The 135360-nt window shown below is 39.6% G+C and overlaps 3 protein-coding genes and 1 long non-coding RNA gene across 10 annotated transcripts; 2 read left to right on the top strand and 2 right to left on the bottom strand.

The window, feature by feature from the left end:
• Window positions 1–14267: 14267 nt before the first annotated feature.
• ZFC3H1 (zinc finger C3H1-type containing) lies at window positions 14268–57302 on the bottom strand. Of its 5 annotated transcripts, none has more exons than XM_027793366.2 (35): window positions 56540–57302; window positions 52286–52705; window positions 49289–49353; window positions 48839–49037; window positions 48407–48633; window positions 46711–46834; window positions 44993–45090; window positions 43811–44014; window positions 42971–43135; window positions 39186–39323; window positions 38665–38783; window positions 38181–38327; window positions 37432–37606; window positions 37110–37241; window positions 35862–36410; window positions 35669–35778; window positions 34231–34362; window positions 32990–33111; window positions 32312–32413; window positions 31827–31943; window positions 30752–30935; window positions 28853–29039; window positions 28240–28431; window positions 26018–26255; window positions 24776–24881; window positions 24500–24698; window positions 23932–24026; window positions 22869–22979; window positions 20411–20515; window positions 20146–20311; window positions 19329–19429; window positions 18089–18190; window positions 17460–17499; window positions 15240–15302; window positions 14268–15114 (listed from the first exon to the last, which is right to left on the bottom strand). In XM_027793366.2, the coding sequence occupies exons 1-35, from the start codon at window positions 57285–57287 to the stop codon at window positions 14977–14979; spliced, it is 6120 nt and encodes a 2039-aa protein (XP_027649167.2). In that variant the 5' UTR covers window positions 57288–57302; the 3' UTR covers window positions 14268–14976. The 5 variants fall into 5 exon arrangements, 3 of the variants coding, with proteins under 3 accessions (XP_027649167.2, XP_055663131.1, XP_055663133.1); XM_055807156.1 differs by having other exon boundaries at window positions 49289–49347; XR_008747660.1 differs by lacking the exons at window positions 14268–15114; window positions 15240–15302 and having other exon boundaries at window positions 18089–18821.
• A 24243-nt stretch (window positions 57303–81545) lies between these two features.
• TMEM19 (transmembrane protein 19) lies at window positions 81546–94634 on the top strand. 3 transcript variants are annotated; one of them, XM_055807164.1, is made up of 7 exons: window positions 81546–81686; window positions 82004–82154; window positions 86712–86825; window positions 88401–88538; window positions 88849–89103; window positions 90208–90417; window positions 92841–94634. In XM_055807164.1, the coding sequence occupies exons 1-7, from the start codon at window positions 81630–81632 to the stop codon at window positions 93002–93004; spliced, it is 1089 nt and encodes a 362-aa protein (XP_055663139.1). In that variant the 5' UTR covers window positions 81546–81629; the 3' UTR covers window positions 93005–94634. The 3 variants fall into 3 exon arrangements, with proteins under 3 accessions (XP_055663139.1, XP_005242104.2, XP_055663140.1); XM_055807165.1 differs by lacking the exon at window positions 81546–81686 and adding an exon at window positions 81809–81825; XM_005242047.4 differs by lacking the exon at window positions 81546–81686 and having other exon boundaries at window positions 81700–82154.
• Window positions 94635–101303: 6669 nt separating this feature from the next.
• LOC129784659 (uncharacterized) lies at window positions 101304–116588 on the bottom strand. Its single transcript, XR_008747662.1, has 3 exons — window positions 114498–116588; window positions 105004–105060; window positions 101304–103710 (listed from the first exon to the last, which is right to left on the bottom strand). It is a non-coding gene; the product is annotated as an uncharacterized LOC129784659 (long non-coding RNA).
• A 200-nt stretch (window positions 116589–116788) lies between these two features.
• Window positions 116789–133720, top strand: RAB21 (RAB21, member RAS oncogene family). Its single transcript, XM_055807166.1, has 7 exons — window positions 116789–117203; window positions 127856–127915; window positions 128099–128206; window positions 129738–129801; window positions 130606–130660; window positions 131045–131133; window positions 132035–133720. The coding sequence occupies exons 1-7, from the start codon at window positions 117057–117059 to the stop codon at window positions 132172–132174; spliced, it is 663 nt and encodes a 220-aa protein (XP_055663141.1). The 5' UTR covers window positions 116789–117056; the 3' UTR covers window positions 132175–133720.
• Window positions 133721–135360: the final 1640 nt, after the last annotated feature.

The following is a 135360-nucleotide window of genomic DNA, read 5'->3' as shown; positions in this document are numbered from 1 at the left end:
CCACTGCTCTAAGTGCTGCATAAATACAAAAGGAAAAAGGCTGCTTGAAAGCTCTCAGAGCTAAACTCTGAATGCAAGTAAGCATAAAGAGAAGGGGAAAAATGGGTAAGAAAGCTCACAGGTGTTTCCAGTGTGGAATTCAGAGGCTTTGCAAGGACCTTCTATACTTCAGTGGACTTCAGCAAGCTTTCATTTCCATGCCAAATATTCCTTTTTTGCACAGCTGAACTTCTTACGTGTGTAGGCAGAGAACTACAGCATAGTCCTAAAAACTGTGGCTTCATGGTAGAGTGAAGCATTTCTCACCAGCTCTGAGACCTCATAAATGATATGCTAGGTCTGATTTATTTCTTTTTCAGAAGGTAAATAAATGACAAACAATAGAACCATTGTCCACTAAGTGCCATTCTTACACCAAGAGCCTTTCATAATGACAGCAGCATCATAAAAGTGCTTTGATCTACAAAGGATCAAATGTCTTTGTTTCCTATTAGCATAACTTTCTTTCCCAATGGAGCACAGAGCATTTCTGATAATGGCACTCTATTAGGATAATTAGAAAAAGATTGTTCAGCTCTCTTTCCCCCTTAGAGCTCCCTGGCAAATTTCTCCTTTTGTGTAGTTCAGATTTTCTACCCCAAATGAAATACCTCTGTCATAAGGAAAAAATTTAAAAGTTTCACATTTTATGGCTCAGAAGTTTAGGCTGCCAACGTGATGTTAACCAGCCATTAAAAGATTCTGAAGGACCCAGACTAAAAATTAAGCCATCACCTTTTAAAAAACTAATAATTTTTTTTAATGTGAGCACGATTTTTGATAACTATGTCATAGATCTTTTAATAAGCTAGCAGGAATGTGCCCTGGGTTTGTTTGCAAGGGAAGCAAGAAAAAGCATTACAGGAAAAGCTTGCCCCAAGGGATTTGTGGGTGTAATATGACCAGAAGCAGAATCCATATGACAGATGACAGACGGAGGAAGACACTTGCTAAAAGAGTATTCCCAGACATCCTATTGGAAACCTAGGTTTCTTACTTTGTCTTGCTGTTCATTGCTCAGGCTTTTTGCCTTTTCCATCAGAGATGCGGATCCGAGGGCAGCTAGGGCCAGCTGGGGAAAGTTGGTCCTGTTTCACCAGGCACCTAGTGCCACCATGTGCCCAAATGTGCCTCACTGCCGCTGTAGAACATTTATTTCCCTTTTCAGTTTCTGGTCCAGTAAGTCATCCCTCTTCCGGAAGACTTAGAAGGACAATTTGAGGAAGCTCCCAGTTTTTGGGACCCCTGGTGGGAGGAACGGTCCCAGGCTCTCCAGTGTTGGTGGTGATGGAGATGGGCACAAGGCTGGCAATGGGAGCCCTTAAGGCTTCAGTGGTTTTCCACCTAAAACACAGCATCTTTGATCAGCAGGATAGTTGCCAGTCATAGCAAAACACTTGCAACTGCAGAAAGGAAATAATCAATGAAGAGATCAACTAATAAAACTGATCAAAGGGCCCCAGCATTACAAGAGAAAAGGATCTCATCAGCCATGCTAAGGAAAATCATGGCAGGAAAACCAAAGGCACAGAAAACAGACCCCAGCCAAGCAGATCTGGTGAAAATGGGGCTAGGGAATCCTGTACAGAGGACTCTCATGTCTGTGCGGAAGAATGGTCAGGAAATCAAGGAAATCAAGTGTATTGAGACTTACTTTTTTCATACTTTATTTATGCATTTATTATTCTACCAAAAGCACGTTTCTTTTTGCTTCAGCTATCTAAAAAGGTAAGTTTTAAACCCAGAGTATTCGGAAGGGTAGAGATGGGACAGGGATGTCCTGAACCTGTTGAAGTATTACAGTTCCTGATTCCAGAATCTGAAGGCAGGTGGGGCATTAGAAAGCGTGCTGGAGAAGCTGAGAAAACAGTACAGCAGCCCACCGACAGCCCACGTGCACAACCTAAATACTGCAGCCCAGCAAGCGTGCAAATTACAGCAGAGACATATGACAAGAGACGTACAGTCCTCAAGAGTGAAAAAGTCCTAGCAAATACCACAATCTGCACACATTTGACTGTGTAGTCAAATTGGGATCTTCATTACCATCACTACAACAGTTTCTATAAGCCATATGGAAAAATAATCACTTTATTAGGAAAGCATCCCCTCTTTCACCCTGTGTAACTTTATATAACTTGCCCTTTAATCACGGCAGTCCTGAGGTTGGCATTTCACGCTGGCTCAGAGGACCTGAGGGAAAGGAGGTGTGAGCTGCACTGGAGGGCTGCAGCTGGAAGGGGCTTAGGCAGTGCCAGCGGCCCAGCTGCTGCCTCTTGCTGCCTTCTCCTTGTCCATAAAACGTATTGGGAAGTGTCTGATCTGCCCCGGTTACTGTTTGGTGAACTAATGTAGATGCTGTATGAGCCAGAACCATGCCAGGGAGCCTGCTAACAGCATGACGAACTGTTAGCCTGCACTTGGGTCCCTGTCTTGCCCAATCCCATTAATACAACCAGCGTTTCTGGAGTTTCTGGCACAAATCAGATTGTACAGAGGGATAGGGGCCAGGGTTTAGGATTAGCATTTTATGAGTGTGTCCAGCAGATCTGGAAGAACTATATCGCAGGCAGCTGGGTGAATTTCTGACTTTGCTTAGAGACTCCAGTTGCTCCGTTGTCCAATTGCCTGCAATCTAGCAAACATAAAAAACATTCCTGGATAAGGCCCAGTAGCCCATCAGTGGGTGCTCTGTGGCTGGATTAAGGCTTCTTGACTCCAAGTTTCTATGGACAATTCTCTATGGAGCCATTTGTCCCAGTCATGATTTAAGACTTCCACTACACCAGAAATCAGAGTGTGTACAACACCAGGAGTGAACTTGGGTTCTGGCATTGTACCTCCATGTTCTCCACCCATCCACATGTTGGTGAGAGAAGGTCAGGCTGGAACGCTTCTCACTGCTCCATTTCAAAACACTTTTCGTAACTGAAAGCCTCTGGACTGCTCAGTAGGGTTGGACAGAAAAAAGGCAGAAAGGCACACAAATATAACAATCGAGCCTAACTTTGACTGAGGTCTATCTGCTAAAGCCCTGGCACAGGGCCTTCAAAAATAACTCAACATGGCACTTGGGAAGGATTATGCTGAACAAGTGATAAAAGCACAGGCTTTGTGTTCATTGGCACTTTACAAACACTGGGCCACTCACATGCTCATTTCAGACAAAAACATTGACTTTTTGCCTGCCAGATGAATTCCACTGGTCATTTCCCTATCTCCCATCATGCAATTATAAATCCACTTACATTATTTATGGTGCAATATCTTTCTCTCTCCACACTATTCTCCAGACGATCCGTCAGATTATACTGGGGCTTTACAACCAGAACACATGTGGAAGCTGGACTTCCTATTTACCAAGTCAAAACTCCTCCGTTCAGAGTTGGTGTGTGAATGCCAGATGCCATGCCCCTAGACATTGCTTAGCTGGAGTAAACAGACCCACTACAAAAACAAGGAGCAGAAGTTCTTTGCATTCTAAACAAGATTGTTGCCCATAATCCAGTCTTCAGCTTTATCCAGCTCTCTCACGTTTGGCTTCTGACAATTTAGCAGAAAATATGCCATGGATGGATGGCTGAAAAATGGTTTAAGGGCAAGAGCCCTGCTTGTTTTTTCTGTATCCAGGAAGGAGTGGGGGAAAGAAAAAGAAAAAAAGAGCCTAACCTTTTCTGAGAGAGAATTACTGTCACCAACCCATGCTTGCTTTTATAATGTCCAACTTCTGCTTAAATATGTGTCTGCACAATGCTCTTCCAGTATAGGGCCTTGTATAGCCAACAATGCTTTTATCATATATTTGTGCTGTAGGGAGCACAGTCACACACCACGAAAACCTTTGGTTTCAGACTGACAGGGAATGAATGCACCACAAAGACCAACAAAATCCTCTGGATAAGAAAAAGCACATTATCTTCTGCAAATAGGCTGAGCCCTTGCCAGTGGAGAGGGAAAGCTGAAGGCTGGTGTGAATGACTGTTCCCAGTGTTGCACGTGTATCTGAAAACGCTGGTCTATATATTATGAAGTTTATCATAGGTCTCTGCGTCCATGCCGCATGCTCCTCTCAAAGACGGCACAGAATGTCCTATTGACTGGTGACACCAAAAGCTAGTTTGAGGCACAGATGCTGACCTTTCCAGGCTCATTCTCCAGTAACAGAGACACACAGGCTCCTTTAAGAGAATCATTTCAGTAGGAAGCCCAATTCTTATTCTTTAATAGGTGCCTCAGAGTACCCAGGAACATCGGTCTTCTTGCCCGCTACCTTCTATTGAAGACTTTGGCTTAGGAGGCAGAGGTGTCTGTGCTGTCTGCACAGAACTGGAGCATGCAACTGCCACAGAACCTGGTCTTGCTGTACACCACCTCCTGCATCTCATCACACCTTCGGCATACCCTGCACTGGTGTCTTTAGGCATAGCTTCAGATATCTTAAGGCTTTGGGGCATATAATTTCTTAAACCACTGATTTTGTCCTCCGTGTAGGCAGATTTTTAGCTGATCCTCCCTCAATCGCTTTACAGGAACGATGATTACAGATCATGTCTGTAACCATTTAGAGCCACTGCCCTTCTGAAAGCACGCTCCAGCCTTGTCGGTTTGTCTAGGGCCATGTAAGGAATACACCGGCCACCCTTTCCTGCTGCCTTAGCAGGAGATAGAAGAGAAAGTTTGGCTTTTCTTGACTGTACAGAGACTTGAACAGTGCAGGTCTGGCAGTGACCTTCCTACCAAAATCTGTCCAACCACTCCTGGCAGAAAAAGGTGCCTTAATGTCTCTTCTAGAAGAGACAGGGAGTTCACAGAAGGTTTCAGAGGGAGAAGGAAGCCTCAGGAAGGACAGGTGAAAGCAGGTGGGAAGGGCAGACGTGATTACAGGGGATGGGCTGAAAAATAGGGGCTGTTCCCACATCACATCACCGTAACTGAAACTTCCTCACACAAGCTTGTAGGAGCAGTTCTGCCTTCCTTCTGGTGCTGTATTAACTCTAGTCAACACAAGACAAAACATTGTTGCCCTCAAGACCTGTACTTAGGAGTTCCCCAAGCTCCTTCCATCAGCCACACAGTTTTCTCAAACTGACCGGGAAAGGGACTGACCTAACTATAAGTATCACAAATGGGGGACAGATTCACAGTTGTCACAAAAATAAAGAGCAGATACAGAAATCAATGAGGATTATCATCTCAAAGAGTGAATGTTCCTCACAGATCACCTACTGCAGCATGTGATGGCCGTAGAAGTGAGAAATTAGTTAAAAATCATTCCCTTTTCCAAAGTTGCAGTTTTCCCCAGCTAAGACTCTTTGAAGCAAGTCACTTACACAACAGCATCCCTGTAATTTCTGTGCTGTTTTCTGCTAGACCAGGCCATGCTGCCTGCACTGAAAGGCTTGTCCCATTTACTCTCTGCCAACATTTTACTGAGCCATGACATGGTCACTTCTGCCAGTACCCCAGGTGCAGCACTGCAGACTTTATGGTTGCATTTTATGTTCCCATTAACAGAGAGCAAACAGACACATAGGTAATTCATTGCCAACAATTTTACAAGGTTAAGTTTCAGTTACAAGCCATATTCTGCTTTATTATCTGCTACTCAGGTAGGACAACAAATAATAGTATGCAATAAAAAAGAAAAGTAGCAGTTAACGTCTATATCCTCTTTTAAGGCAAATTTTGATCTTGGATTCCTTGCAAACATTAAGCCACCTTACAGATAAGGATAAGCTAACACCCCTGCACCGTTCTTCAAAGCAACAGATATCCCCTGACATGAAATACTGGCCGATTCTGGAAAACAGACCTTTTCTGCTCTCATCTCATTCCTGACCGCTTCCTGAGACCAATGGTAGGATGATCCCAAGTCTCAGGTGAAACAGCAGGGCATGTAAGGACACCTGCTCGTTTTAGTCTTGATTCCTCAGGAAAGGTACAGATCCATTACTCCTATGCACTGTAACTACCAGAGTAACCTACTTCACATTTCTAAAGGACTTGAAAAATGCTAAAAAATTTTGAAGTCAATGCTGCTGCATCTTTGTTTGTACTTTACCCAGGCTAGTTAGGAGCATCACCACATCTACAATTACACTCCCATTGTGGGATAGATATATAACTAGTATCTCTAATACGTTAGATAAAGGAGGTAGAGATAGTCAGCCAACAGCCTTTTCATTGGATACATAACCCACAGATTTATTATCTTGTAACTAAATACCACAAAGACAGAGATGCTTACATTCAACTTACTTAGAAACTATCTTTGAAATCTTTCAGGTGCAAATATGTGACACGGCATCTAGCAAAATTATTCAGATTGTTTCCTTTTGAGATTCTCAGCACCAATAAAATAAATTACTTCATTAGCCAGGTGCTGAAAAGGAGGTTTTAAGCAACAACTTACAAGGAAGTTCCATAAACATAAATGGGCTTGATTACATGCAGTTTGTTAAAAATATCTGTATTCCCACAAACAATATAAATAGCATGCATTCTTCCTATCCCACCAAAATCTGTGTCAGTAAAACAGCCTGTGCTTTTCTGCAATACACAAATTATGTCCTTCAAACCAAGAGCATGGAGTTTTGTTTGTTCCACAACAGTTCAGGAAGCTGATGGCTGTCAGGGCAAAAAAACCAAGGCAGAACCAAAACACAGAAAGCTACCTAGCAGAGATATGACCAGAGTCAGTCAACATAAAACTGCAAAGGGAAACCGGTTTGCAATTGGTTTACTAGCTGACCATCACTTGGGAACCCTGTCTTTGAAATTCATAGAAATATTACTAGTGGGGAGAAATGTCGTTATTAATCAGCTTGTGTTTCCATATTCATATGGAAGAAGTCTGCTCATAATCCTAAAGAGTCGATCAGATAACCAGTGTACCCCTTCCTTGGCTGAATTGTTCCATGACTTAAACCTGGGTGATCAGACTTATTTATTCACATAAACCAGAAACCTTCTTGCCCTGTAATCCTGAATGACGTTTCATGGGACGTGAACTCAAATTACCTTTGAGGTGGAAGGCGCTCAGTCAGGGTCTGACCAGCTCAAGGAGAGATGCAGGTTGATGAACAAGGACATGAACCATTTCCAAAGCTCTAGAGATGGGCAAGTCAAGAATTAGGGTTTTTTTCTTCTATCAGAAAATTCAATTCAAGGATATCCTATTAAATACTCTACTTGATAAATATAATATTTTGATGATTTTCAAAATCTTGAGGTGGTCTTCTTTATGGACCAAAGGAAAACCAAAACTGGGCAATGTCCAAAATTGCTAGAAAAGAGTAAAAGAACTAACAGAGTGGTTCTGAGGAACAAAGAACCCAGCTTCTGCAAGGAAGAGACTTTTATTTTGTGATAATTTTCTTCCTTCATTGATCTACCTGCTTCCATGGGGCAGCTTTCTGTGACTGCTCCCTGCTGTGCATGTTTCCGATCGTTCCTCCTCACTAGAGGCCAGCCTCTGGCAGTTCTCTCTGGGTGAAGGGCTCCTCCATTTTAATCATTGTGAGAGTATCTCAGAGGGGAAGATTTCTCTAGAGATTTGCAGCTTTCAGATTTTGAAGAGTACCACCATCACAGCAACTGCAGTGGCAATGAAGAGTTTGCCTATCTTGCCCTATCAGGACCATCAATTGCTTCCTCAAACATGTTACAAGTGAATTTTCCTTGATCAAGGACATTTTAAGTCATCCATACATCGCTATCCATACATTGCTAGGAGAAACATGCTCATGATCATTAACTCTACTAGGATAATTTCCCCTCTGTAATAGTTATCACGGTTTGCAATCTTAAAACAGCCAGCTCCAGAGTGCACCAAACCTGATCACTTCTGCTTGTCCCAGGAGATCACTTCTGCTTGTCTCAGGAAGGCTTCCTTTGGCACTGGCTACACACCTAGAGTCTGGGGTGAAGGGGGAACGTTCAATTTGTTACAGTTAGTAAGCAAAATATAAACGAGGCTATACTCTTTTTTAAAAAAATAAAAGGATGCTAGGTAGTTCATCAGTTTTGTCAGATAAATGCAGATTATGCCATCAGCAAGAGGTGGCATGGAAATTCCAGAAGTTTTTGTCTGGCATGGATAGTCTTTCCAGCAGTAAGGGCTGAAGAACAGGCAAAAGTTTCACGCTGTTGTGGCATCTACTTACAGAGACTTGGCCACTATATTTATCAAATGCTAGAGTATTTATCAGCAAATTTATCTAGCAAATGCTAGAGTTATTATCAGCAGATGAACAACAGGCAGAATGAGGAAAAAAGGCATCAAGGAAGACCTCTGCTATTTCTCATTGGATTTGCTTCGCATGTTTCTCACCGTGTAGCTGTTGTTCAGATCTTTAGGACTAGAAAATAAGAATTAATCCTTCAAAGGATTTTAATCCCAGGCCCTCAGGGTGATAATTATGGAGAATCTTCAAGGCTGCATAAGATTTTTCGTGACTTCACAGTCAAAGTCTGGAGGGGAAAAAAAAAAAAAAAAAAAAAAGAGGAAAAAAAAGGAAGATCTTCCCCCAAACCTTCTTCAAGCTAAAGAGTCCCAGCTCTTTCAGCCTTTCCTTATACGTGAGGTGCTCCAGTCCCTTAATTATCTTTGTGGCCAGTTAGTGGGCTCTCTCCAGTAGCTCCATACCTCTCCCGTGCTGGGGAGCAAGACCTGGACACATCACTCTAGGTGTGGCCTCATCAGCGCTGAGAAGGATCACCTCCCTCAGCCTGCTGGCAGTGCTCTTCCTGGTGGGAGTACAGGAGGCTGGTGGCTACACAGGAAGCATCGCTGGCTCATGTTCAACCTGGTCTCCACCAGGAGCCCCATGGCCTTTTCTACAAAGCTGCTTTCCAGTTTATACCGGTGCCTGGGGGTGTTTCTCCCCGGGTGCAGGGTGTTGCACCTCCCTTAGTTGAACTTCATGAGGTTCCTGTTGGCCCATTTCTCCAACTTGTCAAAATCTATCTGGATGGCAGCAGGACCCTCCGGCATATAAGTCACTCCTCACAATTTCGTGTCATCAGTGAACGTGCTGCAGGTACACCCTGCTCCATCATCCAGATCGTTAACAAAGATGTTAAATACCAGTACTGACCCCAGGGCTACGCCACCGGCGGCTGACCAGCTAGACTTTGTACCACTGATCACCACGCTCTGGACCCAGTTTTCAGCCTACCTCACTGTCTGCTCATCCAGTCCATACTTCAACCCCTGCAAGCCTAGCTTCCTTACTGACACCTAACCTGGTACGAGAGGGCAACATCACAGTGGCTGTTAAGTGGGTTGTCAGGTATGACAGAAATTGGTTATGAAATCTTTAATATTGAATACCAGTATTCACTCATGCTTGTAAGTAGAGCTGTATATCAGAACCTGAGCAGTAACACCTCTTGTACTCTCAACATTAATCAGTACTTCAAAAAAAAAAAGGCAGCAGGCTATTAACTGTCAGCACAGACGCACTGTAATTGTTAGCACAGATTAATTGGGTAAAGAGTCCTATTCTTTCTGTGAATACATGTTTAGTATCTTTGCAGTTTTCTATAACCCAACCAAGAAAAGCTGTGAATAAAATAATGACTTAAGCTAAAGCTTTGCTTTCCCTCCCTCCACTCAAGGCTTGTAATCTAGATAGAAAAGATAAAAAAACTTGTCCCTGTCTTCACAGTATGTCCTAGAAGCATGAAAAGGGCAAGATAAAGCAGCTTAAGGATCTACCATCAAAGCACAGAATGCAATTCATGTGGGAACAGCATTAACTCAGGGCTACGAGCAGAAATAAAAACCAGGTAGGTGCAATTATATGACCTATGACCTCAATTCAAAAGCCTGGATGCTGCTGCAAAACAACTTGCTACATGTGGAGGCCAACAGCTGGGAGTCAAAATGTCTCACTGACATCTGATGTGGGCTTAAGAACTTGAGCTTATGAGAGACAGAGACTTTTTACCAAGGCCTGTAGCGACAGGACAAGGGGCAACAGTTCTGACCTACAAGAGGGTAGAGGTTTAGCCTGGACATAAGGAAAAAATGGTTTATGATGAGGGTGGTGAGGCACTGGAACAAGTTGCCCAGAGAAGCTGCGGATGCCCCATTGTTGGAAGCGTTCAAGGTCTGGTTGGATGTGGCTTTGAACAACCTGATCTAGTGAAAGATGTCCCTGCCCACAGGAACATCTGTCCACTCAGCTAACTAGGGATTTGCCTCAGATGGAGCCCATCCCTTTTCTGCACCCCCAGATACCCATGCCAAATGTTCCAGACCCATAAAGCCATGGCAGAGTTATCCAGAACAACTGCATGCAACACCAACAGAGCCATCCACCTCTGGGCCTCCCAGTAGTAGCCCAGTGTTTCAGAACAGCACTAGTTGTACAAATGTGATGAAGATCATGTTTGTTGGTAGGTCTGCTCTCACGGCTGAAGGCTGCTTAGCTTTGAGACACTGATCAGTTGAGACCTTGGAGAAAATTCCTTCTATTCCGAACCCCAGAGAAAAGTAAGGGCTCAGAAGCAGCCTGAAGCTGAGAGCAAAGCCAGTCATTCAGCGGGACCTCGAAAAAAGTGAAACAGAAAAGAGGCGGGGATAACGCACCTGACAATGCTGCACTCCAAGGAAAACAGAAGAGTGGAATTGAAGCTATGAATAACCTTAGAACATGCACTGCTGAAAAAATAAATGCTCCTTATGTTCTTTACAAGGAGGTAACTCACAGTGAGATCTTTCTTCCTGTTTTTTTTCATTTGACTTACTCACTGTTCCTTTTCCTCTTTTCCCCTTACAAAAGTTTAAGAAACTTGCAGATGAACTGAAGACTCACGTAAGTAAAGGGAAAGGGACATCCCAGGGTTCTGCCTCACAAACCCAGCCACTAGGAACAGTTCAAGCCTTTTCTTCTTTTTACACTTTGGATACCAGGAGGCACAAGGACACCCAAGCACAAGCAGCATGACAGAAATGAAATTAACATAAATCAATGAAAACAAGTCATTTCTAGAAGCACACAGAAGAGGTTTGTACATCAGTGTAAAACCTCTTGTTTTGTCTAATTTACAGGTGGGCAAGTAGGCCCCCAGGCAGTGACCTCTGATTGTAAGAGCATCAGCTGCCCATCACCTTTCAGGAGAACACCAAGACTTACCAGAGGCGGCTGGCAACAGCTAGAGCCAGTAGCAAGCTGGCCAGTACGTCAGGTTTCCTAACACGACTACGGTGCTCTTCCGAAAAGCTTTCACAAGCTCAGCAGCAGAACGAGAGGTGCCCAGCTGACACCTATAGCTAGCAAGCCAATTGCGTGCGGTTCAGTTTATACCGCCCTTGTCCAATTGAAGCAGCCTTCTCCATTTCAGTCTTCACGTCCTCACGTTCCTGTATACTTACGCTGCAACTCCATAGTTTGCCAGCCTCTTCTACCTCTCTTAAAGGGTTTACACCTCTGCTACTATTGAGATCAGGTAAACCTGCTCGCTCATTTTAGGTAACATCCCTGTGACACTGAAAATTCTTGCATCTTTTTAATGCTTTACACAGAAACACAAAACACACAAGTTTTCAAATCTTTCACCTGAAACAGGGCCTGTAGAATATGAAAGGGAATCCACATCTGTTTTTATAGAGTTGCTAACTCCCAATAAATATTGCTATATAAAATACAATTAACCAACGGGCCTAGAACAAATAGGCTCATCCTTGAACTCAGCAAAAAGAGGACATCTTGCAGAAAAATACTACTTCTTAACCCAAAACTTAAAAAAAAGTTAGGAAAAGACAAGTCTCAGTAATCTCAGAAAGGTTAAAACTACCTTCTCACCTAAGCAATTCTTTAGAACTTTTCTGCTTACTTCCCTTTATTGCTTCCCTCTGAACTTACTTTCCAACATGCCTTCGCATTGTAGTTGTGGAGAGCAAGTCTATAACAAAACTAGGTTAAAACAGAACTTTTGTGAAAAGTAAACAGCATGCCATCCCATAAATCAATCATTGTCTTGATGAGCACAAAAATTACTAAAACTGATTACCTTCATGTAGATCTTCACTGAATATACTAATCCATACATAATTCCCATGTATTTTTCTTCCTAATAAATGCAGCTCAATCTTTTTGTTCACATTGCTGTGTCTTTGCAATAACCAGGAAGTGAAAATACTGTAGCAATACTAGTTTGGTGCAGTACTATTAAAGACCTAGACTTCTGTTTCCAGAAAGACTTAAAGGCCAAATAATCAGGTCACTATTCATGAAGCAGTCCTTCTGAGCATAGAACAAGTAGCAACATAGTTTGGTATTAAAAATTAACGTGCTTTCCTCCTAAAGTTATTTTTCTCTTAAGCAGCTAGTGTTTTGCTTGATTGGAGCTATCCTTTATTCCCAGTTATTCACTACTATGGCCCATCATCTGAATTTATTTAGCGATCAGGTGAGATTACTAATTTAGAAGACTAATAGCTTGATTTAATACTTTTGGTTAAATTTCATTCCTCCTGGTGATGAATTAATGCAGTTTTGCAAATGACAAAGAAACCCCCTTGTTAGTTTCATAAACAGAATGCTCTCTTTGCAGCTACCAGAATAGCAGAGCACAGAAAGGATTCAATGGTAACTGCAGCCCTGTGGAAGCACTAAATCCTTCCTGGCAGTTCTACATCACGCAGCAGTGTATTTTTTGTTTCTTGCTTTGTGAAAAGTGCTTCTGCTGCTCTGAAGACTATACAGCTTCCTCATACTTCTTCATTCCAGCTCCTGAATGAACAATTCCCGTTACAATTAGCCACTTCAGCATACCATCACACCAAGCAAAATTGGGTGAAAACGCCACATATAAACCAGGAGTATTTTAATTAAAACAATATGGATTAAGGTCAACAGAGGACAGATTATTGTGGGGTTTTGGTTCCCCCTCCCCTTATCTCCCAAGTGTGTAAGAAGTCATTAATGCAGAGTACACACGATTAATCCTTGACAAAAATGTAAAGCTTAAGGTCTCCTTAGAACAAGACACACTGCCTTTTGTTATAAAGTCACTGTACAGCAAGGCAAGAAAGATAGCAAAGGAACAGTCCGAAGTGTAAGACAAGCCTAAGCTAGGGAATGTGTAAGAGCACGGAGTGCTGTAACCCTCGACAGCATTAAGCTTGTCTAATTTTTAACAGTACAATAGGTAAAATGGTACCCCACTAAAACACTGCAGGTGTCCAGGTGTTGCTGCAGAGAAATATCAACTGTTTATCAGGAAAGTTTTAAAGACAAGTTTTGAAAAAATATTTGGGCAAATGTGTAAGCCAGTATTTACCATACTTGAGGTTTTTAATTAAAAAAATTAAATACTGCACTTTTATCACCACCTTTTTCAGTGAGCTGTACCACATAAGAAGTTTGAAGAAATGAGGATACCACTCCATTACAACAAAGAAAAGTCAGCTTTTCTGATACTGGTTTTGTAGCCTGTAGGAAAAGTTGCCCATTTAAGTGGGTATTTGAAGTTTTATATTTAAGCATGAATTATAAAGTAACAGTTGTCTGCTAAAAGGGCTTAATGTGCAGAATCACCTTCCATTCCCCTAGACGAAACCCCGTATTTCCCACTTTCCTTTAACGGCAGTTCTGTCACGTGTAACTTCAGCTAACGTAAGGGTTTTGAAACTTAATTCAAACTGTATGTCACAAGCCACCTTGCCTCATTCTCCAACATAAAGACCACTCCTTCCCTGTCTTTGTAGCATCTTCATAAATCTACACAAAAGGTACTACAACCATCTTTTTATATGATTTCGCACAGGTAGAAAAAGAAGGTGGAAAACCAACCTCATGTGAGCCACCCCATCACTGGTTCAGCAGGCTGGCAGTATCTCTCTGCAATATACACACAGGGACTTTGGGAAGCGGGCCCCATTTCATTAAAGGTGAAAAGGCCAAAATGTAAAATGTCCTATCCATCATGGAAGTGGTATTAATAACAGGAATAGCAGTTACATAACAAACATCGGTGTCCATGATGCAAGGGGAAGAAGAAACCCATTAAGATGCAGTCATTGTTACTCTGCATCCACAACAGGCAGCCCAACCACATTCACCTACCTTTTGGTCAAAATAACAAAACACAACAGATTTTAATTTTATTTTTTTAAAAAATAAAAATAAAACGGTCAGCTTGTATTGAAAATATCTCTGTAAAAAACACCTGTAATACTGTAAGTTAGTACCAATACAAAACAGATCAATCTTAAATTTCTTTAAACTGTTAAACTTTATTATAAATTAAAATTTCTTTACAAAAAATTGCACATAATTGACCACTCTTAGGTTCTGATGCACTGGCATTTGCAATAGTTTCTTTAATCTTCAAGTTTAATAGTCTCTGCCGTGAGTCCAATGCAGAAAAGGGCAGTAAGCAACCCTCTTAGAGCCTTCAAGTGCAAGAAGCATACTTGTGGCCACGGCAGTTACACTTTCCTTAAGAGCGGCTGCTTTTGTTTTAAATCCTGTAATGAAAAAGTCTCAAAAAAGGTTTAAAAAAGGAAAACCCCAAAATGGACTACTTGCTTTTTACTGTAAACACAGCCCAGTAAATTAATCCCAAACACAGATCTCTCAGGCATCAGCGAGAGTGTCAAGTGAATCAGGAACAGCAAAATAAAGAAAACAGAAAATAAAAAGAAAACATAAAAAAATAATGTCTGTCATTTTGATTAACTATACTTACGTAGATGACGTTATGAGAATCTGGCAGGGCCCAGAAGCAAGGCCAGACAGGGAGTTCATTTTTCCAGAGGAGGGTCACGTTAATTGTTTCCAGGTTCAAGGAAAGCAGACTGGAGACTCGATATGCTCAGCAATACTCATCTGCCTTACACAGATCTTAGGCATGGATCAGCCTGAAGAATCATTCAACTGATTTTGGCATTTAATAGGACTTATGGCTGACCGTACCCAGCGTTCAGTGATTCTTGCTTTCTGTTCTGTAAGTGTTTAAATTTAAAAGCTCATCTAGGCTGACTCCAACCTCTTGGCACTTGGAAACTAGTTTTCTCAGGTTATCAGTTTTACCTCCTCCTGATGCTTCAAACAAGAGTTGCTGTAAGAGATGGGGAAGCAGACATAAGATTTAGCCAAAGCTTGGGCATCACCACATCTATGGATATGGGATATGCAGAAAATTTATATGAAACCTCAAACTAAATCATAAGGAGAAAACATTACATCTTTCCACAGTGTTGCACATAGAGGTAACTTCTGAAGGGCTCTCTGATATAAATGATGGACCTGTAAAATAAACACAAGTATTAAAAGTCAGCACAATTTCATGCACTCAAAATGAGTATTTTGAAGCACAGTAATGTCTTGCGATAGTTTTTAAAAATCTTTTTTTAAAAAAAGTTTAAGAGTCAAGCATTAAATCGCTACTAAAAGCAAAGGCAAGTTTATATCTGACCTTAATTCTGACCCTTGCATGCACACGATTAACTACACGAGGACATTCTATTTTTCTTCACAAGATTCTTGCCTCATTCATTGCACAGGATGGAACACACTCAGGGAATGAAGCAGCTTATTGAATATTTTCCTTTCACCACTCATTATGTAGTCTCAAGGTCTTGCTTATTGCTTACCATCCCAACCCTGCAATGAAAGTAACTGTTTCATAGGCTTTTCTCCTTCAGCATCTACCTATCTGTGCTTTAACAATCATTATGAATCTTTGCAACTTCATAAAAAGAAAAAAATTGTTTTACTACTTTATGGTTGGAAACAGGACAAAAATGTTGGATGCAAGACTCTAGTCTCCTTCAACTACTGGTATCTAAAGTACCAACTTTAATCAAAAAGTCATTAGGGGAGCTATTTGTTGGCATTTTAAATACTCATACCCATTTTTACATTATTTTAGCAAACCTTTACATGACCTCTGCAAGGAAAAATGATGGGTTCTCCGGGAACAGGAAATCCAGAATCTGAATCACAAGTAAGTTTTTAAACAATAGCCTATTTGTTTACTAGAAAATCCAGTTATCTGATGCAGTCACTGATTTGTGTAAACAGCTGTAAGTGCTCACTACATCCCAAACTAAATGGCCACAAAAAACCTCAACTGCACTGTGTGTGCCTACTTCAGTGATTTTATTCCACACTGTATAGTTAGTCAAGTGGCTGCAGAAGAAACTCACAAGATTTCTTCTGGGTGTAATCCAGCTACAATGTACTACAAATGCCTTCATTTTAATTGTTCACTTTAAGGACCCTGTTTCTGATTCATTTGAAATATGTTTTCTAACTTTCTAACCAAACAAAGCAGGGATCTTTTTAAGTCATCAGCCTCGCTATAGGCAGCACCTTAAAACGTAGTCCATCTAATACAATGACTGAAGCAGGGATCTGCGACTAATTACAGATTACACCAAACCATCAACACAGAGACAGAATTAAGGTTGAATAGGCAACCATGCCTTTGATATCTCCTGACTTTGAACTATTTGATCTTACAAACCAAATAACTGTCTGCTTAGGGGATGTTCTTTTTAAACATTCTAGGAGACAGTAAAAAAAGGACAGAAAAGATTTCATACGTCAGTCTAACAATAGCCATGCTATTAACTATGGCTCAGTTAAACCTTTAATACTGTTTCAAAAAAAAAAAAAAAAAAGACTACTGACAGAAGAGAAGGATGCTGAGAATCAGCCACTATGGGAATGACACAAAACAAGACACAGCAAAGTAGCAGCTCAGAAACACCACAAGCAGTGGTGAGTCACAAACCCAGGGCCTTGTAAGCCCCCCAATACACCATCTTTCCAAAGGCAGAAGGATATTTTGAAGGTGACAGCAACAATACCAGGAAGATCCATTCTGTTTGAACTGAAAAGTGACTCAGTTGCTGTGCCACAAACCTCTTGTATTTGTATATAGAGCAATAAAAATATTTCACTCCCCAAAGTACCAAGGAACAAGCCTGCTATTTTTGGGGGAGAAAAAGAACTGATGTCTTTGCTGAGGTTAAGAACTACTCAAACTCTCTACATACACTGGCTTGACAGACCCACCCTTCCAACTAGTTGTAAAAACAGTCATTAGCATCTTCCAGCACAACAATGCTTCCTTCACTCTACTGTATTTTGAAGTGCTAGCAATCTCCTCCAGGTAAGAAGAAAAATAAAGCGGAAGAAGAATACAGCCCCCCCCCCAGTAAGGGAAAGATACACACAAACAGTGCACACAGTTACTCGCAATATAATCCATTCTACCTTGATTGTCAAAGACATTTCTTACACTTGAGGCAAACGCTTCAGTGTTTATACATAGAGTATTACAACTGTCTAGAAACGCTGGGTTTAAGAGACAACCACTGCTTCAGATAAAGCCAAGGTATGAAAAGTTCTACAAAATCTTATAATTACTCATTTTAGTAAGCTGTATTGACTTACTTCTCTTTGTCCCATTAGAAAGCATTCGGCAGCAATGGCTCTGAGGAGAAGAAATATATAAAAATATTTATTCTTGAATTATTTTAAATGCCATTACTGGCAGAACACTGACTGTGGAATGGAATTACAAATTCCTTAAGAAACTTGACTAACTTCCAATGATGTTAATCTACAGTGAAAAGATAAAAATAGCCATTTTTTAAAGACAACCTTACATGAGCAAGACATTTCAGTGGTTCCCCATTATGAACAAACACTGAAGAAAAAGATCAGTTCAGCATCACTGGATAATGAAGATTACTGCTATTGTGATATATAAAGGGGGGGGTAGAGAGGGGAGACAGAAGTCAATAGTTGAATTAAAAAGGCAACTTGTAAATACATCATTCATATTTATCTGCATAATATCCATTCACGTAAGTTTCCCCAAGAGGGAATTTAATTTCTCATTTTAAAGAAGTGACAGTCCCTCTGTCTGTTCTAACAGTTACTGTTTAAATAATAAGCTAATGAAAGAGAGACTTCCAGTACAAGCCCAATTGGAAGGACGTTTCAGATTTACCTTTGTGATGTAAACCTTATAAACAAAAGCAATATCTATGAAAACAGATGTATGACTGTTGCATTACATTTTCCAGATGGCCAGGCATGTTGGGATATTATATGTAAACATCTTGGCTTGCAGTTTCAGAATTTGAACATTGCTCTCCTCCCAGTATCGCAGAAGCAGTCTGTAAAAGGCATTCATGAGAAAGGAACACTGCTCTAATCACTGGGAACAGAAAAGCAATCCAAAGATACAAACACATTACGCAAAGTGTATTATACCTAATCTGAGCCAAGAGTTCCAAGTAGGAAAAAAACCAAGCCACCATATACAGTATTAACTGAACACACTCTCAGAACAAAACAAAAAAAGATACTTTCAAAGAATAATGAAGAAGCGTGAAATTAGAGGAAATATCATCTTGACACAAGATCCATTTTCAGCATGCACAAGGTAACTGCATATTTGAAAGGAGGCTAACTAGTTTTATAGGCATGTGGCTAGAAGATACTGTTCAGTCAGTTCTGCTCACCCATTTCATGTAGTATCAACACTGTCTAAGGGAGCTGCAAGTTCCATCTAGACAGAATCGCAACTTGGTTTAAAATGCAGCCATTCAACTTCATGTACCAAAGGCAGGTGTGTCATACTCTCCCCATGCCCCCAACCACACACACTTATTTCAAGTCTTGCTTGGAATTCTTTGGGGTCACTGTTGATGATCAGCAGTAAGTGTTTGGGGACTTTTCAAAAGTATTCAATCAAATGTTCGTGAGTTCACTGCAGCTGAATACGGTAAAACATGGACTCTAATCCTGGAAGAGTACATTTGGACATACCATTCAAGTAAGAATCAATGCGAAGCTTACGTTAACTCTTTGTTTCCTGTACGATTTTTTTCAAAATAAAGAAAGGTTTCTCTCTGCTAAATAAATGTCAAGTTAAGACAAGGTAGCACTGGTGCATCCGTTTTCATTTGTTCTATGCTGGAACTATAGTTTTAATACATCATGGAGTAGCAACAAGATTTTAATATATATATGACATTTCTCTGCACACTTGAAATTCTGACCATCTGTACTCATCATGTAAAATGCTGTTAATTCCTGTGTAACTATAACCTTTCTGTAGATAGAACAGAACCCTGTCAAACAGAAGACAGACTGAGATGGTGTCAGAAGGCACAATGTGCCTCAAGCAACATGCAGCAATAGAGGAAGTTTTACTTTTATAGTAGAAAGCAAAGCATGCATGTCTTGCATAAAAAACCCAGTAGTTATGTTAAACAGCTGTTTGTCTTTATTACAAGTATTTTCACATACCTCAGGGCAAGTCCAGGATTAGCAGGCATGGTAGAACAAAACCGTTCCAAGGTTTTGGAATGTTGAGATTTTGGAATGCAGCTCAAATAGAAGAGAATTACCTGCAGAATTTGAATTACAAACATTAATCTACTTCATCACTGTCTGATTTTGCTAAGAATAATGGAATGACAAACCATAAACATTATGACTAAGTTACTACCTACAAACCTTATCCCTCAAGAGTACAGAAATCACTTTGTGTAATAAAAAGTTAGTGTCAAGTTGCTAACACCACATATTTTAGTCCTTCTAGCCTGCTTTTAGTGAGAGAAATGCACTGGATGTTAGCAAATTGGGACCCAGGATTTCTAAAAATTTTATTCTGTCTGTACAAGTGCTCAACTAGGTTTTACTTCTACTTTATTTCTTCTGTTTCTCAACCACTGTAATCTCTATGATCAAAACTGACAGCTTAAAAACTGTTCTCCATCTGCCAGCGTTATAGCTCTGCAGACCCATCTTGCTCGACCACCTCTTCCCTCCCTTACACATTTTCTCTTTCCATTAACGGCCGTTTCATTAACGGCTGTAGTCACAGTATTAAAATATACCATAATAAAGTTTCTTTGCCTTACACACCCTTTATTCAAAAGGTCACTGCTAGATACTCTTCTGCTCAGAACACCATTTTTCTCATACTTTTTTCTTTTTCTAATAATTCCTGTCTCTCAGTGTTCATATACTACTAGTGCTGTATTTGAACAGGTAAGTTATACGGGTAGCTGCTAAAAGGTCATCAGTCTAATTAAAAACTGTCCACAGACACATTTTTTACCTTATTATGAAACTCGTAATTGGTCCAATAATCAGCAGTACTAAAAGGAATTGGGTATCGTGTGGGGACTGTAACCAGACATCTGTTCACTAGGTCAGTGAAAAGCTTGAATTCTTGAGCTTTGTTGTTGGATCCAACAACTTTGCTATTGATAAAAACAAGGTAACTGGAAGGGAAAAAAAAAAAAAAAAAGAAAAAAGATGGTTCTGGTAGCCTTCACTTAATAGTTTTGAAATTAATTTACCTTCCTCCCTTAAGAACTTACTCCAGCCAGATGTTCTGAACAGTCTCCTGCTGCATTACTGCCCCCAGAGCTGCTTCATAAGCATCCAGTGCTTCACCAACACTTGCGTGAAGAGACTGGCACAAACTGTTAATATTAAAAGTTGAAAATGGTTATGTCAAAAACAACGGATGTTCTTAACATATTAAGAGTAAGAAACAATGAAGAACTTCCCCATTCTGAGATGCAAGAAAAAACAGTGTTTTCAGTTTAGCAGTATTATGGACTGATTTACCCATTTTAAGAAGTTGACTGATAAGTCTCAACTGCAGATAGTAAGGAGTAACACAGAAACCATGTAATTTAAAATGCAGCTCAACTTAAATGGAAATTAAATATTATGAATTGTCCTCTAATCGTGTAGAGTACCCTTTTATTTATTAAGCCTTCTAATAGAGATGGCTCTGACTGCTACAGAACGGAGACAACTCCTGAGTGAGTTTGGAAAGCTCCGGAACAATAAATTTCAAAGCTGGATTAAAACCACTTGAGAAATGGTATCAGAAACTGTTGCAATAAAATAAGTGTTTTGGAACAAATACGACTGGAGATCTGGGGTAGAACTATGCTAATCATGGCAGGGAAAAAGCCCTGACAAGAACAGTTTAAAAAAAACCTACAACCTTAATTTTGTTCCACATTTCCTCAAAGAAACATACAGTTAGACCAACATATAGGACCTCAAAGAGAGAGGCAGACACATTGTTTGACCAAGATTCAGCGAATAATCCCCATTTCAAAATGTAAAGTAACAGTGAAAAAAAAAAAGGTAAGACTTTCAGTAAGTCACAGAGAAAAACACACCTCACGAAGAGGAAGAATACATGAATATAAAATAAGATAGGCCTGATGTAGCTACCTTGCCACAGAACCCTCCATGACTATGGTCACATAATCAGACTGCCTGATTCTACTCCCACCTTGCCCAGGAACACAAGCTGTATCACCCATTTGCTACTCTTTCTAGAACAGTGTGTGCGTATGTGTATGCAAACATATATGAAGAGACATACAGCAATCTTTTCAAGTAAAAAATCACTCCTTGAGCTTTGAGGCTTTGCTGATTTCGTTCTATTTTCACTTGGTAAAACTGAACTTGTCTTTTGCCCTCTGTAGCTGAAAAAATGAAAGACAGATACATAGGCCCAAATACACAGGCACTCATTGTACCAAAACTCAACCACAAAAGACACTCGATTATTAGCTCTGAAAGTAATTTAGGTACTTACTTCAAAAGCACTAATTTTCCTTCGAAGCACATACTAAAATACAAGAGCATCTGAGCGTAGAGTTAAGGTCCCCAAGTGACTGAGCGTAGAGTTAAGGTCCCCAAGTGACTGAGCGTAGAGTTAAGGTCCCCAAGTGACTAAGCTGTGACCTCAAGTGTCTTTCTAACAATGTTTCTACTGTGCAACTACCAAACCTAAAATTGAACTTGTGAAAAAATATTTTCTATTAAAAAAATAATTTAAATTGGTATTAATGGACAATATAAAAAGAATACATTAAGATAGCTTAATCTAAACCTTATATAAGAATTCTTGAAAACCACACATTTTACCTGTTTGTAAGTTGTCCACCAATTAAAAACTATAAGCAACAGTGTTGAAGGAGTTCTGAGGAATCCTCACTCAGTATCTGTAGTATTATCATCTTTGCCCTTTTACTGATCTGAAAAGCCAAATAGCTACTTGTGAAGATGGACAAACCCAGACCTCAGTGTCAAACTTAAGCAGCTTAAGTCAACATCTCAGCAACCACAGTTATACTAGTGGAAGTTACCAATGGCCAATACTTCGGTGCCTGCCAATCCTGGATACTGCTGCTATCAAAAGGAATGGTGGGAGAAACAGGGGGGAAAAAAAACAACAAAAAACCTGCATATAACTGACAAAGATCTGTCACCTTTGCAGTCCCTTGCAAAGGAAAAGGTCACTTTGCTGTATTTGCTACAGTGGCTAGTTCCAACTTTTATAGTCTGTTAATAGTAGCTCCAAAAACAGCTGGAAGAGTAGGTCAGCAAAGGTGGGGAGACAAGGGCTAAACTAAGTTAAACATAGTGGGGGAAACTGTTGTAAAATAAAAGGGGAACAACTGAAAGCTAGGAGAAAAAAAGAACACTACTAGCAGCAGCAACCTAAAACAAAAGTAAAACAACAAAGAAAATTTCATGAGATGAACACACCTATTACTGTTTCCATAGGGCAGAAATTCTGAAAGATTTCTCAAGTGGAAAATTTAAGTTTGTGTGCAATTCACAGTTCCATAAAATTGTCTCTGTCGTGCAGCAGGCAGGTAGGTTCTCTAAGGAATGGCAGATCATTTACTGAGAGAACCCAAAGCGATATACCCTTAAGCAAGTAACAAATGTTCTGCTTTTGAAAATGCAATTTACTGAGACCCAATAGCTGTTTCTCAGAAATACTTCATAAAGTCTCACCAGTAGATCTGCCACAGAAATGGGATTTGCTGGTTTACAACATCATCTGTAAGATGTTCTTTATAGAGAGGTGATGTAAATTCAATTGGCATTGGAAAATTCAAGAGATATCTACAAGAGAAAGAAGTAGTAGTAAACGGGAATATCCCTCTACATGGAAGAGTCCTGTGCAGAAGTAACATTTAGTTCTGAAGTCCAGGTCATGGGACATGAAAAAAACATGCACTTTTCCTAGATTTTCGTTTAACTCCATCCAGATACAATTTATATAAAAAGCATTATACTGAAATATAAAAATAGTTGAATACAGAAAGCATGTAGTTCCTCATTATGTACAAAGTTAAATGTTGCTTTATATCTCAGACTTCCCCAACCCCACATAAAATAAATCAAGTACAATCACCTATATACAATCAGCTAAGCTGCACTCTCAGTACTAAGTTTAACGTAAACGAGTGTTAAGCACAAATAAAATCTAACACCTAACTTGGAAATAAAAACATTTCAAACATCTGCATAAGCTTTATCAAAGTAGGTGTTCCTTTGAAGGCCTTCAGAGGCATCTGTTTTGACTATAGGGAAGCTGCATATTTCAAAACTTCAGTAAGTCTCTCAATTAGGTGCTAAAATTCAAGCAGAAAATCAGCTGGCTAATTACAAACCTGTGCCTTTTCAGCAGTAATAATAATCTGCTGATTAACAGCATGCTCAAACCCTGGATTGAGCTCTTTTTAGGGATGCAATTTTAGGCTCACAGCTTTGGAAGACAAAACAAAACAACACAACACAACTTTGGCACACACAATTGATTTTCATTGCCCAAATCCAGACTTCAAACCTGCTGGCTGTTTCATCTTCAGATCCTTCTGGTTTTACAATTCAGTGTATATACACAAACAACAAGTACAAATATTATGAACCACCAAATCATAATTCACTGAAGTTTTAGAAAAACATGCCAAGCTAAAACCAGATGAGTTTAAAAGTTTTTGACTGTCTTTTTTTCCAAAAAAAAATGCCAGTATTATCAAAATTTAAATAGAAAAAAATATTCTAGGTGTACCTTAAGAGATCCATGGGACCATGCTGTTGGCATGTATTCTCAAAGAAAGCTCCCACAAAATCTTGCAACAGTGGAAGAATACTGCTTGACCTTTCCTGTTTTGGGGTTTTATTTTTTTAAAAATAAAATAAAAATTAAACATTAACCTGAAAACGACAAGAACAATTTAAGCACAATAAGTAACAAGTGGTGCGTCTATCTCTGCAGTGCTCCATTGTCTTCATTCTTGAAAGAATGAAGATTAACTGGGTCAGTCAGCAGGTAGCAGAAAAAAAGCTGTAAACATATTAAGCGTTTACTGTTAAAGTCTATTATTCTTGCTTAAGGATATTAACACTGGATTAAAACAATCTGACCTATATATTTATGATTTTATCTAATTCCAGTTATCTTTAGTCATGTCACTAATCTTGCCAATTGTACTTTTCCCATCTATATAAAGAGTAGTAGATATTACAAAAAATATCAAAAAGATTAATCGATTTGATAAGTGTTTGAAACAACACACAAACTCCAAACTTCATAAAGCCAATAGACCAACAAAGTGAGTTTTGGAGTGGAGTATTACCTGTGAAACAAGGAATTTACAGAACTGATAAAAAATTTCTGCATTCTGAGGATTCTTCTCAAAAGCTCCAATCCACACTTTGTAGGCATTGTCACTCTGCTCCATCTGCAAATACAAGGTGGCCAAACTCTCCAAGAGCTGACAGTTGTTAGGGCAGAGCTCCAATAAAGATCTACAAAGTTCTGTAGCAGACTCCCACCTTAAAGAAAAGTAAAGGTAAGTTTTCAAGACAGCAGAGTTGAGTAGTCAAATTAAAAATGTCTTGAAACAACTTACCTTTCAAGAAGTTTCAGCAAAGCTATCATGTTTCTGTAGAGAGGAAAGCAGATAGCTATTCTTTTGTCAGCCTCAAGGCTTTCATCAGTACATGTTTTGACTGCATCTTTAAAACAAAAGTATAAAATCAATACCTTTATACCTGAAGCAATGTCAAAGTTATTTATAAGACTTAACATAATAAAAAAGTCTCATTTAAAATAATGAAAATACTTAAGTGTGGAAAGGTATTTAAGAGTGCTGCTTTTGCAAATTATTAAAAAAAGGAAGCTGATAATCTTTGGAAAAGCTTTCTTAACACTTATCACTGAAGTGCAAAGACCAAAGTCTTCCACAAGTTTCATCCTTTGTTCATTTAAAAAACAGAAAACATCCTGCCAACAAAATGTTAAAGCCATATTACAAATAGCAGCGTATCACTATATTTAAAACTATATTCCAGGATTTCCAGCATAGCTGCTGAAAGTTATTAAGGCAAAAGCTAGTATAGGATATTGTATTTCTTCTCAGCATAATAAAAAGCTACCCAACAATGAACACCCCATTATCATGGCTAGAGACCTTCACTCCCACAGCTGGGCTACTCAGTCTATCCTTGAGTATTTCCACACTGCATTACCACTTGCAGCATAGATACAGCCTCAGTGGCAATTCAATATTACTGCTGGCTAACACACCAAGTACTGACGTTTATACATTGCTATTATGAAGTCCACCTCTGGCAGCACCACAAGTCAAGAATTCAGTCTCTTCTAGTATCTTCATTTTACATGTTTAAAAAAATTAATCAGTTTACTTAAAACTTTGAATGAATACAAACACATAGATTTTCCTGCCTCTTCTAAGGCAACACTAATCTTCCAGGAAAGAAACTTTCCAGTAGATATACCCCATGGAGGGAGGGAGGATAAGGGAGAGAATGACAACAGAAGCTTGGCTTGCCATAAAGCTAGTTTTCTTGGGTTTATGGAAGCAATGTCGTACTGTCACAAGCCACTGGTCTTTATCTTAATAGAATATCATAGTTCAAAGAAAAGGCTATGGTTTTGAACCATAGACGAAAAACTCAGTGTATGTATTAATTACCCAAGAACACAGACTTTCTGAACTGCTCTGTTGAAATAAACATGAAATATTCACTGGATGAATCCCGATGGCTTAACACAGTCATCGGCAATACTGCGCTGCCTTGAAATTCTAAAAGCAAGTAACATATTAAGTCGTTTACCCCCTTCATCTTACCTTCAAACATAGCTAACAGCGTATCAGGATCGGTCTTCACATCTTGAACTGTCTGCCATGGTATTAAAAACGGCTCTTTGTTCACAATCCTTGAAGGACTGACGTTAGCTGGATCATAGAACTTGACTGGGAGAATGCCGAATTCAGTTAGATGTATGTAAGCCAGCCAAGCCAAGCACCGGTCACTTGCAGTAAGGCGTTCCGATATTATCTTTTCATTTGCTGATTTTAAAGCATTCTGTAAAGATCAAAAAATGTATGTTGTATTTCAACCATAAAATCTTTAAGATCTAGCAATGAAAAAAGGAAACAGGAAAAGTAAGTTTTAATATTCTCAAATCTTTTCCATAGAAGTAACAGGAACTAATTCTTTACATCACTTTTATATCTTCCTTATGTAAATGTGTGACTGTTTTCAAATCATATTTGTAATTTCTAATAAAAGGTTTAGAAAAACTGTATAGAAGATTTTTATTTGGAAAAGTGAACAGAGATAAGACTTTGAAGACATGCATCCCCCAACATGTGCTCCATTTTTCTGCTTAATTCTTGGGCAATTACTTCCAGTTGCACAGAAATAATAAGTTAGCTCTAGCGACAACTCATTAACAAACTGGATTCAACTTGCTATACCCTACTGGGGCTTGTGGGTTTGGGGGTTTTTTTTGTTTGTTTGTTGGGGTTTGGGTTTTTTTATTAAGTTCTAGTTTTACAGCTACTAAGTTAGAGCTATCCAGGTCTACTGAAAGCACCACCATCTGTATACATATTGTTTAAAAAAATGTTGGAATCATTACTGAAAACAAGGATACTGCTTCAAATTTTCCTACCAGTCATATACAAAACTACAATAGCCCAGTAAATTGGCAGATGCCAAATAAAATCATTAGAGCATACAATTAAACAAAGCCTAATTACAACTGCTCCTAAAACAGAACAGAATCTCACAGCCAGTGACGTGCCAACATTTTTCTGGATAAATGCAGTACATTCAAAGAATGTAATTTGCAAGTACTTTCATTCCTTTGAAAGTTAGGCAAAATTCAGCAGGACGCTTGTCCTGTAATGGGCAAAACCTGAATTTTCAAAAATGCCACTTACTCACCCGTCAAAATATTTGCTTCTGAAAACTTGAAAGCAAATCTTCTGAGCGACATGTTGCTACTTACTCTGAATTAGCATTTAGTTAGAAATTAACTTCTCTTAAATATGGTTAAATAATCTCTCCCCAAGACATTCTTTTCAACTATGCATTTCAGAATGTATACAGTAATATGTTTGCTTTTATAATGATGCTTTGGGGAAAGTAAGGGGAAACCAGTGTATGTTATTCTCCCATATACACTGGATTTCCACATCAATTTGACACAATTGTGTTTTTTCTCCCTGTCTTTTTGTTCATTCGGTCAAACATTCAGAGTCACATGTACTGCTGTGTTTAGAATAGATTCTGGAGAAAATCAACACAGCATTACATTTTTCTATTTAAACTGGAGCTAGAAAAAAAGCATTACAGCCTTGAACTACACAACTGAGAAAAGTGTTTTAGGGTGTCGCAAGCAACAGGCGCCACCTGCTGGTAAGAATGAACCAACCTTAATTCAAACCACAGCAGCACTCGGCACTCCATTTCTCTCACCTTCATTCACCATTTCTATCGTTCACAGAACAGTAAGTGTCCTAAATTCTTTCTCCAGTTGTAATAAAAGCCCGAGATAACTCCAAGATTTTGGAGTTCATGGGATCAATACAGTCTGATGGGATAAACAGAGCCTGATTTAACAGTCTTCCAGATTTTGGAGGGCAACACTCCTAGATAAATAACATACTATGTCCTTCCCCAAGAGCTACCGGTTGATAATTTCTGTAGCAATAAACATATGAGTACCAAAGGCAATACATTCCTCACAGGCCCTTCCCTGCAGAAATGCATTACACAGCTTGCCAGAAATAAAGTAGTACAGCAATTCTCTTGGAATTATTTTGACACGTAGTTGGTCTAGGCTATTAGTTACACAAGCAAAGCAAAACAAGGTAACAAGCCCCCCAGAGTATATCCAAATTTTACAATGGCATCGTATTTCAAAACAGAAGGCTCCAGGAGAATTCCTTCAGCAAATAAGGGAAGGAACAGTTATTCTGAAGTTGACACTATCGGAGCAACAGGTATTAGAAAAGTGAAGGTATGAAGAAAATTCCTGGGGTGGTAACCTAGAAGTTACCTGCAGCAGAACAAGAGCATTCTGATGTCTTCCAGTAAACAGGCTTAAGTGAACCCTGTACAGGAGAGTCTCCAGCAGCTGAAAAGACAGGAGATTTGGGTTTTCTTCTCCCTCTGTCACTTTCATTAGGAACTGTAGCATCCTCCCACATATGTAGTCTTTTCCATCAAAGGAATTCTCCAAATTCAAAAACTAGAGAGAAATAATTCATATTAATAATAAGAATACTAGTTATCCAAAGATTGTGATTCTAAGCTTGACATCTTTCACCACTTTAGGAACTGTATTTCCCCCTCTCACACCAATTTTTCAAATTAAACCTCAAAATCCACTGCTTAAATATTAAAGATCAAATAGTTGAAGTTAAATTTTGCAAGTTTAAGTAACAAAAAATAAGAAATGTAGCACCTTGTTTTTCAATAACTTATAATGCCTAAGGAAAAGCAATGGTTTCTACAAATACCCTGCAAACAGAACTTCAAATGGCTTCATCTTCTGATCAACTTAGGATTTTTCAGAAAGCTATAGCGCTTTTAATTTCACGCTTTCCCTATCATATGTACTGGTTTTTCAACAGTAAAAACCACACATTTCACGTGACACTTTAACTTACAGTCCACCAGATTTGGTAAGAGGGAGCATATTCCACTGCTGTTTCACACATTTCCTGTATCTCCTCCTTGGTTCCTCTTTTTGAGAAGAGTCTGAGGTAATGACACCAAATTTCAGGATTTTCTTTGTTGTTCTCAAGGGCTCGAGCCAAAACATTTAAAGTGGAATCTAAACACTCAGACGATGAGCTGTAAAAATTAAAAAAGTAGTCACATCAACTGTGTTAGCATTATCACACAATATCAAATATGAAAATGGATGCTTATAACTAGAATGGAAGTGACATACAGTCAAATCAGGTTTTTTCACATATGCTGACCTTTACTATGAAAGTTTTAAACTTTTAGAAAGTTTTCATCCTTCAAAGGTCATTATTAGGTGCAATCATCACAGTGCATGGAAAAACAAGTTTTCTAGGAAAAGAGTGTCAATTCAAGTAAGATTCCATTTTAATTGAAAAAGGGTAAGATTCATCTGTAAGCAAAAGTCTCAAGCTACCATCATACAAGGCACTTAAATCAGACTAAACAGTTTAAACAGAAATTTCAAAAGCTTAGTAAAGTTAGAATATTTTTGTTATGTATTAGATTTACTTTCTGCAGCCACTACATATAAGCTTTTATTTCAGGATTCTGTGCATGTCATGCATTTTTTATCTGCCTCTAAGCCATTGAAAAAAAGGCTATTTTACTTTTTGAGATAACTATCATAATACCAGCAAAGTAACACAAGATCAGCTGAAATAACCGACTATATTGCAAACCACAGAGCTGAGCTTTAATTCACAAACAAACTTTGATAAAATCATAGAAAGCTTCTGAGGTCATGTTTATTTTGGGAACATCTTTAGAAATTGTGTACATATTTATGAGAGGAAAAAACCCACACATCCCAAAAAACTAACACAGTTAACCATGTAGAAGGCTGATGCCTTCCCAACCCCTTCTATCACTACTGCCACCTACTAAACCACTCAGTTACTTCAGAGTACTGGGGAAGGGGAGGGTAGAGGAGGTGGCTGTTTTAAGATGCATTGCCTTCCATTAGATTTTCCCCCTTCTTCTCTTGGTCTTTTTCTAAGTATGCTTATATTTAGAAAATGTGCTCTTCTCACCCTGCCCCTTGCTAGTAGCATTTTCTTTTGAGTACTGATCTTTCTAGTTCTACACCTTCTAGTGTTCAGGCAGCTACTGACAGAGCTAAATTTATCTTTTGCAATATTTTCCATTATCCACATTTACACAAGGCTTTTAAAAGAAACCTGCTCCTCCCCATTCTCTTTTCTCACTGCTGCAGCTACTTAAGCCAGTACCATCATGGCAGGATTCCTACTGAAATTACCTGACTGCCAATAAAAACATGGTACCCTGCAGAATAATTTAAAGGAACAGAAACTGGAAAACCTGAGAAATCCAAGAGTTAAAAAACTACAAAACAAGAAACAGAGTGCTCAACTAGACCATTTCTACAGAGATAAAACCGCATCACAAAGCCGTTCTTATAAGAAAGCTTTCTGACTAAAGTAATTTCAAACATAATTCTAACCATTCACTCTGTATAGGAGAAACTGATTTAAGTTTATTGGTCCAGTGTATCAATGGAAGTACAACATTCCACTGTAATCTTGGTAATGCATTAAGCCATGCACTTCTCAAACACAGCTTCTCCCACACTACTTTCCTTGAACATTCATTCTGAATCAGAACCTACCTAAAGATAAACTGTCATTGTAATTTATTACTTGCGTACTAGACCGCATACAGTAGGAAGTCTAATCTATTTTTTAACCTGCTTTCAAGTAATAAATTATTTGTGGCATTGTTGAAGAAACAACATCAGAAACTCGATCACAGCAGCACGGGTAAAGCACAAAATCAAATAGAAAACGTAGCAGACTTACCCTTCATTTTGATTCAAGTATTTGTATGCAAGTTTAATCCAAAGTTGGACATCACAGGGGTTTTCTTGGACACTTGCCTCCAAGTTTGAAATGTCATCAGTCTCACTTGTAAAATACCGGATATCATCTGGAGTCACCACGGCATCAAGAGCGGGAGCTCTTTTTTTATGTTCTGTGGGATGAGCTGCAAACAAAAAAAAGAAGAAAGAATTTAAGTGTTTCTGTTCAAAAACGCAAGTGACCTGCAAGATCAGAACTCACAAAAAGGGTGCATTATATATTTCAAGTACAGTCACTGACCAGAGCAAAATACAGTTATTTCAATATCCTCTAAAAGTTAGAGCCATAAAGTCTGTAGAAAACTGGTTACATTTCAAATACAAAGGCAAGAAATAAACAGCAGTAAAAGGCTGCTTTGATCAACAGATACCAATTAAGGCAGTACATTAGGCAGCATTAGGAAACAGACATATCTGACAAAGGAAAATTTATCTCAATTCTGAGTCTCTGAAAGTCCTTTTTACTGGCTTCACCAACATACCCTAAAGCTCCCAGCTGCATGAGTCACAAGTGAAACACTGTCAGGTTACTGATACTCTAGCAAGCTTCCAAGTCTCAAATGCCATTTAAGAGCAGCTTTTTTTAACTCCTGACCTCAACACTAAATACTAACTCTGTACAAATTTGAGATAACCGAACACAAAGCTAGAAGACCTGCAAGGGAAAATTTTTTTAAAAAAAAATCCCAGTGATCTATGGGCAAAGCTTAAACATTCTAGGAAAATAGTTCCTTTTGTTCCTTTCAGAAAGGGGTAAGTAGAAATTTCACCTTAGCTTCCAGTCACACATTATACTAGCACGGGTTTTTATACTAGCACGTTTTTTTTCCACACCCCTTTTAACATAACAACTTCAAATCAAAGTTTATCCAAAATCTTATAAAGTTTTCATGCAGGAAATATGAAGCCAAGAGAGCTATTAAAAGAACTGGTTTTTCTAAGAAAAACTTTAAAAATTAGGTGTTGGAAAGAGGTTGGTAGGTATTTCCCTGCAGTACTTTTTTCATCCAGATTACCATATTTAATAGGTCCAATCAACTGTTCCTCTTCACTGCTGCTACTATCTAACAGAGGTTTTCTCCAGTACTTTGGTCTCCATTTCCTTTTATCTTTCCATGTTGTAAATGGAGGTGCTGTAAACAAAGTAGTAATAACTCTTTTACTTTTCTGTATTCAAGATTAAAACATCTTTGCTAATGAAAGTTTTAGATAAAAACATGCTGTGAATGCAACACAAGTGTATAAGTGTCAATGCTACTTATTTAAAATCTATTGTGCTCAAGCGCATAAGTCACTTTTCCAGACTGGACTCCAAAACTATTACTGCCTTAAAACAAACTCTGCTGCCTTAAGTTTACCATAAGCAGAATTTATAATACTGAGATAAATAAACTAAGCAAAAAAAAAAAAAAAACCACCACACTCTTGGTTTACAAAAATCATCAAGATACTTATATAACTGAAAAAGTTTATATTGTATTTAATCTACCATTTTACTTACTGTGACTTTTACTCTCATTGACATTGCTGGCCAGAAGAACAGCCATCTGATCCACTGACATACGGTCTCTGTTTATACCAAAAAGCTTTTCAACATATTTTTCTGAAACAAGAATATTTATAGCTTAGGTAAACACCTATATGAAAACGGATAGGGAACTTAACACCAATTTAGCACAACCTATGCTGAATTCATGAAACATGACTGCTTCAGGAAGTATGGTAATTTAACATACTAGAACAAAGAAATTAAAAACTAAAAAAAATTATGTTTGGTAACTTGCTTACATGGATAGTGTGTATATATATGTATATGTAACAATAGTGTTGTTATAAAATTCCAGCTCCACTGAAACAGACGAGCCCAGTAGTTATAAAAAGAAATGAGGAAGAGGAGAAGGTAAGATTCAATGCTCATTGCTCCCTAATCCCCTGAATCCAGTAAAAGCTTTGAGTGAAATATTCCATAGGTAAAACATTTTTTTTCCTTTCTGTAGACACCAAGGTAACTACCAACTGCAAAGGACTTAATTGGACAACTGCAGAAACCTATTTTTTCATGTAGCTGTATCTTTTACATTGCTTTACATAAAAGTCCTTGCAACCCAGAGCTTTATTAAAAGCCATTCCCTTCAGAAATTAATCTCTGCATACAAAAGTGAACAGAAGACTCAAAAACCTGTGGCAGTGCCGATTTCCTCATCAGTGCTTTTTTCGGAACAGCCAATCAGTTCTAAATTGTAAGACAGAATATCCTGAAACAGCTGCTTACGGTTAAGAGTGCAATCTTTCATGTGCTGCCTAAAACAAACAAAGAAGCAATTAATGTATTTATCACAGCAACAATTTAATAAGGCTTATAACTAGATTAAAGCTGGTTTCAGTACACACTCGGATGAAGCATGAAGAAAATTAGACCCACAAAAAACACAATAGCCCACTTTGAAATTTCTGCTAAATATGTCTGGGTCTTCTCTAAACTTACGCCTGCATCAGTATCTTAAATCCTAGTCTTCATTACTGCACTATGGCCTTACTCTTTAAAATAAACCTTTACACACTCATTTCACATACAACACAAAAACACAGTATTTGGAACTTTCCAGTTCCAACAAGGTAGTTAAGGTATCACCTTGCATTTAAAAAGATTCAAACTGTGGTTTGATGGTAACAGCTAAAAGCTGATCCAATAAGCTGTCTGCCACCGAAAAAAAGCAAAAAAAAAAAAAAAGCGCGAGCTGAAGTCCACTCCTATTACATTTTTCAGTAGTTAGGTTTCCGAACTGAGTTTATTCCTGACCAATTCCCATGCATTTGCTCTTGTACCAGCTTTTTAAATATACTGTTCAACATAACAAGCTATTTTTAATGTAACTCCACACCAGGTTTCAAAGTAACAACATTTAGCCAGCGAACACTCACGTTCCACTACTACAGTAGTGGAGGGTTGGGTTTTTGGTGGGGAGGATTTGGGTTTTTTTGGTTTTTGTTTTTGTTTTTTTACATAATCACATAGTATTTGGTATACACTTTATCTCAGTTAGCAGTATGATACATCTTCAGTGTGCTTAACAGTATCAATCACTACCTGAGGTATCACGGTCTGAAGTTTCACTGACACTATAAAGCAAGAGGAGTCCCATCTGAATTACAAGGCAACCAAAAGGTGAAATATTCTCTAAGAGTCCAAAGTGCTTTTCTAAACTTACATCTAAAGAGTCTCCTTTCTTCAAGGCTTAAAAGTTTTTCCTGCCAACCAAATATCTGCAATAAGGCATTAAAAATAACTTTTCTAGAATTTGTGCAAAGGATCATAAACTCAGACCTTTTGAAGAAATTAAAAACATGTGTAGTTTCAGCTTTGAATCAGACACCTAGAAGAGATGTTTAGTTCAAGTGAACAAATTTTAAAAAACTCACCACTGACAGTCATCATCATTACATGTGCCTGTTAAATCAAAACGGCAGAAACACTGTTTTGGCTCAATCATATTGCTATACGTTACTGAACTGAGGTACAGTTTTTCCTTGGTTCGAAAATATGGACTAAACCTAAAATGAAACAGTGAATTATTAAGACACAGTGTACATGGTAAGACATCAGTTTTACTAAACAAAACTTCCTATAAATAATTGCTACCTCTATATTAAATCTCATTATTTCCAACACCCCACTACTAACCAAAACCATCACTGATCTGCGAGTTAAGAGGAAGGTGAAAACAGCGAGAGAGGGAGGGAATAAAACAGTAGTCCTCAATCTATACAGATTCTGTTCTAGCGTTCTCTTCTGCCTTAAGTGCAGATCTTCATTCATATAAAAACAGAAAGCATAGTAACAATTCAGTAGGGAAAGCAAACTACTAAAACTGAATTTCAGTTTAGTTCTAGGAAATCTGCACTCATGCCCTAGTCAGCATAGGATTAATATCAAATAAAAGTTATGAAGAGAACCATTAAAGATTAACCTGAAAACAAGAGTGAAAAAATTCACATCACGTTTTAGAACGCATAAACAAAAACCAATCCGAGCAGAGCAGGCTAATGCTTGTTTTAAATCTTTAGCTGAAGTTCGACTATAACAATTTTGGAATGGCTAGCTCCTTAAGGAATAGAAGTCATAACCTACAAGTAGTTAAAATGAATACTCCTGTAAAACTAGCATCCTCAATCTTTTGCTACTTAACAGTATAGAAATAAAAAACTCAAAGCACATGGTCGGATTCAACTGCTCCAGTTTAAATTCCAGACTTCAGTTTTCTAAAATTTAATGGGTAGGAGCAAACATGTGATGGTAACTCTTGAAGCTAAGAGCTAGATGGCTCTCTAGTCAGCAGAGAGATGTGTCAAACTGATTAGACTTGCAGCTGCCTCCTTTAAGATGTGGTTATGCCTCTTTCCACTGAGCAGGAATCCAAAAAAATAGATGACTGGCTCAATCTCAACTCAAGACAATGTAACTCCTACCCAAGTTTAAAGACTGCATAATTAAAATACACTTATTAATTTTTTCCTGGATTTTAGACTGCTTAATACTGGACATAAAAATCCTGTTTTCAAATGCTTAACTATCGTTTTTTAAATTACTATATCGAACAACAATCCAGTTGCAGGGAACAGTCTGCAATACTATGTAAAAGCGGCAAACTGCATAAAAGCAAGGGACTTGTGCATAACAGGAAAAGTAACTACAATTGTCCCATTCCCGACAATAGACAAAACTGTTTCAGGATAATAAAGAATCTCAGAGGAACCTGTCTTTCTGTACACGCCTGGATACCAAAGAAGAGTGGTAAAGAATACCTGAACAAGAACACATATATGCAGAAGTCAAAGAGCTGCTCTACAGTCTTCATACCTGTAAGATTTAAATACTAGAAGAGGACTATGATACGGTCCAAATGGAAATGGTTTCACTTCACTTTGTTTATTTTGAGATGTAACAAAATCCATGTCCACTGAAATTTCCTAGGAAACAGATAAACAGATATACAGTAAGTGCAATACCAGCTAATAAAGACCATCCTCACCTTTAGTTTTAAAACTTTTACCTGACCACACAACAGATCTTCCTTAGGTACAACAAAGGCAGTACTTTTCAGTAGCAGCTCTTTCAAGCTGTCAGCTTTAGCATAAAGTTTTTTCAGTTCATCGATATTCAACCCAAGGAACAGCTCAGGCTCCTCTGATGCCTTTTTAGAAAGTTTGTTTATAGTTTCTTGTTTTGGAGTGTCCATGTGTTTAAGATTTGGTTTAGTGAAAGAATTAGATTCTCTGAAAGATCTCCTTCGTTCTCGGTTTGAATTAGACAGAACTTCATCATCAAAGTAGTTTTCTTCACTGTCCAAAGACAATTTATCCTGTGTAAGATCATGAAGTGATGGCTGAGGTAATGAAAACTCAGATTCCTCTTCTGTGTGAGGTGCAGTATTTGATTGTTCCTTGGTTTGAAGTGCACGGGCCTCTTTCAATTTCTGAATCTTTAGAGCATATTCATACTCTAGTTGCTGTAGTCGTTTTTTCTCTAGTGCAATCAATTCTGCTGAATGCTTTTTTGGACTTGATGCAGGGGAGTTCTCCAATTTCAACATTTTGCTTGGCTGGAAAGAAAAAAATTCCCTTTATTTCATTTTCACATTTACTGATCTATTGACAGGAGGTAAATGAAACGTGGGCAAGATATTTAATTCAGAGTTTATAAAAACAAATTTCAAACTCTTGCCAGAAAATTTCAGCAGACAGCAGGAAACCCACAAGTGTTTGCCACAATGCAAATGGCAGATTTTTTTGATAAAAATTACCCTACACAACGTACAGGGCTTCAACAGAAGTTCTGGATCGTTTTAAAAGGCAAGTTATAGAACAAGTATACACAATAGTGTTGGGAGGCATGGGGTGCAGGAAAGAATAATTTACAAAAATATTTTGGCCTTGTTTTTCTCTATTTTGTTTTTCAAAGCAAGATCAGACTTCCACTTCAACATCTTTGCTAGGTAGTTTTAACCAGATCACCTATGTCTACAGACAGTAAATTATTTCCTACATTCATTCACAGGCATATAGCTCCCTCTCATTATTTATCTATTAATTGCATTCCCCTGGCACAGAATTGAAGACTTTGAAGTTTTCTTTTTTAAATAAATGCTTTTTCTGTTGAATTCTCAAAAATATAGGAAATCAATAGGAAGATTCTTGCAGTGCTTTTCATATTTTCCTGAAATCCCATTTGAACTAAGTTTCCTAACCAAAATTACTAGTACTTTTCAAGTACAGCATGGTTTAAAAGCATGCAGACTTACTACAAGATGATCTTGCTCCAGTTTTCGTTTCCCAATTTCTTTACTTGCTACTGCTTTTGCTCGAGCAAGTTCTTCCCCATATTTTAATGCCAGAGCTTTTTTTACTGTAACTCGTTGCTGAACTTTATGAATCTGAAAAAGAAGAAAATAATACAGTAAGATACAAATTTTCAGATATGGCTACACAGTAAAATATAATCACAAAAGACATGGGAATTAATTAATGATTAACTCAAAGAAAGCCTACAGCCTCCAAAAATCAGGCTTCCCATTTCAAGATCTCCAGCTCCAGGAAACTGAAACATTTCAAAATTAAAATTACTTGTTCCTGAAGCTTCTTGAGAAACATCTTGTTAGCATTCAGTATCTTCTCTGTTGCTTGTAGCTGTTCAACCAGTTTGTTAATTTTATTTTCAGCAATTCGAACATTCTCTCTCTTCTTGGCCTCTTGTTGCAACAAATGTTTCAAGACAGATTCATCCTTCATCAACAGCAGTCTAGAAGCAGAAAAGCCACATAATGAAATCTTTTCCAAAAGGTAAGTTTCTCAGAGCTACTGCTGTTCTTCCGAAACCCTAGTTATTTAAGAACCCAGCTCTTTTTTTACTTATCAATAAACAACATTGTTTCTCCAGACAGTCTTAACGTTCATCAGACTATAAATACAGGAAAAGCTTCAAACAGCATACCTATTCTGCAGAAGCACTCATTCCTTTACATGTATCAGGCATACCCCACTGAAATGTGCTACCCTCAAAGTGTACTGAGTAGTGAAAAGCATACTCGTTTTTTCATACTTCAGAGATGTTAGGTGACAGATGATATTCTAGTCACTGAACATAAACACAGCTGAAAATGGTTAGCATGACAAATACTTAAGTTACTGAACACCACACTGGCACTTACAACACAATTCCTTTTGAACAGCAATAGAATTCAAGACTGAATAGTTCCAGACAACAGAAAACCAATCATTTCCTGAAATTCAAATACTGCATGTTCAACAAGATTATTTCCTATTTTCATCCTACTAAGCAAACAAGGTAAGAATTACAACAGTGAGATGCATACCTGTTTTTCTTAAGCTTTGCTTCTGCTTCTGTGACTTGCTTTGTCACTACTGCTATTCTCCCAATTCCATCAACTTCACCATCAGAATTTGCAGGAGATGAATTGTTCTTCAGTGGATCAGACTTAATTAAGCATTGCTTCTCACGACTAAAACAGACATGTCAAAAGCAAAGACATTCACTAGTTTCAACATTCATTTTGATGTGTACACCCAAGTTTTAAAACCTTCAAAAAATTACAAGGACAACATTTCAAGTTAAAAGAAAAAGAACTTTGCACAACTGCTGTCAACTAGTGTAAGTCAGTTCAAATCCAAAGACTTTCTCTAGACTCCTATGTTGTCTTCCTAAAAACTGAGCAGGGGAAAAACCTGAAAATGATGGCAAGATTTTCAAACTCAGAATTTCCTTCCAGTTACAAACACAGGCTAGTAAAATGTATGTTCTTTATAGTCCTTTACATTAACGATTAAACTCAGTTGTACCTGGCAATCTCTTCTTTTAGGAGTCTGTATTCTATCTTCTTTTCTTCTGGTAGAGCCTCTGGAGTTCTCATTGGATCATTTTCTTTTTCTGATTTCGGAGGGGCTTTGATTTTTGATGCCTGTTACAATGAGGTTGAAGTCAATACTAGTCACACTAGTTTAAAATACTACTAATGACTATTTTTAAGAGCCATTTCAGCACAAACTTAAATCTGTTCAAGCCTAGTAAGATCTTTTACACCAATATTTTTTGGTAGTAATTAAAGATGCATTGAATTTTAACTGAAAAAATTAAACCAAAACATATTACAAATTCTGTCTTCAGGATGCCATCTTAACCAAAAAAACCATCTGAATTAGGTTGTGCAATCCAAATTACAATGTAATGGTCAACACAGGAATAACCTACTCACTCTTGTCCATTTCTGATGCAATCCAGAATTTCTTGACCAAATTCTGAAGTTTAAATTCCATATACAAAGCAAAATCATTATAAACTATTAAATGCTGATAGTGTTTACCTCAACATTTCTCCTTGCTTCTTTTATCATAGATTCCAGTCCTCCAAACACACTGCTAGTTGAATTAGATGGCTCTCCATCAGACTCGCTGTCATCAGAGTCATTTAATGTAACCACAACAGACTTGTGTTTTGGAAGCTGTGGGGAAAATGCAAAACATTTTATAGCAAGAGAAAGTTAAAGACAGATACAACTGAGCACATACTTACTAGAAGAGAAAAAGGAGGCTAACTCCTTTTGTTATCATGACACACCAATTCCACACTGTTAGAAAAAAAAAAAAAAAAAAAACCCACACCTAAGCATTTGTGCACCTCCACTACAAGACAGATACTGTTAACATGAAAGGTACTCCAACATTTTCAACCTATTGCCAAGTATCTGCAGCATATTTACATTTCCACGGCCTTAGCACACAAATCTTAAACCCTTTATTCCTATACTTCATGAATTATTTCAATTGTAATGAAAATTATGTGACATTTGCAAGCATTTTTTTTAAGTAACTGAGGTAACAATCAAGTCTGCATTAGAAATGCTGTGGCAGACAAAGCCACACAATTGCAATGCCTCTTGTCCCACAGTTATACTTAGCTGACCTTATAGTGAGTTGCTCAGGCAGTTAAATTGGCAGAACACCGACAGCACATAAAAAGCAAGTGAAACATTAACCACTTTTTGCCAACATCACTAACTGAAACAGCTCACTGAAGATCAGATGACTGCCAATTCCAGCACAAAGAAAGATGCAGAAACAAGCAGACAGCCGACATCAAGCTCAAATGCTCTGGAGTTAACGGCTCAAGACGAAGCAGCTCAGTTCACATTTCCAGGACTGCTCTTCCCATCTCCCAGTTTAGGTCTGGACAACTACAGTCACACATTTAACTTTTACCTCAGGACAGGACCTCTTCAGTGCTCTAAGTGTCTTTTAGAGCACACACCCTACTAAAATCGCCTACTTTTTAAAGTTAAATACCCAATTTCCATAATAATTTCTTTTTGTTATTCTCTTTCTGTAGACTTCTTAAAATAAGGATTGCATCTACTACTACTGAACATACTACAGATGCATTATTTTTGCACCACCATAGCACAGGCAGATGAAACTCCAGCTTATACAGGTGCAAGAAAACAAAACAAGGCACTGGTCCTTGCCTCACCAATATTCTCCAGCTGTAGCTCCATGGAAACCTAAATTAATCAGGCAAGGCACCCCACCCTTCTCATCTTCAGATACAACCCTCGCCTATCACTGGCTCTTGGTATTAAAAGGCCAAAGCTGCTTTTGGCACAGTTCTGTAGGATAAACAGTCCCTAACTGCCTTCCTTCCCCATTTTTCATCTAGAGGAAAAGCTGATAACAGGAAGGGTCAGTCAGCTTTTCTCCAGGTGTTTTTTCCTAGGGTTTTTTTTTTAATGTGATTCAGCAAAACATTTAACAATCAGTAAAGGAACACCAGACTACCATCACAATGCCTTCAGTAAGATCAGCTGCTACTGCAGGGGAACCATAGCTACAGCTGTAATGAAGGATCTCCCCATAATGTTCCAATTGATTTTCCAGCCGCGGTGAACAGACCCCTGAGTGTCCATGACTACTTTGAAAAAGGGTTACAAGATGTCATTGAAAAAAACAAACCAATATCTGTAGGCTATTTCACTATGCAGAGGTCCTCAACTCCACATAAGAGATCTCAAGGTTTGTAAATTTAAAACCTCTTCTGAAATATAGTACAGCACACAAAACATTCAAAAGCTACCAAGCCCCCAAAACTACTAATTTCAAAAGCCTCCATAATTTGCCTTTATTAGGCATTTGTGATTTTAAGATTTCTGCATATATCCAAAAATACTCACAGAAAAACTATCAGTTCTTAAGTTCAAAACTGAATTCTGAGTTCACTTTAGGCTCTAGTAAGAAAAACCAAATACTACAAAAGTTAAAAGAAAACCTAAGCATTCAATACAAATTGCTTCTAAAAGCTTAAACTAATTTGAGTAATTGGTTTCGTTTTCACATCAAATTGCTTTCAGAGGACAGAAATAGCTTGTGACTAGGCTTCTGTGAACATTATTTGGCCATAAGTTCCTTAAAACACACACTTACTTTATATATAAATATTCTATTTTAAAAAATACAAAACACTTTGTTTCCATAACCATTCTTGTAAAAAGAGACACTAGCCAAGCCAGCCAATTCAAATACAAGGTATTAATCTGTCACCTTTAACTAAGCTAACTATCATTAGCAGCAGGTACTGAATTTCAGTTGTAGGGTTTTTTAACATTTACATAATGCCTTTCAACAGCACAGCTGGTAAGAGATATTTATTATGTTACTAAAAAACAAACCAACAGCTCCCCAGTAACATGTTTTCCCTCATTCATGCAGCAGCAGTTAATGAAGTCTCAGGACAATAGAATATGTGGTAATTTAAGGGTTTTTTTCAGAATATGTTTAGTATTTAAACATAAGAACACTCAAAAAATGTAAGTGAACATAATTATTGTAGAAAGGATATAAGTATATCCAAATTGAACAATAAATTCCAGCTATATCTAGAATTTAAAGTAGATCATGAAGATGAGTATAGCCAAAAAAAGATATGTCCACTTTAGGCTTAAGAGCACAATTCTCCTGCAGAAAGGAAAGCAGGCCTCAGAATGCCCAAAAAAAGAACATTCATGTTTACCATCTCAAGCTTTTTTTCTTTCATTATGGCATCAGGTGACCAAGCAATCATAAGGTCTGTATTTATGAGCAAGAAAACTGCTAGCCAGCTACAATTACACTTGACAGTGCCACAATAGACTCACAGACACTATGTATTCCTCCAAATTTTAGTAAAAAATTATTAGAGATAGCATCCACTGACAGAAAGGCAAAGGTATGGACTCAATCATACTATTCATTAGAGAAACTGCATGGCAAAGAGCTACAACAAGCTAAGCTTTGTAAGATGCATTGTTAATCACAAACTGGCCACCTGTGTATGGTTCACTGCCATAAATTAGGAGGGCTTCCAGTCTGGCATGACACAGGCAAATATGTTTTTAGAACACGTTTCCAACAATCCAAGGAGACTGCAGCTATCACAAATCAAAAGCAAGCTGTGCATACCTCCCATGACCATTCGGTCAAGTTACAGAATATGGCTTGAGCTAATGTAATGAAGTCTGCTGCTGCCTGAAGAGAATACTGTCTTCCACCCTGACCCACAGACACGCCATCTGCCACTACTTTTGTGCTGGCTCCGAATGCTCACAAACTGTTCACTGAAAAAATTCAACTCCCCCTAGAAGGAAAAATACCTCCCGCCTCCCAAAGTTAGTTTTCTAACCAGTTAAGCACGTTAAATAAGTTCAGCAACAGGACTGATGCTCTAGACCCCAGTTTAAAAGAAGGGAGATTTGACCAGAGGGAGAAGAAAGAGCAAGATCACCCCTTTTTTGGCAACAGTGATTAGACTGGCTCAGCTAATATTGGATAGCACCCTTCAGTCTATGCTAATCTGAAAAAGAAATTAGTTGAACTATATGTCTCTTGGTTCAGATTACTGCTGGCCTATGTTGATGCTTTCAAGCTGTAAATTCTTACTTCAGCATCAAATTGTTTCTATAAGAGCGTATGGATTATCAAAGTCACTAATTATTCAAATGTTTAACTGAAGCTCCACCATTCTGTGCTGTATCACTAGAAAATCTTAAATCTGCTGTTCATTTGAACAGAGGACAACTTACACTCAGTGTCTTATTGATAAAAAGCACCAATATTTCCTTACTGTAATCACTGCTCGTGGAGGCCTTGGTACTCTAATGAACTTTGTATTTTGTACTCGTGGCTGAGACACAGTATTAATACTGACAGCAGACAGATTGCTTCTTGGCACAGACTGAAAGTTATCCAGAACAGGAGGGGAAGGTGGACCACTGTTACTTGAAGTTTCCTAACAAAAAACAAAGATACAGTCATAAAAACACACACTATATACTGTTACTTTAAAAGACATAAACATAAATAAGGTTGTTCCATACATGTTTTAGAACTTGGAATTGTGATTTAGGCAGACTATCCAAGCATTAGACAAATCTTGCAATTCTGCAGTAATACCAAAAAAGGCACACAAGAATATGCCAGTCGTTCACAAGTCAACTGCAAAAGTTCTGCAACGTTTTAATGAGGTCAAAAACACCCTGAAATTTCAAAACCACAAACCTTGTTTCTCACTCCAAAAAAAAAAAAAAGAAAACAGTTAACCTCTAACGCCTTTTGCTATAAGGTTGAAACAAAGTTAAGCATCTTGTTTTCTGACAGCTGATAAAACATTTTTCTTCAGAAAATAAAATCCCTATTCCCCTGAACATACTCTATTTTCAGTACCTTGAAGTTTCATAATTCTTTCAGAAATAAGAGACACTGCAAGGTACAACTCAAAGGGTAGCTTTTGTTTCATTTTGGGGGCAAGGGCAAAGGGTAATGAAAAGTTTGAGTTGGTTGTTTTTTTTTTTAAATGATCAGAAGGCAGCATAAAAAAGCCTGTAATCCTCACTTAACAGATCACATTGAAGTTTTGGTCAATATTGCCATCTAGAGGTTTACATTAAAAAAAACAATGCAGTACCTCAGATCTGAAAGCTCGTTTGTTGGCCAGAGACTTGAGTAATTCTTCTCTTAAGAGCATCTCCTCTTCCTCTTCTTCATCGGCAAATGGAGGTTTTGGTGGCTGTTCTGGCTCTTCAGGGGGAAGAGGTGGAAGAGGTGGAGGTGGCTCAAGAGAAACACAAGAAATACCCTCCACATAAAGTTGGCTCAAAGATGGTACAGGCTGAGATTAAAAAAAACAAAACCACAAGAGGCTGAAACCTGACAGTTTATTACTACTTTATGATTATTTAGCAGAGGACAAGACCTAAATTATTTCATGGTTTAAAACTAATTTAAACTGCAGGGGATTTAGATCACTGTCAAAGGCTGCTGCTAAACAATAATTACTCAAAGATGATAATGGAAACAACAAGGTTACATTTGGATACTAAAGTAATCCAAACACACAAACTAAACGTAAATGAGAATTCAGAACCAGAGACAGTCTAGCCACAGAAATATGGCTGGCCAGATAAATTTACAGTGCTTGAAAAAAAACAGTCCTTAAATAGTTTTGTGAATTTGTCGTAGCTAACAAAATTACATTTTCCCTTAGCCAAAAATTCAGAGGATGTCATGGCACAGAGTGGCAACTTTCCACTGCTTTACTAAGAAGGACAACAATCATTCAGTGAAGAAAAGTGGTGGGAAAAAAAATGCTAATTAAATTTCCATGTGGACTCTTAGATGAGAAGACAGCATATAGTCAAAATGCCAAAGTTTGAAAAAAGGACCGTGATGAGCTACTGTTTTGGTTGTTTCCCCACATCCAGGTAACAAGTCAGAGAATAAGCATATCTGCATACATGGCCTAGAGATAAGAGGCAAACTTGCCCTGCACTAACAATGCCAATTCATTATTTTTCTTACGTGCTTCAGTAAGTTTTTGCTTTCCGTTATGAAACGGCATAGCTCTAAATGAAAAGAAAATTTTAGTTCAACAGGGAGAATTTTCAGTAAACAGGAACTGAATCAGCCAAAAAATAGCTGAAAGTTTCTGAAAAGCAACCGCAAGTCTATCAGATAGTTCAAGGGAACCACCAAATAGAGAACTGTATCAAAAACAGAATCTAAATTTAATCCTAACTTTAACATTTTAAATAACATACAAAATTAGAATTATCAACATTTTCAAAAACACCCTTTCAAGGTTACTTACTGGAACTGGAGGTGGCAGTGGCAAGGAAATTGGTGGTACTGAAGGTGGAAAATAGCCTATTGGACACTCAAAGAAAGGAGGCTGCACTGGAGAAGAAGCTGTAATTAAAAAACAATTGACTGTAATTACCTGCCAGATTTCTCACTGAACACCAACTCATGCTTATACTTCAACTGACTTAATGCAGCAGCAGGAGATAAATGTTTTTACTATACACCAATTCAAAAGGTAAATGCATTGTCATGTCTGGTGTTACTTCTTACATATATCTATATAAAAAGAGCAGGTACTTGTCATTTTTCTATTTTACATACAAAATGCTAAGTACAGCCAAACAGTACTACTAAGGTAATGACTCAGCCCTCATTTGGTTTAATTTGCAACAATCTACCACCTTAAACTAGGTATCTGAACACAGAGTCTCCTGATTCCTGGCTACCAAAAATACAATACAGATTAGGAGAGAGGTACACCAAATGCACAGCTGACACTGAATTCTGATACATAAAACCAGAGCTTGAGATGCTGCATCAAGAGAAGATGCATGTAGCTTACATGTCCAAAACAGCAGCTGCAGTATTCTAGCAAATGAGGAAGGCTGACAAGAAAGGAGAAAAAGGAGGGGAAAAAAAAAAAAGAGATGGAGGATAAAAAGCAAGAGAATAGAAATGGCCAATAAAGCAGTATGCTTAATGAAGCTTTCTCAGCATTTCAAATGTTGAGATGGAACAAGGAAACCTGAATACCTTAAAGTCACCTCAAACTCAGGGTCAGTAAATGATTTAGGCTGGAAGACACCTCTGGAAGGCATATGTCCCAGCACAGGTGCTCAAAGAAGGGCTGCCCCTGAAGTCAGGTCGCTAAAGTCCTCGTCCAGTCAAGTTCCAAGTATATTTGAAGATGGAGGTTCCACAATGTTTCTAATTAATCTGTTCTAGTTTTTGACCATACACTGTGAAAGTCTTCCTTTGTATCTAACTAGAATTTATGTGCTACTATTTAAATGTTGTGCCTTGTCCTTCTGTTGCACACACTGCAGTTTGGCTTTGTCTTCTCTGTAACTGGCCACTAGACAGTTGAAGACAGCAGCAAAAGCCCTCCTCAGCCTTCTCAGCACAAACTCAGCTCTCCCAGTATCTTGCAATAAACTAACTGCTCCAGTCACCAATGAACTTTATGAAAAACAGACCTGAACCAGTTTGACTTAAGTCAAGAAGGTCCTTTGCTACATTCGTAGTATGTACTTTCTCCTACCATGAAACCACAAGACTGATGCAGTCTCATCAGTATTTAATAAACCCACCCACCCATTAATATTTACAGTGCTACAACCCAGGATGCAGTTTGCCTTTACCACCCAAAGCCACACTGCTGACTCACTTTTCTCTTCATGTTCATTGGGACTCCCAGGAGCTTTTTTGCAAAGCTTCTGTCTATCCAGTCAACACCCTGGGGCCCTTTCTACACAGCTGCTTGGTAATGTAAAGAATAAAGTCTGTACTCAGAACAGTATAACCTTTAAGACCTTCATAATACAACTCCAGCAAAGATGGGAAAGAGAATCAGCATTAAACCAAGACAAAATAACTCACCTTAAAATGTTAGTTCTGTAACTGCCACATCTCAAAAGGAAGACTTTCCTTCTAAAATGATGACTCATTTCCCACTTTTTAGCTATTTTTACCAACCACCATATAAGAAAACTAAATAAGTCTTACCTGGAGAGTTAGTTTCACTATCTGTATCCATAGCAACTTCATCATAGTTATCATACTGATATATGCCTCCTGCACTATCTGTAGACTGCTTATCCAAAGACCATCTCAAGTCTGTATCTGAAGACTAAACACAAAAAAAAGTGTATTTTATGTAGCAGGTCCTATGTTATTCTTTCAGAACAAGCCAATTAAAAGTGAATTTTAGAAACACACCCTTACAATTTTGTCTTCCAATTGCTTTATAATACAACTTGTACAAAAAGAGCAAAGCGAAGATCACTTTTTAATCAAATCCATTACAGGTAATGACTTGACAAATTAACTACCAGTCTGAAAACTGGATCTCTTTGGGGAGGAGGGGTGGGGGCTGTCATGATACATAGAAACAATTTTTAAACAACTCTTACATCATTATCTACCTGGCAGATTGCCATGGTTATATATTTCTGAAACACTGAAAGAGAATTAAATGATTTATTATTTCTGTTAATCTGTCACAGCAGTTACCAAGACCGAATTGCACAAGGATCACCTTCACTATGACAAAGACTGTGTGTTTACGTGAAACTTGTTCCGATTGTGCCAAGGCTGATGTTTCAGGTGTAAAAGTCACTTACTGTCCCAGAAGGAGCCACATACCAACTGAAACATGCCAGAGACTGTCAACTAATAGATTGTTTAGAGAATGCCTAATGCTATATGGATGCCAATCAATGTTCAGCAAACACTGAAAATATGCACAACAGGTAAGTATGACTTCTTAGACTCCTCAATTTCTATCTTTCAGAGGCATACAGTAGACACTGGTAGCTTTTAGAATTTCTACTTTTTACAGTTAAACACTTTTAGCTCAAATTTTCAACTCATCATTACAAATGGGACATTTCTATAATATGACCTCAAGTAGGGAGTCTCAATTCCCTTCGCTGCAGCTTCGTTTCTCCCTATACCATCAGTAGCTCCAAGCACTTGAAGCACCTAGCTGCAGCAGCTGTACTGCTTCCATGATGAAAGAATTAATGCTGAATTAAGTATTTTTTTCTGTAATATACCAACGTTTTAGAGACAGAACATTAGCAATTCAAGTGCCTTTTGCTAGCTTCAAGATGACAGAGTGAAGACAGCATACAAGTGCAGCATGATGACCACTGCACTAACTCTATTCCTTCATGAATTTGACACAATCCTGTCATCTTGTAATGAGGCTGAAGTAATTGTCTTCCTTTCATGTCTGAACGTATTTTGTACCTTGACAAATTAAAAAACACTACAAAGAAACCAAACCTCAGATGACATTTTGAAAGAAGCAGGCCACTGAAGTTATATAGATACAAAAGGTTTGAAAGTGTGGAGATAAAACTACAGTCTAAAAGAAGAAAGCCAAGAAAGTTTGGTTGATTGGTTTCTGTTAAATTACAGATTGCTCTTTCATCACAATGTTCAAAACACCTTTAGGAAGAAAACGTTTTACCAATGACTTGCAGATGTACAACTCATATAAAACTCATCTTACCAAACACAAAGGGATGCCTGTCAAGCATGGGATTAAAACACTGTCAACACTGAAATACTTTGAGCATTTCTTTTTTGGGGGGACAGGGGGAAGACAACACAATCTAGAACCAGGAGGGGCAAGACAGAAATCACTCATGAATCCCAAATTAACACCTGAACACCACGTAAAAAAAATTGTTACCCTGCTTCTCGATCTCCTCTTTCCTCCAACTAGCTTCATAAACCGATTGTATTGCTCTTCCTGATTTGAGAGGTCCCTAATTTTTCTGATTTCTTCTTCTCTCTTTCTTCTCTCCTCTTCCTCTTCTTGCTTCCTCTGGTCCTCCTCTTTCTGACGCCTATCTTGTTCCTTTTGCTGCTGCATCTTCTTTGATGTCTTCGACTGTTGTTTCCTCAGTCCTTGCTTGGCTTTAAATAAAAAGATTGTGATTAACTTCACCCTACCTTAACTGTTCCCCCTACTCCTAAGATTCTTCAAGAGCCTTAAGTAGATGTACGGGGGTTTAAAAGGATTAAAGGCTCATTGCCCAAGGCTACACATAACATAATATGTTTCTTTTTATTTCAGTAGTCATGCCATTGATAAACATTTCAGTAACATTAAACTTATTACCTGTAGCACTAGGTTTTTTTGTTGAATGTGCTTTTGTACTGGCTTTGACTTTCTGTGTTACACTTTTCGTTTTTGTTAGTTTTTCCTTGCTTTCCTTCATCACCTGTTGTTCTTTTTGCTGCCATTTTTTACTAGCAGACTGAAGTGCAAGAAGCCTAAGTTGCAATTCAGACATCTCCTCCTCATCATCAAGCAGCTTCTACAGAAGAGAAGGATAAGACAAAAAAACCTCAAGAAACATCATTTAACTATTTTTTTTAAAAAGTCTTTTGACATCAGTCCCAAAATTTTCACAAAGAGAAAGCTTAAAAATCCTATTTTACTGGTAAGTGTCATTCCTTAAGAACAGACTGACTCTACTACTGAAACATTTCTGGACTGCAATTTGGAAAAAGCCATCGCAGTATTGTACTGTGATTATGCCTCATCTACAGAGGAATACTTTCTTACCTTTTCAAATGTTACATCTGAACTGCTAAGCTTTCGCCCTGAGGTTTGTTCTTTATCTTCTGTACCTTCCAAAAGAAAAATAACATATTTGAGGGAGCTGTTTCTCATGAGACAGAGCTACATTAAAATTATGTGCAGAATTTAATCCACACAAACATATTTTATCAGTATCATTGGTACCTTGTATAAAACAGAATAGCAGTTTCATCTTTAAGATCACATTTACAAACATTAATAAAAACTTGGCATGTCTGATGAAATCTACATCATCACTATGCCACAATCCTAAGGCACAACCTGTCATTTTTTATTAATTCTCTGCCTTAAGGTTGACAGGTACTTCCCCAAGAAGCAGAGGAAAACAGATTTGGAGACAGGGGGAAAAGATGACTTCTTGCCATCTGTTTTATGCTACCATCTCATATCAGCTGTTGTCCTGAGCATCTCAGATTCCACTGGCAACTATTTTGAGTAACTGGTCAATCTTCTGCAGAATTAAATATAAAGGCCCAAAGCTGCAGCAAGAACACACGTGCTTTATTTGATGTCAAAGGAAAACAGAAAAGAGTTATCCTATGGAAAGGAATAGAAAATAGTAATGCTTTCCCACTAAACATTAAGATGTTGACATATTAATTTTTTAAGACTGCCCAAAAGCCGTATCAACCTGATTATCACATAGCATAAATATATACACATTATTTGTGTATAATATACATAGTAATGTATATTATACGATTAATTATTGATAATAATATAATGTACTGATTCTAGCTAAAAACCATTAATATAGTTGATGGAAAAATTATAACTATATTAATTAAATATAACCATGCATCTATAGTGTTTATCTGTATACAAGGAAGGAAATTTTGTGAGAAGCTTGGACACCTATTCCTATTTTACCTTTTCTTCAAAGATTCCTTCCCACAATTCAAATGGGTCGAAAATAAGTTTGTACTCCATACAGCTCTTCCTAGCATTTCATGAAAAGCCACATTCAGAAAGGCACTGTTTAAAATATACCAAAACCTTATACCTCCACAAAAATGGTATGTAGTAAATACTGAAGATCTTCCTGCTTGCACATGCATGCATTTTTTAACAATACACGTACAAAAGGAAGAAAAATAGTATCTAATACCATATCTGTTCTAAAAGTGTTCTAAAGTCAAATTCAAAAAAGTTCTTACACTAAGCAAAGATCCTAACCATCCAGTCCACAGGATGAAAGTAGGGAGACACGGATGGTACAATCGTTTCTGAGATGCGGACATATGTAGGGACATATTACACAAACCAAAATGCTCTTTCAAACCAGAAGGGGATCGTACAGGCTGAACAGACTAATGGGCAACAAGGTAAGGAAAGCAGGGAATACTGTGAAGCCTCTGTACCACACAGAGTTAGCTCTAGAAAGAGACAAAAACTTCCCCAAGTTTTAAGACAAGTTCTTCAACTTAAATGGGTCTGGAGAAACATCCAGTACACCATTTAAAAATAAATATAATTGGAAAACCAAGTTTTGCTAGTTTATCAATATATGCATAATTAAGCAGTATACATTCATTTGCTACACATGGATCTGCAATAACTCAAATCAGCTGGGTTTTTCTACCTTGGAAGCCTGTCTTACATTATCTTAAACCATCACTCATACGTAACTTCTGCTTCCAGATCATTCCTATGTCATACATTTGAATGGTGTGCAAAAATTAAGATGTTCTTGATGTGCATACTATACCATCTATTTTCAACTTCAGTGCTTCTAAGTTTTAAAGTTGGATTTACTTAGAGATTGTGTTGCTTTTTTAATAGCTCTTTTACTCCTGTCTTGCTGTGTTCTCTTCCTGCAGGCTACTGGTTTTTCTTCTACAGTCAAGATCTGTCAATATTCCTCATATCTCCCATTAAAAACTACATTACCTCTTAAACACCACCAGAACCTATTTTTTTTCTATTAATGGGAAATATACAAGGGGAAAAATACCTAGAATTAAGGTTGTTTGGCTACTAATTATCAGTTTCTTCTTTCAGTTTTACAGACTTTGTCTTCTAAATTCTCATTCTGAAGTCATGTATAAATCATTCTGAGTGAGTGCTCTAGAGCTACCTTTCTTCATATTCCTACTACTTACTCACCTGTATCCTTAATCCATCCATTTACTACTTTGTCACTTCCCACTCAAATTGATAGTTCATACATGTTGACTAATTAGCTAACATAAGATAAGCCGTATCTACAAGCACACCCTTATTAGAACTAGATGAAGGCTCAAGCACAACCAGTTTGAGCTGGTTGCCTTATTTTGATGCAAACTTAAAAGTAAGCTCAAGGGCTATTAACACAGTTCAGCTGGATGCAGTAACTTGTTTCTTGCTAACTGGCTCATGCATCTGAGCAATTATGCTCTTTAGCCTGGACTTCAGAACTAGCTGAAGAAGATACTTATTCTACCGCTACATTTCTTCTACAAATCTTTTCTGTTTCTGGCCCATGATTTCTTCACTATTTGTGAATATCAATAATGACCAAAATAATTCTGGTGAAAATATCTCATGAAGTCTTGCTACACTGAAGGAAACACATAACAATGGCGAAACGCAGAAAAAGATGTCTCTAAATGTTATCCATTCATCTCACAAAATACCCACATTTTGCTTCTGCATAAAACAAGGGAAAAAACTTTCAGTGAAAGCTAATGATTTGTGTTGTGAACCGCAATCAAAACCATCATGTCTTGTTTCTATGCTTTCTGCCAAACTATCAGTTAGCCTAAGAAACCATGTAAGTTAAAAAACAAACAAAAAATATGCTTCCAATCACATGTATGTAATTAAAGGAATTAAGTACATTAAATCTGTAACTTAAAACATTTGACATTTTAACTAAAATTAGTATTTTAAAGTAAAATTTTCCCCAACACCTAATAAATCCGAAAGATAATAGCAAGCAAAAATAACTTCACAAGCTATAACAATTTTACAAGTATTTACCTTGGCCGGATTCTGTGACTTCAGATTTTTGTGATGACTGTTTTGTTCCTTCTTTGCCTTTTTTTAATCTGCTCCTCTCAGCTGGAGTAGGCAGTTTTTGTCTGAGAGGTTTCAGTTCAAATGCCTGAAAGGCTATAACTGGATTTTTCTCCTCAGGAGATACTTCTTTTATAGCATCCGTTGTAATACTGTCGTTTTCTACATTTATTTGGTCCTCAGCATCCACTGTTCTATTATCATCTTGTTGTTCGTTTTCTTCCCTGTTGCTCAGAGCTAGTCTTTCATCTTTATTAATGTATTCAAGCTCTAACTGTATCTGTTTATACTTCAATAGCAGATCTTCAAAACTTTCTTCCACAGAATTTTCATTTTTAGAAGAGTAGTTCTGCTTTCTAGATGGAGACCTTCCAAAAGTTTTGGCTGAATTACTGGTCAAGAAAATTAAGACAAGAACATGTATAACCTTAAAATAGTGGTGATATTACCACTGAAGACTAAATTATGACAAATAGAACTGAAGATCATTCTTACCTATTTTAATTTTACCTTAAGGCTAGCTTGAAAAATATCCCTTATAAATATGAGCAGCATGCAAAAGATTTATCCATTGGTATATACTGACAGCTTGCTTAAACATTTTCTCAAACAAGCAATTTAAAATATGCTACTTATGACAAGAATTTCATGAATTGCTGAGAAGTTTTGTTTCTTGCTCACACCATCCTCCCAGAAACAACAGCTGTAATGCTCAGATGTTTGCTGTCACAGACAGCGAGTCAGGGTTCCACAGTTCATAACTCAAGTACTGACTCCCCATCTGACATTCTGAAAAAAGGGAGGTTAAATTAATTCTCACTCATTTTATCATTTCATAAAATGCCAAGTCTAGCCACAGCACAATTACACACTGGCTAAAAGACTTGTAATCAAAACATTTAAAAAAAAACCACTAAAAGTGGTTTGGGAATTACTAATTATTCAGAAAAGGTTGTCTATGGATGCCCAAGGGATAGATTTTCTTGACAACATGTTGTCCAACACAGGCAATGGAAATATTCTTAAACAACCACAACCAGAATAAAACGTATCACTATTAAAGAGATTCACTTCCTCTTACCTTAACCTGACACTCGAAAAGCTAAACTATCCTGTAAAATAATCATGCTCAAGGGGAAATCTTTTAGGATACCGAGTCAGGTTTGATTCACTTGACCATCAGTATCAACCCCACTGTGGTAACAACTGACTCACACCCAGTTATGCAAAATGCATTTTCATCAACATCACCTCCTAAAACAATAAATGGAGTAAAACTAAAAGCTAAAATAGGTATCCTCTGAATGCAGACATACTGAATCCAGAGGACGTTGACTTTATATTTGAATTCTGCTCACACATGTATCAGTAACTCGGATGTTTAATTTTGCTACATTAACTTCTAATGTAAATATAAAGAATCTTGGTATGTATTCTACAAAAGCAACTTCTGTACTACCAGTTTTGTTATACAATACTTTCTTAGGTATCAGTACAAAAAGCAGAAACTAGTAAAAATAAACTACGTATTTTGCCAGAAGGCAAACAATCTATAAATACATTTAAAATACTAAAAGCTGTGTGCAATATAACACTAAATTATGTAATAAACATATTTGTCAAATTCACTTCCAACACATTTCTGCTTCCAACAAGACAGCTACATTAGTGATTTTGTGAGTCACAGGAAAATCTGAAGCTAATTAAGTGATTTAACAGCATTTATAAAAATAAGTCTAACTATTATTTAGTACTAGAGTCATCTAGAGTTGGGTTACAAGACAAAGCTTTGAGATTTTTTTGCTCAGGATAATACAATTCCTAGAGCTCCCACAACGGTATTAATCAGAAAATTCTGTGCTTCACATATGTAGAAGTTTTTGTTATATGTGGTTCTACACACAGATTGCAAGACTACATGAAGTGCTATGAAAGGCAGACAAGCATATATACATAAAAACAAGTTATTTCTTTGATCAGTTCAAGTGAAAATTCATCCTACAACCAGAAAGACCAACTGAAGAAACTGGGGGGGTTAAAAGTGAAGAAAAACATGTACACTGTGTAGAATTCAGAATTCAATGGAAACAGAAAATCATATTTTGACCCCATATTTCAGACTCAAAATTCCACAATTCCCTACGCAAGAATTTCTGCAGAATGACTATCCAACAGCTTCATGTTAAAGTTGCTAGGAACTAAAAGAGAAAAGCCTATGAAAAGCTAACGCCCAAAGAAAAGTAACAAGAATTCTTTAAGTGTTCCACTGTGTCATTTACTCCATTTATACATACACTTCTACAAAGCACTGTGTGAAGTACTAACTCAAGGATAAATAAAAAAAGCTTAGTAGACACTTAAACATTTCACTCTCCTGGGGGAATACCACTCCAGGCCACAAGCCTCCTTGTCACCAGTTGATGAGAAGGTCCCTTCTGAAGTCACACATCCATGAACTAGACCCCTACTTTATTAATATTACCAACATGGAGGTACCTTAGTATTTAGGAACACTGTAATATAGACTCCTGTAGGTGGCAAGGATATGAAAAATACAGAAAAAAAACCTTACATCGAGAGAAAACCTCGGGCCATCCTTAACTACACAACCCATAAACAACTGAATGCCACTTTAATAAAGAGCAACAGTATTAGAACCTTCTCCACATTTAAGTAGTGCATCTTAAAGTATCAGGGGAAAGAGCTCCTCATTTTCCATTTCTGGTTTGAAAATGGAATCACCAGTTTCTGAATGTTCTTTTAATTAAAAGCACAAAGGAGATTCTTTATCCATACCAACAAGCACTGCAAGTCTGTTTAGGATGACCAATATGTTTGCCCTGGAAATTACTCATTACACAGAAAGTAGCCATTTTCTGGTACTCAGAGCAACACTGCAAATTAAGAGACTTAAAATCTATTTCAGCACTAGAACCATCTTAGTGTGCGACCCTGGGCAAGTCACATCATCACTTACTGCCTCTCAAGAGAAGATCCTTGCATGAAGAGTTCTTACTCCAGTAATGCTTCAACAAATGAGATTATATAAAAGCATCTCTACCACTAGCTTACATATCCCATTCACATTTTTTTTTTAAACTAGTAACGTGGATAAATAATCTTGCATCTAAAATAACCTAAGGATCCAATGAGTAGCTTTCAAAGCCCTAATTGCCAGCACAAGTAGGAAAAATTCCTGTTCCTGGGATCAAACAGCACAGTCAAGCAAACGACACACATTCTTTGACTACCGGTGTGGAAGACAACAAAACACTGCAAGATTCTGGAGAATAGGTTTTATCTACTAGTTCTCCCACTCAGTGCTTTTTCTACTTGCCTACACTTTCAGTTCGGCAACAATGCAGTTGCCTCAAGTTTCAGTACCAGGCTGCTCGTAAGTTACACTTGGAGTCCATTCTTTATGTTTCTCTACAGCAAAGCTGGAAAACGAGAACAGCTTCTTCCATCACTTCCAGAGTTCCTACTCCTACAAGGAGGTAATACTAGAACTCCATTAAAAGTCACCTAAGCAACTGTAAGAGCAATCAGTAGAGAACATCCTGTAAGAAGTGCTGCATATGGCTTTACCGTGAAACAGAGCTTTCCTATGTTACCCAGACTCTCATATAAACCACATTCTGTGCACACACTCCCGGTTCAACTTTGGTTTAGCTTTAAAGCTCGTTTTAGCTACGTGTAACAGCCCCTGAAGAGCTGAAAGGGAAAATGAAAAACCTCTGGATCCTTCATTGCCCAATAAGGGAAATTAACAAGCTTACGGTTTTAGCTTTACAACTGTGACACTAATTACATACACGAAAAACGCCACACCAAAGACTGACCCTGCTTCACAATATTCACACTTCGGGCTAAAAAAGCAGCCACCTGGAATCCAATCGACTAAAGCTCTGTCTCAGGCTACGCTTTTTCTTTCTCCCTACACGGGGCAGATCGGCCAGGTCGCAAGCCAGGTCACGGCAGTAATCCGGCTTCCCAACAGCCTCTCCTTGAGAAGCAGGGCCCGCTGTGCCTGCCAGCGCCCGGGGCCGGGAGGGGAGCCTCCCTCTCCGTTACCCTACGGCAGCCCCAGCGCCGGAGCGGGAGGGAACAGCGTCCCTTCCCAGGGCTTTCGGCCACGTAACGCGGCACTGACACACCCGGGCCCACCCCAGCAGCACGGCCTCCCCGCCTCCGCTCCCTCTCACGTCTCAAGGATACATTTTCGAGGCGAGAGCTCCCTCCAGCCCTGGCTGCTACTGAATCCGCCGCCGCCTCCCCCTCCGGGCGGCCTCCCCGGAGGGTTGCCTCCCCGATCGCCGCCGCCTCGGCTCCCACCCCAGCGCCCTCCGCCCCTGTAAGGCCGGCCTCGAAAGCGGAATCGGTCCAGGGCATTGTGGCTGCGCTCCCAGAAGGAGAGCCGGGGGCCCGTCTCGGAGTGCGAGCCCGACGGCATCCGCGGCGCCGGCATGGGCGGCGGATGGGAGCGGAACGAGTCCTTGGGCCGATACCCGCCGTGGCCGTGCAGGTGCCCCATCTCCGGCGGGGGCTGGTGCCGCGAGCGGGGGAACGGCCGGCCGGAGGAGGAGAGGGAGATGCCCCCGCGGAGGCCGGGAGGCGGCCTGCGCCTCGAGTAGGGCCTGCTGCTGACGAGGCCGCCGCCGGGCGCGGAGCTGCCGCGGCCGCCGCCGCCGCCGCAGGGCCCGAAGCCGTTGTTATCATCGTCGCTGATTTCGCCGTCTTCCAGCTCCCCTTCTTCCTTCGGGGACAGCCCGCTAGGATCCAGCGCCGCCTCCGCGGGCGCGGCCGCCGCCTCCGCGGCCGCCATGGGGCCCAGGCCAACGGGTCTCGGCGAGGCAGAGCGCGGCCCGCCTCGGCCGCTCGGGCGGTTTCGTTTCCTGCGCAGGGCGGCCCCGCGCCTCGCCTCGCCCCCCCACCCCCCACCGCTGCTCGGCTCTGCCCCGGCCATCGCGAGCTCTCGCGAGACCTCGGCCCGTCTCTTCTCTTCTGCCCAGGCAAGGAAACAAGGCGCGTTACGCGGGGGAAAAAAGGGGGGGGGCGGGGGAAAAAGGGGGGCGGGGCAACACCCCCCGCGCGGGGTATCCTGGGTAATGTAGTTTCCAACTCGGGAAGCGGCTGTGTAGGCAGGGGGCGGGGAAAGTCGGCGGCTCAGCCTATCGCGGGGCGGGGGCGGGGGCGAGCGCCAATGGGGGTTCGACCCGCCATGTCGGTAAAGGAGGCGAGTGGGAAGGCCGCCATCTTGTTGAAGGGAAGCGAGCTGGCTGGAGGGGCGGGGCGGTGAAGCGGTGGTGGATGGCTGCATGTCGGCGGGCTACGCTGCTCGCTGGAACACGAGTGGCAATGGCAACTTCCTTTAGCATCGCCCGGCGCAAAGCCAACCACAGCGCTGCTGGGGAGCAGGTGCTCATGTGGGTGCTGGTTTCCCCGAGCCACAGACGCTTTCTCCGTTGGGGGGGGGCGGGGCGTGTCCTGCTGCCCCCCAGTCGGTGCACAGGCTTCTAAAGGAAAGGCACCGGCTGTTCTGGCGGTGCCCAGCACCCTGGTAGGCATCATTAACCCACCAGCTCCCTCCCAGTAGTTAAAACTGCTGTGAAAATTTTAAAGAGGGATGTTTCTGGGAAGTTCTCCTGGCAGGTGATTGCTTTGAAGTTCAGATTGGCCCTAACGGTTTCTGTGACACGAGTGAAAGCATCAGAGGGGATAAAGCAATGACATAAACTGCTTAAATAATTTGTTTTCGTTTCACTCACCTGAGTATTCTGGTGCTACCTTGTCTGTTTCAGGGACTTCACATAATACCAGGGTGTTGTCAGGTGAGCACCAATGGTTTTCTTGGGGAAAAGGAGAAACCTTATTTTAAATAAAGCCTTTCAAAGTCCTGGAAAGCACCTAAAACTTGACTTCTAAAAATAGCACAGCTCCTGGGATTTTCTTTGCAATTATCATGTGTGCTAAATATCAGCAGACTTGCCATGGACGTCCAAATTGGAGATAGACTGTCTTTCTGTGCCATTCTTGAGGGTGAATTATGAAGGGGTTTTTTTCTGTGCCTTTCTTGAGGGTGAATTATGAAGGAGTATTTTTTTCTGTGAATAGTGTGCTACAAAAGCACAAATACCAAAAATAAAATTCAGTATCATACTGCTATTTACTTTTCTTCTTTGCCTTTCTCTCTAGATTTTCTAGATCCAACAAGAACAGGGAAAGTCTATAATGCATATGCTTTGTAAAGTCCAAAATGTGATACTGTAAAGTCAGTCACGAAGAAAAACCCTGTAAGACTTGATTTGAACTTTCTAGAAGGCATCACTTGTGCTAAACAAACCTACTTTTCTTTGCTCAAAACGCTTTGCATCCTCTTGTTTTGACCTAACTGGACAAACAACATGATTTAGAACAGATACTGTTCCAGTGACTTGACTTCATACAAAACTCCGGTTAGAGTACCAGAATTTGTATATCACATCCTAAATTTCTCTAATTTCTTCTGTTTAAAACTGTGTGGATTCTATTAACATTTATGAAGAAGAATGAAGCAAGTTACAAGTTTGCTTTTTTTTCCTTTTTTACAGGTATCCACATACTACAATAGTGTGTTGTATCAATTATTCTATTCAAATAGATGTTATCTCTAGAAATCATGCTTCATTGGTGGCTTACACTATTTTACATATCACACAGTATTAAAAACATCGACAAATATGACACAGAACTGTCATGGTTTAACCTCAGCTGGCAACTAAACACCACACAGCTGCTCACTCACTTCCCATGCTTGCAGCAGCATGGGAAGGAGAATCAGGAAAAAGGTAAAACTCATGGGTTGGGAGAAGAAAAATTTAATAATTACAATAAAATATTACAAGGATAATAACAACAGCTTTAATGAAAAGGAGAGTGAGAGAGAGAGGAATAATATCCAAAAGGAAAACCAACAAGTGATGTATAATACAACTGCTCACCACCCACTGACCAATTGATGCCCAGGCAGTCCCTGAGCAGTGATCGCAGGCCCTGGCCAACTCCCCCCCAGTTCATATACTCGGCATGATGTTCTGTGGTGTGGAATATCCCTTCAGCTAGTTTGGGTCAGCTGTCCTGGCTGTGTCCCTTCCCAATTTCTTGTGCCCCTCCAGCCCTCTCACTGGCAGGGCCTGAGAAACTGAAAAGTCCTTGACTTGGTGTAACAACTTAGCAACAGCTAAAACATCAGTGTGTTACCGACATTATTCTCATATATTCAAAACGCAGCACCGTACCAGATACTAAGAAGAAAATTAACTCTATCCCAGCTGAAACAGGAACATGAACCTACTGAAAACTTTCTGAAGTAGCAACTGGAGGTCAGACAGGTTTCTTAAACAATGCTAGATGTCTCTGTCCGTGTCTGAAATCTGACCTGCTGTAGTTATAAGGAACTTTTAATATCACTACATCTAAGCTGCAGAAATTTCCCTCTCAGTAGACATTTGCCTACTTGGACATCCCAGAGCCTTGTATGTATCTGGTTCCAGTTTCCTTTGTACAGTTACCTTTATTTCTAAGTGTTTTCACACACCAGTAGGAAATAAATATCCGCATCTTTTAGAGTGGGAAGGAATATGTTTATAGAACTGTAAAGCATTTGCAAAAAAGCAGCAGCTCTATGGGAAATTAACCTGCTGTGGGTATTCCCACTCTAGATTGTTACTGTGTGTTTGCCTACAGTTCGTCCAACAAGTGTGCTGAATTTATTCAACAATGCTATATGATCTGTATTACAAATTTCTGGCTGAGATACTTAACCATCTACAAAAGAAGATCCTGAGAACCTTCCAGTGGTTTTGCATATCCTATGGTATCATATGTCCCTTCTTTTATTTCAGTCATCTGATACTGCCTGCTTTTTTTCTCTCGTCTAGGGTTATCAGGGAAGTAATTTGATGTCTACATTTTCAGGAAGAAGTGGAATCATCAACTCTATTCATCACTGTTAATAAACAGGGAAATGAATAGTGTTAAATTCTCTTCTGTAAAGGGAGTAAAATGTCATGTGTAAAAAGTGTGTTCATCTGGTGATTTTGGTGTCTACACATTTGAACAAGAGGACATAAACATTCAAAAACTGTGAGGGAGCTGCCATTCAGGGAGAAAACATTAGGAAATTTCCTTCCTTATGGCATGGGTAATAGACGAAGAGGTTTTTGTGAGGTTTCATTGCAAGGTGTAAATTTAAGACAAAGTAAAAAAAAAAATCTTGGCTGCATTTCACTGTATGCCTTTAAAGGAGATGGTATTGCTGCTGGAGAACAAATTTTTGTGCCAAATACTGAATATGTTTTCAGTCAAGTAGAAATGGAATAATTTAAAATACAGGAAAGCATGTGCTTAATACTGGAGTACAGAATTTGATTTATTCTTTATCATGTTCCCTGCATATTACCTGCACCTCTGGACATGGGCAAAAAGGCACTAGAGAAATAGCATGTCTGTGAAGATGTACTTAAATTACTGATATTTGTGTACGTAAGCAGATAAGACTCTTGGATTTAAAAGGTATCTTCAAGATCTCTTCCTGCAACTCAGGACTCAGCTGGTGCAGTTGGTAACAAGTTCTGTATTTAAAAATAAATACCAAAGGTCACAGGGTGGTCACACAACTTTAATGCAACTAAGACTCATCTGCATATTTTGCAAATGTAAACTACAACATTAGTGCAGCTATCCTAATCCTAGCAGTATTATTTCTGTAAAAGTCTGAGTGTCCCTGACACAAAAAATTACCATATTCTCATTCCCTCATGATGTGTGTCTCTGGCTCTTTATCCAGAGTTGTAAAACAATACTGGAGTTAGTGGTCTCAGTGACATTTTTTCTTTAGGTGGCCTCATTTCTGGTCCATAAAACATTTTAAAAAAATCACATTTTCAAAGTCTGAGTTAGAAAATCAGTAACATGTTTACCACATAAATTAAATGCTTACAAGTGTGCTTGTTTTTCAGCAGCACAATCTGAGCTTTAAGGACTGGGACACATTTCAGAACATAAAAGTCATTCAGCATCTTTTGGTACTGTAATGTTTGGCTGAGGCTAAATATGTGATTATTTTTATTCCGTTCCTGCTTTTTAAGTGTCAATTACAATTATCTGATACCAAGACAAGACAAGCTAGCCAAGTTTAAGCTTAATTCACTTTACATTAAATTGAACTTGTATTGGTGTATTTGGTCTGGCTGCGATGGAGTTTGTTCATCGCAGCCCATATGGTGCTCTGTTTTGGGTCTGTGGCTAAACCAGGGTTACGTTTCTTTTGGCTGTGGCTGAGCCCTGACTGCACAGCCTCAGGGCTCGCTCTGTTTTCGACTCTGCCCATTCCCCCACGAGTGGGCTGGGGGTGGGCAGGAGATGGGGAAGCACAGCTGACCCAAACTGGCCAAAGGGACATTCCAAACCATGTATTCTCAGCACTAAAAATCAGCGGAGGAAGAAGCATGGTAGGGGAGTTGTCTTTAGGCTTACCATTGCTCAGACTGGCTGGGCATCAGTCTGCTTATGGGAGGTGGCAAGTCATTCCTTTTGCGATGCTTTTTTTTTTTTTCCTCTTTGCCTCACCTGTTACCCTGGGTTTTATCTCAATCCATGAGTTTTCTCGCTTTTGTTCCTCCTGTTCACCCCCCATCCTGCTGGTGAGGGGAAGTGAGCAAGTGGCTGTGTGGGTGCTTAGCTGCTGGCAAGGGCCAACCCAGCACAGCTGGATACATAAACTATATGCACCATGTATACCTGTGCTACTAGTTAGTGCTTATTTGTACTCCCTGGTTTTTCCCACCCAAACTTCTGACAGGTTGAACTGTAATAACTTTTTTATGGCACTACAATAAACCTTTCTGGAACTAAGAGACTTCAATACCTTTTTTTGTTGTTTGTCACCTTCTCGGTATTCAAGCAACTATAATTTTAAATACTACGGACTCTAAATAATGAGGAATTTTTTTTTTCTAGTCAAGAAAACATGAAGCAGTTAAAAATTGAATTGGGGGAAATGGTGAGGACAAAGTGTGTGACTGTGAAACGCTTCTTCATAGGTTTTGAGAGCATCAAATTTTATGATGAAGGCATTCTGCCGAAATAGTATAGATTGTATTTGAATTCCTGAGAATTACGTTGTGGGAAAATAATAGAAGATTGGCAAGGAGGATTGTAAACACACTCCATGACTTGCAGCTGGGGTGTCAAAAAATACATAAGGGATTAAATGAAGTAAAATGAAGTAAAAATTAGAGGAGATGGTAAGATTGAGAAAAAGAACAAAGAATCACACAAACAGCAGGCAGAGCTGCACAATGATAGATCAAAATATTTGCCTCATCAGAAGCTTAAAATCAAATAATATTTCACCAAGAGATAGATCTGAGCAAATTATCTTAAATGCTTTAAGGAATCTTCCCTTGAATGAGTTAAAAATACAAGATATAAATATGAGGTATTTATATGAAATAGGAGATTAAAATGAGGTATTTTGCAGAAGACTATAAAAGCTTTTCAAATCAAAAATGTTCTGTAATCTTTATTTTGGTATTTATGGTGAATTAATGATAAAATATGAATTAGTCACATTGATGTGCTCTCAGACATCCACGTCAGCGATGAGAAAAATCTGTTTAATTATTCAGTACCTGTCAGTTAGTAATGAAAAAGTTACTTCTTTTTCTTTTACTAGTAATGAAAAGTAATTTTTTCATTAGTTACTATTAATGAAAAGTTACTTCTTCAAAATCCACAAGGTGTTAAAATGTGATTTTAGGTTTTCATCTCAGGCAGTGATAGTGTCTGATGGAAGAGCTTGGTTCTGTGAGTTCTGTCTTTCCCAAAGTCCACACAAGAAGTGTTTTTCTTTTGGAAGAGGCTTTATTTTTAGGAACACAATCACTGCACATAACTTCATATGGAACACACTTACTCAAGTAGCACTTAACTTCCTCCTGTTATATGTTTGTGGCAGTTTCCTCTAGGGAACCTCAGCACCCTTTATCGCCAGACGCTTACAACTGAGGATCCTGCATTGCTACTTGAGACTCTACACAAGCCTCTCTGTAAGGACTCACAGAAATGAATGGCATGTTGAGGAGAAGTAAGCAAGCAAGGTCAGAAACTGAACCATAGAACTCATGCCCTCTTTAAAGCAAAGACGACTGTTGGCTTTTTCTGTCGAGTTGGTGGTGTAGTTGAAGCTTGTGCTTTTATTGTATTTGTACATCTAGCCAAAAGTTAACCTGTCATGGTTTAACCCCAGCTGGCAACTAAGTACCACGCAGCCGCTCACTCACCCCCCACACCACCCCCCAAATGGGATGGAGAGGAGAACTGGAAAAAGGTAAAACCCATGGGTTGAGATAAGAACAGTTTAATAATGGAAATAAAGTTAATAATAATAATAATAGTAGTAGTAGTAGTAGTAGTAGTGAAAAGGGAGATAACAAAAAAAGAGGAATGAAATCCAAGAGAAACAAGTGATGCACAATACAGTTGCTCATCACCCACTGACTGACGCCCAGCCAGTCCTCAAGCAGCATCTGGCAGCCTCCAGCCAGCTCCCCCCAGTTTATACACTGAGCATGATGTTCTGTGGTGTGGAAAATCCCTCTGGATAGTTCAGGTCAGCTGTCCTGGCTCTGCTCCCTCCCGGCTTCTTGTGCAGCTGCTCCTGGGCAGAGCACGGGAAACCGAAAAGTCCCTGACTTAGGGTAGGCACTACTTAGCAACCACTAAAACATTGGTGTGATAGCAACATTATTTTCATGCTAAATCCCAAACACAGCACTGTATCAGCTACTAGGAAGAAAATTAACTCTATCCGAGCCAAAATCAGAACAACCCCAAAGACTGTGGTATGTAATGCTTTTCTTACCCATTGATGGGATGACTGGTGTTCCTTAATTCTTTAAACTATGTACATGGCTGAACAAAATAAAGAACTAGAAAGATCTTGTAGTGTTTTCCTTTAATTTCCCGTTCTACCATATGCATGTATTTTTGCTGATAAAAATATCTTGGAGTTTAATTAATCTTGATATAAAAGATTAAGACAGTCATTATTTATAGTATGTGGATGCTACAGCCAACTTTGTGTTAGAGATATTTAACAGATCAAATGTCTGTGGTAATGTTTTACACTTTGAAAGATAAGCAGCTATATATATAGATGAGTAAGTGCAACATGTTCCATTATTTTGGTCATTTCATGTTTTTTCTAAATGCTTTTTAAATACTTCAAATATTCCTTAAAACAGAAAATCTGAAACTAAGGGCTCAAATAAGCATGATTTAAAATAATATAAGCCACTGTACCTTTCATATTTGGCAAGTAAATACTGCCATGGGTTGGATTGCAAACAAAATGTTGGAAGGAGAAAGAAGTGGAAAAAATAAACCTCACATTAATTTCATGAGACTTTTTTTTCCCCGATGAGGTGGGTGAAACTGTACTATAGTGTTTTCATCTTCATCAAGGTACAATACCTTTCTTTTTGTTAAAAGCACTTTAGAAACATACAGAAGCAATATCCTATCACGTCCCGCAGTGTTCCTCAGTTCTTAAAACTCCTCAATATAAACATTTTTAAAGTAGTGTTTCCTACAGCATATACTCAGAACAAAATTGGTCTTGGACACCAAGTTACAACTTAGTTGTTGCAACCTTAAAAACAGCATTTATAAAACATCTTTTTGGATGAAGGGTTAAAAGAGGTGCTTGTTTACTTCTACTGTCACAAGTGAAGATTTGAGCTGTTGGAGACACAGGATATAAGAGTAATAACCTCCTTTTTGACCATGACAGAAAGTTTATCTTAATGTGTCCTTCAGAATTGTGAGTACTTCTGGATAAGTGAGACTGCATTTTGTTAGCTAGGAAATAAATTACTTGCCATCTTACTTTAAGTGAATTCCATATATTACTTAAATAGCAATTTCTCAAGTGTAAATACTACAGAATGTATTACCTCACTTCATGGGTATTTTGACAAAAGCTTTTCAAGTAAACCAGTTTCACTGTTGTTGCATTGTATTTGGTTTATGTGGCAAGGTTTTGGCAGCAGGAGGGGGGCTGCAGGGGTGGCTTCTGTGAAAAGATACCAGAAGCCATCCCCATGTTAGACAGAGCCAATTCCAGCTGGCTCCAAGATGGACCTGCCACTGGCCAGAGCTGAGTGGTGTTGGTAGCACCTCTGTGATAACATATTTAAGAAAAGGTTCCAGTTATTGGGTTGTTTTGCTTTGGCTGCCTCTTTTAATGTGTTCACTCAAATCACAGATGGTTTCAGAATTGTCTGGGATAGAGATAAAACGTTATTTTCCAGTTAAGGTGGATGTTTAGGAGTCAGCATAAAGTCAAGTGTTAACCTGTTTTGAAGGGTGACTGTACAATTAGAGGTCATTTCAGTCATTATTTCTAAGAAGAATCTGCAGTGTTACTACCTATTTGCTTCAAATAATAGCTAAAACCCAATTTTTTTAATGGTTCTTGCCACCTCATACATGGGAAGCATAATAGTCCCATATTTTTCAGGGTCTGAGATAGCTTGCCTTTTCTGAGAATATTCACAGGAGAGAGATGACAAATATTGAACAGCTGAGGTTATATACCAAATATAACATGATCCAAACCAGTCCCATGGGAGCCACAGGTATACTAAAGTACCATGAATTAAATAGGCTCCCAAGGAAGAATGCATAGAAGATAATGTCAGCTCACAGTTCTGTAAGTTATCAAATAAATGTCTACTATCATTCTGAAAACTGATAGTGTTGGTTCAATTATTCTGTCCCATGTAGCATGTTGCATTTGCTTTTAAGTAACCACTGTTCCCAGGGGCAACTAATCCCAGGTGGGTAGAAGCTGGAGCTTCATGCACATTTATATTGGATCAACCTGGATCAATTCCCATTTGTTGTCAGTGGGGATGACCTTGGCGTCGTGGTTTAACCCCAGCTGGCAACTAAGTTCCATGCTGCTACTCACTCACTTCCCCCTGTCCCAGAGGGATGGGGAGGAGAACTGGGGAAAAGGTAAAACTCATGGGTTGAGAGAAGAAAAATTTCATAATTGAAACAAAAGAAAATGTATTATTATTATTGTTGTTACTGATAATAATAATAACAACAACAACCACCACCAATTGTAATGAGAAGGACGGAGAGAGGAATAAAATCAAAAGGGAAAAACCCAAGTGATGCACAATTCAGCTGCTCACCACTCGCTGACTGATGCCCAGCCGATCCCTCAGCAGCGATCGCAGGCCCTGGCCAGCTCCCCCCAGTTCATATACTCAGCATGATGTTCTATTGTATGGTTTATCCCTTTGGCCAGTTCAGGTCAGCTGTCCTGACTGTGTCCCCTCCCCATTTTCTGTGCCCCTCCAGCCATCTGGAAAGTGAAAAGTCCTTGACTTAGTATAAACATTACCCAGCAACAACTAAAACATCAATTTGTTACCAACGTCATTCTCATACTAAATCCAAAATGCAGCACTGCACCAGCTACTAAGAAGAAAACTTAACTCTATCCCATCTGGAACCAGGACACTTGGACAAGGAATTTCTGCCCTCTGGAGATTCCATACTGGTCTTTTTACTGACAGATTACATGCTATAGGAAGCATGGTGACACCTTCACTAGAGTGATGAGGGATATGGGAACACACCCAACATTTTGAAACATCTAAGTCTTTAGCATAACGGTAGGCCAACTGAAGAAAGGTATTTTAATATTTTATGTGAGGATGTAAAAACTTCCTGCTCTTGGAGGACAGACTGTCTTTATGGGTTCCATTCTATTAATCTTGAGTCATCTGTGTGTCACCTCAGTGTAGACCCACGTCCACAGGTTCCCAGTAGTGGCGTGTTCACAGGCAGGTTCTAGAAGATTTTTTTTACTTGTGAGTGAATAGTCCTCACACATTTCCTTAGAGTCTCGCAGTAATTCAATGTAACATCATCGGTTATCTATAGCTTGGATTTATGTGGTGGCTTAGGTGGGGCATGCATAACCTTACGAGTTTTGCCATTACAACTTCATATGGAGATAGTGCGTGGGTTTTATTCACAGTGCTCTTGATGTATATAAGGGCCAAAGGTAAAGTATTTGGCCATTTTGTTTCTTCACAAATTTTGGCCAGTATATTTCTTAAACAGAATTCTTCCTTTCATCAGCTCCATGATGTAAATGCTGTTAGATTCCTAGGGCTTTACAGACCCCCTGGACAACTCGTCCTGTAAAATGAATATCTTCATTGCTGTGTAGTACAAAAGGTATCCCAAAATGAGGCATTCTCTCAAAATTTTTTTTCCGTTTCTGCATGGGTAGGCCTCTACCCATCCTGAGGAAATGTTTATGATTACAGGTATGTATTTCTAGTTACAGCATTTGGACAGCTGTATAAAATCCATGTACAAATTTACAAAGGAAGCCCATGGGTTTGGGTGTGCTGCAACCTTGGTTTTGACCTTACAGAGAAATCTGGGGCAAACCAATCTTGTCGTACTGCTGCAGACACCCACCGCTTGCTGGTGTGAGCCACCAGGTGGGTCACACCAGCCAGGTAAGGGAGGAGAACCTGAGCTGCAACAAGGTGGCCATCTGGGGACTGCCACAAGGAATCGAGGTGTAACTGGCACAGCCAAACAGCTTTTTCATCTCCTGGGGCTGGGTCCTGTAAAACAGGCAGTTCTGAAAGAGAAGTAGGCGGTGACTGCTCTGTGGAAAGGCTGATGAGAGTGTGTTGAGGAGCGTGCTGGCCAAAAGGCCCTCTGGCTTTGCTGATTGATCAGTTAAGGCATTTTCTTGTGCAATATCATCATAAGGAAAAACACGAGTTTAGCATTTCACAATTGCTAAAAGAGATAGTAATAGCAATGCTTGCAGAAGAGCGTTGACATCGCAGCCATTTCAAATAGGAGTACTGGGTGATGTTTAGAAGCTGAGCTGTTTCCAGAGCTGCCCACAGTTGTGCACAGCCCTAAAGGCATATCAGGAATCAGCGTAAACACAGATTGCTTCAGGGGAGCTGATTTCTCCTATGCAAGTACAGGTCTGCGAGTCAGGACAGCAGGTCCTACAACTTGTACCGAAGAGATGGTTGGCAATAAATAAGCTTCTAGACCTTTGGTGGCAGTACACAGCACACCCTGAAGCTGGATGCGCTGTGGAGCCACAGGGACAGGACCCATCTACAAAAAAGATTATGTCTGGCTTCTGTAGGGGAAAATCTCTGATGCCATGGAGGGGTGTCAGGGGTTGTTCTGTGACAGAAAGACAGTTGTGGCAGTCTCCATAGGCAGGGGCAGGACATAATGCTGCAGGCTTAAGGACAGAACAGCAAGAGAAATGTTGGCTGCTGACAGGAGTAGGTTTTGTTGGAAAATACATTTGTGTGAGTTGGAAATATGCTGGGTTTTCTCTTTTTAAAGGAGGGCTGCACCAGGGTGGGCAACAACAACAGTTAGGGGATGACCTAAGACCAGAGTAGCTGGGTGGTGGTTTTTTTTCAATCAAAACCAGCAGCAGTGACTTTATGTGATTTCGTTTCTTTGGGTTTTGTTTTTTCCATTGGATGTCTTTTCATGTCAGCTGAAAAAGACATCCCATTGGCCCTGGGCCACCAAGCTGCCCAAGGTATATCATTTATACTATTAGACATATCAACAAGGAAGCCAGACTTTCAAAAATTAATGCCTTATAAAAGTTATATTAAAAAAAGCAGTATGCGTGTTACTTCCGAGTTGGTAGCTTTGAAAAGTGTTGGTATTGCAGTCCTGGAGAATTAAATATGTAAAGAGGTGTGACATGACCCTCAGTGCCAGGACAACTTTTTCAGCTTTTCTGGCAGAACTTTACTGTTACTCTTCAGCTTCATCTGAACCATGAATGCGTAGGAAAATTGAAGAATTTGAAGCATTTTGTCCAGCTCCAAATATCTTTTCTTTATACTATCTTCAGGAAAGCTCAGGAACCATAACTCAACAAGAAAACAAAAGTGGGAGGGAATAATATTCACAAAGGTCCCAATTTAAAGCACATAAGATGAATATTTGACTTTGCCTGTGCTGCTAAATAAGTGGGCTTGGGTCTAGCCTCTGACCTCAAGGCCAGCTGGTGCTCAGGACCAGACCACTCTCTAGGGATCTCCTGGGAACAGCTTATTGGACCAGTGCAAATGCAGCTGGAGAGTAAGTTTACAATTAAGCAGTGTCAATTACTGAGACGTCATTGTCTGAGCTGCACCCAGGTGCTATTTATTTATTTAACAGTACAAATTTATTGTCAAAGTCTTCTCTTAGTTAATGGAGAAAGAAAAACTTAGTTACTGGTTGTTTCAGTTCACTTAATGTCAAGTGACTTCACAGAGGGGATACACTTCAGAAATCTCCTTGTGTTAATTAATGGCAGGACAGTGGCTTCCATAGGCTGAACGTAACTTCTATGTATGCAGCATGAGCGTCATAAGACAATGAAACCTTCAACATCATACCATGAGCCATTTCTGCAGAAGTTTCAGTACTTTACATCAGCCAGAAGCTTCTAGTGGCCTGGTTATTGTATAGAGAACTTTTCATTACTTGTTTTTATATTATATTTTGGATGTGAGCATTTTCTAATGAAACTATAAGATCTGTTTCCAGGTAAAAAAAATAATTTAGAAGCTCGCTGTGTGGCAGTACTGACTCTGGAAGAGTTCTTGAATTCCTTGTTAGCAAGACACAAATCCAAAGCCTTTCACAAAAATTCTTTTGGGTTTGAATCTTTAGGCAAAAAAAGGGGTAGGGTTTTTTTGCATGTACTTTGCTCACAAAGACTGGAACAGCTCCAGTGTGCCTAAGGTTTCAACGAACTCTGACTGGCATAAGAGAAATTAAATATCTAAGATGAATTCCAGATAGCTGAACAGACTTACAGGTGGCAGGCTCAAACAATTAATATAAAAGCAGGCCGGGTGAAGTCTCAAGACAGAAGAATGCAAAGTGTACCAAAAAAAATAACAATCCTTTCTACTAAAATGGTCGTGAATGTTAAAAATATTATTTTTTTATTTATGTCTTCAGATTTATCCTGAGAAGATTTTGTTTGAATCCCAGTCATTCTCTCTTCTGCCTTTGTATTACCTAACATCTACGTCATCAAGAAAAAAATACCAAATGTAGTAAGACTTGGCAGCCATGAGATAACTTCTTGTTGTTATAGTGATGTCCTAGACTTCCCAAAACTGCAGTATCTTGGATTTATGTGGAAAAGCAGAGAAACAAATTTTGTTTATTTTCGTTATGACCATGCTAGGGAATAAATACAGACTCCTTTCACAGATTAAGAATGCATCTTTTGGTTTTTTTCACAGCTAGTCAAAAATACAATCTTTTCTGAGACTAACACAGTGGTACCTCAGAATGTTGTGTACAGTGATAGGGTGCTCTGCAACTTTAATACCAATTTATGACACTGGGTGGATCTCTGAAGTCAGGAGAATAAGAAAACAAATCTTTGACACTTTCTTGGCATGAGAAGAGTGGATTGGGCTCCACCCTGTTTGTTAGCGTCTTGATTTCTCCATTTTTCATCTGCTTTGTGACTGTGATTTGCTGTGGCATCACTTTACTGTTTGTGAAAAAATGGGAATAAAATACCACAGCAAAGCAGCAGAATAGGCATATTTCTCATGAGAAATTTCTGTTGCTGAAAACATTGGGAATCTGCAATTCTTTGTCATTGGACTTAAACTCATCTTGCTTTTGCAATACTTTTTCTACGCCAGTTTAACTAAATCTGGACTGAACAGAGGTCTTGAGAGGTAAGGGATATTTCTGCTTAACTTTTGAGTGCACCTTGTTATAGACACTTCTTTTAGGTAAAACTTTCCTTTCTTACTCTGTAGTTTTAGTTTTCCAGGGTGTCCTCACATTTTGTACTTAATTATACAGTTTCTAAAGTGAAAAAGTCTTAAGCTCTTTAGCAATGTTTAAAGTTAGATTTGCAGGTGTTTGTCCTGAGTGAACCAGGACTAAAATTCTGTATTGCCAAAATCAGAAGTATCGTACTTGCATAAGTAAAGTATTTAATGATACAAAAATCTCATGAAATCCAGTTTGTTGGCCACAGAGAACTTGCTGCTTCCATCTGTCTGCAAAATGTAGCTAAATCTGTAGTGCATTTAACAAGTGTGTTATTCTCTAATATATATATCTCCAAGGAAATAATATCTATCTGATTTAACAGAAACCTGGACATCTGTCCAGGTACTACGCAAGATAATTTTTTTTCAGATATAACCTTACAAGTACCTATGTACAATCTACTGTAAATCTAAGAATAATGGAGTTTAATTTATATTATAAACTTTATCTCTTTATAATAATGCTGCAATGTAGTTAAGAAAAATAGTCCTCCTCAAAAACACACGAGACGTCACTGCTGTTTATAGTAGTTTTTAATAGCCTACTACTAACATGTAGGGTCTTCTGTGTCCTGAAACCAAATCAATACAAAGCTTGTACAATGTATGAAATGTGTGGAAGGTCCCTTTGGGCTGTGGATTTGAATTCATGTATAGCCTTCAGAAGGATAATTCCCTCATAAACTTTAGTTATACAGGTAAGCATTGAAGGGTGATTTTATCATTTATTTTATTACAGGATCCAGAGACTCTGCTTAGGGCTCACAGCATCTTTTACAAATGTTTAATAAAATGTTCAATATAATGTTTTGTTTTGTATGAAAGAACTGGTGGATCATCTGGTTTTATGTTGTTCTTGATTAAGTTTCCCATGTGGTTTGGAACAAGACATTTACCAATATTATTTCCCTTCCTTAAACTTCCCCAAAATGTAATGTCTGTGAAGTTTTTTAACCTCTTACAATTGAACTGCTATAGAAATGCAAAGTATGTGTTACTAATTCAAAGAGACAGAATACCTTCAGTACTTAAGTTGTGTCTTCATAATTGATGCTCCTGCCCCTCAGTTGCATATAACATCCAGCCATACTGTTACACTAATAGTGCCTTCATAATATAATTCATGCAGGTTAAAATTCACATTGATTTGATACTTCATTTTCCACTATCCCATCCTTTTAGTAACGTAAAAAAGTGAAATAAAGTTGCTTAGAGGTTGATTTAAGAGGCATTTTACATGCCTCACTAGATTTTATATAATGGATTATAAATCTAAGCTAAGACTATCTAACTGCAGAAAAGAGTTGTGAAAGCTATTTTTCTATACTTCCCTATTCAGACCCGAGTTTAGTACATACGCAGTAACCTCTATGGTACCTCTAGTTTTAATCAACTGAAGCAAATAGAAATGAAGACTACATTCAGTAATGGATGAAGTGATAACTACTTATTTCTTCTATCAGAACTATCAGTATTCATCATGTGATTCAACCAAAATGAACACACTTATCACTGGAAATATGAATTGTAGCACTTTCATCCATGCATCTAATAACAGTCAAAACTGTAATGGCTTAGGCAACTAAAGCAAAATACACTAGTAGGGACAGTGCCACCGTCATCTGTTCTTCACTGTTGTCTTTATCAGCTCAGCAAAGGCTGGCTTTGTGGCCCATAGCTTTGCTGTCTTCCTAAGCATAATTCTTCTGCTGGTTTAAAGGAGCTCTATCTACAAGATAGATAGGTAAACTAAACCCCAGGCATTTTGTGATTTACCACTCTGAAAACATCTGTCACTAATAGAAAATACCACAAAAAAATATTGACTTCTCATGGACAACTGGGAAGAAAAAAAAAGTCCAATGGAAATTTAATAATGAACAACAACAAAAAAAATATGCATTTAAGTGCTGTTCGAGAACTATTCTCTCCTTTAATAATAAGCAATTCTCACTGTATATCTCCTTTTAAAATAATAGTGAGAAAATACATCCATTTAATAGTGTTAACCTCATCTACTTTGAGTTTTTGGGTCAGATCTGCACATTGTATCACCCCATCTTCACTGACTTGTGTGGCATTGCAGCATTGTACAGCCACAAAGGTTTCATCCCTGATTTATGTGATTTATGTACGTCTGGTTTGTTACAAAAGCATCCTGTCTTCCTTCATATGCGAAGGGAGAGAACTGGAGTCACTGTAGCTTAAAGCAATTGAAAAAATGTTGGAAAGGAAGTAGAAGAAGATACAAAGTCATGCCCTGGCTGGAGACCTGGCAGGTGAAACACTACCACCCACCCATTGATTACACTGACAGAACTACCCCTGCAGACAACCGCTGTGTGGTACGGTGCTGGTTTATTTCAGATGCAGATAGGCATGATGAGCAACTGCTTGCAGAAGTCTTAGTTAAATGCTATTCATATAGACACAGCATTTCGATACTTGAGCCACTGCTAAGGAAAGCATAGTGTACCATCCTATTTAGGAGATTATTTTTGAAATGTGAGTCACATATTTCCCTGTTGCTCTTAATATTCCAATGGCTTATAGAATGCTCTACTTTTTGAACCTCTACAAGGAAACATAAATTCAACAAATAGTTGGACTTGATAGCCTGCTGGTGTGGTTTCTCTATCAGGAAGAGATGTTTAGGAATTTTACCAACTTTTTTATTCCTTTTGAGAAGTGCTGTTCTGCTAAAATCAAAACATACCAGTTTCAACTAATTTTTTTGTTGGGAAGCTCCTAAAGTCAGGAGAAAATGTGGACAAAACTCTTACAATAAGGACATCCCTTGGAAAAAGCCAGTAGTCTGATGGTTGAAGTTGTCAGTTAAAAACAGTAAACCAAATTTAAATCCTTATTCTGCTTAGTTCTGTGAAGACAACTGAAGACCAGTAAACACTGGTCTTCTACATGCCCAGTAATTTCCAAGCCATTTAATCATTTGAAGGTGAATGCACTCAATTTAATTTTTTGGACAAAACTGTCATGTCTGCAGCCAAAAATCTCTTTTCTTTCTGAGCTCAGTTCATTTATCTTACTGACAAGAAAACAGAATAAAGGATTTTCCTCTGTTTGAATTTAAGTCTGAAAATTGGTGTTGAGGTGTGTTGGAGCATCCACTTTGCACGTGTACACCCACTCATTATGTTACCACCTCCACCCTCCTACCTATGTGTTTCTTCTTGCTGGTGTCATTCAGCAAAGCTTTTTCTACCTCTTACTCTGCTTGAGGGTTCTTGCCATGTTCTAGCTTATCTCCACTAGTGTTTCCCAGGCATTCTGTCTGCCCCTCTTTTCTTTGCAATCCTTTTTTTTTTTTTTTTTTTTTTTTTTTTACCTGAAGCCACCAATCTTGTTTTACATGAAACTCAACAATTTCATAGCTCCCATCTGCCCTTCCTCTGGACTGTATTTTCAAGTATTTTCCTTTTAAAGAACTACAGCTTATATCTTCACAGATATTTGGACACCCATTTCCAACTAAAATCAAAAGGAGCTTGGCAAACCTGTAAGAATCCAGGCCTAGTCACTAATAAGCTGCAGGACAATATTTTATATTAAGACTTTATTTCATATCTAGATTTAGCTTTGGTTCATACCCTCCCCCCGCCCACCCCCCCAGTATGCCTATCAAATTATTTTAAACACAGTAAAAAGCTAGTAATCTTAAATCTTTAGCTGTATTTATTAGAATTGTCAAATTCTGATAAATAACCTAAAGGGAAGTTGATGTAGTTCTGTTGCTGAAAATCTTAAAATCTAACTGTGAGCTATGTAGAAAAAATACACATGCGCATAGTTCCACCACTTCTGCTCAGTCTGCCTAAACAGGTCAAATTGCTGGTTTGAATCATTATGTATGACAAGTTATACCCACTTGTGTTGAGGCAGACGCGGAAGGATATGTGTTTTCACAGGCTAAAAATGTATGTAATTTAATAATTTAGATTATGTAACTTAATCTGAATCATTTAGAAGTTACCTAAAGCCAAAAGCCAGCCAATCCTGTTCCCTTGCATATCTATTATTCTGTCAACATAGGCTATGTTTTACTTAGTACAGTGATACAGAACAACGACGCAGCTTTGACGCCAGTCCCACGGTTGTTCTCATCCACCATATGTCAGCATTCATTTCTCAAAGCAGTTTTGGTGTACATGAGCTAGATTCCTCTTGGAGGAGCCTAACCTCCCAGTTTCCCTCCAGATGTGTTCAAAAGCTTGAAGGGGGTCTGACCCCACACGTGAACCATGCCATTGCAAAGTCCTGCAGCATGTACCTAACAAATGCCAATAAGAAGTTCTCAAGCAGGGTGGAGGTCTCTAACACTGTGGATCCATCTGATACTCTAGAGAGCTAAATGCCACAGGAGCATCTGCCTCAGCTGCCAGCTCTCAACTCTTTCTGGACACTCTGCTGATCCTTCCTCAGTCACAGAATTATAGAACCATAGAATGGTTTGGGTTGGAAAGGACCTTAAAGATCATCTATTTCTAACCACCCTGCTACATGCAGGGCCACCTTCCATTAGGCCCCATCCAACCTGGCCTTGAACACTTCCAGGGATGGGGCAGCCACAATTTCTCTGGGCAACCTGTTCCAGAGTCTCACCATCCTCACAGGAAAGAATTTCTTCCTTGATCTAATCTAAATCTACCCTCTTTCAGTTCAAAGCCATTATCACTTGTCCTATCACTACATGCCCTTGTAAAAAGACACCACATCACAAAGTGGTCAGGGTTGGAAGGGACCTCTGGAGAACATCTAGGCCAATCCTCTGCTACAGCAGGTTGCACAGGATCACATCCAGGCGGGCTTGAGTATCTCCAGAGAAGGAGACTCCACAGTCTCTCTGGACAGCCTGTTCCAGTGCTCTGTCACCATCAGTCTCCCTCATATTCAGATGGAACTTCTTGTGTTGCCATTTGTGCCCATTGTCCCTTGTCCTGTCACTAGGTACTACTGAAAAGAGCATGGCCCATCCTCTTGACATTCAGCATTAAGATATTTTTAGACATTGATAAGATCCCCTCTCAGTATTCTCTTCTCCAGGCTACACAGGCCCAGCTCTCTCAGGCTTTCCTCATAAAGGAGATGCTCCAGTCTCCTCATGATCTTCATAGCCTTCTGCTGGACCCTCTCCGGTAGTTCCCTGTCTCTCTTGAACTGGACCCAGCACTCCAGACACGGCCTCACCAGGGCAGAGCAGAGGGGCAGGATCACCTCCCTCCACCTGCCGGCCACGCTCCCCCTAATGCCCCCCAGGATCCCGCTGGCCTTCGTGGCCACACGGGCACACTGCTGGCTCGTGGGCGGCTTGCCGTCCACCAGGGCTCCCAGGGCCTTCTCCGCAGAGCTGCCTCCCAGCAGGTCAGCCCCCAGCCTGTGCTGGTGCCTGGGGCTGTCCCTCCCCAGGTGCAGGACCCTACACTTGCCTTTGTTGAACTTTATCAGGTTCCCCTCCGCCCAGCTCTCCAGCCTGCCCAGGTCTCGCTGAATGGCAGCGCAGCCTTCGGGTGTATCAGCTGCTCCTCCCAGTTCTGTGTCATCAGCAAACTTGCTGGGGGTACACTCCATCCCTTCATCCAGGTCACTGAACAGGACTGGACCCAGTACTGACCCCAGGGGCACACCGCTGGCTACAGGCCCCCAGCTAGACTCTGTGCCGCTGATCCCAACCCCCTGAGCTCTGCCATTCAGCCAGCAGTTCTCCAGCTTTCTTGTAGGCCCCGTTTAGGTACTGGATTATTCCATGGTCACATCAGCATTTCCTATTAATTTAATAGCGCTAAGAAAGAAGAATAGCATAACAAAACTAGGGCTCTCACAAATATGAATAGTGTTTTATGCTGTAGTGGGTTTGCATGGCCAGGTTTTGGTAGTTGGGTGGGCTACAGGGGTGGCTTTGTGAGAAGATGCCAGAAGCTTCCCCCATGTCCAGTGGAGCCAATGCCGACCAGCTCCAAGATGGACAAGGTAGCCAAGGCCAAGACCATCAGTGATGGTGGTAGTGCCTCTGGGATAGTGTATTAAGAAGGAAAAAAACCCAACAATCTGTGTGACTGGGAGAGAAGAGTGAGGCTATGTGAGAGCAACAGCCCTGCAGACACCCAGGTCAGGGCAGGAGGCAGGAGGGGCTCCAGGTGCCGGAGCAGATTCCCCTGCAGCCCACGGTGAAGGCCACGGTGGGGAAGGCTGTGCCCCTCAGCCCATGGAGGACCCCACACTGGAGCAGGCATATGCCCAAAGGAGGGTTTGACCCCACGGGAAGTGCTTGCTGGAGCAGGACCTGCCGCCACATGGAGAGAGGAGCCCAGGCTGGGGCAGGTTAGCTGGCCAGGCTTGTGACCCTGCAGGGGACCCAGGCTGGAGCAGTTCATGAAGAACTGTAGCCTGTGGGAAGGGCTTATGTTGGAGAAGTTCGTGGAGAACTGTCTCTGTGGGAGGGACCCCACACTGGAGCAGGGGAAGAGTGTAAGGAGGAAGGATCAGCAGAGACAAGGTGTGATGAACTGACCACAACCCCCATTTCCTGTGCCCATGCACTGCTGGGGGCAGGGGGGGGTGGGTGGTGTAGGTGGAGAGATCAGAAATTAAGTTAAGCCCAGGAAGAAGGAAGGGGTTGGGGGAAGGTGTTTTTTCTGATTTGCATAGTAATGAAATAAACTAATCTTCCCCTGTTTTGCCTGTGATGGTAATTCCTGAGTGATCTCTCTGTCCTTACCCTGACCCATGAGCCTTTTGTTACTTTTCTCTCCCCTGTCTGGTTGAAGAGGGGAGTGATAGAGCATTTTTGGTGGGCATCTGGTATTCAGCCAGGGTCAAAACACTACATAAGCAGTGAAGAGGAATTAAGAGTACTGTCACAGAGATGCAAAAAAATGAGGCAGAAAAGCAAAACAGAACATAAAGCCTACTTCTAAAATCTTCATAATAATTTGCAAATGTAATGCTATAATTATGGGAAATTACTTCATTCCAATGTATTCCTAGGAAAAGAATGAATGTAAAAGAGTGATTAGTGTGCTATGTACAGTAACATGCTATTATATTCAGTTTGTCATGCTGCCTTTAATCATCTCATATTCCTGTCTCCTATTAAATCATATTTATTTTTACTTCTAGACTCTGTGCTGGTTGTACTTTGCATCCTACAGATCTAGGTAAAAGCTAAGAAGAAACCCTTCTTCTAAATATTGGGCAGCTTATAATTCTAACATTATTTTATTTAAACTTCTCAGATTTTTCTTATTTCAAGTATGTAGCTGTACAGGAAAGTGTGGGGAAAAACTTTCAGGTCTATTTGTCTCAAGCAACTGTTACTTGCCAGTTTTTAATTATCAAGCTTATCAATATTATTAGGTGTGAATGAAGAATGTGGTTTTTTGTAAGTAAAAATTGTTTCTGAAATGTATCTATTGCATGTATAAAATAGGCATGATACTCTTCTTACTAATTCAAGATGGCATTTTAAGTATATGAATTATAAATTCATAATACTGTAAACATCTAGGTGGACATTTAAGTTAAAAAAAATACTTTTGACCTTTAAAAGTGCTATGATTTTTTGTATTACTATTGCAGGACCTAGTAAGAACAAAGGGCAACATCTAGAAAAGAAGATTTTAAACATTGTATTTGGGGCAATGACAGTAACTGCTGTAGACATTACTTCCAAAAATGTGGCTACTTCTTTCCCTTTCTAAATGTAGAAAGAAGTCTGACTTCAGGTTCCTTTCTTTTTAATTTTCTAATCTACACTGAACGTGTACCAAGGAACTGCAGGAAAATTTGTTGGTTTCATACAATCGAAAACACTGGAAGAAGATGCCACATGTTGACAGTAGTACTCTCTCTTACTTTTCTTGTTCACATAAATTCTAGCAGCAGCAGAAGCTGGGGCTTTAAGCGAAGATGCAAGGGTCTGTCGATCAGATAGTTCTATAATCTGGCATGTCTTTCTAAATCAGCACCAAGTCCTACTTAACACAGGTATGGGATCTATGAAGGAAGCTGAAGGGTCAGGCCTTGTAGAGCTCTGCAGACCTGCCCCCTCTTCACACCAGCTAGTGTGTTAATCATGGTCCCACGGTTGTACAGTCCCACAGGTATTAGCCAGGGCTATATGACTCCCACGGGAGTTCCAGTATCAGTCTGTTACAGTTTAGAAAACAAAAAGCAATAAATTAAATAAAGCAATTTATTACAGCTAAGGGTGTATTTGTTTGAATGAATTTATGGGAGTTGGTTACACCTAAACAAGCAGCTACCTGTTAAGCCACCAGTCTGAGCTGAGCTTGTGCTGGTTGAAGAACTGGGTTACTTAGATTTTGGCAGAGCACATAAGCAATGTCGTATCAGTGTAATCCTTCAAAAGGTTTCCTGTTCTTACAAAGCAACCCAACTACAGAGCTCCTGATTTTTAGATTTCAAATCCAGATCTCAGATGGAGGTTTAACACAAATTTGGGAAGTGAGAAGGAAGACCAGATATACAAAAGTCAGTCCTACTACATTAGTGTTAGTGTTTTGGGGATCTCTAGTTCAGAGAAAATTTGGGTCTTCTCAGTTTTTATTATCAATAAATATAGCAGAAAATAAGATAAAGACTGTATATCCTTTTCTAAGGCACCTGGTCCAAATTTTGGCTCTACTTGCCTGGCACTAATACATCGTAAACATCCAGGTGTTAACTTTAACCTCTGGAATAGGCCTGCTGTCTTCAGCTAAAACGAAGTATCTGTAAATCTTTGCAGAATATGGTCCCTAGTTTAGACATTATCTGAAGAAGCAGCTCTGAGTGATAATTGATTATTTCTCAATATTCCCAAAGAAAAATATAGCTAAGTTTCTGTTGCAAAAGAATCTAGAACCTGGACAGTGTTCACATCCTGTTACAAACTTACTCCAGATGCTGAATGAAAAATAATAAAACTTGATTCAAAGATGAACAAGTGCCAATGAGCCAGAATTAGTCTTAAATTCAGTAGGGAAATTACCAACTTTTACACCAAGACTATTCACTTCGATTTTTGAGCTTAACTACTCCTGTTGTATGTAAAAGATCTTTTAATTTAATTTTTTCTATTACTATGCCTCTCACTGAAAAGTTACATAAATATTCTGCTCTGCCGCTGCTTCAAGCCCATGAAAAGAAGCGCCTGAGGTTGTTGATGTTTATGAGGTGACTCATCGGTGTTTGTCAGCTTGAAGGGTTTTGGCCTATGTTCCAATGTCAAATGTCAAACACATAAATGCTACTTTAAAATTATTTCTTTTTTATTTCATAAGCAGCTGCCTTAAAATGAAGGGAGAGCTTTTGAAAAGTTGTGGAGTTTCATGTCATTTTGTGCTTTGTCAGCAAAACCTGGGACAGGTGGAAGCAGCCTGGGGCCCTGATGACCCCTGTCTGCTGCTTTATCCACAGCCCTTGTTTTGCAAGTATTCTGGCATGCGATCAGGCAGGTTGGGCTTGTTTTCATCCCAAGTTAACATTAGGAAACTTTTCGAGTGTCTTTTCTAGTGTTAATGAACTTTGCAGTGTTCCAACCAGTTTCAAACCTCATCCAGATAATTCACTGGTATCACTAATTATCAGCTGGTTTCGTGCTTTTCACAGTGGTGACACTACTGTTGTTATTTCACAAACATTATTTCGCAAGCTGGATTTATATTTAACCAGTGCTGCTGCTTTGCCATGTATGCTGTCACCCGAGCCCACCACTGCAAGGCCCCAAACTCCGCGTGGGGCCTGAGCCACCGGCCCGGGGCAGCTGCCGCAGGGACGGCCGAGCACGCTCACAGCTCGGCGTTTTGCCAAAGGCAGAGCCCGGTCCCGCTGAGGACCGCTACCCGGGAGCCCACCCGCGGCTGGGAAGGCCTCTGGGTGGCGGGGCGCAGACCCAGCCCCGTCCCGCGGCCGGTGGACGGGCCGCAGCCCCGCGCGTCTGCGGGCGGCCAGCCGGGAGACCGGGCTGCCCCGCGGCGCGGCGCGCCCCGGCCCGCCTGCTGGGCTGGGCAGGCCGGCTGGCGCCCTTCAGCTGCAGAAGCCGCCCACGGCAACGAAGCAGCCGCCTGGCTGCGGAGGCGCAGGGGACGGGGCCGCCCGTGCTGTGGCGACGGCCGCTGGCAGTAAGGCGGCAGCGTCGGGCGGAGGGACGCGGCCCCGCCCCCGCCATCAGAGAGGGGAAGTGTCTGCACTGAGGGCAAGCAGCGCGGGCACCTGGCCGCACGGGGCAGGAGCGTCCCTACGGTGGGGTGGGGTGGGCAGGGCAGGGCAGGGCAGGGCAGGACGGAACCGCGCCGGAGCGCAGGGCCCCTCCTCCCTCCCTCCCTCCCCGCCGCCGGAGAGGCGGGTGGCGCATGCGCGGAGCGGCGGCGGGGCGGGATGGTGGCGGCGCGGGCGGGCCGGGGGAGCAGGTCGGTGCGGCGCGAGGGGCGGGAGGCAGGGCGGGGGCCTCCAGCCGCCAAGCACCGGGCAGCCCAGCCCCGAGCGGGCGGGGGGCGGCCGCAGCCGCGCCCCCATGAACGCTTCGGTGTCGCCTAGCAGCGCCCCGAGGTGCCGGGCGCGAGAGGCGGCATCGGGGGCGGTGCGGGCCGGGCCGGGCCGCGGCTTGGGCCGGGCGGGAGGAGGCCGAGGAGGAGGAGGAGGCCGAGGCCAAGGCCGAAGAGGAGGCCGAGGAGGAGGAGGAGGTAGCGGTGTCGCTGATGCGCTGCGCCCTGTGCTTTCCCGCCAGGTGTTCTCCCTCTGGCTTCCTATGTCCTGTGACCAGGAGGATTTCTTCGCAGCGTACCTCAAGATGATGGCAAATATCGTCGTCCTGAACTTGCTCATTTGTATCTCTCTGGTGTTCTGGATCGTGTCCATGACCGCAAGTACGTACTACGGTGAGTCCGCAGGGGCCGGCCTGGCGCGGCCAGGGGCCGGCTGAGCCGCCCGCCCCTCCAGCCCCCGCAGGCTGCGGACAGGGAACTGGGGAGGCGGTTGTGCACAGCCCCTTCCATCCCCGGTAGAGCTGGTAGCCTCAGACCTGACAGTAGCTGATAATGGTTTAGGTGTTAACGGCTGCTGTGCCCTTTGCAGCTCTGCCCAGGGGTCCCGTGAACGTTGGCATCGTTTGGGATTTGTCTCCCTGAAAGAATGCAAATAAGATAAAAATGAAAAAGTGAAAAGTGCGCTGGTAGAGGCCTTTCTGTATTAGGGGAAGTAGTGACAGCAGGGGGAGGAGCACACCAGCCTTCAAGACAGTTTTAGGAACATACATGCAACCTTTGAATAGGGCATGCAAGAAGAATTCTTTGGTCAAGGAACAGAGAAACATGGGAAATGGTGCAAGAAGAGAGGGATGTCTGCACGGAGTCTCTGGAATGGGAGTGTGTGATCAGCTCAGTGTTCTGCTCAGGCAACTCGAGTAAGCCGTGGCTCAGTTGTGTGTATTTGCAGGGGCACTAGTAGTTTCTGGGGTCTATCTTTTTGGTTCTGGGACCATTTTTACAGCAGTGTGCAAAAGCAGCAGTACTCAAGCCTAGAAGAGTTTAACAGCTTTTGCAGGACAGATGAAGACCTGTCTTTAAGACCTTAGCCAATTTCATGCAGAAAGAGCTCTGTTGTCAGTGCAATGTTGCTGCGAGGTCTGAGGATGCAGTATGAACACCCTCAACTGCCTAGTGTCACCCTGGATCCAGAAGAAGTAGAACAAATAGCCCACCAGTATAAGCTGCCTTCTGCAGCAGCAGTTGAATGTCTCCACGTGGTGTTTTTCAGTGCTTCAGGTTTTAGGATGGGATATTAGTCCTGGTACAGCAATAAATCTGTATTACCTGTACACTTCTACTTTGGCTCATAGAGGGGTGTCAGACACATAGCAGGTATGCAGAAGCAGGCTTCACAACCAGGTTTTGTGTCATTTAGAGCTAGCCAAGTTGGATTTAAACACACAAATTTATTTGTGCGTGTCTGCTCTCTATAGGTATAGTTTTGAGGTTTTCTGCTATTTAGGATATTCTAGCCCTTGCTATCTAATGTGATTGAGCATTGACAGTGTGGAGTAGAGAGGCCTTGGTATCAGGTGAATCAGGATAAGAACTGATACAAAGGAGGAGACTGCAGACAAATCCTCCTTTTTGTAGAGAATTATTGTGGAACAAGAAGGACATAAAACTTCTGTTGTCCGTTTGCCTGAGAATGTGGAAAGACCTTGGCTTGAGGTGAATGAAGTGTATAGTAGGATTGAGCTTAATGAAGTGGGAGAGAGAGCTTAAATAAGTTTAGCCCATAAAACGGTCCTTAACAACAATAAATATAAAAATACTACAAGCATAATTTTATTACTTTACAGTGTGTAGTTCATAGTAATTGCTTAAGCATCAAACAGGGACCAAAATGTTGATAAAATGGGAATGTTGAAGAATCCATAATAGATCAATGAATGTGTACTTAGTTTTAACTGTTTACATGTAGTAGTAATTTAGTACCAATACTTTGTGATCCCTCCCCCCCCCCCCCCCCAAAAAAAAAATATGCAGAATTCTGTTTGTTAACTCAACCAAAAAGAACCCTATTGTATTCTGGTACTGCTCACACTCAAGTTAATACCAAAAGCCTTCTTAGTTGGTGATAAGCAATACCAGACTACAGCGCTGGAGTTCTCATATGCAGCCAGTGTACTTGCCTTTTGAATTTTTGAGTCAGCCCTTGACTGCAAGACTCCCTTGCTTGCCTCCCTGTGGCATTGGGGCTTTTCAGTACACAGAAGAGAAGTTTTCGTCTTGGGAATCATTGTACTTGCAATGGCAAGTGTTTTACAGTTCTCTTACACCAGGGAGCCTGCGTATCTGCCAAGTGCTAGGTACTGCTGACACAACACCACAACTTGTTGAAAACCATCATGTTTAGCTTTCCATCAAGAGAAGCTTCTGGGGTTGTGTGAAATCTTTCTTCTATGAGATTGAGACCTACTTTAATGCTAGACTTGTGATGTCTTACATTTGTTTAGTAGATATGATAAATAACTTGTCATGATTTTGTATTTTTTCAGCTTAAAACCTACATTCACTATTAGCTTCACTTTTTAAGTGTGTGGGTATTTTAAACCGAAACTGTTGCTTGAGATCTTGATGAGACAGTTACCACCTTAAAGGATATTTTTGAGAGCCTTACACCAAGTTCAAAAGAACGGAAAGGGCTGATGTTTTAGAAAGCAGTCACACCATTTTCACCTAGTAGACTGGCTTTCCTGTAATTTTTCTGGTAGTGAAATTCTGTCAGAGTAAGTGGTATAGTTCAGGATATAATCAATAGCTATCTTGCCTCTGGATGTCAGACTTTGAAACTGTAGTATTAAGGATTTCTTCTCAGACTTTTAAATTTCAGTATTCTGTAACATACTTTTGGTGTCTTTTGCAATGAAAATTACATCTTCCAATTTAAAGTCAACATGAGGTGTTAGAATATAAAGGTTGTAAGACTCTTACTGCTAAGGCAGTAATTTACTGAGTCAGTGTAATGATTGAAGTAACATCTTTTAACTGGACAATAATAACTTGTTTAACTATTTTAGTGAGTGTTCTGGAATTTTAGAAGGAAACAAATATGTTTAGGGCATCGATGATGAATTGTCTCCTTAGAATATAAGTTGCTATGGTCACTAGTGCTTTATCAAATGGTGTGGAATTATGACAGCTGAGTGGGATATTGTTTTCCTGTTCTGCAAACTTGTTTTAATTCAGATCATAGTAACTTGAATGTATGAGCAAAAGGAACAAACTGGAAATTCAGGAGAAAGTTTTTTTAGAAGGCACTGTAGATATTTTGATGAGAAACTAACTTGATTAATTTTTTTATTTAGTTAGTTTTGTTTGTAAAAGTAAACGGTTTGTAGTTTTGAAAACCAGGATCTTTTTGCTTGGGAGTTCTTCAGCTGTCTCGGTGGTTTAAGTATTCAAATTTAAAAGTTATTAGTGAAGAATATCATTGAAAGCAGTCCTTGTAAAAAGTTTGGGGTTTGACTAATTTCCAGTTAAATACTTCAAAACATTCTAAATTGGCTTTATTTTCTGTATAACAAGGAGAATTAACAGGTGAGCCATTTCTGTGTAGATGTTAGTACTAGACCTGAAATAATTTCTTTCTCTTCAGCTCCCAAAAAGCAGTATACTTTCCAAATACAGGAGCTTTGCTTATGTACAATTCCTTTCATATGAAAACAAGCAACTTCCTTTCTTGAATCAGTGTAAATTATCACTAATGCTGTGATTAAACTGATTTGTTCACAGACAAGCAGAAGGATAGAGTCAGTGCATAAAATAAATAAATAAATATGAACTGCAGGACTTTCTGCTAGTTTTATTAGATGGCATCAAGTATCACTGTAGCTCAACTATGCACTTACATATATTACAGAATATATAAGTTTTCCAAACCAGGATAAAGAGGATATGGTAGTAATATTAAAGCTATAGAAACACAGCTATTACCCAGTTTATATGCATGCTAATGTCTTCTCTCCACATAGAAATGAAACAACTTCTGAAGTCTTCTGTTAGCCAGGTAGCATCAGCCCTTCTATTAACATAGTGTAAAAATTGATGGTGTAGACAACAGTGACAATATTAGGCACATCCTAGGAATAATTTGGAATACATAGATGATGAAAAAGGGGATGAAAAAAGTTGCTTCCTTTTCATAGCCAAGAGCTAGCAATCAAGCTAAAGCTTTTGATGAACAAGAGTTACTTTTCCTAAAAACACAGGCATTTTGAGATGGCTTGAAAAACAAGGTAAAGCTTCCAATATATTGTAGTATTTTTTCTTCTATTACAAAGCTAAAAAACATTAGTGATCATGGACAGTGTTGTTCATTCCCTTTGTTGTTGCCATCTTTTCTGAACTTCATCAAAAAAAGAATCATAATAGTAAAAAATTCAGATTTGTTCCTATACTTACCAGTCGTAACAATCTATAAGGCAAACTCTTGCACGAGTTTATTTACTTAAAGTTGCTTTGCAGTCTCTTTAGATGAGAAGAATGCAAATGTTTTGTTAACTGGAATTTTAGTTTGGTGTTTATTCACATTTGAAGCTGAAATCTGTGTACCTTACTGTGGCTGTATGAGTGGCTTGTTTTTTTCTAAAATTTGAGCTTACCTGCTGTATCCAAATCAAGTTTCAGATGGTCTTAACATTTTGAATGTTAATTTGGGGGTTTTATAAATCCCTTTTAGAATGGAAAATATCACCACTTTTATTTCTTATCACAGATGATTTTTTTTTGTAATTTTATTTCATGAGATGTATTTGCTTTTTTCTGTGAAAGCTGAAAAGAAAAATTGAGTAGGTAACTGCAGATATTTTGGTCTTCTGTTCCTGTGAATGTTTTTCTTCTGAAGGGTAAAAAGTTTTAATCTCTGTTAAGGTCAAATCTTAAATATATTCATGTATTTATCAGGTACTTTACGACCCATTTCTCCGTGGCGCTGGCTTTTTTCATTCTCGGTTCCACTAGTGATTGCTACGCAGGGTTATAAGAAGAAGAGTCTTGATCATAGTGGTGTATTGGGAGGTATGTTTTCTGAGACTACTAAGTTAAAAGTTCAGTAAACTAAATAAAGGTCTTTTTCATTGTATGTAATATTCTTTTAAGACTTTATTACCTAGTTCTAATAAAAGTATAAATGTAAGCATACGTATCTTGAATTCATACTGTTTTTTTCTCATGCCTGTTTAAATAGTCATGTCCAATTTTGCTGCTGTTTGTAATAATTTGATTAATACTATAATTAAGGTTTATATAAAGATTCTTTTTCTATATAAAGATTCTTGTTCTACATAAAGATTATTTTAAACTTCAGTATAGTATGCAGTTAGATTGCATATTTTGATTTAACATATAGATGGATTCACATAGAGGTAAAGAAATGGCAGAGACAGTGGTAAAGAGGTAACATAAAACTGAGCCATGTCAGCAGCCTGCCTGCCTGCCGGGTAACCTGTAAAGATAAACTAGAAACCCGGAAAGATAACATCGTTCTCCTTTCTGTAATATGAGCAGTTCTAGGCATTTTTATGGCTTCCCAAAAATAAAAATAAAATTAAATCTGCACTTCACTTCAAACAAGTAACCATTTCAACAAAGTTTTTCTTGACCATGTGAGAAAAGCCCCAATGTAGTGTACAATATGTTTGTTGAAATCTGATGGAGGATTTCTGGGTGAGGTGATTCACCCTTGTCTTGTGGCCTTGTCTGAGCTGATGGTCAATGGAAAGAAACAGGACCTCAAATCCTTTCCTCCCGTGTCACCTGTTTTGCAAGTCTTGTTCTGTGTGTGAGTTAAGGGGAGCATTTTCTAAATTAAAAAAAAAAATATCTTTTCTCTTCTGCCATGTTTTCACTTCATAATATGCGAGTTCTGCTAGCCAGTTTATATTGGCATTTGCTTTAAGTGCAGCCAATTTTCTTTCAGTTGTGAAGAATTGTAATCTCATGTGGGCAGTGAGAATTAGACCTCTGCTGTGAAGGAGACAAAAAAAAAAGTACATCCAGAAGCTCAAATACTGAAGAAAATTACAGAAAGAAGAAGATGGCATAAAAAAAACAGAAACGGAAAATTAAGAAGGGAGAAGTAGTATCTATTAAGATGTATGGAGTTATCCAGGTTGTCCTAGGGACCTCGTGGGAGGGATTTGATTCCTAAACTGAAGATAAACTTATTGGTAGAGACACAGACACAGCTGTATGTATGCTTCTTAAACAAATAATTATATTCTTCAGGCAGAGTATTTAAATTTCTATTGTATATCCTTTGTTGCGTTTTTTTAAAATAGATCTTTAATTTTGCACAGTATTACTGATTTGTGGCAAGAGAAGGTCTTAAAAATCTCACACTTCAGCAATAGCAGTAAAATCATCAATTTAGCAATAAAATCTAAGAGAAAATGATAAAGATGCCTTTCTTTTTTCAGTCAAAATGTTTGGAATTGTCATACAGGTATTAGGCATTTCAGTATTCTCTTGTTGCATGATTGCCTTAGGTTTATCATGAAGATACTTTTCATATTCAAGAGATTTAAGATACTTAATTGCTGTGCAAAGCAGGCATTATGACATGAAAGAACTTTATATCTTTTTTTTCCATAGGATTGGTGGTTGGATTTATCCTTACAGTTGCAAATTACAGTTTCTTCACTTCTTTGCTTGTATTTTTTGTTACTTCTTCAAAACTTACTAAATGGAAAAAAGATGTGAAGAAGCAAATAGATTCAGAATACAAAGAAGGTAAGCTATAACATTTTCATTCTTTCAGATCCCTTGTGGAAAATAAATACTGCATAGTCCTGTTGCTTTCAAAGGGTCAGACGAGATGTTATGTCAGGAGTAGGGAACACTGTTGTCATGTCTCCCCTTCACCTGCATCCCTATGAACATTAGCAAGTGACTTTGCTTTTGCTTGTGTTCTATTTAATAAGTTGCTATCTAGTTTCTGTTTTGAAAGTGTGTCTTTGTATATGTGTATTTTGCTTTTGTCTCATGCTGTTGCCTGTCTATTTTGCCTAAAAATGCTAAAATTTAGTTTCTGTCACTTTAGGTGGACAGAGGAATTGGGTGCAAGTATTCTGTAACGGTGGTGTTCCTACTGAGCTGGCTGTCTTATATATGATAGAAAATGGACCAGGTGAAATTCCTATTGACTTTTCAAAGCAATACACAGCATCATGGATGTGCTTATCCCTTTTGGGAGCCTTGGCATGCTCTGCTGGTGATACATGGGCTTCAGAGATTGGTTGTGTGTTGAGTAAAAGCAAGCCAAGACTGATAACAACCTGGGAAAAGGTGCCAGTAGGTAAGGTGTTATCTGTTCTGTGTGTTCTTAATATTTTGCTCATCTGTTTTGAATTATGCATCCAACCTGAAAAGTTAAAAGAAAGACCCAGAAAAACAAGTATCAGAAATCTGGGATTAGAAAATGAGAAAAATCTGGGATTAGCAGGAATGCATTCTCTGAAATGGAATATACTCAGCTGTGTTTCTGTTGCATCTTGTTGGTGAGATGCACCATCCAGGGAGCTAAAATCATTCTTAGTAAAGGCGGTCACTTCTCATTTCTGTCACTATTAAAAGTGTTTGTATTTCCAATAATACAAAGAATATAAGTTACCAGCTGAATTTTTCAGACATTAAAATTCTAATCAGTAGAAGAATACATACGTTCAATACAGACACTACAGAAAAGTCACTTCTAAACCGAATTGCTCGTTTCCTTTTATATCTTACCAAGGGTGGGTAAGGTGAACCTTCTGTCTGTCAAACTTTGTCTCCACAGTGGATGACATTGCTACCTTAAAGCAGTGTGTCTTTTTTGAGTCTTGCTGGCATGTTGATGTGAATTTTAGATCTTGTGGGATGGAATGTAAATGCATGGGCATCTTTTTCTTGTGTCTTTATAAGCATTCTTCAGATTTTTATTCAGTGAGCTGTCAAACATCTTCCTGTCTGTGGATATTGTTATTTCTTTTAGAAGTGTTGGTGAAATGTGTCTTGGTATGTACTTCTTCTGAAAGAGGCATTGCTTTAATAACGTGCACATCTCAAGTATTTTTTGGAGCAACTCTCTTTTTCTTATCCTGCCTCCCATACCTTACAGCAGACAAATACCAGGTGATATTGAGAGATGTGCTATCTGGTTTTATTACATTTAATGCTAGTGAATATTTCTAGATAACTGGCCTTAGAGACAGAAAAAGTAGTAGTAATAGGCTGTAACAGTACAGGTTAAGCTTTTCAGCAGCGTAATGGGAATTGTAAATAAAAGCTGTGGTAGCAGAGCCTTGTGGATATAAGGGGGAAAGATCACTATGAACACAGGTTTGATTTCCTATAAACCATTTGAACAAATACAAGTCTTTATGAAAAAGTTTGTCAATCAGCTTGGTTTTGTTTGATTTAGGTACTAACGGAGCAATTACTTTAGTGGGCCTGATCTCAAGTTTGATTGGGGGCATGGCAGTAGGTATAGCCTACTTTATAACACAACTCGTTTTTGTGACTGATCTGGAAATATCTGCTCCGCAATGGCCCATTATTGTGTTTGGTGCAGCAGCTGGCTTACTGGGATCACTTGTTGATTCATATTTGGGAGCTACAATGCAATACAGCGGTAAGATTTTTCTCTTCGCCCCCTTCTCCTAATGTAACCTAAAAATGGACTTGAATTTCAAGAAAGGCTGAGGACATGATTTCTAAATGGAAAAAATACAGAAATAGCAACACAAAGGACAAAGGGAGCCAAAGTGATGGACATGATAATGAAAACAAGAGCAGGGGCAGTTGGTCCTTTTCCATGTTTTGGTTTGTTTATCTTGTGTTACTGTCTAATTGATGACTGAAAGAGACTGGAGATCTTCCAACATGTTACCTTGGAAGACGCAATTGCTGCCCTCTCCTTTTCCATATATCTAATTAAGGTAACATTTTACAAGAGAAAACGTCAGCTTAATTTTATCCATTTACTTAGATTAAATTGATACTGCAGAAGTCCATTTCTGACTCTGAAGATTTAGCAATAGTCTCAGCTTTAAGAATTAAATAAGAAAAGCTCCAGGAAAATGTGTACAGTATTTTGGGTAGGCTTTGTTCTTTTGCTCTGTTCCTTGTGGTTCTAGGAAAAGTCCAAAATATAATGGAGCGTTTAACCGTTTGAGAAATTTTTAGATGTGTCTGTACTAAAGAGGAAACACTTAAGCACTCAGACTATGTTTCGTGCTCCTAATGAGGCAGATGCATTAAGAGAATGTGGTAAAGCTAGCTAATGTGTGCCTGCGTTGATCAGCATCTGTTTCTTCTTTAGTTCAGATATTTTTCCATGCTGAGCAACTTACTTTGCTAGTTGCAGCAGGGACAGTATGCAAGTCCCACAGTTTCTTTTACAAATTCATAAGCACTGCTGTAGTATGTATACTACATACAAATATGGGCTATGGCATATATATGCTGATACAGATGAAATAGTGCTGCTCGTGTGGTGCACCCTGTTAGGTTTTGTGTCCCTCCTTACTTTAGCCCACTTCTCCAATCCCTATTTAAGATGGTCACATAAGAAATACTCCAATCTCTCTACAGTATCTTGAAAAACAATAAATAAACGTGGCAGTAGTAATAAAGAATTGTCTTTTTTTGAAAACTTTATGCTACCACTGCTAATCCCTTCTGTCAGTGTTTTTCCTGTTGGTAGGCTTCCTAGACTTAGTTTACGTAATAGTCTGTGATACCCACTGTTTTTAATAGAACATCTTTCCCTGCCCACACATTTACTATGTAAAACTTTGTCTGAGTAGTTGCACAGAATTAGATTCAAATTTTCCCATGTTATTAGTCTGAAGCTGTACCTATTCCATAAATAACAAAGCTAATGGAAGGACTTACTGTTACCTTTCCTACTTGTTTATGCTTTGAATCTATGATTTATGCGCATTTGAGTATATATTTATAAAAAATTATTCCCAGTTTTTCTTTCAAGAAATCTTAAAACTTCCTAAAACATAGCCAGTGTTAAGAAGTTAAACTGTCAGGCTTTGAAGTTTGATTTTTTTTTTTTTTCCTGTAGTTCTTTTGCATTATCCAGAGCTATGTTTAAATGAATGATTCAAAGGTAACAGTAATACCAGCACTGTACCTGTCAAACAAGTTTGTGGTGTGGGGTTTTTTAAAGTTTTGCCTGAAGTGCTGCAGACTTTCTTATAATAAATCAGCAGGTCAAAAGGAAATTTCCATGTTCTAGGTATTAGCAGATATTCAAATCTACAGAGAAAAATAGCATTAATATAAAATATACTGATTTGTTCTGGAATGTTTCTTCATGTCAACCTTAAATGTGTGCACATATATGTACCCAGTTATACTTTGCTACAGTGTGAGTTGGCATTAAAATCAAATGTGCTAGAATTTTATGCTTTTATCAGCATATAAAATAATGCAGCTGGACAAAACATAGGATAACTGTGTGTGTACAATACCAGCTAATGAAACACAATGCTAGAGTACTGATAAAACAGGTAGAGCAAGAAATGGCTTAAGTACTAGGACAAAAATCCAGCTGCTGGTAGTATAAAACTGCTGTGTGAATAGGTATGATAAATTCAGCCTCTGTAAGGAACTTGTTTTCTGTCAGATCAAGTAAAAATTTTATTTCCATAATTTTCCTTTGAAAACAAATCTTGACAGGAAATATGTGTTGCTAATCAGTTGTTTCGGTTCTGTTCAAAACAGCATTCTTTGCCTTGGAGTGGCTCTTGGAACCACTTTCTCATCTTCTGATTTAGGTTCTTTCATTCCTGCATAAAGAGAGAAGTAGACCTGACAAAAGTGTAACTTTTCAAGAGAAGTAACTTCTAACATAAAATATTCCATTGATAGCGCATTCTTTGAAGCTACCAGGTTAAACTAACTGTAACTTAGTTTAGTCTGTTGGTCTCTCTTCTTACAGAGGTTTCACACCATAATGGTAAACTAAATTTAGGAAGTTGCATGCGCTTGGTTACGGTTTGTTTGGCTTTGTAAAATTAATTTTTTCTCTTTTCCCAGGTTTCGACCAGAATATTGGCATGGTTGTCAACCACCCAACAAAAGACTCTAAACACATATCTGGCAAACCTATATTAGACAACAACGCAGTAAATCTTTTTTCTTCTATAATCATTGCTTTGGTGCTTCCAGGCATGGCATGGTGTTTCTGGCCCAGGGGCTGAAATAGTTTGTTTTCTGCATGTGATTCATTTATGTTCAGTCTTACTCAAAGACAGAAGAGTTCTCTTCGAACTCTTTTGAAGAGAGAGATCTGAAATTTTCAGAAAGTGAAAGAACTTTCTATCTCAACTTACTAAGGCTGTAAGCTTCATGTGGCACTTGGCATGTCTCAGTGCAAGGAAGGCATTTTGTCAATATGCTCTTGCTGCTCTTCAGATGGATGTAGATCATTGCCAAGTGAGGTGAAGCACTTCATTTATCCTCATGGAGCTGAAGCACTGGCATCTATGTTCTCTCCAGTCCCCTGCAGCTGGAAGGGCAAGAACCCGGAAATAGAAGTCTGATCTACATCAGTCGGTGTGATGGAGCAGTGTGGCTATTATCCAGGCTAGACACAAAGTACACTGCAACTTTGTGTAGGCAATGGTAGCACTGGTGAAATGGGTGAATTCTGGTTATTTCCCATAATCTACAGTACGTAAGGGTTTATGGGATTTTTTTTGTTTGGTTGGTTGGGTTTTTTTGTGAGGGGGGGCAAACAGAGAAGTAAGCCTTATTGCCTATTCTGTATCCTGATACTATCTCCACTTCCTTGAGAACAGGGTTCGTAAAAGTGGTGCCACTGCATAATGTTTGAAGCAAAAGATTAAAACTCGCTACTTCTTCCAGTAAGAATAATAAATTTCTCTGTGCTTTCTTAACATCTTTATTTCAATACTAATGATACTTACGAAGATTGTCAGTACTGTGGTACTCATTAAATTATCTAAAGTTAAAGTTTACAGTTATGAATTCACATTCATCTCTTTAGAAATAGAACATTTTTTCCATAAGCACACAATTGTTCCGTAACGCTTAGCGTTCTGACCAAACTGTAGTCTTTGGTTCCTTCTCAGCAGTGGAAGTGTTTCCCATTTTGTTTGGGGTTGCTATTCACAGATGATGGCCTCAGCCAAACAAGCTACAGAGGTTATCCTCACAGTGAATGGGGAAAGTCTTACTTATTCCCATTTTGAAGTGGTTTATTTAATTTTTGGTGCTCAGGCTCCTACGTTAGGTGATTCCATCTTCCATTATTAATTTATGAAAGAGGTGTAAGTAATATAGCCAGCACAGATTGTACTTAAACTTTAGAGGTACCTTCACAGTAACCTGTCACTGTCGACATTCAGAAGCTAGAGCCCATACTGTTAACTTTTAACAAGCTTTTCATCTTTAAAGATAGGTGAGTATTTTATATTAAACATCTGATTTTTTTTTACGAATGTCTGGTGTATGTGGCTGTCTTAATTCACTTGAATTGTGTGTTTTGTCACCTTTTATGGCAATGGTCAAAAATTTTAACACCTTCTGTGTTGAGTTTACTCTTGAAATGTAGCCTATATAATCTGGAATTTATCACTGGCAACAGTTCAGTGTATTATCCAATTATAAAGATGAGATTTCAAACTAGTAAAAGCTTTCTGAAAAGAACTGTTTGTGTGTAGCAGCTGTATGTCTGTTCCTGTGGAAAGGCACAAGATATTACGAAAGGAATATATGTACTTGAACTGTAACAATAAACACGTGAGATTTATACGCATTGTTTGGATTTATGCTGCTTCTAAATAAACCCTGTATTAGTTGTCTTTACATATTTTATTAATACTGTTGTGATTTCTACAATTAAGAAAGACACAGTTTTTGTAAAATAGTTTAAACGCCTTATTTTTGTATTATATTGTTTTCTGAAACAAAGTATACCTTAAACACTGAAGTGGACAGGGTCAGCTTTTTCCTGTTGAATATGGGTCTCATTTGAAAGAACAGCTTGCCATAGTGAGAGGACATCTACCATTTTAAACTCATAGCAGCATGAAATGCTTTGATCTGCTATCATATGAATGAATGTGATCTGAATGAGCTCTTGCAGGTAGGACCTTCAGAGGCAATTATTCAGAACTTCTTATTTGTCATGTCTTAGTGATGACACTGAGTTGGTTTTGAAATTCCCGCTCACAAATCTCCAGTATTTAGAAAGGTCTGAGCACTCTTGAACTCTTAAAAAAGGACAGTGTTAAGTCTGGGTGTATTATATTGAGCGAAGTATAGCTCAACAATATTAACAACAAATATTGTTACATTTAACTAGTAGCTGTACAACTGGTAGCTGGGGCGGGGCAGGGGAAGCAGAGGATAACAGGGAAGAAGTTACAGAATGTAACAAACTGCCTGTAAGTGGTGTGTGTCACTAAGCAGTTCCTCCTCAGGAAGGAGCAGACAGCAATCCTACCCGTCTGCTTGGACCGGCACTACTTGGAGAGACAGAAAATGCAGGAAGTAAAAAGGAAAGATAAAAAAAGTCGAGGAGGTAAGAGAAAACGAAGGAAATCTGATAGATGTGAAGGTGCAAATTAAGTCACTGCAGTAAGCAAGTTTACTTCCATTCTTTAAACACTCGAATATTTATTTTGCTTCAGAGCCACCGGTACCCTTATTATATAACTCAGCGATTTTTCTTTCATATTGAAGCGGCAGCAGTATTCCCACAGCACCAAGAGGATACACTCAGTATTTTTCATAATTGAAGAGGTTACAATTGTGAAGCATTGGTCCTCATTCTTGGTCTGATTTCTAGGTGCATTAGAAGTTCAAGTAAGAGTATGATGATGACGTCATTGCATATGGGAAGTCTTTAGAAAGGTTTCACTTAGGCTTGGTGTCTTGATCCTGAGTGGTGAAGTACACGGGTATCAGTGTCTCCAATATTCAGCTATTTTTTATATTTCTGTTCTGTTGTTAGAGCTATAGGTTGTCTTGGGTCTGTGCACGCTGCTGCTGAGGGGTCTATCATGGGAGATGTAAACCACAGTTCCCTGGGACAACAGAATAAAGTAGGTGATATATCCCCTTTGGTTTTTTATGCTCTCTTGGGTATTAAGGACTACCTGACATTCAGAAGATTACTTCTTCCTGATAATAAAGGGCTGAAAAATCTTGAAATACCGTTGGAATTTTACAGAACCTGATTTGGGCACTGGATAAATGTGGCAATAGATTGGTACATTAAAATCAGTTTCAGACATCTCAGATGTGTAAGTAGGATTTATTTCCCCTGTGTTTCTCCCAACAGTGCTCTAGTCCCCACTCAGCATTTTTTAACATTTCATTATCCAGCATTTTAAATTGCAGTAAGTCCCTCTTCTCTGAGCAGGAGTTAACCTGTTTTACAGAAAGTTTATTCACTTAAAGCTTTGTAGGTACAATCTCTGCTCCTGGCTATTGCCATAACTGGATAATAACTTTCAATTTAAATACTGCTGCTGTCAGGGGGTGGGGTACAGCTCTCACAATTATGGGCTGCTTGTAATGCGTCAATCGGAGCAGGTATGTGAATTCACTCTGACTATACAGATCCCTGCAGTTCTCCCAAGCCTGCAGCAACCTTCAGTAAATATTAATACAAGTCCCAAATGTGAAATACGGGAACATGGAAATAAACCCGCCGGGCAAATGGCAGCTTGTACTTGGATACTCCTGAGTCTGTAAAACTTGAGTCCAAGTAAAGAAATTCCACCAGGAAAGCATTTATTCAGTAGCTTTTCCACAACTGTAATCCTCTGGGAGAAAATGGATCAATTTTAGTATCTTGCCATTGCAACCACTAACTAAATCATAGAACAGCCCAGGTTGGAAACGACCCTGACATATCATCAGGTCCAAACCTTTGTGAGAAAGGAGCCTAGAGAAGATTATCTAGCACCTGTCCAGTTGCATCCTGGAAACCTCTCGTGATGTAGACTCTTATCACATCCCTAAATGTCAGTTTTGCTTGAAACACATTAAAGTGGATGCACAGGAAAGCAGAAGACCACCATTATGTGAGTTCAGACCAGGAAGCCTTGCACCTGACTGACTGGTAATATAATGTAATAAAGCAGCAGCAAGTGCTGGTTCCTAACCCAGGTGGTTGACTGACGAAAAGAAGACTAGGTTTAGCTGAAATGTAGAAGAACCAGTCTGTTGAGGGAAGGAGTTTTGGACACGGGAATACCATCAATATGGAAACAACAGCCAGTTTGAGGGGAGCTACCTGGCTGGATTTGCAGAGCTGCCTGTGAAGCCCTGTATAACTTGTTTGCACCTCTCTGGCCTGGTGGCTGCTTCTTTGTGTCTTTGTTCAAACAAGCAGAAAGCAGAATTAAACACTGCAATGGGGTCACCATGCAGATTGGTCTTTGGGGGTTCAAATCCATGCCACTAGCAAGGATGACAGTGGTTTCAAAAAATATGAATGCATTCTGCAATTAGAGGAAACGTCAGTAGAAAGCACTAAGAAAAGTCTTGTGGTACTCATTTGTTGATATCCATTCAGTAACTACTTTTGTAAAGATTTTGCAACTGCAGTCCTAGCTGCAAACTTATGAATGTAGAAGGACATTGTAAAAAAATCATGTTGGCCCTAGGAAATGGCATCATGCACATAATGCAGAAGTAAACACCTGTGCACAAACCTCTTGTTGCAAAGGCCAAGCTCTGCACCTCAGCCTTGTGGTTCTGCAACTGGAGAATACAGTGGTTTTAATTATCTCCTTCAATTAACCCAGTTACAGGCTTCATACAATCTCTTGGGTTCCCAACATGTTTGTTTGGATAAATGCATCGATTAACCTCTGCCCTTACAACCCAGCACAGCTATACATTTGTAAAAGCATTAAAATCCCCATGAAACAGCCCAGATCACCACTTCTTATGAATACTTGGCTGGTGTCAATCATGGGGGCAACAGTAGTGACCGCACTCTTGTTTCTTGCTGAAGGGCTCTTGCAGCAGTGACTTCCACAGAGATCAGCCCAGTACTAGAAAAGCAATGGCTTCTCTCATACCAATTGTTTTGTTACCACTAGTTGTTATCCTGATGTTTCGTTATTCCATCTGTTGACTTCCTAAGTCCTGAAATCATTCCACTGTTGAAAGCTGCTGCAATCAAATGCTCCCCCAAAGCAACAGTATTTTCAGTCTGCCTTAAACTGCTAAATGCCTCTGATTAAGGTCCTCCCAGTATACGTGCATATCTCGTTGCATTAAGTGTCTCGTCCTAATATAACTTAAAATGAAAAAGTGAAAGGAGCTGATTCATGATGCATTGGGGTAAGAAGCATGAGTGTAATTCACCTCTGGAATTCTGGAATCCCTATGTCTTCTGGTAGGTGCCATAAGAAAATAAAGACAAGGGTGTCAGCATCTGACATTGCACTCAGTGGTGTCTGCCCAAAAGGCTCTATAGTTGATTTATCCCGTGCGAAGCTGTGCCAGAAAAAAACCAAAACAACAAAACACCAACCAAACCCTAAAAGTTCCCAAAGCCATTATTACAAGACAAAATAGAAGCATAAGTTAATTTATTTTAGAGTTTGAAGTCAAATTAACAAAAATGTCCTCACACTAGTTGCCTGTAGATTTATAAGTAATACACCACTTAGATTCACATGGGTTTGGTTTAGAGTGGATTAATATATACTTCACTTGAGTTCAGAATTCACCTGAAATAAGGTTGTAATCTAGATGTTAAGCTTAGATGCCTTTCCTTTTCCTATTTTATCTCTAATGAAGCCAGGTTTTTACTATATATTTTGGGCTTTTTTGACAATGAAAAACTTCTAGTCATCTGTCTTCACTTGCTGTTCTATGTGAGAAAGTATTTTTGTTCTTAAGATATAAAAAAATCAAGAGGACAGAGGCAATGATAAACCCATGTGTAGTTTTGAAACCGCCTTGCGTGGTTCTTCCCTGCCAATGTTTTTGTACTGGAATGCAAGCTCTAGCTCGATTACAACATGCTCCGCTTTATAGACTTGTACTCTTAAAGTGTACTTAGGCGAACTGTTCTCCTGCCTCCAGCCCTCCATGCAATCCCAGGAATGCAGGCCCCGTGCACTGCATGGCTTGTGTGAGCTTGTAATCCATTTTTAGAAGGAGAATAAAGTCCTAATTCACAAAATACATAAGGGCTTGATTTAAATATTCTCCAACCCAAAATGTTCTCCAGCCTCATCTAGTGACTTTTGCGACAAATTTCTTGTTGTTAGAGAATGTCAGTATTTTCATAGCCAAGAGATTACATTTCACTCCTGCTGTTTGGCACATTTGAAGTGAAAGAGATGTTGTATGTCATATTTTTGCCCTGAATTATTGGTTATTTTCATTTTAACAGACCAGTGTTGCTACCCTCTGTTTTCTTGAGATTTTTGAGAATACTGCTTCTACTGAAAGAAGTAAACATTGCACGTTATCACTTAACACGCTAAAACCTAAGTTACTGCTGCTGCCAAACCATTTTCTGCCTTAAGAGAAAAGCAAGGGCTTTAGAATTTTGTAAGTAAATAGCCAAACTGAAAAGAAGAAATTATTTAATGCAACATCTTATTTCACATTAAGGAACACAAATGAGCATATCATTTAATGGCAGCCTGAATTCCAGCAGGCACATGTTAATGTTGATATTCAACATTTAAGAATTGTTCTGAAGAATGAAACATGTTAACATTTAGCTGTTGCTGACATTTGTACATACTGTGACAGCAAAACCCTAATTTTCAAAAATTAAAACTGTCAGGAGTGTTCTCTTTGAGAACTAGCCATTTGCTGAAGTTAAAATTCAGCTTTTTTAAACACTTTTTTTTTATAACTTATTTTTTAAGAAAGGAATAGGACATTTTACATTAGTGATTTTCTTCACATCATTACCAGGATAACATTTTTTTCAAAGGTTACTCATACTCTTTGTCCAAACATCAAACATTAAAAATTCAATCCCAAAAGAAGTTTTAAAAATTTAGATGGAGTTAAAGTTATTGAAAATTACTGTTAAATCTGTGATACCGCTTAAATACCCTTAAATAATGTCTTTATGCACTTGCTTACAGCAGCTCTACTTTGGTATTTAAGCTAGAAGGTAAGAGGAAAACGATTGTGATAGTGATGTATAGGTATCAGTCTATGCCCACGTATGTCTTCACGGAATTTGCAAGTCCAAAAATAATGCCTGCACGTATGCAATTTTGGGGTTGTTGTCCCTAGTTCTTTGCAATTGTAATCATTAAAGGATTTTTTAAATTGTTAAATATCCTCTCCTGTTTATTTTCTGCCATTTTCTGAAGAATCCAGTTTCTTTCATTCCAGTTTCCTCTCTCTCTTTCCCTGTTTCCCTGCCCTAGCTCCTGGACTGGAGTCCGCAGCTACTCTCCGATCCTCGTGAATGTGAATTAAGGGGAACTGCAGAACAGTGACTCTTTTCATAGCAGCAGATACATAGTTGGTGTCCACTCTTCTGTGCATGGCACAGACTGATCTGTTCCGTGCAATTATTTTCTCTTTGCTGGAGCAAGTAGCGGTATAAAAATACTTTTTTATGTCCTCTGGGGCCTATGATGCCTCCTTTCCCATCCAGGTTTAGGGAAAAGTGACATGTAAACCAACAAAAGCTGACAGCTAGGGCTGAAAGTTCCAGAAAGCTGAGCTCCACTTCTGCATTAAGGATGCTGAGGAGTGCTAAGGTACCCTTGTCTGACAAGAGTTTAATGTAAAGAGATACCTTTAGATTTGAAGGCAATCCTAAAAAAATCAGCTCGGCATCTTCTGCAGAATCAAAGCATCAGTCCTGTGTGAGACCATATCAGGACACAACAGAGACACAGCTGCACCAGGATTATTTTATTTCCCTACCCAAGAGCACCTAGAATAGGCTGCTTCCTTTTTTTTTTTTTTTTTTTTTTTTTTCCCCAGATGGGAAAGCTGAAAGGCAGAAAAATAAATTACCTTTGCCAAACCATCTGCACTTAAATTGTTCTGTCTTTAGCAAGAAATAGTCTGCTTAGTATTTTTGTATTTTTGTAGACAGTCCTTGTGACAACGAGAGCAGTTTTATCTCTACTATGCTAAAGCCGCATTTGAAGTGTCACAGATTGATCAAAGTTTTCAGCAGGGTTATTTTCCTGCACCTGGTTCCCAGCACAGTGTTTGTACAAGTCTTTGCACAGTCAATAACGCTGTTGTAGTTTGCCAAGGCTAGCAGCATCAGGCAATTCCAGCACAGCCCTACTTCATCGCTGTTTGACCCCGCTAAGTGAAAAGTAGCAAGATACTAGCCAGCAAAACATTTAAGCACACAATACTTTTAAACTCAAGAGTAGTCCCACTGAAGTACTAGTAACCAAGGGGTGGGCTGCTGTTGTTTAAAGTCAAGCAGACGCTGAACACCCTTGCGAGCTGCGGGCAGCATGCTCCTCTGCGTCACCTCCTCTGCATGTGGGCCCTGCTCATGTGAGTAAAGTTCAGTAAGTGCATGCACGGTTGCAGGATTGAGGTAATCCGTTTTATCTTCGATAAACTGTGCTTTACCTTCAAAGATGATGTAACTAATTCAAAATGGTTGCATTATTACTCCCATCGGCTCAGGTCTTCCCAACCCTGATGCCTATTTTCAGGCTCAGAAAAAGCATTTCAGTAGTGTAAGGTTTTATAGACATGAATGTGAGTGGGCTATTTAAAATTGCTGCACTCAAAACCTGGGTGTAGTAAAACTGCTTTAAATTACGTAGTACTAAAGCAATCCAGACTGAAAAGAAACTAAGTCCTCCCAGTGAAGTGGACATTTAGAGAGTGACTATAATTACACAGATAAAAAGCTGAAAGCATGATTGAATATATGTCTAAAAGATAAGCTGTAATTCATATGAGAATTGGTCAGGGAACACATCAAAATTAAATTAGAGAGGAGGTCAGACTACTTGATGGCAACAGTATGTTTTGGCTTTGGGAACTTCGTGACCTGGCCAGTTACATGAGCCTAGAAATATATCTGAACAAGGAGCGACTCTCAAAATGGTGTGTCTAATTTGTGAGTGACAATATTCCCATTGTGAGTATTGGTGAGGTTTATTGATGCATAACAGCCATTTAACCATACATGAATCACGTGGCAGACAAGTGACAAGACTATGCAGTCTTATAAAATATCTCATCAATTAAACGATGAAGGTGATCTATATTTCAGTTTTATATATATATCCCACTGAAAACACGGGCATCCCCAGACACCAGAAAGTGCCTTTCATGTTATGCTACTTTAGCAAGAAATCTGTTGTCTCTGCAGTGTTTCTTCCTGAAGCACTGGGATTTGCTTGGTGGTGGGAGAGCTCCGTGGAACGGCTTACTTATGTTCACCCACTTCCACCATGTGGTATCACACCACCAGGCTGCAGCAAAGTAAATTTAATGATAAGTAGCAATCTAAGACCTACCCTTAACATTGCACAGATCTTGCATGGTTTTTCAATCAGCTTGTTATTTTCCTACAGCTATGCAAATGTACTCTGTCTTGCTCCCTTAGCTCATCCCGTCCTCTGTTTTACATGATAAAAAGCAAAATATTTTTCTTTTACAAAGCACAGAGTTGTCAGCTGGTGCCCGTTGACAGCAGCACAGCTTACTGAAGGAAGCACTTGTTTGCCTTGAATTTGTCATTAGAAGAATTTAAGCCATATTCCATTATTGCTCCAGGTCTGTGTGCTTTGTGTCCTGAGGGAGTTGCCATTTAACTCTGCTTGCAGAGAGGCCTGTTGGCTACCTGAATACACCCATATTTGTGCAGATGAGCACTGTCTTCTCTTACATGGAATAGCCTCCCGTAACCGAGGACCCTCGTGTAATAATTTACACAAAGGGAGGCGGCAGAGGGTGGTAACCTGGCAGACTGGTGTCACCTGGGTCAATTTGGCTGTACTGATGTGAGGACCGAGGTAAGCATGATAGAAACCCAAGAGATTCCGGCTGGTTACTTGATAGCCACGTTCCTCAGTGCTGAATTCATTCTGCTGTTTATAGAGAAGTGTCTGATACTGAAGACATATATGGGTTGTTGCACTGAAAGATCTTGTGGAGCTCAGTGAAAAGAGTAGGGGTGGGCACTATCCTGTAGATGACTTGCGTGCTGTGTTACTACAGTCTGTCTCACTCATAAGTGTTCTGGTGGGTTAAATTTTACAGCGTTATCTTCTCTGCACTGGAGGTGCTGTAGCTTCCTCTCACCATGCTTCAGTGGTGTCTGCTTGTTTTATCTGTCGGTGAAGTTCCCATACTTTGTACAGAAGCATAGGTCAAAGAAGAAAGCCGGGGAATGCTTAATGGAACATGTTACCTAATGAGTTGTCCTCTTTTCAGTGTTAACTTTTACAGACCAGTTAACTTCATTTTGACAAAATAAAGACCATTTCCTAAAAAGCTCAATGAAGCCATTTTTTCCCTTTGTAGCTAAGCCAAAATCACAAACCATCCAGTTGTGTGAACCCTATTTTACCGCTCCCATTCCTGATCTGCTTGGACCCATGACCTCCACCAGCAGCACCTCCTCTGCAGTGCTGCTCTCCAAAGCTCTCACACTGTAGGTACAGGCATTGCTGCCTTGAAGACAGGAAGGTCTGTTCTACCTTTGGTCAGTGAAAACTGTCACACAATGCATGGAAAAGTGTGGAGAGTAAGTGACATCACAGCATACTTGTAGCATCAGAGAGACCATGTCATTGTGTTGAAGAACATCACCAATTGTTTTATGTCTCCCCATGGAACGAGTCAGTTCAGATACACAGGTAATTTCAGCCTTCACCTTTTAAACAAGCGGTTTATACTGATAGAGGATCTCCTTCACATCTTCCTTAATGATGTTGACAGACTGTGGGGAAAAACAAAAGTCGAAAAATCCTTCATATTTCCTTGGAGAATTCACAATCACAGCTCAATGGGAAGAGAAATGGAAAACTCATCATCACATGTAACTTCAGATCTTTTTCTAGAATGCCTCCATTGAAATAGGATTATTCTCCAACTCCTCTCATCTCTTCCTTTAACAGCAGCAAGAGCTGTCCTGTACAAAAGTGAAGCAGGAAGCCACCAAACTGGACCCTGAGGCTTCAAGGCACTAACTTGTTGCCTGCGATTCCCATCTCCCAGCCATGCAAAAGTACACTGTTCCCCTTCTCTGTGTTCATGGTTCTTGCATTGTTTCTTTGTCAAACACATGTAGAGACACCAGCTTTTCTAGGAACCATCAAATACACCATCGAATCAGAGCAGAAGTCTCAGCATCCCTCCTGGAAACTGGCCAGCACTAGATGCCTTGAAAGAAGAATCAACCTGAAGTAAAAGAATTGGCCTGGACATTCAGGAGCTGACCTGCACGTAGTGGACGTTTCTTAACTCACCTTAGTTAGAGACTGAATTTCCTGAGGCTTCAGAGTTCATATCATTACTTCAATCACTGCTGTTCACCTAGGGAGCTCAGGAGTCAAGAAGTAAGGCTTGACAGAGCTGGGAGCTCAGAAGTGCCTCCTATTATCAGCATTTTAAGACTCCTATCATACTTTCACCACCTGAAAGGTAAAGATGACCGAACCTAGCCTTGTGCCTGTCGCTCTTGGAGATTCACAGCATTCCCCTTGCAGTCGTCCTCATGTGGTAAGGACAAGGCAGATGAGAAAGTGCCACCACTTAAATTAATGTTTACTGTTACATGAGACAAGAAGGTGCAGAACAGCCGACATAAAACCAAGCTCAGACATTGTTGGTTGTTAAAGGCTCTTTTCACCTTTTGTTTGAAATGGCATGCATATTTTATGTGAATGAACAAGTTGAAACCAGCTTGATTACAAAACATCAAGAATAAAATAAAGTTTTATTAGTATTACTCACACTAGCCATGATTTCTGTGCCTTGCCAGGTGAGGCAAGCAGCTAGTTCTGTTCAGTCAGCAAAGGCTACTCTGTGAGAAAATTCAGGATTACAATCTGATCCTGATATGAACTTTCATTCTGAAGAGCAGCATATAGTTCAAAGAGAATAACACATGACCATGTCCCTCTGGCTTGCAGCAAACCCTCCTTCCCTGTCTGCAATACTTCTTGAGCTGAGCAAACAGGACTGCCACTGAGCATGGTGGGTTGGGGAGCAGAAAAGCTGGCTCACTCACCTTGCCGCCTCCTCCTCCTGCCTGAGCAGGGGCTTCTTTCATCGTGGGGAACAGACACTGGCAGTAAAGAAAAAGTCCTTTTGGTCAATTCACAACTAATAATTGGAGTTATAAACACACACACAGCTTATTTCCCTTCTTCATGTTTCTGTTTGTAGTAAGTACTGTTTATTAAACCTTACCAAGCTCCCACCCCTGCATTCACGGAAAGAATGTATTAACCAAGAATGCAATGGTATTTTGAATCAAAGCTTTTGTAAAGAGGACTTGGATAGTTGGATTTCCGGAGAGTTTGTGTTGGTTTTTTTTCACTGGATCATGGATGTTCTGGTGGCAAAACCTGTTGTGCTAGAAATCTTCTAATAAATTTGTATTGGTATGTTAACGAACACAACGATATGTCTTGTGGCCATCAGTGTTTCCACAAGGGAAAAACAAATCTACCAAAATACTCCAGAGAATCCCTAACCATGGATCCACTAATTTAAAAAAATTGAGGTCCTAGGAGAACTGCTGTTTATGGTGTTACTAGTCGCTTTTTCTGAAGTACATTCAACTAACATCACACATAAACTGTTTTACATTAGATTCAGGTAGATTCAGGTAGAGCTTCAGATGAAGGAAATGAGAGGATCATGTTTTTCAGATAAAATGCAAGCTCCTTCTTTCCCCTCATCTGCTGGAAAAGTAGCGCAGTCTGCCTGGCCCAGCAAGCTTTGGGAGCATTATCAGGGCTTACTGAAACACTCGCCAAGTTGGGGGGATTGTAATTCTTCTTTCAGAATTTATTCCAAGTAAGCCAATTATAAGCAGTCTCCAATTCTCACTTTATAAAAAAAGATCTTAGAGGTAAAACCCCCTTGCTAAGCGCAGGGTGTTGGTTGTGGCTACACCGTCTCCGTGCCAGCCCTGTCCACAGCCCTACAGCAGTCACTGGGTCAGCATGTTTCCTGGCACCTCACAGGTCACCCAATAACCTCAAATTAAGATGAGTCCTCCCTTTTCAACCCAAGATTTTCAGTGCCACAATTCCTCACGGGGTATTTGCATATAACCTCAATATATTTGTCTGTCTTTTTAAACTTGTGTCCATTGCAGACTTGAAGAATTGTACTCACACAGAAGTCTAATGTTCAGAAAAATAACTGGGGGGGGGGGGGGGGTTAAAAGTACAAGATTAAACAATATAACAAGGAAGCTTTCAACTGTTTAGTGATGCTAATGATTAAATGTTTAATGATGGCTAACTGCCACCTCAAGAAGCAGGCAGCCTCCTCTGCCGTACAGTGCAACAGCAACTTGGTGTAGTGCTCTCACTCACAGCAGGTGGAGGATTTGGGCCAGAAACTCATCACTGCTGTCACTTGTAACAAAGTGGTTCTCAAAAACATATTCCTAATCTAATCGAGCAACCTGGAACCCAACAGGACCGCTCATGTTAAGCATCTTCTCACTTAGCACAGGAGGTTTCTTGGTTCTTGCAGAACTGAAGTGACTGGTGTAACCCTGCCAGCCCTTCATACTGCCCTGGAGCATCAGCCACCTCAGGCCTGGGGGCCAGAGTCATACTTAAGCATTTTTCTAGACAGAAAATGAGACCAATACTTCTATCACTACAGCTTTCCACTTCTAGCAACAAGAGGTTTTGCATTTTGAAAGAAAATACTTCATTGGTCAAAGCAGCAAGATGATGATTGTTTTTATGGGATGGGCTCTTCTGACAGTAATATGCAATTGCCCTTAATAAACTATACTCTTTTTCCCGTTGTGTCCACATGACTCTGTTGAAACTGCGTTACTTAGTATAATTAAAAGAAGAGCTGGTTGTAAATTAGAAATTTCTAAGGGAAGATATGACAAGGGGAAGGAATAGACTGGCTGATTCTATTTTATTTCTTCAGTCAGTAGAAATGAAAGCACTTGCTTTAAGAGTTACCATGATAATCCTGGTGTCCAGTCACTTGCCCTTTGTACAATATTTTGAATGCAGGACTGAACAGGAGAGATAACTGAGTATGTAATTGTTGTTGCTTATTTGTTTACTTGCTCATTGCCAGTATCTATACTGCAAAGCACTTAAACACTTTACAAAGGAAAAAAAAAAAACCCTATAAAATTTATGTGTCTTAACAATGCAGAACTAAGTTTTATATCAGTGGTAGGAATTGAATGATACTATTAAAAATGGCTTATTGGTTTTTGTCCTTGTTTTGAAGGCTGATTTAGGATAAACTGCTTCAATTTAAACCATACAATGTAGTCCTAGGATTGCTCCACTCATTCCCAGGAAGTATATGTTTAGAATGCAAAACTAATATCCTAGGAAGTATATGTTTAGAATGCAAGTTTTCCTCCACATTTTAAAAGTCTTAGATGAATACATTACACTTCTGTGAGACCTGGTTCTCATTTGGGCCATTAATAATTCTGAATGGCTTTTTTTCAGCAATAAACATGATAAATACAATATTGAAAAAAAAAATTAAATTGTTTGAATATTATTATTAAGTTTCAGAGCTGACAGAGATGGTCAGTCTCCTGTGAACTGGGCCTGGTGACTGCCTGAAATACAATCTGTGTCTGGCCAAAGCCATGCCATCAGGCTCCCCATCAACCCTCACGCAAAGCTGCCAGAAGATGAGGAATCATTTGCTTCACTTGGTAGTTTATCCTGGTTTTAAAAATTGTGTTTCATTTTCAATCTGAACATGCCTGGCTTTGGATTCCTGCTATTAGTTCTTTCCTTGTGCCTGTCCCTGCCAAAGCATTGATGAGCTGACCAAAGCGAGCCCTTTCTTGCTCTTTGCCCTATTTTTAAACTGTGTGCCAAATCCCAATATCAGTTTTATCATGGCTATACAATGAAATAAAATAATCCCTTTGTTAATTTCTTATTTCGTATATAGGAATTTACCTCAGCCCTTGTGCTGCAGCCATATACTGAGATATTTGTTAGGTTTTGACTCTTGTATCCCTTACATTGCCTAAATGTTATCACTTTTAAATCCTTTACAATGTTCCAACTTTTCAGGACATAGCTTTTCACACAGTTCTTTCTGGCTGCCTTATTCTTATCAGTGTTTATCACACTGAGAGTGGAACATCAGGTTTGATTAGCACTGATTTCACATTTACTTTCCAGGCCATTTAGGAAACACAAGAAGCCCCAAAGGAAACATCGGTTTTCAAAGGTGATTGTCTCACCAACAGCTACTTTATACAGCTCATCCAGTTCTTCATCATTTTTTCTGATCATTGACATGTGATGCTAAGTCAAGCACCTTAAAAAATTAGTACAGCTATGACGTTACCTTCTAAGAGCCAAGCCTGTAATGTCATCTCAGTTTTCTCTGATGAGACCTGTTTTTCCATTAGACTTTGTTGACTGGCATACATAACATTCACATTCTTCATTTAATTGTTAGCTGTTCTTTTGTGTCATTACTTTTCTCTGTGTCATCATCTGCTCCTCCCCACAGCTGAAGGTATGAGTGCCACGGTGAGGATGGGTGTATCAAGGCTTGTGCGCGTGGAGGCTGTAATAGCCTATGTGCAACAGGCAATTATCATTAACGAAGAGTTGGTCTGTGAACAGGCTGGTTGATGATGATTTGGATGAAGATACATAGTTGATTAAGTAAGCTTACCATCATCCAAAGCAGACTAGTTTTGCTCAGAGAAGCTCATTCCTTTCCTCACCCACATGATTATCACTGCTTAACTGCAGCTCAGCAGCACTGGAACAGATAGGCTTTAGGATGTCCATGAGGAACTCTGTTAGCACCCACGCTTGCCTTCCACGTTCCCATTCCACTATAGGACCTCTTGGAAAATTTATTGGCTGATCAGCCAGTAAGTACAGAACCTTTCCTTCATCATTGCTGCTGTAGCTGACTGGCAGTCAGCACCCTGCAAGATCTCACTGGGGATCACTCTCACCCGGAGCAGAGTCTGCAGGAACCTATGGTCCCACTGACTTCCCCATCTTCTGCTCCACCGCACTGCAGCAAGTTACTCTGGTGGAAAGTTTCATCCTTTATACACCCTAGGAAGTAAACACAGACTTGCTGGGTCTGTACCTCAATCTGTCTTTTGTGTTTGAAAACATTGGCATGATCGTTTAAACAATGTTTGCCAAGGACTGATACTAGTCTGGGTAGTTTGTGTTTGCATGGGGCCCCGTTTTTACTTTTTTAGGTTTGGTGTAAGATTACCAGTTCTGCCTTCCTCTGGAATTTCCCTGGTCTGCCAGTATGTGTCTAAAATGAGCACTTCTGCTTTTTTAATGTTTTCATTCTTAACATTGTTATAGCATGTGTCTAGTAAACAGACTTTTGGGGGAGGGAGGTATTGGCCTTTGTAACTGCAACACTTAATAGTCTATAAACTTCATAAGCAGTGGGTTTACCCTCTACTGTTTGGCTGCCCTGATCATATCATGCCTGTCATTATCTTAAATGACTGCTAATTGCTTTCTACTTCCCTTGTCTTCCCTCTCTTTTTTTAAACTTAATTTCCGCTCCTACTCATCAAGGTAGGGCATTTAGCACAAGTTACTTCTTTATCTTTCTTTTCTAAATAATGAAGTTGTGATTTTTCTAGCCTTACAAGCTCTTATTGGAGGTATCCAAATAATGATTGCCACTTTTCCTTGTAAGAAAAAAGTTTTCTTCCTTTGTGAAATCGGCTCATTCACTAGTACTATGACCAGAGGGCTGGAGCACCTCTCCTATTAGGACAGGCTGAGAAAGTTGGGGTCACTCAGCCTGGAGAAGAGAAGGCTCTGGGGACACCTTATTGCTGCTTTCCAATACTTAAAGAAGGTTTATATGAAAGATGGGGACAGACTTTTCAGCAGAACCTGTTGTGATAGGACAAGGGGTAACGGGTTTAAACTAAAAGAAGGTAGATTCAGGTTAGATAGAAGGAAGACATTTTTTATGATGAGGGCGTTAAAACACTGGAACAGGTTGCCCAGAGGGGTGGGTAAATGCCCCATCCCTGGAAACATTCAAGGTCAGGGGCTCTGAGCAACACAATCTAGTTGCAGATGTCCCTGCTCATTGCCAGGGGGTTGGACTGAATAGTGAATGCTGTACCACTTATCTGAAGGATGACGCACCTATGTTTAGTTAAAAGTCGGGAAATGTCCAAGGACCCTTATTGTCAACATGACGGATGTACAGACTGTTAAGTCCTTGGGTTGGTTATCTTTAGAAGGGACATTTGGTCTTAGATTCCTGTTGTACATGCAACGTGGTGAAGAGGAAGACTTTAAACATGGCTGCTAAGGAATAGAGTCTGCGCAGAGACAACTCCTCAAGGACATTGCGCAGGCACAAGGTATGTAAATGAATTCTCAGAATTGTAATGAATATGTAAACGATTTCCTGGAAAACTAATGAATAGGTATGAGTAGCTTGTATAAAGGAGGGACTGAAAAGTCCCCTCAGTGTGCATGACTTTGGTGGAGCGATCCCCCAGGCACCCAGCGCTGCCTGATAAAGATAATCTCCGCTCACTCGAATATTGGTGACTGATTCCTCAAATCAGGACTAGGTGACCTTTAAAGGCCGCTTCCAACCCAATCTATGGTATGATGCTATGATTCTAGTAACGGGAAATGTGTTTTTTCTGCCCATATTTATGACCCTGATGCCTAGGAAACCATCTCCAATGCCATGATTCATTCAAGCATTAAGTTCACACCCGAACTGCCTCATGCTGTGAGCACTACCATTTGTTTTAAGAAATGTAAGATGAGGCATCCCTGAAATTCAGCTGATAGTTCATAGCCAGCCTCCAGGTCCTCCAATAGAGACTTTCTCAATGGACCGTCACACCATTTCCTCTCCTTCTCAACTGTACAGAAAATACAGACAAGTTTCTATGGAAGAATTGAAACTAATTTTCTGGTTTGTTTGCTAGTCTTTCATTGATACCCAGCAAAGTCCCTTTCTTGAGTTTTACCAGTTAAAATGATGCATTCAAGGTTCTCTGCGTCCAAGTTGTTAATAATTTTTATACAGGTTACAGTATCTTCAAAACAAGTTATAGGGCCCCATGTGTACTTTTACACTATATTTATGATTATTAAATAGAATCTAGCATATTATTTTTATATTTCAGCCTTTCAAATTGTCTATGCAGGCTTCAGAAATGCTATTTATAGTACATTTCTTCTCATTAGTGATTTTTTTTTATTCCTCTTGCTCACTTCTTGCTGTTAATATAAATACAAAACAATATAGATGCCCTTGTAATGCATTTATTCTCAGTACCCTCTTCTGATTTCACCTTGGTTGCCAACTAGGAGGACTAATCCTCGTAAATGAAACCTTCAGACCACCTGCTGGAATACTGACAAACGCTCCACAAAACCCTCACCTCGCATTTGCAGCACCTGAGGGCCCAACAATTCATATTGTGTTTCTTCTGGGGGCTTTTCCCAGAAGAAAGGGATTGTCACCGAGGTGCTCTATGCTGGCCCTGAGACCCAGTAGCCAAACTTCCCGGAGCAGGGTCGCTCTCAGGGCCCCCACATAGGGCTGAAGAGTGGGATCATGGATTAACACTGAAAGGAGTTACAACAGCCTCTGTCTGTCCTTCATTACTTTGAGATTCTGTGTAGTTTCCCCAGAATACCAATTTGTTCTAATGCGTCAATGAAATCTCCCTATCTTCCATCCCTGTTATATGCTGCATTCTGCCCCAAAATAAGTAGTGCAATGCATTCTGTCTTCATGGTCTTTGCTGCCAGTCCTAATTAACTAAAATTCACGTTGAAGGCCTGTGGAAAGTGAAATGGTGTGTAAGAACAGTTAGTTAGTCAAACTTGGGAATACCTGGACTGAAGCTATGCCATTCTGAGAAAAGACATCCTTGTGGATGACACATGCCTCATTTAAGTATTTTACATCTTAAGTGTTTTATTTTCTATAACACATATGGCACATCCACACATCATTTTGAGTAACATTGTCAGAGAACACAAGAATTATGATTACTATAATTATTATTATTATAGCTTAATTATTAATACAGCAAGAACTGCAGTGACTTAGATGGGTGGCTTTAAAAACATACACTAATCTGTCAAGTGTATCAAGATAATGGGCAAATTTTCCAAAACTGAGGCACCTGGGGAAAAATTTTAGGCATGAAAATGAGAGCAAGAACTTAAATAGCAGGGAGAAAACAAGGAAAACTTGAACTTCCTCCTCATTCTTATCCCAGATCATTATTCTCTCTCCTTTTCTTCTTTTACCAGGGAATGGCAGAATAGCAATAAATTAATAAAGCATTTACCCAACTTCTTGAGTCCTTCCTTTATTCTTTTTTTTTTTTTTTTTTTTTTTTTACATTTCCAGCATATCTCTCTGAGCTTGCTATAGGCATGCTGATCAGTCCACCTTGCCTTCAAGTTTCCCTCTTGCTTTCATCCCAGTTTTCCTTTACTTTCCTTTAACTTTTAGGGATGTTCATTCCAGGGAGAGCTGGAGAAAAAGAAACACCGAACAGAATATTTAGAGCCAGAACAGAGCCTCTGCTTCTGCAAGTGAAAGTGCCAAGAGTAGGGGTTGAATGAATGGTGGAGCAGCATGCTGCTTGCTGTTCTCAGCATGCGTCCAGGATGCTGCCTGTCAGCGAGGGAATCTGTCAGAATCACATGGGGATGGTATTCGGCATTGCAATATGTATGAAAAAGATAATGCAAAGTTGCAAAGGATTCAGAAGTGCTTACCCTGAGGGGGAATGACATTTACAGACAATTCCTTTTAAACAAGGAGAACTTAACTTGTAAAAAATAAAAATATTTTTCTTTACAAGAAAAAAATAACAGTTGTCCCTTGCTGGCATTGTTTCTCAGCTAAAAATCATAGTCTATGTTTTACTTATTTCTACAAATTAGAAACAAATGTCACGCTGCACAGAACCTCCCAGGACATTGCTGAACCTGTCAAGTACATACCCATGGGTACATGGAGGCTCTCAGCAGTGAGTGAGCAGGTAAAACAAGTTCAGAAAAGTCCCTCTGGGTCAAGGTTCTTTCTGAATTATTTGTTCTTCTCTCTTCAGGTTCACATGCTTTGCTCTTCATCATTATTCTTCATCTTCAGAACCTGAACAGTCACCTTTCCTTTTGGAGCAGACCGTGCCTTTTTATTACACTGACATTTCTAAATGTTTTTACTGAATTATCATGATTTAAGCAACCCAAGGTACTAATCTTACCCTAGATAAATATACCTACTGTATTTTTGATGGATAGGTTGATGTTACCTGTGATTGCCATTTAGTAGAACAGTGTTCACTGTCTCTCCATCTAGACTGGATGTTTGCACCAGTTGCATTAGAAGCACATGTACATTTCATTTGGAGAACCTCTCTTTCCTGACTGAGACAGTATTAGTAACTTCATTTTAAGTGTTGGGTTTTCTGTTGTTGTTGTTTTCCTCTGTTCTGATTTCCTGGTTTTATGGACATCTATACAGTTTCAAGGAGTCATTTGATCTTACACAACTGTACACTATTTAGATGAGATTTTGTACTCTTTTTCTTTTCCAAGTGATTCTGATAAAATCAGAGTATTTTACCATAAGTATTACAAATGGTCAGAAATACTACCCAAGGGAAAACAAATGCAAATGTAAGGCTAACATTATCTGCAAAACAACTGCCACCTTTGTAATTTACAGGAAACTCATAATTATCCCAGAAATCAGTTGCATGTTGTTAATGGCATGGGAGGTGTTCATGCTGTTGTAGGTTTCACCAACTACGGTATCTCCTCTGTACAGCTACTACATGCACTTAAGTTTACACTGGAATTGAGACAGCTAACATTTTTATAAGGACATTCAATAATGAAGCTCAAAGAAGCGTATGATTTTCACTTTCAGAGATGACACTACCTGTGAAGTAAAAGGCTTAAAGTCTTACCAAGGATGATAAAAGGCAATAGCAATGGATACAATGGTGCAATTTATTTTGGTATAATAACATACATGGTATTGTTGTTTATTTGTGAAATAGAAAATATGTATCAAAAGGCATTTTTCATGCAGATGCAATTAGCAGCATAGTTACAACAGAAAGTCTGTGAAAGTATTTTTAGGAAGCTATTAAAAAGGGGAAGCACACCAAATTACATGAAAAAGAGGCATTCTCTTCTGAAATATGCTGAAATAAAATCCCATTTAACACTATTAAAACAAAATAACTCAGTAACTATCACAGATAGTTAAACCTGCAGAATTTAATAAGATTATGGTGAAATTTGACAGATTTTAGTAAGATTACAGTGAAATGTGACAGCTCAGGTAGTTCTGACAAAGTTTCCTGTTCTCAGCCAGATCAGTCTTTTAATTTCATATAGTACTGATGGCTGAAGTTTCAGGAGGTACAGGACTTCTTATACAACAAAATCAGTAATTACAGGTTCCAGATAAGAGAAAGGAAAACAAAAATGATGGAATACGGTAGTTACTCACAACAACCTACTGTCACTGGGAAGATACATCTTCTGACCCTGAACCACAGCAGACAATTCTTGGAGAAATGGTCTGCTAGAATTAAGCTTCAGTTTGTGTCTTACACTTTGCTGTGCTCTGTTAGAAAAACAATGCTCACAGTTACGCTGTCAGGTGCATTCAGCACATGGACTTCACACAGGATGCCTCTCTCGTAACCCTTTTCAAACCTTCAGCTCTCTTTCTTACTGGAACACAGCCTGTATTTCCACCACACTGTTCAGTACAATAATACACTTGAGTTAAGATTGATGAAAAATCACCCACGCAGAAAGTACTCTTTTAACTAGTAAGATGTATTTCCCTACCCGTGGCAGGGGGGTTGGAACTGGGTGATCTTTAAGGTCCCTTCTAACACAAACCATTCAGTGATTCTGATTGTATGTAACTGATATTTGGACCTTTTCTGTTCAAAAAAGAACAGAAAAGCACAAATCAGGTGTATTCTTCAGTATAATCCTGTGTATTTATAAAGAACGTAGATAGAACCTGCTTTTGTTGAAAAAAGTAAAAAGCTACAAGAACAGGAAGGTTTTTTGCTAATAGTTTTCAAGACAGCCTTCCTTCCACATAGTTACCAGGAAGGCTTCAACCTGCTGGGCCCTGCAATCAGCTTGCACTCATAAGCATTGGCTTCCACTGTCTCTGGCAACCTTAATCTGAACCTGGTGTTAACCACCTTCTTCTATTCAGCCTGAAAGAAGAATAACTAACATGCCAGCCCGTCTTACCCACCTGTACACAGAAGGCATGACTGACAGAAGCCAGCATTGCTTTCCAGCAAGACAGGATTTTTATAGCAACTTGCTGAAACCACTTACGTGCTAATAAAACTGGGAATTTATTTAAAGAAAAGATACTCCTGAAGATTGCGTCTGCATTGATTTTTTACCTTGTCCCATTTCCTTTATTTACATTTGGATCAAGTAAAAAGATTTACTTTATTTACATCTGCAGAAAATAAAACCAATCCATTTTGTATGTGAATGTAATGCTGTTCTGTAGTGAGGCTTCTTGCTTCAGGAAATCTGATCTTTGCTCTCCTGGATGCACTCTTTGTTCTTTCCTCTATTCTTTCTCACACAACAGAGCATTGATACTATCTGTCAGAGAAAAAGGAAATTGCACCACAATGGATTTTCTCACCGCTAAACGATCACTCGAGAGAAGTTATGCAGCAGTAGTTTGGATTGGTTTGTGAGGATTGCTTTCAATTAAGCAATGATATCCAGTTTTGCAAGGCAGTTTCCTAGTTCTTGAGCGTATGAAACACTACCAGACCCCTGCAATGAAGGAATTTGATAGAACGCTTTTGTTGTGCCTTTTTAATCACCTGCTCCCACATCCGTTTTGAAGCACTTTATTATACGCTGGTTTTCTTGCAAACATTTAGAGACCATGTAACTTAGTTCACATGAATAGGGCTGCTGAAGTTGGCACAAAACCCGTGCTTTGGTGTTTATAATCTGTTTGTTAGAGGCTTTGGCCTCCCGCCCACAAAGAGACACTTGGTCGATACATTTGCTGCATCAGAAAGCCTTAACGTGCCGTTTAAAAGCAAATTCATGTGCATGTATAAATCTTGCATGGGTTTCTATCTCTACCTACGGTTCATTTCAGGGTACGGTAAAGCTGTTTGCTGCGCTCGGGCCCGGCGCCTCGCCCCCCGACCCCCCGACCCCGGTGGGGCACGCTGGTATTTTTAGCAGTTGCGCGGGGCCAGGCCTGAGGCGGAGGCCCCCCCCAGCAGCTGCCTTCGCCCCAGCCGCCGCGCCGGCTGCCCTTTACGGCCACAGGAACGACCCAGCCGCTGCGGGGAGGCGGCTCACCCACCCCGCCCCCGAGTGAGGAGGCCGCCGCCCGTAGGGCCGTCCGCAGGCACATCGTTAGGCACATCCACTTACTCGCACCGCCGCTCCCGCCCCCGCGCAGGCACTGGGGGAGGCAGGCGCCAGCTGAGCCCAGCCCTCCCGGCGTAGCCCACCGCCACGCCAGGCGCGTCGGGGCGGTCCGGGGACGAAGGCCCAGGGGCCGGTTCCCCGCACGGGCCACCGCCCGACCCCACTGTGGCGCAGGCCCCGCCGCGGAGGGGAGGGGGGCGGCGAGCGGGGGGTGGGGCCTGCAGCGGCGGGCCGCCGCTGCAGGCCCCACCCCCCGCTCGCCGCCCCCCTCCCCTCCGCGGCGGGGCCTGTCGCCACCGCCTCGTCCGCCCCTCCCATTGGCGGCGGGGGGGTGCGCGTGACCGAGCGCCGCGTGACGTAGGAGGAAGAAGACGCCATTAGGGGGAGCGGGGCCAGCCGCAGCGGGGAGCGTTGTGGCTCTGGGCGTCTCTCTGCCGTCCCCGGGCCTTAGCGGTACCGTCCCGCCTGCTCCTCGCTTCCGCCCGGCGAGTGCCCCTTCCGCTCCCCCGCGCGTCCCATCCCTGAGGGCGGCGGCGCGGGTGGTGGTGGCGGCGGCGCGCCGCGGCGCGGACCGTTGATGTGAGGCGGCAGCGGCCCGGCTGGTCTCGGCGGGGCGCGGATGGCGGCGGGGGCAGGCGCGGCGGCCGGGGGCCGCAGTTTCTCCTTCAAGGTGGTGCTGCTCGGGGAGGGCTGCGTGGGGAAAACCTCCCTGGTGCTGCGCTACTGCGAGAACAAGTTCAACGACAAGCACATCACCACCCTGCAGGTGCGGGCCGGGCCGGGGGCGGGCGGGGAGCCCCTGCCCGCCGCTGCCGGGGCTCGGGGGGGCGGGGGGCCCAGCTGCGTGTCTTTCCCTGCGCACCTTCTGGGGTTGCTGGCCGGTGCCAGCCCGCCCCTGCGTCGCCCTGTGGTGCTGGCCGGCCTGCCCTGCCGCCCTGGGGCTGGCTGTGTGGCTCCGTCAGCCCGCGGCAGGGCTCTGGCGCTTGCTGCCTTGCTCACCGCTCAACGGTGGCCGGAGCGACCGCTGCTGCTCTTTAAATGGTGGCTGTTCCCCTGCCGGGTTAGCTGGAAGCTGATTTATGGTTCTTTTCGTGCCTCAGGCTTAAGCTTCCAGTGCTTAAAGGCCTCGCGTGTATTCTGAACGCTAACTGCGCGTTTTCTCTAGTTGCGTATATGAATGTCTTCGTTTGAATCCTATACAGTATGATTTGAAAGTAATGTTGTCATTGTAATCGCGGGTAATGGGCTGATGACTAAGTGTTTCATACGTGCTGCATTTCTGTTAATTATAGTCTTCCTCGTGTTCTCGGATCCTAACACTTGAACTGCCAAACTACTATTGTTTAAAGAAAACAGATTTCACAAAATGGTTTATGAGATTAAGACTTAACAGAAAACATTCTTAAGGCATACTTGTTTTGTCACGTACCTCCCTGAATTCTCGCCTGGTTCTTTTCAGTAGTACTGTCTGCTTACATATAAAGAACAAAAAGTGGTGTTCTGATTGAGAAATGTGACAGGGTATCTGCTTGAATTGAAAGTCATGGTTTTTTGTTGCCTACTAGCGCTGAATGGAGTGTATGCTGTGGTACAAAATAAAACGCTTGTACTGTACCTGATCTCAGAATACATGTTTTAAACTTAATGATGTAGGTTGTATGCTAAGTCTTTTGGGATGTCTCTACTTAACCTTTTTTATTTGCAGTTACACCACTTGAACTGCATCTTTCTTAGTAGTTGTGAGCATGTATATGAAAGTGTGGGTTTAGCACTGTAGCGTTTTTAATGTTTGTGGGTTTTTTTTTAAATTAACAAACAAACCCTGCCACCACGTGGGCCAGTAGTGGGTTTTTAGCTACTTTTGAGGTTCCGTGAAGTACAGAATAAATAGTAGGTGATGCTAGAAAAAGAGCCTTAGGGTAGTTGTGCGCTATTCCTCCAAATTTAGGGGAAAAAAATCTTGTGGGTTGTGTATTTCAGAAGTATTTAATAATGGATCTTTTTCTTAAAATCAAAGAAACATTGGTGATGCACTGGAAACAATACAGTGAATGTTTCATAAATGGTTACTGTTACTCTATTTTTGCTATAAAGACCTAAAAAGAACATGTTTACATTACCCTATGTTCATACTCTGCTGTTGGATGAATCTATTGGTAGGTTTACGTGGGGTGATGTATTTATGGCAAGCTGATTGTAGCTCTGATTGCTATAGAGGTAATGGATAATAGCTGTGCTACAGAAATGATCAGTAGTTTGTAGGTGTCAGAGCTGCAGCTGAAGCGTAGCATTGAGCACACGGTCATTTATAGTGCATCAGAATGATCGTGTATAGCTGAATTCTCACATCCCATGTAGAAAGAGTAGAGCTATAAGTTTGTCATGTGATGCAGGCTCATGTTTGGTTTTTCTTTTTGTTAGTCATGTTCTTTAAATCTGTAGTGGAAGACAAAAATAGAAGCAAAAAGCGAGTTGGAATACAGATTTAGGTCACAACTGTCATAAGGCGGACATGTAAATGTTGATAGGGAAATGTCTCTAGATCCTGTGGCTTGAGAGCTTTCGGTTTTGTCTGCCTGGAGGCAGGGTGTATGTGCTTGTAGAAGAGTGGAAGCTCTTGCTCACACTTGATACTGAGATTTTGTTTCTCCACTGTGATTAGGTTTCTGGTTCCTACCAGTATCTTTTAACTGACTGCACTGTCTTTCTTAACTCATTTGCTTTTGTGTTCTGAGCCTCCTTAGCCACATGTCTTATCGATTGTAAAATGCAATGTCAGTTGCTGTTGAATCTTACTGGACATCATGTGCACTTCTAAAGTGTTATCTTTATTCTTGTTTTCCTACATCTTACAATTCTAGATGGAAGTTACAGTAAGCTCTTCCACTAGCAAATTAAAATATCCCTTAAATAAAATGAGAAACTAGGATATCTGATTAAGCAATGAAGTGACATTTTTGTAAAACATACTTTTTTTTAAGATTAAAGGCTTAATATGATAAGGTGGCCTTGTTTCATGGCACCAATTCAAAGTACTGCACCAAATTACTTTTGTGCCAATTAAGCCAAAATTAGAGAAATACTTAGCTCCTGATTCAGCAGAGGGCCACAGTGATGAATCATATGAAAAGATGACGAGATACTGAGACAAGAGGCTCTCTATCCACAGTAATTTCTGATTTTGGGGGGATAAAAATACTGCGTACTGCTTTACTCCAATATGATTGCAACAAAAAAGGTGAGATTGTAGCCTTCTGGAAACTAGTAATGTTGACTCGCGCTTCCTGCAGCGTGAGCCTAGCAATGGGGGAAAGTGCAAGAAGCTTTTAAATTGGTCAGTGTGAGTCTTTTTTGTAATGTCTATCTGTGCTTTCCTATCTGAATTCTAACACTTTAGTATTCTATTGTGAAGTTAACCTGTGTACACCCAGACAGAGTAATTTCTTTCGTCCTAGCAACAGAAGGCTTTTAGTAAAAGGGAGCTGTTTCCCTTCTCTTCATGCCCCACTTCCCTGAATGCTAGTGCCCTAGTTTTGGCTGTGATAGTGTTAATTTTCTTCTTAGTAGCTGGTACAATGCTGTGTTTTGGATTTAGTATGAGAATAATATTGATAACACTGGTGTTTTTAGTTGTTGCTAAGTAATGTTTACACTAAGTCAAGGACTTCTCAGTTTGTCAGGCCCTGCCAGCTAGAGGTCTGGAGGGGCACAAGAGATTAGGAGGGGACACAGCCAGGACAGGCTGACCTGTACTAGCCAGAGGGATATTCCATACCATAAAATGTTATGCTGCGTATGTGAGCTGAGGCGGGGTTGGCTGGGGCCTGCTGATTACTCCTTAGGGACTGGTTGGACATCGGTCACCAGGTGGTGAGCGATTTTGTTGTGGATCACTTGTTTGTTTTTTTTCCTTTTGGATTTTATTCCTCTCTCTCCTTTTCATTACAGCTGCTGTTGTTATATTTTATTTCTATTATTAAATTGTTCTTCTCTCAACCCATGAATTTTACCTTTTTCCCCTTCCTCCCCAGCCCAGCAGGGGAAGGGGGAGGGAGCAAGCAGCTCTGTGATGCATAGTTGCCAGCTGGGGTTAAACCATGACAGGCAGCTTAGAGGGAAATGCTGAGCTGGAACTTCATTTGAGGTTAGGAGACTGCTGGGATATGTTGCTGTAGTGATGTTAGTGTCAAGTCATGTAGTTAAGATATTGATGACCTGCAAATTAAAATTAAGGTAGCTACTGATTCACTTAAGAAAACACCTATTTAGAATAATGTGAAAAAGCAGGAAAGGTGGGGGGGTTTGCAGGCAATGATTTCAGTGCAGAACCTGTTGTCAAACCTGATGGGACAGAGTTTATTTCCAATGATTGAAATATTGAGATCAGTGCTTTTCTCTTGATAAAATAATTAAGTGATAGATTGGTATCAAAGTGAACTGTGCTGGTATACTCCAATAGTAAACCTACTGTCAAAATGTAAAAAAGAAATACAACTTTTGTGTACTAATCTCTCAAATGTGTGGAGGACTGCAAAATATCCGATGTAAGAGAGCTGCTGATGTCGTGCTCATCATACTATACAGATCCTGATTGCTTTGCTGGACTTGCATAACCTGGAAAAGCTGTCTTGGCTCTCTACCATAGCTGGGGAGCAAGGTGGGGAAGACTCTGCAGGGAGGTTCCGTGCTATATGCAGTGTTCATATGCCTGCCTTTCCTCTGTTGAAGATGAGGCAGTGAAGGGGCAGGTGACATACACATGCTTTTTATTAAGTGACTTTCAAGAGAATCTTTTCCAGCTATGTCTTCCTTGTGTTCTACTCAGTCCCCTTTATCAGCTCCTATCAGGACCTGATGAACATGTGAAACTGAGCTCTTAGAAAATACTTATTTTTTTCTTCTACAGGCACATGGAGAATGGAATTTTAGCTCTTTTAATTGTATTATCCTTTTCTAAGTGTGTAAGTATTCTTCAGACCAGTCAGAAGACACTGGAATCAAAATACCAAAATTAGTAGCTTACTTCAAAGAGCTGCTTAAGATTACTTATCATTGAAGTAACTGTGGTCCTACGTACTTGTGGTTTTTTTGAATTCTAGCAAAACCCAAATTCTTATAGTAATGAAAATAATTTGGAAAGAAGTTACTGATTAAGTAGAGTCACAACTCAGACTTAAGTCTGTAGTACTCAGTTTGATATATTCTTGGGAGATTAGAAAAAATGTTGAATCCTCTTCTATATGTAATTATCTAGTGCTGTCTAGACTATACTGATTTCAAAGGCTGTGACATTCTTGGCAGCTGACTTTTTTTTCCTGAACTAGGCTCCTAAACTATCTCAAAACGGTAGTTAAGGCTCTTCCTTCCATGTTGGGTTCCCCCCAGAATTTCTAGGAACTGCATAGTCTTGCTGTACACCTGATTATTTTTTTTGCTCTCTAACCTCAGAATGAGTGAATAGTGACCTTGCTCTTCCATGAGACAAATGGAACTTGAAGGGTGTATATGTGTTAGAAGGTAGATACTGTGTGGTTTGTCTTTGGCATGTTCGCCACTGTGGCTGTAACGTGCACTTTACTGATGGTAACTATTTCAAACTTGCTCATACCTATTAATTCAAGAACAGAGCCTGCTAGCAGTATTCTTCCAGTATATGAACACAATGAGGAACAAAGAATTTAATCTGTAATATATTATTGACTTTCTTGCAGCATGTTCACAAAACCTTCTGCTCATTGCTACCCATGACTACTTCAAATATCAGGTTCCAGCCTTGTTATTGGGCAAGCTTTTTAGGCAAACTTGCTTGTAATCAGAATATCAGATACAGGATATTGTCTTTTTTGGATAGGGACCTAAGACTTCAGGTAGACTAAAATTTAATTAGTACAAATTCATCAAGTTCTAATACAGAGAGCAAGTACATTAGCCCAATGCTAAATACCCTTGCCACAGTCTCCTGTGAGATTTTTTTTTTTTCCAGGAGATGCTAAAAAGTCCTACTTGAATGTATGGGTCTTTTAATACTTGGGTATATAGGAAAGAAAATACTCTTAGTACTAGAAGACAGTATTGCTGTCAAAAGCTGTAGTGACCTGAAGACCTGGTATATGCTTAAGCAAAACTTACCTTATGGATAAGCCTACTTTAATATTTGCTCAGTCAGATAGTAAAGGTATCTGTGTTAGTAGGCTAACGTCTACAGCCATGGTAATGCCACTTTGTGGATATTGAGTTCTGTGGTTTTTAAATATACCTCCTGTTTCTGTGAAGGATTTCTCTGCCTTTTGGTCTGGAATTTTTCTTCTCAAACAGTTCTATGAAATTTATATCAACTGAGCAGATTGTCAGTGTTGTGACAAAAGCAGTGCTCAGAAGAGCTTTTCCTTTGAGACTTAAAACAGAATATCAAGTACTGTAGTACAGCAGATCTATGAAATATTGTCAGGTAAGCTTGATTCATCGTGCCTAACCATACCTTCTCTTATTATGGCCCAAGTGTTGGTGAATTGAAACTTCTAAAGTTACATGTAAGCTTTTGGTTTCTAAACTCTGGTGCAGTAGAGCAAATGATGGTATGAAGACTAGAAACTGATCACATAATTCTTAGGGACAGCTAGCTGAAAGCCATAAATGACTTTCTGTGGGGAGTTTTTTGTCGCGACGGAGAGAAGACACAGTCCCTCAATATGAGTGATCAGCAGACTTCGTTTATTGTACCTTACAGTCACCTTTTATGCCTTGTTATAATTAGCTCATACATATTACAAAAGTTAAGCTCATTATTGGTTAGTTGCCTAAATACCAAGCCCGCCGCTAGTTTCTCTTCTGTAGTTATCTGTTCCCACCTGCAACATTCTTTTCCCACCGAAATCTTCCTGTTACTGTGTAACAAGGACAGCCAAAGACAGTGTATTTTGCTTTACTTCAGATAAGCTGAGAGCGATGTGCATTTTTGTCCAGCCAGCTGGACTATGTCTATGTGACCCTTTTCAGCTAGCCAGTTATCCACAATTCCCTCGTTTTTATTTTGGGCGACATAGGCTTGGTTGACCATTTACAATAACAGCGTTTTAACACAGGAAAATACACAGCCAACTTATAAAATCTCAGTTCAGAAGTATAATTCCTGAAATACTTGAAAAATAAAGTTAGCTTGAAACTTTAATTTAGATGCTCTTTCTGTTCCAGTGATATAAAAAGTTTAAAAAAATTCAAAGGTAATTTTAAAGTTCTGAACATGGACTAATGCAAGCTCAAAACCCAAAAAGAAACCAAACTGATGTTTGACTAGGAATATTTGCAAATATTTTAGTGGAAAATCCCTGACCATTAACAATTTTCTGTCCAAATAACAACTGCCCTTATGCAACCAACCAGTCCATACATTTTCTGAAGAATACCTCATTGATATCAAAGAACTAACAGAGGGAAAAAATTAGTTCTAAGCTATATACATTCATAAGTGGATTTTTCAATAGTTATATACAGATTTACACACTAAGCCATAATGGCTTGTAGGTGATACACACAAGAAGAGTACGTTGCTTATCTGTCTGAATGTCTATGCTAAATTTGACAACTATGCCACAAGCCAAGCCTACATGGGTGCTGTATGTTAAGCATGTTCCTTAACAAACAGAAGTATAATAGACAAATTCCCAAGATCTAGTCCCCAACCTAATTATATTATTTTGTAGCCAATTAAGGAAAATAACACAAATGTGCATATCTACATGTGCACACACCTTTTAGTTCAGAACCAATCTGTGATAAAAGGCCTTAGCCTTATGGCATCATCGAATCTTAACGAGTACAGTAATTGAAAATGCAGTCTTACTGTAAGTGCGATTTATGCTGACATTCCCTCAAATGCTACACGTGAGTATTTCTCACTTAACTGCCTCAAGGTAAAAATAGTAGTATTTGTTAATATGTATCGAAAAATCATTAATTCTCTACAATAGCAGTTGACTTCCATAACACTATGTAAGCAAAAGAGGCTTAAGATGGGTGTTCTGAATACTAACAATTTATTTTAGACTGTCTAAACTCAGGTCTTGAAAGATTTCACTCTGCCAGACATAGAAACACTGTTGCTCTCCAGTTGTGATATCCCTTTTCCCAAGTTGTCACATGCACATCTCGTTCAAGCAACATTGTTGTCAAAGTTTCTCTCTGCTACATAAAAGCATATTGCACTTGCAGATATAAAAGACAGCACCCTTACTTAGATTATTACCTTATTACCTCATAACTCTTAGTATACCTTGTATCTCTGATTTCATCACTTCAAAAATTCACCAGAAGCAGATAAAACCACAGCATCAGACTAAACTACACCTTAACTGCTGATTCAAATAAAGGCATTCTCTTCAGATATGCCTAATGCTCACAAATAATTTTGGCTGGTTTTGATCAAAAAACTATTATTACAATAATGATCAAAAATAATAATCCTGTTTGCAAAATGCCTTTAAGTCAGCCTCCTAGTCCCAACCAATTTCCACATTCAGAATACAGCATGAATACAGAATAAATTATCTCCATCAAGGCAAAAAGGCTTCTCGTTAAACACAGAGATGTTTGCTAGTTCAAGGCAGAAACCCATTTCTTGTAGGGGACATCTGAAGCACTTTTTTTTTTTTTTTGTGGGTTTGTATTCAAGTCCGTGTTTTTCATTGAGGAGCTTAAGCTGTTCCTCTTGTTTCAGGAGTGTTTCCAACTCTGATTTGTCGAATAGGTCCGTATTTCCCAAAAATATCATACATTTCATCCGCTGTGATTTTATACGGCAGGTTCCGAATATAAAGGGTCCGATTGACCTCTGGGGGCAGCCAGATGTTAGCTCGCTTGGCCGCTTGCATCGCCATGGCGCCGATCGGAGGGGGGGGGGGGGCCGCCTTGGAGAGAAGCCGCGGCCGGGACGGAGCCTGCCGGGCCGCGCCGCTGCCGCGGGGGACCCGGATGCTATCCCATACGCTAATAACCCGAGTAATTCCTTTTTACAATCTATGTCCCGAACGCTCCGCTTTTCTAAAAAGCATATGAGCGAATCATACGTCGCTTGTCTCTCCATACCTTCGTCAGCGCTGTTGCAGCCTTTGCGAGACTTCGGCGACGCGTGGCCGGCGGGACCCTCTGTAGGTGCTCCCGGGCGCGGGGACTGTGCCCTTCCGCCTCCTGCGCTGCTTTCAGCACCGGTACCCGAATCTCCGTCGAACCGTGGCTCGCAGGTTCAGCCCTCTCTAGGGTCCCTGTTCGGGCGCCATTAGTTGCGACGGAAAGAAGACACAGTCCCTCAATATGAGTGATCAGCAGACTTCGTTTATTGTACCTTACAGTCACCTTTTATGCCTTCTTATAATTAGCTCATACATATTACAAAAGTTAAGCTCATTATTGGTTAGTTGCCTAAATACCAAGCCCGCCGCTAGTTTCTCTTCTGTAGTTATCTGTTCCCACCTGCAACATTCTTTTCCCACCGAAATCTTCCTGTTACTGTGTAACAAGGACAGCCAAAGACAGTGTATTTTGCTTTACTTCAGATAAGCTGAGAGCGATGTGCATTTTTGTCCAGCCAGCTGGACTATGTCTATGTGACCCTTTTCAGCTAGCCAGTTATCCACAGTTTTTGATTTAAGAACTAAAGCTTTCCTGATATTTAAGATCTGCTACTCTGCTGTTAAGCTGTTTGTTACAAGTTGGCTAGTGTTAAATATTTTTAACATGCTGTGTGGAACTTCTTCTGAAGTCGACTTATGACCCCTAACTGTAGATTGAAGGGGTAGCATTAATGCTTTAATGATGTTGAATACAATGGTGATAATGATTAGTTCCTTGCTATCTGCTTTTGGAAAGTTTGAGTGTTTTTGTTCCCTCTGGTCTGTCATCTCCCTGTTCTGTTTATAAGACTTTGTACCTCCCCCCCCCAAAAAAAAGGTTTCCCCAATTTACTTCAAAAAAAAATCAGAAGTAAATTTTCTTGATTCATCTCACCTTAGGTCATACAGATGTCAGACAGAGTTGGTGATAGGGAAGTAGCTGAAGAGCAGGAGCTGCTCTAGCAGCTGAGTGTTGTAGGACTGTAACTGTAATATGGTCACATCAATATCCAGAGAGGCACTTTCACAGCAGTTTAGGCTGATGTAAATTGAACTACCATGGTCTTCTGTGTGTGTTCTGGTTGCTTGTGTAGTTAAGCAGCAAGCTGATTCAAGCAGCTGATCTGGCCCATCTTTTTTTTAGTTTTGCTTAGTTCAGTGTCTGGCCAGTGCTCATACAGACAGCTTGTGCTGACCTGCTGCAGTCCAGTCTAAAATAATCAGGGATGAATGTATCATAAAATACCCCCAAGTACTTGTTTGTATCCAAATGCAAATTGTGGTGAAGCTGAAAGGAAAACAGTATAATTAAAGGCAAAAGACAAAAGTTAAACCTTGACAACTGAATTGTCTGATGTTAACCTGTTACTGCTAGTCTTTGGAATGGGGGGAGTAGGTGCCTAAAGATAAACTCCTTCGCACACTGTTCTAGCCTATTAAACTTTTATTAAATTGTAGCCCTTTTTAGCCACTGAATTATACACTTGGGAATTGAGGTGGTGTTTGAAAATACACATCATGCAGGCTTGGTGAAGAACAGGCATACTCTGAGTTACTGAAATCAGACTAATCTTGCAGTATGCTCTGGTCCTGTAAAATGTCAGAAGATAATGTAGTAGAATGCTTAGAGCAGCTTATATGCGTATTCTGAGGCTTTTATTGTCCTGACATTTGCTTTTCTTTTGTGTGTTAGTTGAGAAGCATATCACTAAGGTTTTGAGGAGCAGTGTCTGGGAAAAAAACCCCGACAGTTTCCCGCCCCGCTCCAACAAACCACACCACTGGCCCACAAAAGCTCCATAGAACAGATGGGGAGAGCTGTGGACTCACTTAGTAAAAAAAGGGAAAAGATACAGATAAGGAAGCTTGTAGAAGACTAGTGTTCTGAGACTTGGTGATGAACAAAATACTTTGAGTTTCATTAACTGACTAATACTGAACTACTTTGCCGAATTCCTGCAGATTAAAAATCCTGTTAGGCAGGTTCCTACCCAAATTTCATGTACTCTTGTGAAATGCTTTGAGTTTGACTTAGACTTTTCAGTGCTGTGAATTCAGACTCTTTCCGCACAACTCTTATCCTTCCCAAATCATTCAAAACAACAGCAAAAAGATGTAGTAATGATTGGCTTAAGCCAAATTTATTTAGAAGAGGCTCCTGGCAGAGCGTAGGGAAATGACTAACTGGCTTACTATTGACTCAGACTTCTGGTTTAGAGTATTTTGATTCAGATGTTTTTATTAGTTTAATTAATCTGAAGTCAAATGAGACATTTGTGTCTAGAACTTAACTCTAATCTGTTTTGCTTTCCAGGCATCTTTTCTTACAAAGAAGCTAAATATCGGTGGGAAAAGAGTAAACCTTGCAATATGGGTATGTTTATTTTCCTATTTTCCCTTCCTTAGCTAAATGGAATATTTTCCTGAAAAGCTACTTAGGCTTACTAGAACTCAAATGTTACACATTTCTTTATAAAGTAGAATTTCAAAGTATTTGTAGTTTCTTGAAGTATTGTTTGCTTTGTCTTAAAGGCTAACAAGTGTATTTTAAATGTAGGATACAGCTGGTCAAGAAAGATTTCACGCATTGGGGCCAATATACTACAGGGATTCTAATGGCGCTATTCTAGTATATGATATAACAGATGAAGACTCCTTTCAAAAGGTACTGGACATATTTTTACCTCTGTGAGATGTAAACTCGTTCGAAGATAATCTGTTATACAAATGTGTAAATGGGAATCCTCTGTTTTCAGCAATAGCAATGTACATTACATCTGCAAATTTTGACCATATAATGGAAGTATATGTCTTATTAGCCTTCTTTTGAAGGCTGACTCTTTCAATCTTCTAAAGTTCTAGCAGGATTATTCAAAAAACACCAGGGATTTAGATGTGTGATTTATCTGTGACATGCTGTAAACATAAGCCAGTACTGGTGTGATAGTATGCAATACTGATTTCTACTATAGAAACCAAATTACTAAAAAATATGAACTGATGTGACCTTTTACAGATCTGATAACTCTGAAATTGCAATACATGATAGTGGAAACATTAATTCTTGGTAGTAATAGATTTTTGGACTTCAAATCCTCATCAAAGCTTGACATTTGAAGGCTTAATTATTTTCTAGCAGTATTAGTTGATCAGTCTGATCAGGTGAGCTTTTTCCAACTCTGTGGCAAATCAGTGCTGTCACTTTTTAGGACTTTCCAGCTGAGGACTGGTGACACTATGCTAAAAGTGAGTTGGTCTCAGATAAGCTTGTGGCAAAACCAGTAGGACTTCTGTGTAGAGGAGTAAGAAATTGTAGCTATATGGGCAGGGATTGGTTTAGCAGTGATAGAAATAGTATAAGGGTATAGTTCCACAACAGCTTAAGTAATTTAAATCATCTGATGTAGGGCAAGTAAAACACTTGTGCTAGCAGTTAAACTCTTGCCCCCTTGCCCCTGCAGAATTGTGATGACTTGTGAGTACTACTTTAACTTGGCCTTTTCATGCTGAGACCTACATAGTCAAATTCTGTAATACCAAACCAAATTCTCAGAGAAAAAGAGTTAAGGTTAATTTGCAGATGCTATTCCATAACTACATCTGTATCATGTATCCTAACTATTTTTAGGTTCCTGAAGTGATTGCCTCTCTTCACAACTTAAATTCCCTTAAACTAGTAGTCCCTAAGCCAATGCAGTGATCATATAACTTCAAAGCATGACAACATAATTGATAAGATACCTCGCCATCAGCTGACTCGATGCTCTTGTCCCATCTGTTCTCTCAGGAAACAAACACCTGTTACAATCTAACCTGAACAACTCAGTTTAGGTCCCTCTACCTTTAAAGTACCATTTGTGATCTGTCAGTAAGTGCCTGTTGATAAAAGATCTCATGCCTGACCTAAAGTGGCCAATGCAGTGAACTTGTTCTTTGGAGTGGGGCTAACACAAGTGTGGTGAGTTATATTTCTGGAGTAATTGAACAATTTATTGAAGTAACTTGCTCTTAATTTCAACTGTGAGCTAAAACCTGCAAAACAAGAGCCATGTTTAGCTATCTAAATAATACTTTATCCATTTATTTTGCTCTAAACATGTTTGTTTCAAGTTTAGAGTAAATAAAGGGTCAGTTCCTCAGTGCCTATGCTCGTAGTATATCAAGTGAAAATAAACTTACCTCTGTTCTTTTTGCAGGTAAAAAACTGGGTTAAGGAATTAAGAAAAATGTTGGGAAATGAAATCTGTTTATGTATAGTAGGTAAGTCTTTATTTTAGCATGTGATTCACATGACTGAATCAGAAATGCTTCCTTTGATTAACAGGATCTTCCAAACACTGCTTTGGCAGCTTGTGCATGTAACATGTGTACATGTTAGTTTGATATTTAAAATTCAGTTGGAGCTAGAGGTTTCAGTAGATCACATTAAAGAAAATAAGAGTTTTGGAAAACAAGCTGTTTAGTGATACACCATGTCAGAAATGCGTAGTACAGATACCTGCAGGCTGTAGTTTTAACAAAGAGAAACATAAACCTCAAATATGTATGGTCCTTCTTGCAAGTACTCATTTTTTTTACTTTTCTTAGTGGCATAGACTAGATTCCTGCCTGTTTTCGTAATCAAGTGCTTGGGGGGTAGAGCAAGTCTTAAAGCTTGAATATTTCAATGCAAACAGAATGCAACAGAAATAACGGGTTTAGATTTAAAATTGGATCTAATGATTAAAACACTTTCAGGAGGATAGATGTGTGGATATTCTATAAAAACTACCTCTGCAGCACAGATAAGCTGCTAATAAATCACAAAAGAAAAGCAGAGGGCGAGTCGGTGGCTTGTATGGAGGTACTTGGCTGTCCTGATCGCTCTACAGTAGTAGTTCATTGCCTGTAAATGCTTGAGTGAAAGGGGTTTTTTAAATTGTATCATTGTGCTCCAGATTGAGACATATGTAGGAGTTGGTCTTCACTGGGACAGCTTGTGAGAAAATAAAGTGGTACAATGATTACATGATTTTGGGTAATTTTGGAGTGAAAAGACTTGAAAGATTAACTTGTTTCCAACAGGTAACAAAATAGACTTGGAGAAAGAGAGACATGTTTCAGTGCAAGAAGCAGAAACGTAAGTCACACCAATTATTAATAGAAACAGCTATGGCAGAATTGTGCTGGAGTAATAAACTTGTGATGCTGTTAACAGCTGGCAGGCATAAACCAGCAGTGCCTAGCTGGGTGCTGTGTTAAGTGTTCTGTTAGTATCTGAGTCCCAGAATGTCATTACTGACTAGTAACTTGAGAGTTGTATGTGATCAAAGTCAACATTTGCAGTTTAAATGCATTTCTGGACATGAAATTTTGTTTCAGCTAGTGTTTTTAATCAGTCGTGGCAGTTTTAACTACATAATTCCCTTTTTAGTCTACACATGCTGATTTAACTCTCAACTGGGAATAAAACCTGCAGTCATCTTTTTTAGTAAAATGAAGTTCTGTATATGCATTCCTACAGGTATGCTGAATCGGTTGGAGCAAAACATTATCACACTTCAGCTAAACAGAACAAAGGAATTGAAGAACTGTTTCTTGACCTTTGTAAAAGTAGGTATTACCTAGTTTGTTGGTAAAGAGCTCATTTGCAAAATGCTCAAGGCTTCACAATGCTTAAAACCATATAGAAAAGCCTTCATTTAAACTATTACTAAATGCTGACTTCATCTGAGTCTACTTCAAGCCACTTGTGTACTGTAACAGCTATGGAAGCTTGATATATGGATGCTTACAATACTGCAAATTCATGCTGTACTCCAACAATGTTGTCTTGTTCGTTTATCAGAGCATTGACTGTTTCACTTGGCACATGTAAATAGTAAACCTCAAATCAAACTTCATGTGCCTGGTTTCACTACTGCGTGCTTCAAGCCCCCTGTTTCAACCTTTTTCAAAAATCTTACCAAATCATGTCAACTACAAATCGTAAACTTGAAAAGTAATTATGTGAATTTTACACGGTGTTCTAAACAAATGGTAAAGACCATGGGATGTAGGATAAAAATGTTGTCATGTGGGGAAGTTGTTCTCTTTGTTGTGTTCTTACAATACAAGAATTTAAGCAGAATGTCATCTGCTTGTCTGAAGAGTAGGTTGGGTGTTTGTGTGTGTGTGGTATGGGTGTGGAGTTTCCTGCTTGTTTTCTTTAACAGAATATTTTTGACATGGGTGGGTAAATCTAGCTTTTGAAGTCACTAACTCCAGAACATCTGAGCATCTAAGGTCTCCCTTAGTCAACAGGAACTGCTGGGTGTTTGGTGCTGTAGGAAGAAAATTTAAGTATGTTCTTACAGCTATGCCATGTGACACCAGAGTACTTCTGCATAGTAAACAGGAGAACCAGTCTTGCTGAATTTTGTCTCTGTGCATGTTAACTCAAATAGATAAAGATCTCAGAAGTCTTGTGTAAATATGCAGTGGAATGTCATCTAATACATTTCTTCCTTTACAGGAATGATAGAAACTGCTCAAGTGGATGAAAGAGCAAGAGGCAATGGTTCCAGTCAGTCAGGAATAGCAAGGCGAGGTGTACAGATTATTGATGATGAGCCACAAGTACAGAGCAGTGGAGGGTGCTGTTCTTCTGGATAACTATAAAACTGTGCATCACTGCCCTCTCAATATGAAGACTGCCATATTCCAAGTCACACATTCTTTACCAATGGAGTAATAGAATTAACAGTATTTAAAAATAATCACATGTAACACTGCAGAGACCTTAAGTGCTAAACTAGTGGCGTCTGTGACCAGAGAATTGGCATTTTCTACAGTGGTTAACAAAGCAATTACCAATGGCCTTTTTACATATTTTTCTTTAATGAGGAATAATATGCATGTAGAAAAGACCTACTTAAAGGCTTCATTTATATTCTTTTAAATCAGATCATTATTTAATAACTTATATACATTGTTGTTGGAATGGTATACGTTTTTTGCAGCTCTTTGTATTTTGTGGTAGATTGAATTGTATCACTTCTAAAATGCAAATTGTTTTTTTTTTTTAAATTAGCAGATATCTGGAGTAATATTTTTGCAGGGCCTTCACAAGCCTGTAACTGTCAACTACTTTGATATATTCTGTTCATCCTGTATGCCAAGCTGGTAAAATACATTGTAAATTACATATTAAATATTTTATCTGCTTTTACAATTGCAGGTGCAGAAATATGTACATCAGTCTTGTCAGTGATTGTGAAGTGAATAAGTCAGTGAAAGATGCAGGCTTTTCATGTGTACTGTTGAATTGCTCATTCTATTCCCCCTACCTAAAACCAGCTTTTTTGGTACATTCATAGCTGCAGCATTTTTTTTAAAGCCTTTTCCGGCAAGCAGCGGTATTTAGAGTATCCCCTCAGTGGGAAGAGAATGCTTCCTTAGACTGCTGTTTAACATTGAGGTGTTTGACTCCCAGCTAAAACAGCTGGTGCATGCGTATATCTTGCCTCTGCAGTTATTTTGGCCTCTCAGAATATCCCCAGAATGTCAACTCAACTTGAGCCCTCATCTATCTGGTAGCCAGTAAACCAGATGCATGGGAAACTCTTAAGCTGCGTTAACACATTTGTGTCCCAAGACAGCATTATAAAGTATTGATGAGCATATTTTTTCCCCCTGTATTGCAGGGCTTGAGTAAACAAAGGAATTGGCATTAACTAGAACTGGTACTGATTTGGAGTGATTAAATTGAAGTTATGAAACTTGCCAGATGTAACTTTGGGGATACTAGACAGAACTGAACTTACTCCTGACTTGCTCTTTCTCTTGTAAAGTATTTTGAAGCCCACTTAAGTTTTGGGAGGAGGGTTTTCAGCAAAATATGTATAAACTACTATCACAAAAGAACAAAAATGGTGGTAGCTGAAACTTCAAAATGTTTTGTGCTCGGACTTTTTTTTTTTTTTTACTTAAGTTGTCATGCTTGGAAAAAAAGTAAAGGTGATGTCTATGACAAAATAGAATATTCCTTGGCCTTCCTTTTTCTGAAGGGTAGATGAATATGGATGTATTGAATGGTGTGGGTATGTTCCAGTTCACAAAAGGAGTAGTAGTAACTAATCACTCTGACGTGTAAAGAGAAGTCTGCTGTCTTCAATCCCGTTTTTATTTTCTCTGAAATAATAGATGGCTTTGATACAGACTGGCCCTTGTGCATTTTTTCCCTTTCTGCTTAAACTGTGGTGTAGATACTTTCTCCTAAGCCACCATTGTTCTGCTCTTCTGACATGATTGCATGCATGATGGACAAAGGTGATCTCGTCATGCCAGTGAAGATAAGTTTCTTGACTGCACAGACTTCTGGTGTGAATCTAAAATTTGTGATTTTATGTGTGTATATGTAGCAATGCCATTGAGTTCACATTCTCAAATTAGTCTAATTTAAGTGAGCCTTGCCAAAGTTGAAAAACAGGTCAGTTTGATCTTAAAACAGTACTGTCAAATGCAAACAGATGAAAGTTAGTCCTGTAAGTGATACAATATTGATATGAGTGAAATTGGCAAGACTCTGTTCAAAACTGGAATCTCCTCATAAAAAGTTCCAGGTCTTTTGATCCAAATGTCATTTTTGGCAGAGATGGAGGGGGAAAAACTGAACAACTCAACTTCAACTAGACTTGATAAGCAGATGAATGAGGGATTACCTACACCACAGGGTATGTGTTCTCTCCAGAGCAAATCCTTCCCTGCTTTGTTGAAGTTGACGAATGGAGTTCTGGTCTGGAAATTAATACTAGCTGTTTACCCAATAGAATGTTACGTTTGACTACTTTGAAGTGGAAGCAGTGTGTAGAATATATCTTTCTGCCAGCAACTAAAGAGTTTTTCTTTGGTGTGTGCTGTGGTAGGGGCATTCTATGAGATGTTTGTCAATTACAAAACTAACAAAGCCATGCTGATACTAACTTTTAAGTCTCTTACAAAACTAAAACTATTACTACTGAAAACTTAAGTGAGGGTATGGAAACTTACAATTTTGTATGATTAAAAAGGTTCTGGTTGCTATAAGCAAGCAAAATATTTTTATTTCTATAAATTCTTAGAAGTTACTTTTTTTTACTTAAGCTACAGCATGAAAAATGCTGTCTGGAAACCTTTCTGTCCAAGCTGCAGTTTCGTTGGATTTTATTTATGGAACTTTAAACTGGTGCTTAGCAATGTATCACTGTATTGCCTTTCAAAAGCAGTTACAGCTTCATGAAGTCACGGAAGTTGGTTTTCAAGACACAAGTAAAAACATTATTGGATTGTTTAGGCTGATTAACACACAACTTCAGCAGAGGAAATACAACGGTTCCAGGAAAAAACATCTTTATTGAAGATACCTAGAGTGTTCTTTGCATTAAACATATAGGAAAGCATAGATAGCTTTATTTTCTGTATTTAAGCAGGATCTTACTTAAGTAACCTGGTATTGCTACTGTGTAGCTTGATTTTCAGGAGTCTCGTATCTGCTGGAATCTAGATAGATGGCCTGGTTTGTGTGTTTTAAAGAAAACCCTTTTCCTGTTGCTGAAAATAAGTAAGCTATTCATTCTTCTCAGAAGAGGGCAAGAAAACATCTACATCTGTCTTTAGAAAGTACCTCTATTCTGGGATGGATAGAACCAGCCAGACACCTGCTACAGCATGTAAGTCAAGGTTGAACATGCTTCCTTAGAGTAAATCTTGAAAAAATCACCCATTTACTGTAACAAAGAAGGCCTAACTTACTACAAATACCTTCCTAAAACAACTTCTAAGTACTTCCTTGGTCTTGTTGCTATGAATACTTGAGCTACC

Source organism: Falco peregrinus, chromosome 6, assembly GCF_023634155.1.
Source record: "Falco peregrinus isolate bFalPer1 chromosome 6, bFalPer1.pri, whole genome shotgun sequence".
In the NCBI taxonomy this organism is placed as follows: domain Eukaryota; kingdom Metazoa; phylum Chordata; class Aves; order Falconiformes; family Falconidae; genus Falco; species Falco peregrinus.
This window is presented reverse-complemented; position numbering and strand designations above follow the sequence as displayed.

Excerpts from the sequence above, each read along its gene's own strand:
- ZFC3H1 (XM_027793366.2), bottom strand. The coding sequence starts at position 57,287 with ATGGCCGGGGCAGAGCCGAGCAGCGGTGGGGGGTGGGGGGGCGAGGCG. Across the intron at positions 24,027-24,499 it reads GTAAATTCCTTGTTTCACAG|GAAAGGTCAAGCAGTATTCT; the intron begins GTAATACTCCAC and ends ACCCCAAAACAG. Across the intron at positions 17,500-18,088 it reads TGCCTGGCCATCTGGAAAAT|AGCCATTGCTGCCGAATGCT; the intron begins GTAATGCAACAG and ends TCTTCTCCTCAG.
- TMEM19 (XM_005242047.4), top strand. The coding sequence starts at position 81,791 with ATGAACGCTTCGGTGTCGCCTAGCAGCGCCCCGAGGTGCCGGGCGCGA. Across the intron at positions 82,155-86,711 it reads GACCGCAAGTACGTACTACG|GTACTTTACGACCCATTTCT; the intron begins GTGAGTCCGCAG and ends TGTATTTATCAG. Across the intron at positions 88,539-88,848 it reads AGATTCAGAATACAAAGAAG|GTGGACAGAGGAATTGGGTG; the intron begins GTAAGCTATAAC and ends CTGTCACTTTAG.
- RAB21 (XM_055807166.1), top strand. The coding sequence starts at position 117,057 with ATGGCGGCGGGGGCAGGCGCGGCGGCCGGGGGCCGCAGTTTCTCCTTC. Across the intron at positions 127,916-128,098 it reads GAGTAAACCTTGCAATATGG|GATACAGCTGGTCAAGAAAG; the intron begins GTATGTTTATTT and ends TTTTAAATGTAG. Across the intron at positions 130,661-131,044 it reads TCAGTGCAAGAAGCAGAAAC|GTATGCTGAATCGGTTGGAG; the intron begins GTAAGTCACACC and ends GCATTCCTACAG.